At 37.0% G+C, this 121,414-nt stretch overlaps 1 protein-coding gene and 1 pseudogene across 4 annotated transcripts; one reads left to right on the top strand and one right to left on the bottom strand.

Moving 5' to 3' along the window:
- Nucleotides 1–10,590: 10,590 nt before the first annotated feature.
- On the top strand, nucleotides 10,591–64,941 carry LOC123629048 (zinc finger X-chromosomal protein). 4 transcript variants are annotated; one of them, XM_045538980.1, is made up of 10 exons: nucleotides 10,633–10,963; nucleotides 38,870–38,958; nucleotides 44,484–44,576; nucleotides 45,045–45,392; nucleotides 45,495–45,614; nucleotides 58,498–58,647; nucleotides 59,201–59,344; nucleotides 59,659–59,817; nucleotides 60,310–60,450; nucleotides 61,235–64,941. In XM_045538980.1, the coding sequence occupies exons 2-10, from the start codon at nucleotides 38,898–38,900 to the stop codon at nucleotides 62,419–62,421; spliced, it is 2,403 nt and encodes an 800-aa protein (XP_045394936.1). In that variant the 5' UTR covers nucleotides 10,633–10,963; nucleotides 38,870–38,897; the 3' UTR covers nucleotides 62,422–64,941. The 4 variants fall into 4 exon arrangements, with proteins under 4 accessions (XP_045394935.1, XP_045394936.1, XP_045394934.1 ...); XM_045538978.1 differs by having other exon boundaries at nucleotides 45,045–45,614; XM_045538979.1 differs by lacking the exon at nucleotides 44,484–44,576 and having other exon boundaries at nucleotides 10,591–10,963; nucleotides 45,045–45,614.
- Nucleotides 64,942–83,089: 18,148 nt separating this feature from the next.
- LOC123629049 lies at nucleotides 83,090–84,068 on the bottom strand (annotated as a pseudogene).
- Nucleotides 84,069–121,414: the final 37,346 nt, after the last annotated feature.

Raw genomic sequence — 121,414 nt, 5'->3', positions numbered from 1 at the left:
CTGTTAACATCCTTTATAATAAGCTGGTAACCCTAAGTAAGTGTTTCTCTGAGTTCTGTGAGCCACTCTAGCAAATTAATAAAACCCAAGAAGGGAGCTATGGGATCCCTGATTTATAGCTCATCAGCCAAGAAGCACAGAGAAACAATCCAGGGCTTGTGATTGGCATCAGAAGTAGGGGACAGTCTTGTGGGAGTGAGCCCTCAACCTGTGGTTTCCGACACTATCTCCAGGTAGATAGTGTTAGAATGGAAATGGCTTGCAGGGCACCCATGTAGTGTCCACTGCAGAAATGACTGCTTGCTCGTTGGTGGAAAAAAATCCCCACACATTTGGTCATAGCAGTCTTCTGTGTTGGTGGTGTTTGTTGAACAAGAAACCAGAAAAAACACTTTTGAGGTTTTTTTCCTCAGAGTTACCCTGGCTATTACATTTAACATATTAAATTTACACACTCCAACTTGAGTTACTATCAACATAAGCTTAACAGCTACAAAAATTCTCACATACACAGCTCTGGGGCCAGACATAGTGGCTCAAGCCTGTAATCCTAGCACTCTGGGGGACCAAGGAGGGAGGATCAATTGAGCTTAGGAGTTTGAGACCAGCCTGAGCAAGATCAAGATCTCGTCTCTACCAAAAATAGAAAAAATTATCTGGGCATGGTGGCACATTCCTGTAGTCCCAGCTATTCAGGAGGCTGAGGCAGGAGAATCACATGAGCCCAGGAGTTTGAGGTTGCTGTGAGGTAAGATGAGACCACTGCACTGTAGCCCAGGTGACATAGCGAGACTCTGTCTCCCAAAAAATAATTAATTAATTAATACACGCACAGCTTTGTTCCTCCCCATATGTCATTATTGTCACAACTTACATCTTACTCTATAAAGAAAAAAAATCTCAGGACCACCCCCTATTCCTTAGGAAAAAGAAAAGGTCCAGCCTGAAGGCTAAGTCATGCAATGCCCTGTTACAGGTAAATAACTGTTACTGACATTATGCATCAGCCAGATTGTCACAGAGAGGTAAATAGCCTCAGGCACCCACAAAGGACAACTGCCACAGATCATACACAAAGAAATTCCTTGCAGGCCTCCCATAAGCAAAGATATGCAAATTGTAACTTTGGGTCTGTAGGCTAGTCTGCTACCTAAAAGTAAGGTCTATTCAATTCCAGACCAATAATGTTGGTTACAGGTGCAGGACAGAGACGAGACAAGAGCAAGAGCTCTTCTGCCGATCCAGGGACACCTGTATAGTTGATGCTTCTTCCACTCTCTTTTTCTCTTCTGACATTCACTTTGTCTTATGTAAAATGTAGATTTCCTGAGCCTCACAAGAAGATAATCATTTCCCTACTATTCACTCCCACCTTCTTTTTCTTCCTATAAACCCTCTCACCTTTAATATGGACTTCCCAAATCACCCTCCGGAGAGCACAAGCCACAAAATCTTCTGTGGCATGTACTTTTCCCACTTAGGTCCTCAAAGTTTGACTTCATAAACCTCCATTGTTTGAGATCTTTGCCTCAGTGATTTATTTTGGACTGTTACAATTTTTTGCCCTTTGAGACAGACTTATAATTATCGTTTTCTGCACTTGTTTTTTTAATTATAACAAAGAAAAGAAGAATTATAAAGCAAATAGGTAATACCACTGGTATGTTATACCTTTTTAGTTAATATTAACCAGTTTCTTCCAATTGCCTGCAATTACTTGGTAGTGTCCTTTTACTATTGCCCGAAGGATGTTTTTCAGCATCTGTTATAGAATATGTTTCCTAGCGGTAAGATTCTTAACTTTTGTTTATCCAGAAATGTCTTTATTGCTTATTCATTTCTTCTCTTTTATTTTGGAATGATAGTTGCCAGATATAGAATTCTTGATTAACATTTGTTTTCTTTTAACAATTCAAATATTTTATTCTACTATCTTTGGCCAACAATGTTGCTGGATAGAAATTGGCTGTTACACTGACTAACAATTCTCATATTTCTGTGGCTTTTTGTTTTTTGTGCCAGTTTTGTTATAACGTGTCTGGTGTGGATGCCTGCAGTTGTTAATCATGGTGTTTGTTGAGGTTCTTATTGGATGTATGTTAAATTGATTTTTGCCTTTAATCCCGTTTGCATTTTGTAGTCAGTATTGTGAATATTGATGCTTTTTCCTCTGTCCTCTTTTTTTGGACTTCATTATATGTAATCCTGTATGCTTGATAAATTTTACAGATTTCTTTGACATCTATTTATTTTTTTCTTTTCTTCAGTCTGGATAATTTCAATTAACATATCTTCAAGTTGTGTAACTCGAAGTACTGGCTACTGTTGATCCTGTTTCTATCTCCATAGTTTTTCCTTTTTGAGAATGTTGTGTAGAAATCATACAATATGCAGCTGTTTCACATTGGCCCCTTTCACTTAGTAAGATGTATTTATGTTTCCTCCAGGTCTTTCCATGGTTTCACAGCTCATTTATTTTTAGTGCTAGATAACATCCCATTGTATAGGTGTATCGCAGTATTTATCCATTCACCTACTGAAGGACATCTTGGTTGCTTACAAGTTTTGGCAGTTACGAATAGCTGTATGTTTACAACTAACTTCTGCAAACATTCTCACTCAAGTTTTTGTGTGGACATTTAAGTCTTCAACTTATTTAGGTAAATACCCAGAAGTGTTACTTCTGGGTCATGTGTTAAGAGTACAGTTAGTGTTCTAAGAAACTGCCAAATTATGTTCCAAATTGGTGTTATCATTGTATGTTCCCACCATCAATGAATTAGAGTCCCCATTGCTCTACAGACTAACTAGCATTTGATATTGTCAGTGTTCTGGGTTTTGACCATTCTAATTTCTGTATATCTTATTGTCAGTCTACTATGTGTTTTCCTAATGTTTACATGTTTATTTGTCAATTGTATATCTTCTTTAGTGAGGTGACTGTCTAGGACTTTTGCTCATTTTTTAAATCAGATTGTTTATTTTCTTATAGTGGAATTTTAAGAACATTGTTTGCGTATTTTGTGTAGAAGTGCTTTATTGGATTTCTTTTGCAAATATTTTTTTTCCTAGTCTGTGGCTTATCTTCACATTCTCTTGGCAATGTCTTTTGGAGAACACAAGTTTATAATCTTAATGTGGTCCAGCTTATCACTTCTTTCTTCCTGTATTATGCCTTTGGGGTCATATATAAATGTCATATCCAGGCCAGGTGCAGTGGCTCACACCTGTAATCCTAGCATTCTGGGAGCCTGAGGCAGGAGGATCACTTGAGCTCGGGAGTGGCAGACTAGCCTGAGCAAAAGTGAGATCCCATCTCTACTAAAAATAAAAAATTTAGCCAGGCATCATGGCATGTGCCTATAGTCCCAGCTACTTAGGAGGCTGAGGCAGGAGGATCACTGGAGCCCAGGAGTTTGAGGTGGCTGTGTGCTAGGCTCATGCCACTGTACTCAGGGCAACACAGTGAGACTCTTTCTCAAAAAAAAAAAAAAAAAGAAAAGAGAAGAGAAGAGAAGAGAAGAAAAGAAAAGAAAAGAAAAGAAAAGAAAACATTAATCACCTTCTCAATTATGAAATTAAACAGGAACTTGACAAAGTTATAGCCTTATTACTTGCAATGTATTCCATATGTTTTATTACATTTAAACATTTCTAATTACAACAGACTAGAATTATAGTTCTGAACATTGCTATACAATAACATCGTCTGTAGAGAGCTTTTTAAAACATACCTACGCTGAGGCTCTACCCAGACAAATGAAATTAGAACTTCTGGAAGTTAGAGCTGAACCGTGATAAAGAGTTCTGGTGATTCTCATTTTATGACCTGGAATTTGAAATACTGTACCTCGGCCAAAGTAATTTAAAAGGCAAGTGCCCTGGGACCAACTGTCATGGTTTGCTTTGGGAGAAAGGAACTTCACTGGGTATTGGATGTTTAGTATTAAAACTGGGAAGATCCTGAGAAAAATAGGGAGACCTGGTTTTCCCAACAGAAAGATTTATATATCTATCTATATATATATATACATATTATATATATACACACACATATATATATATATTTTTTAACTCACCAGCTCACAAATGGACAAAAGAGGATATTTTTAACAGTTATAACAAGGAAAGATTAGTATTCATAATGCATAAAATTGTTTTACAAACAATAATAATAATAAAAGAACAAGTTAACTAAAAAAGAACAAGTCATTTCAAAGTAATTTTCTGAAGAGAAAAACTGTACAGTCATATAATACAAAAAATTACAAAATTAAAACAACAATGTTAGCATTTCACAGTTATCAAATTTGTAAAAATTTAAATAGTATTAAAACTTGGTCAAGGATTAGGAAACTGAAGACTCTTCTACTTGAGGAAACGAATGTTAGTACAGTCACTGGTATAATATAGCGAACTATATTATCCATCAGTTTTACCTCTTTATACTCCATGAAACATTATTGTGAATGTGGACAAAGAGGCATTTACATGGGTGTGCTAATGTTTTTCAAAGTGTCTTTGGTATGGCCAGGTGCAGTAGTTCATACCTATAATCCCAGCACTCTGAAAGGCTGAGGTAGAAGGATTGCTTGAAGCCAAGAATTTGATACCAGCCTGAGCAAGAGTGAGACCTCCATCGCTACTAAAAATAGACAAATTAGTTGGGTGGGGTGGGTCATACCTGTAGTCCCCGCTACTCGGGAGGCTGAGACAGGATTGCTTAAGCACAGGAGTCTGAGGTTGCTGTGAGCTGTGATGATGCCATGGCACTCTGGGCTGTGTAACAGAGAGAGACTCTACTCAAAAATAAATAAATAAATAAATAAACAAAAATACACAAATAACCAATAGACCTACATAATATGTAATATAAATAAATAAACATATAGCTCTGTTCTCCCTCCTTATGTCATTATTGTCACAAGTTACATCTTAGCTACTTGTCTATATCTCTTGGGTGTATTGAACTATGGATTCCTGGGCCCTATCCCATACATACTAAATGAATTCTTAGGAGTTGGGGCCGAGAAGTCTACATCTTTAAAAATATGTTAACTTGGCAATTTAAAAACTATTGCTGGTTTCCTAATTACAAGTGGTCTGGTTTTATTTATTGTTTAGTGTTACTAATTTTTTTGAAAACAAATGGTATTATGTCGGTCCACAAAAACTGGTATGTATAATGCCTACCCCACTGCAAAGAATCTTTAATATATGAAGGTAAATTTTTGTTTGTTTGCTTTAGATACAGGATCTCACTCTGTCACACAGGCTGGAGCTCAGTGGCGCAATCATACGCAACCTTCAACTCCTGGGGTCTAGCAATTCTTCCGCCTCAGTTTCCTGAGTAGCTGGCACAACAGGTGTGCACCAACACAACTGGATAATTTTTTAATATTTATTTTATTTTATTGAATACATTTGTTTATTTTTTATAGAGATGGGTCTCCCTATGTTGCCCAGGCTGGTCTCCAACTCCTAGCCTCAACCAATCCTCCTACCTCAGCTTCCCGTTTAAAACCAAAGGGCTTTAAAGACATATTAAAGAATTGCAATATATGAGTTATTTTATTTTAATTCAATTTAATTTAATTTAGAGACAGAGTCTCACTCTGTTGCCTGGGCTAGAGTGCCGTAGCATCAGCCTAGCTCACAGCAACCTCAAACTCTTGGGCTCAAGCAATCCTTCTGCCTCAGCTTCCTGAGTACCTGGGACTACTGGTATGCACCACCTTGCCCGGCTAATTTTTTTCCTATATATTTTAGTTGACAGGTTAATTTCTTTCTATTTCTTAGTAGAGACGGGGTCTCGCTCTTGCTCAAGCTGGTCTTGAACTCCTGACCTCGAGCGATCCTCCTGCCTCAGCCTCCCAGAGTACTAGGATTACAGGTGTGAGCTACCATGCCCAGCCAGATGAGTTTTAATTTAGTCTTGAGTCAGAAAAAAAACTGTAAAAAATGTAAGAGTATTGAGAAAATGTGAACTTTTTTTTTTAGTTAGTCATTGGGATTACAGGCATGAATCACTGTACCTGGATGAAGGTAAAATTTTCTTGTATTCATTTTCATTTATCTTTTAAACCTAGAAAGTACTTTAAATGTATACACAAGCAGAGCAACCTCTACATACCCATCATTCAGCTTCTATAATTTTGTAATCAGGGCTTATCTTGTTTCATGTCTATCATCCACCTACTTCATGCTCAACCCATGGTCCTCCTTTACCCCACATTATTTTGAAGCAAGTTTCTAACTTCATATCATTTCATCCAAAAATATTAAAAGGTAATAATTCTTTTTTTAAAAAAAGACATAATCACATAAACATGTAAAAATAAATATTAACAAAAGCATTAAACTTCAACATACTAACAATAGTATTATATATAATATATAGCATATATGTTATTATATAATATATAGTATATATTATTTCATAATATATGTATATTTCTATGTCTATGTGTGTATGCAGGCATATTAAAAGTTCATATTATCTAACACAAAAAAAAAATTCTGTCCATTGGTTTCCTTTTTTTTTTTTAAATGTATCTTCAGACAATTTTGTCATTGTATGAACATCATGGAGTGTATTTACGCAAACCTAGATAGTATAACACCCTACATACATAGCCTATATGATATAGCCTATTGCTCCTAGAATACAAACCTGTATAGCATGTTATTGTACTGAATATTGTAGGCTGTCCATTGGTTTCTAACGGAAAAAAAACAGTTCATATATTCCCAATACTCTTACATTTTTTATAGTTGTTTTTCTGACTCAAGACTAAAATAAAACTCACATATTACAATTCTTTAATATGTGTTTAAAGCCCTTTGGTTTTAAAGAGGAAATCCATTGGTTTTTCCTTCCAATTTTTGTTTCCTAGGATTTATTTAATGAACAAAGAAGATATTTTCTTCTGGAGAGTTTCCCATCATAGAGATATTGTCAATCTATTCCTGTAGAACACTCTCCCTGACCTCTTCTATGGTTTTATTTTTCTCTGAAACCTTAAATTTACCAGAAATTAATAATGAAACCTAAGTGGTTAATCATGTTTAGGTTTGATTTTAGGGGGATGGGAGACAGGTGGTGTTTTGTACAGCCATTATAAGGCACATTTCCAATTGTGTATATTTCAGTAGACACAAATGATCATTGCTTAGATTAATTTATTTAGTAGACCTTCCAAGATTGTGATATTCTACTAATGTCAACCCTTCTTAATATCATACTTGGAATACTTCTACAAGATAAAATTTCCATCACTTCTTGGAGAAAGTTTGTATAAGCTAAATACATTATTTTCATAATCAAACCTTTTTCAAAATAACATGTTTCTCTGTCATTCTACAAAGGTGAACATTTTTTGAAAAGTGTTATTCAAATTGGTGAATTTGGATATATCTGATATGTGCAAATCCATTGCAATTAATCTTATTTTGAAACTCAGATTTTCTTATCTTTTGCCAATAAATGTGTCTTCAAATTGGGACTCAACATCTTTTGACACATGGGAGTAATTTTTAATACTTTCTTTCTTACTTTGTGGTATGAGACGTTTTAGCCTAAGAATCACCATTTCTATAAGGAAACTTGGTTACTTTTAGTAAAAAAATGGCATATAGAATCTGCAGTCCGGGCATTAGTGGTACTTATTGCTACTCATCATTTTTCTGGACTTCATGTATTGATTTTTTTTCTCTTTAGAGGTACTAGTTTGTTTCCTGTATCTTGTGATTTATAATCTATGGAGTGGAATTTGGCAAGTGGTAATTATCAATAATTAATATCTTACTCAACTTGTAATTCATGCACATCACATTGTTTGTCGTTATTTTAAGCTAATTTTCTTTGGTGAATGTATGTGGCTAAAAATGCAGTTTAACCATTTTTATTTGACTTTAAATATAAAAACAGGAAATGATAACAGTGTACAACTTGCTCATAGTATGTGATATATAATTTGGTTTAATAGTCCATGATTAATTTTAAGTATGAACTTGGCTAGAGCACATACCCAGATATTTGGTCAAACATTATTCTAGATGTTTCTGTGAAGGTTATTTTTGAGATGAGATTAAAATTTAAGTTGGTAGATTTTGAGTAGATTCCTCTCCATAACATGGATCAATTGAAGACTTTGTTAACCACCTCTGAGCAGGAAGAAATTCTGCCAATACAATGCTTTGGGACTTGAGCTGCAGTATCAACTCTTTAGTGGGTCTCCAGCCTACTGGCCTACTCTGCACATTTCAGACTTGCCAGCTTCTGCAATTTTTGTTTCTTTTAGAGATGGGGGTCTGACTGTGTCACCTTGGCTAGAGTGCAGTGTCATGAAATAGCTCACTACAGCATATGAGGCAATTTCTTGAAGCTGGTCCCTGGTGCCAAAAAAGTTGGGGGCCACTGCTTTAAAAGATTAAGTAAAATGCCCTATCTTTTCAGTGATCCCTGGTGTAGTTAAGGTCCTATTGAAACTTTCATAAATTATATTTCGTGTTTTAACATCAATTTCTCATCTCGGCTGTTCACACTTCATGATTAATATTTTATAATTAAGTATCCTGGTAAAACAATTTTATCATACACTATTTCTTTACTATTATCCATAAATGGCTTAGAAATATAAATGCCTTTACTTTAAAAAAAATTAATGTAATATAGTTTTGATGTCATCTGTACAGTTATGTATAGGGTTTTCTAATATAACAAATATAATTAGGCCATTCTCTTCCTTGTCTGTTATCAAAAGACTTTGTGAATGAAAAATAATGTCAAAAACTATTGAAAAGTATCCCTATCTAAACTAGTCTTGATCTTTTAAATTTTTCTTTCTTACTCCTTTGCTGCTCTTTCTGAAGTGTTTTATACCGGTGACATTACTAGTATTTTTTGATCATGGGAAAAGAACATTGACATTATTTTTGTGTTCTGATCATGCTACTTGCAATTGAATAGATGATGCGAGACCCCATTTTTTTTTCTTTTTTTTTTTAAAAGAGTCTTGCTGTGTTGCCCAGGCTGGAGTGTTGTGATGTCATCATAGCTCACTGCAACCTCCAATTCTTGGGCTCAAGCCATTCTCCTGCCTCAGCCTTTCGAGTAGCTGGGACTACTGGGGCACCATTATACCTGGCTAATTTTTCTATTTTTTTCTTTTTAGAGACTGGGTCTCCAACCCCTGAGATTAAGCAATTCTCCCAGCTCAGCCTCCCTGAGTGCTAGGATTACAGGTGTGAGCCACTGCACCCAGGGGAAACCCCTTTCTTGACAATGCCACAGCATTAAATAGAGATCTTTGGAAAGGACATGAACACTTATCAATCATTTGAAATCATGTTAATTATATTTGAAATTAAGCTAGTTCCTTTTTACTTGAAAACATAGTTTTCCATGAAATACATTCTATCACAGACAATATTTATAAACATTGACATTTACTGTTTTTGAAACAAAATTTAAAAACTTGAACAGAAATCAGAGTAATGCCATCCAGTAAATTCTCACTCTTGCAGCTGTACCTTTGAATTTTTTTTTTTTTTTAGCAATTCATGATTGTAAAATGTCTGAGGTAAGGAAAAGTGTATTCTAATTCTGAAAATAGGTATGATAGAAAATTAAAATACAATCTCTACACTTAAGAGAGTTCATACCGCCATGCTATTGGCTTTATAATGTTTCTGTTTTTCATTCAAAAAGTCTTTATCAACATTGAATAAGTATAGCATGCCAGTTCCCAGATTAATGAAGACAACTTTAACCAGTAACTTTAGAACATAATTTGGGTACCAAGTTCAAAGGAAAGATAAAGTCCATACAAAATTTAAAGTAATGAACACAAAATACATGCTTTTGAAATGGATCAATGTTGTCCGTTCAATGAAATACATTTTCCCCTCTCTCACCAAAGCCTTCTTAAACTTGACAGATCTTTAGTAGTTTTTAAAAAAACAAGTCCATTCCCACTTCTGCTATTCTATATTTATTAAATATGCAAAATTGTTTATGAAAGAATTACAAATTTTAACATTCCAAGGACCCCATACCCTGAAACACATAAAATATTACACGTTTAAAATCGTGTTCACAAATGCAAAATCACTTTCAAAATGTAATCCTTTTCCTCATTTTATTCAAAGTAGTTAGACTGAATGCTTAAGTTCAAAAAACATTAAACGGTTTAGTAACCGTTCTGGGACAAACTTTCCCCCTCCGCTTGCCGGCACAATTAAATAGACTGGCAGGCCTATTTTCATTTTATTTCAAAGCATTTTTTTTCTTTAAGAGCCAAAGCTTGAGGCGGCAGAGCTTGCTAAATCTATCTTCTTCCCCAACCAGGGAGATGAAGAAAACACATTTAGTGCAAGAGAGCGTCTGAGGGCCTGCAAACACCTCGAGCTTGGCGCCTTGGCCAGGATCCGCGCCGAGAAGCAGGGTCCCCGGGAGACCCTGGAAGTGGGGATCGGGGGTGCGGCGTCTCACCGGAGATGGTGGGGGATGGCTGGGCTCCGTGCAGAGCAGACTGCCTGTAAGCACCCGACCTAGGCGGCGGTGACGCGTGAGCGACAGCGGTAGCGGGCGGGAGCGCAGAAGAGCAAAACAGAACGTTGTGCCGGAAACTCCGGTTGCCGGAGACCCCGCCGCGGTGAGGTCACCGGGCTCCCTGGCCACAGGGCGTCAGCGGCTCCGACTCGGGGCGCCGGGAAACCCACCGGAGGAGGGGATCAATCTACAATCTCGCATTTTCCTGGGTCTTTTACCTGGGCGGTGACGTGACGTGCTGACGGCGGGCCCGTGTCGAGGAGCTGGGCCGCTTTTTGTCAGCTCCGAGGTCGGCCCCTCCTCCCTCCCTCCGCCCACCCCACCAGCAGGAGCCCGGCCCAGTGTTCCAGAGAAAGAGGCCTGCCTGTAGCACCCGCCAGCGTCGCCGACCGCCTGCGCGCCGGTCCGGTGAGTCCCAAGTGTCGTTGGAGCCGTGGGGCCTAACGCGTGCGCGGCGGCCTGGTCTCGGCCTCGTCAGCGGCCCTCAATGCGCCCTCCCGCGCTAGGCTCCTGGCGGTGTGGCCCGCAGGGCCGAGTAGGCCCCGAGGAGGCCGCAGTGAGGCCCAGGGAGGAATCTGGTTGCCCCAAGGTGCAGCGGAGGCGCTCCATAAGCGGGCGGGAGTTGGGGGAGGGTCGCCCCTCAGTCTGGGAAGCGGTTGGGGACCCTGGTTTTGCGCTGCGGTCGCCTGGGGGCACGGCGCGGGGTTGAGGCCTGGCGAAATGACGAAGGATGCAGGCGTGAGGTGAAGGCTGCAGGTCGGGTGGGCTGATTTTCACTATGTAAATATCGGCTAGGGGGGGAGTAACGGGGGACAACATGGCCGCGCCTCGGCGCCTGATACTGGGGACGATTGTGGGGGTTGCCGGGAGGTTGGAGTCGCCATCTTGAAGGCGGTATCCAGAGAGAAAATTCCGTTACGGCCCATAGGTGGGGTGAGAGAGCGGGTGGTGGCGGCCTCGACGCCCGTGACAGTGACCGGTCCCGGGGGCACTGTGTTGCCCTGTGTGCGCTTCCAAGGGCGTGATCACTCGTCACGGCAGCGACTCCCTTTGCCGCCATGATGCGCTCTTGGGCTATGGACGATTGGCGGCAGCGCCGCCTTCCTGCCTTGCCTCAGCCTGGTAACTGACTGCTGTTGTCCGTTGTATTTGAGCTGAGCTGCCGCAGGCGACCACGGCCGCCGCCAGGGCGCAGGGGCCGTGTCTCCTCTCAGCGCTTCGCACGTTCTCTCCTCTCCCCCGGCACTTGTAGCTTCCTGAGGGCCATCGCGGCCGGTGGCACTTTGGGGACCTGGGCTCACCCAGGCAAATGTGACCTCAGGAGGTTTTATACTTGGTTAAGTCATTGGTGGCTGTTGTTTTCCAAGTCATTGGCTTTCCTAGTATGTGAAAAATAAACGTGGATTTTGATAGGAAAAAGTTAACACTGTTGTCCAATAAAGAGAAAAGTGCAAATTACACAACACGAAAGCAGAGAAATAAAATTTTGAACGCTACTTTTTCTCATTTATTGGAAAAAACTTTAAAAGAGCCGCGTTTAAATCAGTGTTTTTTGTTGTTGTTTGGAATTTCTTAAGACTTTTTTTGAGTAAGGAAAGGATGGGAAAATGGATAGAAAATCTTACTGAGGACAAGGAATGGTGATGCTTTACTACCGGTCAAATATCCATGATGGTATTGAGATTTTCTTACTTTACGGTACAGTTTCATACCTCAAAGTACTTTTCTTTGCATGCTGTGCAATGCTGCTGATGTGTAAGAGCCCAGTGTTAGTGTTGCACTGTGCTAGTTAGTGTTGCACTGTGCTAGTGCAATAGTGGTTACATTGCAAGACGTAGATGCAGAAAGTTCGCTGCTGAGGTTTTATAGGAAGGCAAAGTTTGCATTTGTAGTCTCCGGAAAGAGTTCCAGAAGTGAGTGGCATTTTGGTAAGGTTACTAAAGGATGGGTAAGATTTTGTTAGGTAAGGGTGGATTAAAGATGAAACGTCTTGAGAAAAAATAGCAAGTATTTACAGTTAACCTGGAGTGGATGGTATGGATAGGGGAGGGGTGGACTATAAAAGATAGTGAAATAGCACAATGATGGCACACCTGAACAGTGTTCCACAGTCATTTAGCAGCTCTGGCACCAACTATATGGAAAGTTTCAAAGTTGAGAAATGATGAGACTTAGAAGTAAATTGATGAATGTTTTCACTACTAGAAAGATTGTGAAGAATATTGCTGCTTTTTGAATCATTGATCTGTACTAGAATGCTCCTTCATTTTTCTATCCAAAAGTCTAATACCAAATAACCTTTGCTTACAAGTGTTAAAAATAGCAAACAAAATTTTATTTACGGTCAGTGAAAATTGCAGGAATAATATAGGAAGACAGTTTGAAAAACAGGGTTAGAAAAGCAATTTTCAAAAATGCAGTAATCTTCAGATGGCCTTATGCAAACTTTGTGTTTTCCTCTGGTAAAAGTAATGCTCTGATGAAAATAACTTGTTTTATTATGGTTTAGTCATTCAAACTTTTACCTCATGTTTTGATTCATATGTGAGTGTCCTAGATGCAGAAGTTTCAGAAAACTTGCGGAGCACTTGTTTCCTAGTATTTTACGATATAAAAGACAAGTTTTTCGTTTTCCTAGACTGCAGCAGGTCAAAGCAGTGATGCTCCCTCGATCTGAAGATGGAAAGGAATAGGAGATTCTCTTGTTTTGTCATACATGGTTTAGGAAAGTTTGAGAAAGAGTGCATTGAGGAGGCAAACGAGAAGCAAGTTGCTAATCCAGTCTGCTTGTTGAGTTGTTAAGGGTAAACATAAACTGTAGAAGTGGTTGCTTTATATCTTGACAGCTGAAGAGCTATAAAAAAGATAGAATTGTATGTTGCACAGTACAGCAGCAGCAGATGTTCCAGACAGCAACAATGGATGTGAAAGACTAAGATTAAATTAGACTCATGTATAATTAAGAAGACAGGTAAGTGTATAGTTTTAAAGGATTTCTAACAAATGGTTAAATACAATGTTTTTTGTCTGAGAGGGTAGACCTTCATGGTCTTTTAACCAATTATTTTGGTAAATGAGGTGTTAGTTTTAATTGTGTATTTTTCAAATACAGGCCCCTTTCCTTTAAGAAAAAATTCAGTGCCTTTTGTAAATACTTAACTCTGACTCTATTTACATTTGTATTTTCACTAATCAGTATTCTTTGTATTATTTGTAATTGTGCATACTGGCAATTATAAACCATCTTTTTGACTCTTAAACTCTTCAACTTATATTTGAATCCCTCATTCCCAGCGTATTACTGGCCCTCTTATTTAACAGAGAGAGAAGGCTGTGTGATACCAATATTTGATCTTTCCTACTTCATGCTTTTCCTTTATTTTTACCTAGAGTTTCTTCCTCTTTTTTTTGCTGAAAAAAAAAATTGCCCTCCTTTCAAGAGCATTTACTGAGCTGGTACTCTTCTTCCTCTCTTCTATTCCCTTTCCCTTTCCGTAAATATTCGTAGGTATACTTATCTTACAAAAACATCATCTGTCTTCTCTTCAGTTTCACCAAAACATTTATTTCTTTTCATCCCACTTATTTCTAAATCCAGCATTTCCCAAATTGTGAAACTGTTCCACAGCATGATATTGGTATGTCACGTGAAAGTGTTGTGCATTTCACCAACTCTGTTTTCTCTGTCTTCTCTGGCCATTCTTTTTGTGGCGTAAATGGGGAGTTTCCCTTGGGATCAATTCACTGTCTTGTTTTCTTCCGTCTCCTTCTTTGGCTTCACAGTCACTCATGATGGTCACCCTCTCAATCTAGTTTCTCATCTAGCATTTTCAGTTACCTAGTGAACATTTGCATCTTGATCATTTATGTACACCCCATACTCAGTATTGCTGAAACTAAGTTTATTTGACACATAGTAGGTACCCAATATTTATTAAAAATCTGTTTTGCCCTATAGTCCCTAAAACAGTTTCTTGTTTTCTTTCTGTTCTAGACATTACTATTTTATGAGTTTCATTCTTTCTTGTCGGTATTTAGAGCATTGTAGACATCTTTAATTTGGCATTTAACCTGTTATTTTCTATAGGTTTATGTTTTATCTTCACTGAACCTCAAAGGTTCTAATTGTAGAAACAGTTTCTTATCCTGTTCAGTTCCCCTAGCAAAATGATCTTTTACGTGAATATTATTTTCAAAAAATATTATTTGAATAACAATGCAGAAGTGTATTTAGCTACTGAAAAGCTCTCCAACTGAAATTAAGTAGCCAAACTGTTCTTGGAAAGAGAGTATAAATATTATGGTACACATTCATTTTCTGAATGTACCAGATCAACAGAAGGAGCTCAGGAACATCTCTGTCTGCCACAAACCTTAAGTGACAGAAATGTGGGTGGCAGCCCATTCTTATTCTTATTAAACTCTTTTTCAACATAATCAAATTTATCTCTTGATTATACAATATAACATAAGAAGAGTTACTGGACAATAACTACATTCTACTTCATTGAAAGTGGAATTTTAATCAAGGAGAGTTACAAAGGAATCTGTATTCAAGGCATTAAAAAAAACTTAACAGCTGGGTGCACTGGCTCACACCTGTAATCCCAGCACTTTGGGATGCAGAGGCAAGAGCATCATTTGAAGTCAGGAGTGTAACACCAGCCTGAGCAAGGTAGCGAAACCTTGTCTCTATCAAAATAAATTAATAAAAAATTTACACATTTAATATATTAAACAATTAAATTGTAAAAGCTTCAAAGTTATTGAAACCAGTTACTGACCCATTGTAAAAGATTGCTACCATTTATTTCATATTTGCTTCATATCTTTTTTTATGTAAAGAAATAAAATTCTGCAGATGTAGATAAAGGGTTGCCCTCACTACTTTCCAGAAGTATCTGCCTTTCCCAGCTGATATTCTCATGTATGTATACCCAAAACAATAGGTATGCATTTTAATTTCATAGTTATATTGTATGTGTCATTTTATTTATTTTTTATCAACTCAACTGTGAATTTTTGAGATTCATTCATATTACGTGAGCCATTAGTTCGCCAAATATGGTCTGTGAAACCATGGGGATTTTTGGTACTTTTTAGAGTATCTGAGGGGAAAACTATTTTCACAGAAATACTAAGAACTTATTTACAATTACCATTTTTACTTTCATTATCCCTCAAATATAATGTACAGTGGAATTTTCAAGAGGTGGTAGCACAGATGATATTTCAAAAAGTTGAATGCAGAAGTAGATAACGGGGATCTGACTTTTAAGAATTAAAAAAATTCACAAAATAATTTTTTAAATTTGGAAAATACTTTTAATACAAATGTTATTCATATTAACATTAATGGCTTATTAGTTTTAAGTGAATAAACAATAAATAATGTTAAATTACTCCGCTTTAACTTTTTTGTTATTATTATTTTTTAATAAAATGGTAAATATCGATGGTATAGCCTGCCTAAACAAAAGTTCTTTAGGGTTCCCAAATTTTATAATTGTAATGGAGTCCTAAGGTGAAAAAGTTTGAGAAACCATTAATCTAATTTATTTATATTAGCTCTATTACAGTTTGTAAATTTACTATGGCCAATTTATTCCAGTTGGGTTTTCAGGGTTTTATTTTATTTATTTTTATTTTATTTTATATTGAAACAGTGGTACTGTGACTATTTTTGTACAGGATTAATCTCTTCCAATTAAGTGGAATGCATATGAAGTGTATATGCATTGTCAGCTTTACCAGAATTGCCAAATTCTTTTCACAGTGATTCATTTAGTTACTATTAAGTTGTCTATGAACCTCTCTTTCTCCATATCATTGCCAAAGATTTGATAGCTTAATATCTTTCAAGCTTTGGGGGATGAAATGGTATCTAATTGCTGTTTTAATTTTGCATTTATCAGATTGCTGGTGAGGTTGACCTTTCCCATATGCTCACTCTCTGCGCCGTTATATTGGCCGTTTGAATGACCTTTTCAGTGAATTGTTTGTACCTTTTCTTAGCCCAATTTTCTGTTGGATTGTTATTTCCTGGTTACCTATTTATTGGTACTATTTCTGTGTTCTGCATAAATATGGCTTACTGATTACTTTGCAGATACATTTTCTTGGTCTGTGGATTGTCTTTTAACTTTCTTTCTGGCATACTTTGTCAAGTAGGGCTTAATTTGAGGTAATCTTTTTTGTCTTTTCATATATGGGTCATGTTCTTTTTGTCTTCAAGAAATTTTTCCCTTATCATAAATGCATCGAGATGCTGTCTTTTGTGATTTCTTTATACTGATTTTAAGAGGTGTTTTTTTTATATTTAGGTTATTAATCCATCTGGATTTTTTTGTGTAATTTGTAGAATTCTAATTTTATCTTTTTTATATGGATTTATTTACTTGAGCCTTTCTTTTGTTTTTGTTTCTTTGTTTTTTTGACACAGAGTCTCACTCTGTTGCTCGGGTACTGGGCTAGGGTGCCATGGCATTAGCCTGGCTCACAGCAACCTCAAACTGCCAGGCTCAAGCAATCCTTCTGCCTGAGCCTCCCAAGTAGCTGGGACTACAGGCACACACCACCATGCCTGGCTGATTTTTTCTATTTTTAGCTGTTTGGCTAATTTCTTTCTATTTTTAGTAGAGACAGGGTCACGCTCTTGCTCAGGCTGGCCTCCAACTCCTGAGCTCAAGCAATCCTCCCATCTCAGCCTCCCAGAGTGCTAGGATTACAGGCGTGAACCACTGTGCCCAGCCCAGCCTTTCTTTCTGTTGATATGTAATGCAGCTCAAGAGTTATATAAATTCTTTTATTTATGTATGTATTTCTACTTTTTTTTATTTTTTTTATTTTTGAGACAGAGTCTCATTCTGTTGTCCAGCTAGAGTGAGTGCCATGGCATCAGCCTAGCTCACAGCAACCTCAAATTCCTGGGCTTAAGCAATCCTACTGCCTCAGCCTCCCGAGTAGCTGGGACTGCAGGCATGCGCCACCATGCCCGGCTAATTTTTTCTATATCTATTTTTAGTTGGCCAGATAATTTCTTTCTAATTTTAGTAGAGACAAGGTCTCGCTCTTGCTCAGGCTGGTCTCAAACTCCTGACCTGGAGCGATCCACCCGCCTTGGCCTCCCAGAGTGCTAGGATTATAGGCGTGAGCCACCGTGCCTGGCCTCTACTTTATTTTGATTTCATTATTTTGTCTTTTTGCTTGCCCTGTTTTATATACTGTGGCTTAATTTTCAAATCTTAATGTGTATTCTTTAATTTGCAATAGTTTTAGCTGTTTTTCTTCCTTTAACTCATTTTAATGTCAGTTTTTTAACTTCTATGGGCAAACTATTTGATTTTGTGTTTGTATCAAACTCATAGAATATACACACACATTAGATATACGCTGCTTGTGTATTTCTGTGTCCTTTCATGGCATTTGGTTTTCATCGTTCTCACCATTTTCATAGTAAACACTTACTATGTGTTAGCAGTGTTCTTGAGGCTTTCTTAATATATTAACCCATTTAATCTGCACATCACCTCACTAAGGTAAATATACTTTTTACTGTATTTTTAAGAAAATCTGAAGGCAGGAGATCATATGAAGGTAATAGAGCTAAGTGGTGGAGTAGGAGATGAATTTAACCCTTGGCTCCAGTGTTTATACCTATAATGTATTGTAATTCTTTAGATACCTATCTTGTAGAAATTTTGTTAACTGTATAACAAGATAATGTATAATTTTTGTTGCTGTGGTGAATATAACAGTTTTTCAAAGTTGTAATTACCAGTTATAATTTAAAACAGAAACCCTATTGACTTTCATGTACGGTTTCCGCAACCTTGCTAAAAATCACATGACCATATTTATGGACTCTGGGATACATTGTCTCCCTTTACATTTTAACACCTCTGAAATCAGAATGTATTTTAAAATTGATGAAATACTATAGTCACTCTTTCGCACGCAGCAGTCATGATGACTGGTATTAATAAATTGTTCATTTAATCATCACTTCAAGTTTATTGCCACTATGCAGGTTACTAATACATGCCAAACAGTACAACTGCAAGTACAATAAATTGTCCTTGAAAGAGTCAAAGATTTTAAAGCAGTAAGAGGCAAATTTAATTGGTTCAATCAGAGGATAATTCATCATATGCTGAGTGTCTATTTATTACATATTTTCCAGTTTTGGGTAGGCAGATTTTAACATACCTAGAATGGTTCATTTGAGGGGAAAAAAATCAAACAGACTTTTTGTTCAATAGTAAAGTACCAGCATCAAAACTTGTCTTTGACATGAAGGAAGATTCCAGAGATGATAATTATGTGTGCTTTACCACCAACACTCTTGTTAGAAAGATAGGGACACTGAACAGCTTTAAATAGAAAAATGAGGCCCAGCACGGTGGCTCACGCCCGTAATCCTAGCACTCTGGGAGCCCAAGGTGGGCGGATTGTTTGAGGTCAGGAGTTCGAGACCAGCCTGAGCAAGAGCAAGACCCCGTCTCTACTAAAAATAGAAAGAAATTATATGGACAACTAAAAATATATGTAGAAAAATTATCCAGGCGTGGTGGTGCATGCCCGTAGTCCCAGCTACTCAGGAGGCTGAGGCAGAAGGATCGCTTGAGCCCAGGAGTTTGAGGTTGCTGTGAGCTAGGCTGATGCCAGGGCTCTCTAGCCCAGACAAAAGAGTGAGACTTCGTCTCAAGAAAAAGAAAAATGAGGGACAGTAATACCCTAATTCAAAATTATTTTATTAATATCCACCAGTTTCTTTTGGCTGTATTTTTCTGTGTATACACAAGACTGGTATGTGATTTTTAAAACTCTAAATCTAAAAGATTTCCAATATATATAAAATAAAGTTCCAAATGATTAAAAAATAGATCATTGTATTTTACTTGGCAGTGATTTTTCTTAGTGGTATATCAAGTAATAGCTCATGCTACAATTAGGGAGGGAATTTGAATATCATGAAATTCAGCAGCATTTCTAGTTAATGATTGATTCTCTTTTGCATTTACCCTAACTTTTCCTCCTCTTACAGTTTGAGAGTTTTTTTTAATAATAAAGAGGAGTTGAATTTTGGGGATACCTTTGTTGCATCTGTCGATTTCTCTCCTTTAATTTATTAATGTACTTAAATGTACTCGTAGAGTTTCTAACTTTAAACTTTCCTTGACTCAGCTGAATATTTATTATTTATATTACCTGATAGTTCTATAATTTTTCTTTCTCAGTTTTTATTGATTTATTTTGACTAAAAGATTGTGTTAAACTCATAAAATGAGTTGAAGAGTTTCTTTCTTTCCTGAAACAGGTTGCTTATTAAAAGGGAATTAATTGTTTCTTGGAAGTTAGGTAGAATTCTTTTGTATATTGGTCAGTAGATTTTTGGCACTTGATTTATTAATAGTTTCTTTCATAGTGCTAAGTCTTTAGCTTTTCTTCAGTATGTTTTTTATGTATACAGAATTTTTAGTTTTCTAAAAATATGAACTTGTCTTATGACTGTGTAAAACATCTTAATATTCTTAATTTTTTTTTCGTTTTTTGATTTTGCCACTGGTGTTCTCTTTCATTAAACTTTTCAAATAATTTTTTTGTTTTTGCCTTCTGTCCATATCTTTTTTTCCTACTGACTTATTTGAGTTTATTCTGCCATTTTTTTAAACATTTTTATGTGTCTGTATGTTGAAGGCTTAGCTTATTAATAGTTAATTTTGCTTTTTATAGTACATGTAATTAAAACTTAATTTTTCTCTGAGCAAACTGTAGCTGAATACTATGATTTTGACATGAATTTAGATTTTGTTATTGCTCAGTTGTAAATACATTGTGATTTCTATAGTTAATTTTCTTGTTACCTGAAATTTATTTAAATTTTCCCCCGTATTTTCAAATTTATGAGTTTATTTACTGGGCTGTATTATTAGGTGCCTAGATTTATGACTATTACATATTATTGGTGTTGTTTCTCTTTTAATATTAAGAAATCGGCCAGGCATGGTGGCTCACTCCTGTAATCCTAGCACTTTGGGAGGCCAGGGTGGGCAGATTGTTTGAGCTCAGGAGTTCAAGACCAGCCTGAGCAAGAGCGAGACTGTCTCTACTAAAAAATAAAACTAAAAAGAAATTAACCGGATAACTAAAAGTATATCTATTTTATATATATATATGTATATATATGTATATGTATATATAAAAATTTAGCCAGGCATGGTGGTGCATGCCTGTAGTCCCAGCTACTCGGGAGGCTGAGGCAATAGGACTGCTTGAGCCCAGGAGTTTGAGGTTGCTGTGAACTAGGCTGATGCCAGGGCACTCTAGCCCAGACAACAGAGTGCGACAATGTCCCCCCCTCAAAAAAAAAAAGAAAAAAATGATACATCTCCACATTAATGATTTTTGTCTTCAAATTGATTTTGTCTAATCATTAATTATCTGACCTTTATTTGGTCTTTATTTTTGAGCCTTTTTTTTCTTTATCTTCTTTCAGTGTAATGGTTTTAGGTCTACCTCTTGTAAAAAGCATAGAAACGTCTTTGAAAAAATGAGGAGTGCATATAGTTTTTTCAATCTTCCATTTATGAAAGCAAGAAAGATTTTAAAAAATAATCCATTGAAAGAGTATAATTTAACAGGTGTGTTTAATCTCTTGCCTATTTAGAAAGTCCTTTAAATCTACTGCGTTGTTATATTTTGTGTTTTCTTTTCTTTTCTGAAACAGTCTCACTCTGTTGCCTAGACGGGAAGCCAGTGGCATCATCATAGTTCACTGCAACCTGAAACCCATGGGCTCGAGTGATCCTCCTGCTTCAGCCTCCTGAGTAGTTAGGACTACAGGTGCACAGCACCATGCCTACATAATTTTTAGACTTTTTGTAGAAGTGGGGATCTCCCTATGTTGCTCATGCTGGTCTCAAACTCCTGGGCTCAAGTGAAGCCCCTGCTACCACCACCACCCTCCCTCCTGCTTCAGCCTCCCAGAGTGCTAGAATTATAGGAGTGAGTCACTGTGCTTGGCCTAATTTTCTATGTTATGTTTGCCAGTATTTCATTTGTGCTCCTATCTCTTTTTATGGTTTTGGTTGTATTGAATTATTTCATCTCACCATCTGTGCAAACACTGCTTATATATGGATTATTTCTACTTCTGTTTTTTCAGTTATTTTGCTTAAAGTTAAACTTGACTACTTGATTTCAGGCAGTGAACAGTATTGGGCATGTTTATTTTCTTTTTAAATGTCCATTTGACCATAGGGTTGGTGGCCAGAAAAAGAAGTTTAAAATTCACTATGCTGTATGATAAAAAGATTGGTTGAGTATGGTGGTCAATGAGAAAAAAGATGGTTAAAACTTTTAAGATGAAGAGAATTAATACTAAATTTAAATTATTAGAGGAAAGCTAAGTAAATAGAAACTAAAAGTACTACAGTTAGATAAAAGAATAGTGTAAGACAATAGTATATTATTTAATGTTTTCTGAGAATTTGGATGTAGAGGAAGGGTAGATTATGGAAAACCAGGATAAAAATGTTATATAGTACAAAATAATTTGATTTTATCTTTATAAGTGAAATTACATTTGTTTCATCTTTTAAAAAATCAGCTTTATTTGCAATCCAGACAGTGAATGAATAAAGTGAATTAAAAGGTGAATTCTATTTTGGCATGAGTTTTAGACATTTATTTATATATTTATATATTTTAGGTAGAGCTCTGTTGCCTGGGCTAGAGTACCATGGCATCAGCCTGGCTCACAGCAACCTCACACACCTGGACTCAAGTGATCCTCCTGCCTCAGCCTCCTGAATAGCTGGGACAACATGTCCATGCCATGACGCTTGGCTAATTTTTTCTATTTTTAGTAGAGATGAGGGTCTAGCTCTTAGCTGGTCTCAAACTAAAATTTATTTTTATTTTTTATTTTTTAATTTTTTGAGACAGGATCTGGCTCTGTTGCTTCAGTGAGTGGCGTCATCATAGCTCATGGCAACCTTACACTCCTGGGCTCGAGCCATCCTCCTGGCTTAACTTCTACAATAGTTGAGACTACAGGCCACACTTGGCTAATTTTTCTAGTTTTTGTAGAGAAGGGGTCTTGCTCTTGCTCAGGCTGGTCTTGCTCCTGTCCTCAAGCAAGCTTCCCGCCTTGGCTTCTCAAAGTGCTGGTGTTAACGGCATGAGCTACTGAGCCCAGCTTTGGTGATTTTTCTGACAGAATTGTATGATAGCTCATAAATGCCAGAAGTCAAGTAAAAATAAAAAAAGAGAGAGCATTGTATGATATAGCACTGTATGTTGTTTTCGCTTCGTATTTGAAAATATTTAATTTTTTAAGAGCTTTGGCTAATTTTAGCATTCATATAATTCTCTTTTGGAAAAAATATCTCCCATGCTTACTGTAGTGAATTTTTTTCTTTTCTCAAGTTGTAAATTGGTGAGTAAGAGAGATCTGTATTAAAGTCAATGGCAGGAGAGAGGAAGATGGCGGAGTGGAGGTGACCTCCTGGATTCGTGCTCCCGGAGAGGAAGGCGTGGATCTCCACCTGCCACAACGCTAGAGGATTGCTCCTCCACAGGAATGGTGGGGTGAACCCACGGAGAATCACCATGGGACACAGGGAACAGGAAAAAACAGAGGCGACTGGGAAATCAGACCGAGATAATTTGGAGAGTGTGGGACGGAAAACAGACAGCGGAGTGCGGGACGGCCGTGCCTGCCTCACCGGCAAGTGGGGCGGGTTCAGCCCCACAGCAAAGCGGCTTGATCTCCCCACTGACCCCCACATCCACTCAGTCAGGGATCTGACTGAAATTGGTGCAGAATCACCGCGGGAGACGTGGAGCTCCGAGGACAGGTGACATAGGCGGGAGAAACCTTGGATTCGGGCGGGTCTCCGCGGAGCCCTATCTCTTAAAGGGACAGACAGGGACCTGCACCGAGGTGAGGGGCCACGAGTGTGAAATATTAAAGCGGGACAGTTTTTTTGCTCTTTTCTTCCCCTATGGCGGCTTTCCAGCCGGGGAGCCGCTGTGGGCCGTGGCGCCTGCCGAGCTCTGAACGCTCTCCCCCCGGCGCCTGCGACCCGCAGACGCGCGGTCGCCATCTCGGTTCCCACAGCCAAGCGGAAAGGCCCTTGAACTCTGGCGGGTCTCAGCGGAGCCCTATCTCTTAAAGGGACAGAGGCGGACCTGCACCAAGGTGAGGGGCCGCGAGCGTGAAATATTAAAGCACCCAGGAGCTACTGTATACTCCTGAGTGCTCCAGACCCCTAGCTCTGATTCCTATTGGACCCTGAAAATTGCCCCCCAGTGCCAGTGATCTGCGGGTGGGCAGCAACAATTGTGCGGGCCAAGGTCTAACTGCTGCAGAGCCATAGGGAACCAGGCGGCTCCCCAGGAGGCTCCATCCCCTGATCCATAGACCCTCTCCAGGTCCCCTTCCCAGGTGTGAACACTGAGTGCTTCCCCAGACGCAAGAGTGTGGAGCCTGGACCTTGGGGACATTGAGACAGGGCAGACCTTTGCCCCTGGGAGCTGCAGCAGCTGGGGCACTGAGTGAGTGAGGGCACTGCCTCCTCTGCCTAGCCAGTGTCTTTCCTGCAGAAAGAGACAGAAACTACACATCCAGAGGAAGAACCAAAAGTCAGGGGGGGGAAAAAAAAAAAGAGAGGGAGAAGAGGCTTTCTGCTTGCAAATAGTGTGAATCCTGCCTACTAACTGAAAGTCCACAGCACAGTGATTTAACTTGCCAAACTGGTCTTAGGTCAAGCCAACCCTCTGGGGTAGGACCCATCAGAAGCAGTCCCCCAACTGAGATAGAAAAAAAAAAACACTCTGAATAACACACAACAGTCTCCCCCTCTAGATAAAGGAAGCAACATGCCTAGACTGTTTCACAGCCTAAGAACAGAGTACAAGACGTGCTGTTAACTAGACTAAAGCTGTGAGAAAAGATCTAACGATAGAGCCAGATGGGAAGGGCTCAGCGGAAAAATATGGGGAGCACAAAAAACCAAACGGAAACCTCGCCCCCAAAGAGAAATACCAACTCTCCTCCAATTGGCACAAGCCAGTGTCAGAATACCAACATGTTACCAGAAAAATTTCAGTCTTGGGTTATAAATATGCTGAATGATATACAAGAAAAAATTGATATCCAACGCAAAGAAACCACAAAAAAATTCCAGGATCTGGAAGAAAAATTCACTAAAGAAATAGAAATATTGAAGAAAAACCAAACTGAACTCCTACAAATGAGGGATTTATTCAGGGAGCTACAAAACACAGTGGAAAGTCTCAAGAACAGGGTAGATCAAATAGAAGACAGAATCTCAGAGATCAAAGATAACTCTTTCCAATTATATAAGACAGTCACAGAGATAGAGCAAAGAAATAAGAAAAAAGATCAGAGTCTTCAAGAAATGTGGGATTATGTGAAGAAACCTAACGTGAGAGTTATAGGCATCCCTGAAGGTGAAGAAGATAATAAGCAAGGGCTGGTTAAACTATTTGAAGACATAATAGAAGAAAATTTCCCAGGCCTTGCTAAAACTTTAGATATACAGGTTCAAGAAGCTCAAAGAACCCCTGGTAGATTCATAGCAAATAGGAAAACACCACGCCACATAGTCGTCAGACTGACCAAAATATCCACTAAAGAGACCCTTCTTCGAGCTGTAAGGAGAAAGAAACAAGTAACATACAAAGGGAGACCCATTAGAATTACACCAGATTTCTCAACTGAAACTTTACAAGCAAGAAGAAGTTGGAGCCCCATTCTCACTCTTCTGAAACAGAATAATGTCCAGCCTAGAATCTTGTACCCAGCTAACCTAAGCTTTCTATATGAAGGAGAAATTAAGACATTCTCAGATAAACAAGGACTGAGGGAATTCACCAAGACAAGACCACCCCTCCAAGAAGTACTCAAAAGAGAGTTACACACGGATCATCACAACAAAGACCCACGAATGTAAAACCACCCAAGAGCTAAAGATCAAATTCTAGCCACGACAATGGCTCAAGAGAAAAAACATAGCAAAGAAGTTCTACCCAATAAGATAAACAGAAATCTGTCCCAATTATCAGTTCTCTCACTAAATGTCAATGGCCTGAATTCCCCACTCAAGAGACATAGACTGGGCCAATGGATAAAAAAACACAAACCAAGTATCTGCTGCCTTCAGGAAACTCACTTAACCAGCAAAGATGCATTTAGACTGAAAATAAAAGGGTGGAACTTGATATTCCAAGCAAATGGTAGCCAAAAGAAAGCTGGTGTGGCAGTTTTAATTTCCAATAACTTACTCTTTAAACCAACAAAAGTAATAAAAGACAAAGACGGTTACTACATACTGGTGAAAGGCACAATTCAACAAGAAGACATAACCATACTTAATATATATGCACCCAATCTAGGCACACCCAGATTCATAAAGCAAATCCTGCTCGATCTAAACCAAATGATAGACAACAACACTTTAATAGTTGGAGACTTTAACACCCCACTGACAGCACAGGACAGATCCTCCAAGCAGAAAATAAGCAAAGACATAGTAGACTTAAACAGAATGCTAGAACAAAGGGGCCTGACTGACATCTACAGGACATTCTACCCGAAATCCACTGAATATACATTCTTCTCATCAGCTCACGGGACATTCTCTAAGATTGGCCATATCCTAGGTCATAAAGCAAGTCTTAAAAAAATTAAAAAAATAGGAATCATACCCTGCATCTTCTCAGATCACAATGAAATAAAAATAATAATGAACCCTAACAGGAACCCTCATTCCTACTCAAAGTCATGGAAGCTAAACAACCTTCTCCTGAATAACAATTTTGTAAAGGAAGAAATTAAATCAGAAATCAAAACATTTTTTGAATTAAATGACTAAGGTGACACAACTTATCAAAATCTATGGGATGCAGCTAAAGCAGTCCTGAGAGGAAAATTCATTTCCATAAATGCCTATTTCAAAAAGACAGACAACTTACAAATAGACAACTTAACGAATAGACTCAAAGAGCTGGAGAAAGAAGAACAGACTGACCCCAAACCCAGCAGAAGGCGAGAAATTATTAAGATCAAATCAGAATTAAATGAAAAAGACAACAAAAATACTATAAGGGAAATTAATGAAACAAAAAGTTGGTTCTTTGAAAAGATAAATAAAATAGACACACCACTGGCTAGACTAACCAAGAGCAGAAAAAAAAAATCTTTAATAACTTCCATCAGGAACATGAAAGGAGAAATCACAACCGAAGCCACAGAGATACATGACATTATCTATGAATATTACAAAAATCTTTATGCACACAAATTGGAAAATGAGGAGGAAATGGACAAATTTTTAGAAACACACAGCCTTCCCAAGCTCAATCAGGAAGAAATAGAATTCCTGAATAGACCAACATCAAGAACTGAAATTGAAACAGCAATAAAAAACCTTCCCAAAAAGAAAAGCCCTGGTCCAGATGGGTTCACACCTGAATTTTACCATACATACAAAGATGAACTGGTGCCCATCCTACATAAACTATTCTTCAATATTGAGAAGGATGGAATTCTCCCCAACACATTCTACCAAGCCAATATAACATTGATACCAAAACCAGGAAAGGATGCAACAAAAAAAGAAAACTACAGACCAATTTCTCTCATGAACGTAGATGCAAAAATTCTCAATAAAATCCTAGGAAACTGTATCCAAGTGCTGATTAAAAAAATAATTCATCATGACCAAGTAGGCTTCATCCCAGAGATGCAGGGGTGGTTCAACATACGAAAATCTATAAATGTAATTAACCACGTAAATAGAAACAAAAATAAAGACCATATGATCCTCTCAATAGATGCAGAAAAAGCATTTGACAAAATTCAACACCCTTTTATGATAAAAACACTTAACAACATAGGCATAAATGGGACCTACCTGAAAATAATACAAGCCATATATGACAAACCCACAGCCAACATCATACTGAATGGGGAAAAATTGAAAGCATTCCCACTCAGAACTGGAACCAGACAAGGCTGCCCACTGTCCCCATTACTTTTCAACACAGTATTGGAAGTCCTTGCGAGAGCTATCAGACAAGAGAGCAGAATCAAAGGTGTCCAAATAGGGACAGAAGAGATCAAACTCTCACTCTTCGCTGATGACATGATGTTGTATCTGGAAAACTCCAAGGACTCAACCAAGAGACTCCTGGAATTAATTAACGAATTCAGTAATGTCTCAGGTTACAGAGTCAATACACAGAAATCAGAGGCATTCATATATGCCAATACCATTCAATCGGAGAACCAAATTAAGGACTCAATACCTTTCAAAATAGCAACAAAGAAAATAAAATATCTAGGAATATATTTAACTAAAGAGGTAAAGGACCTCTATAAAGAGAACTATGAAATGCTAAGGAAGGAAATTGCAGAACATGTAAATAAGTGGAAATCCATACCATTCTCATGGATTGGAAGAATTAACATCGTTAAAATGTCTATACTACCCAAAGTAATCTATAGATTCAATGCAATTCCTATTAAATTACCAACATCATTTTTCACAGATTTAGAAAAAATAATTATACACTTTGTATGGAATCAGAGAAGACCCCGTATAGCAAAAACAATCTTAAGCAATAAAAGCAAAATGGGAGGTATTGATTTGCCAGACTTCAAACTATACTACAAAGTTGTGGTTCTTAAAACTGCCTGGTATTGGCACAAGGGCAGGGACACAGACCAGTGGAACAGAACAGAAAACCCAAATATAAAACCATCCTCATATAACCATCTAATCCTTGACAAAATAGACAAAAACATACTCTGGGGACAAGAGTCCCTATTCAATAAATGGTGCTGGGAAAACTGGATAGCCACATGTAGAAGACTGAAACAGGACCCACAGATTTCACCTCTCACAAAAATCAAATCACGGTGGATAACAGATTTAAACCTTAAATGGGAAACGATTAGAATTCTAGAAGAAAATGTAGGAAAGACTCATACAGACATTGGTCTAGGCAAAGAATTTATGAAGAAAACCCCTAAGGCAATCGCAGCAACAACAAAAATAAACGAATGGGACCTGATTAAATTTAAAAGCTTCTGCACAGCCAAAGAAACAGTCACGAAAATAAACAGACACCCTACAGAATGGGAAAAAATTTTCGCATACTACACATCAGGTAAAAGACTGATAGCAAGAATCTATTTAGAACTCAGGAAAATCAGCAAGAAGGAAATCAAACAATCCTATCAAAAAATGGGCAAAGGACATGAATAGAAATTTTTCAAAAGAAGACATAAGAATGGCCAAAAAACGTATCAGAAAATGCTCAACATCCCTAATCATCAGGGAAATGCAAATCAAAACCACAATGAGATACCACTTAACTCCGGTGAGAATGGCCTTTATCAAAAAATCTCAAAACAACACATGTTGGCGTGGATGCGGAGAGACAAGAACACTCATACACTGCTGGTGGGAATGCAAACTAGTGCAACCCCTATGGAAAGCAATATGGAGATACCTTAAACAGATTCAAGTAGACCTACCATTTGATCCAGCAATCCCATTATTGGGCATATACCCAGAAGAACAAAAGTCATTCTTTAACAAAGACACCTGTACCCGAATGTTTATAGCAGCACAATTCACAATCGCAAGGATGTGGAAACAACCCAAGTGCCCATCAATCCCCGAATGGATTAGTAAACTGTGGTATATGTATACCATGGAGTACTACTCAGCTATAAGAAATAACGATGATACGACATCTCTTTGGTTCTCCTGGAGAGAGCTGGAACCCATTATACCAAGTGAAGTATCCAAAGAATGGAAAAACAAGCATCACATGTGCTCACCAGAAAACTGGTTTCCCTGATCATCACCTAAACGTACATCAGGGAACGATACCAGTTGGATATCGGACTGGGATGGGGGGTGGGGGGAGGGGATCGGTGTATGCCTGCATGACGGGTGCGTTGCACACCCTCTGGGGAATGGTCATGCTTGAAGGTGCAGACCCGGGGAGGTGGGGGGGGAGGGGATGGAGGTATGACTACATGATGAGTGCCGGGCGCACTGTCTGGAGAATGAGAGCGGATGCGCTTGGGACTCTGACTTGGGGGGATGGGCTGGATATGGACAATGTCTATGACCTAATCTTATGTACCCCCATGATGAGCTGAAATAAAAAAAAAAATAATAATAAAGTCAATGGCCATGACTGTGATGGAGCATTTCTTTTTCAGTTTCATCAATTTTTTATACTTTTTTGTAGGATTTACATTTTCACTTTACAGTATAATTGCTTTGTATTTGCTTTATATTATCATCATGTGTATGATACTTATCAGATAGATTAACAAAGACAGTGTGTTGACTGGGTGGGAAAAAGCAGTTACTGTTTATCAGGGTTTGTTTGAGTTCTTTAGTTGAGCAATCTGCAAACAGTTCTTATTCCTTATTCACCCGTATTGTTAGACTGTTATGTTTTTAAACATATGCAGTGTAGATGTGGGTATGAGGGAAAACTTGCCCTTTCCCTGGAAAGTTCAAAAGTTGGAAAAATCAACACACAATTAAAGTAGATTATTAAGAGAGGTTTATTTACCATGTGCGTGGGGAGAATCACAGAGTGATTACTCAGTATTCTAGTGGAATCCAGATATTTTCATACCTTTCTTTTAAGTGAGAAGGGGGAGATGAGGAATATAGGTAATTCTGTTTCCAGACAATACATGGTTGCTAGGGAGGATGGAAGAAACAGATTGACTTGTACATTAACCTGAGAGACAGGTATTATTTTTAAAATAATTTGGGCCGGGTCTGGCTGCGTTCTTTATTTTCTTCCTGCAATATATTGAAATCACAGGGAGGGAAGGAAAAGTGTTTATTTTTGTTTTTTGATTGGGTCCATTCTGGTTATGCAGATAGAAGAAAGCCTCTTCCAAAGCCGGTTGATTTCTAAAACCTTTAATTCAAAATACTTTTTATCCCAAGTAATTATAATTTGGGGTGAAATTTCCTGAGCTTTCATAGACATGTATAGGGTTTGAGATTTTAAAATATATAAAAACAAAAGTTTGATTTTCTTTTTCTCTCTGCATCCCCTGATGTGTCACTTTAGAAACCACTGGCATGGTAAATAGGACTTTTGCTTTCCTCTGTAGAAGAATAAAATGACGAACATTCAGACAACTTAAAATAGGTTAAACAGAAGATGCTATGAAATAATTGAAAATAGGGAATAAGATCAGATTAAAAAATAAATGATTGAAATATGTACAACTAATATAGTTGATTGAAATTCCAGATGATAGGACAGAGTAGTGAGAGAAAGAATAGACCCAGTGGTTTGAAAGCCTAAATAGAAGATTTACGTCTGCCATTTTACTAGCAGTGTATGCTTGAGCAGGTTTCTTCGCTTTTTAAGGTTCGGTTTCTTTAGGATATGAGGTTGATAATATCTATCACTCTAGATAGGGTGAAGATTAAATGAGATAATTTACACAAAGGGCTGAGCACAATGTTTTGCATCTAGCAAATTACCTATAAATGATAGGGTTTTTTTTTTTAAGGGTGAAAGCAGAATAGATTAAAATAAACATGGCTGCAAGTTCAAAAGCTTGACACTTGTCTTTTACTGCTCTTTAATAAAGAAGACTTTAGTAGACTAGCATCCAGTACATTGAAATTAATGTAATGAAACAGTCTAAGATCTTTCTCACAAACCATTAAACATGAGAAGACCTAAATTAAAGAAGAGCTGTGCCAGCCTGAATAAGAGTGAGACCCCGTCTCTACTAAAAATAGGAAGAAATTATATGGACATTTAAAAATATATATGGAAAAAAAATTAGCTGGCCATGGTAGCACATGCCTGTAGTCCTAGCTACTCGGGAGGCTGAGGCAGGAGCATCGCTTGAGCCCAGGGGTTTGATGTTGCTGTGAGCTAGGGTGACGCCATGGCACTCTAGCCTGGGCAACAAAGTGAGACTCTGTCTCAAAAACAAAAAAAGAAGAGCTATGGAGTATAGTTAATATTGTAAAGATGCTTGTTTCCAAATTGATCAGTATAGATTGATGCAATCTCAATAAAAATCAAGGACTCTTTAAAAAGAAATTTAAATATGTGGCCGATAAAGGTGTATACGACAATAGTTCACATAACGATACAAGTACACATAATATAACAGTAATAGCTGTTCAACATCACTGAGCTGAAACTCAATACAGAGATGTACAAAATGCGTAAGCAAACTTCAGAAAAAACAAATCAGATATAAATGTTCATTTTTAAAGTAAAATTAGTAAGAATTAAAAATAATGTTAAAAGACATTTTTGCCTTATTTGTCACTTTTGTGAGAAAGTTTGCAGTATTTTATTCTTATGCTTAGTATGTTCTGTTCTACTTTAAAGTGATACTGATATTATTCCCCTATATACGCGAGCCAATTTGTATTGTAGAGACATAGTATTGTAACATATTGGACTGGATTTGAGATTGTGTATACTTACACACATTCATACAGTATAATTTACTGTTTTAAAGACATATCTATTGGAGTGACTGTTTAAGTAAAAAAAAGTCAACTTTTTATCATCTGAGAATATTGTATCTTTTCTCTTTTAACCTGTTATATGGGCTATTTGGTTCCATCTTTGATTTCTTCAGTAACTTTCTGTTAATTTGTGTGTGTTTGCATTTTCCTCCTTAAAAGGTGGATCACGTTTGCAAATACTTGACTTGAACTGATAAGTAATGGAGTTTGGATTGGTTTGAATTAATTTTCTTAGGTTTTGTGTATAGTGATTTATGGTTTTCTTTTGTTTGTTTTGGTTTTGGCTTTGTTTTTTTTTTTTGTTTTTTTTTCTTTAAGAGAGGGTCTCCCTCTATTTCCCAGGCTGGAGTACAGTGGTGCAGTCCACAGGTCACTGTAACCTCAAGCTCTTGGGTACAAGTAAACTTCACTCCTCCCCGTCCAAGTGTGTGCCACCACAGCCAGCTAATTTCTTTTTTTATAATTTTGAGAGGTTTCACTGTGTTGCCCAGGCTGGCCCCAAACTTCTGGCCTCAAGCAGTCCTCCTGCCTTGGCCTCCCAAAGTGCTGGGATTTTAGGGCTGAGCCACCATGCCCCAAAAATGTGTTGGTTTTATAAAAGCAATTGTGCAAACATTTTTCTCACACTTTGGTGTGTTCATATAGCTTTAGAATTATCTGTTCCTGGAAACAGAACAAAAACAATTCTCACATGAAATTCATACTAAATTTCTAGGTGGTTAGAATGATAACATTAGACAATTAAAAAAATTTTTTTTTTTACACGTTTGCTTGGGTCTGACTTTTCTTAGATTAATACTAGTAACTTTTGTTTCCCAATTATTCTTTTAAAATCTGTATTCTCCCACTGTGTTGGGATAGGATATCAGATAGAATTATGTAAATTTTTTTTTATCTTTATAATTATTTTTTAATTTCCAAATTCATGTTTGTACTTTTCTTAAGTTTGTGTTTCCTTTTTAGTTTACTAGCTGTTAACTTTTTGTTTTCTCTTCTTCATACTCCCTACCAATCCACAAAAGAGCCAAGTTTGAATTTGATTTAATTATTATTTTTTTTTTAATAAATTGGCTGGCTCCTTAGCTTTGCTCTGGAGAATTATTGGCCATCACAAAATGAATGCTTGCTGTTGTTACTTAGCTGAACTTTTCACTGTAATTCCTTTCTATGAAAAATTCTGTTATAGATAATTCACTTTGATTTTTCTGCACCTTGAGTGACTTTGTTTAGCATTTATAGTATAATTTTTGGTTTCCTGAGCATGACTTAAGGAGAGGAATTTAAAGTAATGTTAAAAGGCATTAAAGTATATTGGAGAATCCAAAATTAGAAAAAATGATTTTGGCTGGGTGTGGTGGTGCACACTTGTAATGCCAGCACTCTGGAAGGCTGAGGCAGGAGGATTGCTTGACGTCAGGAGTTAAGGACTAGCCTGGGCAACTCCAGGAGACCCTGCCTGTACAGAAACAAACAAACAGAATAGCTGGTTGTGGTGGCTCACACCTATCTATAGTCCCAGCTACTCAGTAGGCTGAAATAGAAGGATTGCTTGACCTATGATTGTGCCACTGCATTCCAACCTGGGCAACAGAGTGAGGGAAAATGGTTTTTATATGCATTTTAATAAGTATATGCTTTGCATAAAACAGTGTGGCGCACGAGCACTGTGTTGAAACTTGCCCAAGAGAAATAACATGAAAATGTCTAATCAGGAGGTATAGAATTTAAATAAATTATATTCATTATTATTATCTTTAGATAAAATATTACAATACTGTTAACTTGGTATGATGTTTTTATTGTTTTATGCTGAAGAAAGGAAGAATTTTTTTTGTGTATTTTCTTGATTTTTTTCCCATCCTTTATTTTTCTGAAAACTGTAAATTTTTCAACTGTGAATTCTTCCCAGGCATCTAATCATCTTAATTTTCATGAACCTTGCAACTTGATGAGGGAATCTTAAACAATTTTGAAGTAATATTGGGGACCCTAAAGTAGGAGTATTTTCAGGGTGTTTGTTAACCAGCCTGAATATTAGTGCATATTCATGTAAATTAATTTTTAGACTCTGGATCATTCTGCTTGTCTTTAGATTCAGCTAATCTCTCAACTTGGTTGCTGCTGCAAAAACATGGTAATTCCCAATTAGTTCATCAGGGCTTATTCTTTCACCTTAACTTTATCACAGTTATGGGCACTGTTTTGGATATATTTCATTTAAAAACATGGGTTTATTCTGATTGTTGCAGGTAATTAGCAGTTCTGACCCAAGAAAGGTTACAGTAAAGGTGTGGTCATCTTTGCATTGAAGTGCAAAAAAAAAAAAAAAACAAATCCCTTTTCTCTATTTCAGTTTTTACCATCGTGGTGAAGTAGGAATATAACCTGTCAAATGCATTGTTGAACAATGATTGTTCGCTGTAAAAATAGGGTAGTTCTCTTAGACCAGACTGTATAGTAGGGAATGCATATGGTATAAAATTATGTCTCACCCTTTCATTTAAAATATTGAATGGGTAGCTTTCTTTGCTGAATAGATTCCTAGACCATAACAATTAATGGTGGTTTCTTACCTATTTGAGTTCTTTCCTTCTTTTTATTGTGTGGTTCAGAAGGGATTAAACCAGAATTCAGCTATCTGTGGCATGTATCTCTGGTTATATGAATGAATTACTAATTACCACATCAAAATGTAGCTGACATCTGCAACATCTTCCAACATGCATAAGTATTTGTGCAGTTACTGACCCTACTCATGACAGTTGAATCGCATATTTCCATTTTTTTAGAGTCCTCACCTCACAAAAACTCTAGGATATTGAGTGCCAAAGTAGAGTGGTAAAGAAGTATGCAAGGCTTGTTTGAGGAATGCCGTGGTGGTGTCCAGCTAGGCTGCAAAATTGAGTAATAATAGCAAATAAGTGTTATGGTAGCTTGGGTTAATGTGCTAGACCCCAGGGAATGTTGGAGAACTCTTTTTTTTTTTTTTTTTTTTTTGAGACAGAGTCTCGCTTTGTTGCCCTGGCTAGAGTGAGTGCCGCGGCATCAGCCTACCTCACAGCAACCTCAAACTCCTGGGCTTAAAAAATCCTATTGCGTCAGCCTCCCGAGTAGCTGGGATTACAGGAATGCGCCACCGTGTTTTTCTATATATATTTTAGTTGTCCATATAATTTCTTCTATTTTTAGTAGAGACGGGGTCTTGCTCTTGCTCAGGCTGGTCTCGAACTCCTGACCTCGAGCGATCCACCCGCCTCGGCCTCCCAGAGTGCTAGGATTACAGGCGTCAGCTACCGCGCCTGGCCTATGAACTCCTTAAGTATTGTGAGCAGGGCAATGCTATGATCAAAGCAGTATTTCATGAGGAATAATCTGCCCACAGATTGTAAGAATGCCTTGGTACCTGGCACCACAGGACCCCTTTTTATAATAGAGGTGCTAGCCATTTGTTGTGGAAGTGGTAGAAGAACAAGGCCATTCGAGAGGCTATTTCGTTTTTGGAGATCAGATATATGAAGCTAAGAGTGGCTGGTAGTAATGTAAATAAAGGAAAGGGACAGATATCTAAGAAGTTGTGAAGAAGAAATTGACAAGATTGGGCAACCCAACTGTCAGGGAAGGAGGACAATGCCGCAATGATCTATGAGGAGAAAGGTGGGCTTTATTGAGGTGAAAGTATTCAGCAGACAGTCTGGTATAAATGTTAGGTCCTTCCCTGAGTGTGTGGATTTTTGCAAGTGGTAGTTAAAAATATGGAAATACATGATAAAGCAGAAGAAAAGAGGGCTAAGTGGCAAACTTTGGACAAGACTGTAGTAGCCAATAGTTTAGATGGGAAGAGAACTAGAATATCACTTAAAGAAAAAGGAAGTAGAGAATTTCATGGTTGAGGAAATTGATTATTTTTCAAACTGTAACAGGCAAGCCAAGGAAGATGAATCTCTAAAACAAGAAAATCATTCTGTAGGTTAAACTCAACTAGTCAAATTTTATTCTTAATTGTCTTAATTTCATGTGATTTTATTTAAATTTTCTGAGAAGATTAATTTGCATTTATCCTTCTGTAATTACATTTTTTTTAACAGTGAAAAAAGTTAAATATAGCCAGAGATAGTTTTGGGTAGAGGGAACAGTGCCAACTTATTCAGAGCAGGTACACTTTCCATTTTTTGTAGTTGACAAAGTATTAACATAGTCATTATAACCTTTTTATTTGAAGCAGTTTGAATGTCATAAAACAAACTTGCTTGAAAATGAATAGGATCTGTCTAAAGAGTTGACATGCTGGAAATTCATTTGTTTATTATATAAAAATTTAGTTTCTCACCTACACATTTTCTTAAGGCTTTATATGGTTTAATGTTGGAAAATTGACACACGTAAGTAACTATAACATGTGCTAAGAGATGAAGTAAGCAATCAGTGCATGGTGTTACATGCTTGTAGTCTCATCTGCTAGGGAGGCCAAGGCAGGAGGACGGCTTGAGCCCAGAAGTTCAAGGCCAGCCTGAGCAACATAGTGAGATCCTGTCTTTAAAAAAAAAATTTTTTTTAAATAAGGGAAGAGGGTAAAGTATTATGACAATTTAGAGGGGGAGAGAATATGTTCAGCATTTTGTATGGGTGGGGAAATATATAGGAAATAAATGAAGGCAAAATGATATGGAAAAGGCATTTCAGTTAAAAGAAAGCCAGAACCAGATGTAGAGTTGGGGTCTTATGGAGATGTTGGGTATTTTTGTTTACCTGAAAAGGGAGAATGGGGTGGGAGAGGTAGGGGAAGGTAACTGACGAAAAATTTTGGAAATAATGCAAAGGTAGTTGGGGCCAGATTTTAGAATATTGTAGGTCAAGGAACTTGAACTTTTATTTGAAGTCAGCAGGGATCCATTAACATTTTTAAAAAGAACAGACACGATTTAAATGATGCTTTAGAAAATTTACTCATTTTGTTAAATGTACTTGGGATTTGTTTTAGTTAGGGGTAATAAAACACACCGACATGGGAGTGATTGTTATAAAGGGAGAAGTTTATGTTCACTGTAGGCAGGGCATGTCACTCAGCTCCACATAGGGAAGGACCCCAGGGATAGTCAGGAGGCAGGGAGGGGCAAGAAGTAAGAGCATAGAGACTTTATTGGGGGTTTTCAGGGAAGGAATGGACAAGGCAAGGTAGATACAATGAATAAATTTAGGATTGAGTGATTTGAGTAAAGGGCTCTGGTTTATGGAGGTGGTCCTTAGTTGCGGTGGAGCACCTGGGTCTGGGATTATTTAGGGCAGGGAGAATTTTGTTTTGGTTTTTGAAAGTTAAATAAAGGACATGGTTGAAAGTTTAGCTCTGGTGGGTTGGTTTATATATTGAAAGCATGTCTCAAAGGGGCTCTATGAGTTATTGCTGGGAGGAGCATAGTCAATGCCACAGCATCAAGAATACTGAACATTTTGTTCATTCTGGATGTTGTGGGGTGGGAGTTAGAGAATGCAGAAAATGAGAAAGTGTAGTCGATACATTACATTATTTGGAATTTTAACAGGAAGCGCATGCATTGTTATATCATTAGCAAAACTAATAAAGATTAAAGAAGTTGCAACTAATAGGTTTGTTAATGGTAGATTAGATGGTGAGAAAGTAATAACAGGAAAACCAATTAGGAGCCGTGTACACTACTTGCAACATAAAATCATGGTCCACTTCCCCCTCTGTTCTTTTGCTTTTGAGACATATACAAGGTTCTTTTTATTCTTTGTATTTTAATTTTTTCCCCTTTGGTAAGCTGGCTTTTTCTTCTGCTAGTTGAAACCAAATTTGGAAAATAACCGTCTTGAGTTCTTATGTACATATATTGTAGTGTCATCCACCAGGAGAGACAGAGTGTCTCTTGCTAATCATTTCAGATATCTTATAAGTGAAAATAGATATAGATGGAACTTTGATTTTGTTTTTTTTTTTGGTGCTCATAGGTGAGTTGATTTTTACCATTTTATAGATGATACCAATTCATTTATGTCCTAGTATATATACTGTAAATATTTCTGTAATCAAAGGTCAGTTAGGAGAGTTAATTGTGCTCCAAAGAAATATCACGGTGTTTCTAATTGTTAGGCATTTTGAATATATGCCATTTTGCAATTTATTAATAGAAAGATTAGAGACTACATTAAATTTAGAGATGTAATGAAATTTTGAAGAAATAACTTGCGTAATGTGTTAAAGTTGAGCCTTTAAATAATCACTGGAACTGCTGTTAGAGAGAAGGCAAGAGTCATCTTCTGGAATGTAAGAAATGCGTTGTATCTTAATCTGAATAATGCAAACACATATTTATACTTATGTTAAATTTTAGTAAGCTAAATACTTAAGAGTTACGCATTTTATGTAAGATTATATTTAAAATAATTTTTTTTTAAAACCCCAAACAGCCAGGATTCTTAGGTGGTAGGATCCCTTGAGACCTGCAACATAGTGCAAGACCTTGTTTCTTAAAAAAAGAAGAGAGATTGAAAAACCTGGAACACAGTCAGCCTGTTTGATTTAGCTGCCCTTTCTTATCTTCTTATAGTTGGCTTTACATCACTGGAAATCAGATCATTCCATTTTATTTTACATTGATTAATTATTGATAGATCACATAATTGGAGCATGTTAGAAATGTTAAGTGTCATGATGACATTTGAAAATGTGATATAAGAGTTAATGTTTGGTGTACTTTATTCCCTGGTTTAGGAGCTGTGACCGATGAGAATTAAAGGCCATGGATGAAGATGAATTCAAATTGCAGCCACAAGAGCCAAACTCATTTTTTGATGGAATAGGTATACCTATTTCTTCGATTGTTTTACTTTCCATCTGTTAAGATTTGGAGTTTTTTTAATCAAGAGAGACTTGCTAGATCTGATATTAATTGCTAGACTTGCTAGATCTGATATTAATTCATACTTAGGTACCTTGTTATCATGTCAAAATATCATAGCTAAATCATAATATTGTTAGTAATACCATCAGTACCAAAATCTTACCATTATCTTCAGTTATTCTAATTTTCCCAGTTATGCAACTGAATCCTTTTATTTCTCATTTTAAAAGTGTTTTCTGTTTGTATTAGTTTTCACTGTTGCAGTAACAAGGCAGAATTATCTCTGAGTTCCGGAGGTCTAAAGTGCAGGTAGTGTGACTCAACTGGATTCTGTGTAGAGTTGTACAAGATCAAAGTCAAGGTGCCTGCAGTGCTGTATTCTTTTCTGGAGGCTCTTGAAGGAGAATGTATTTGCAAAGATACTCATGCTTTTAACTACATTTAGTTTCTTGTGGTTATAAAATGGAGATCCTCTTTCTTGTTTCCTGTAGCTTCTCCGCCAGACCATTTTTTGCTTCCAGAGGTTGTCCACATTCTTTATCATGCATTGCATGTTTTTCATGTGGCTCCCTTTAGCCACAGTTACTGGAATCCCTCTCATGCTTTCAATCTTTCTGACCTTTCCTTCCCTTGCATCTGTTGACACCAGCCAGAAAACTTTATTCTTTTTAAGAGCTCATATGATTAAGTTGTGCCCACTCAGAATATTCTCTGAATTTTAGGTTTATAACCTAATGTAATTACCTAATTACACCTAATTAGCCCTGCAAAAAACTTTTTTTTTTTTTAACCGTATCACTTAACATATTTACAAGACTTAGGGATTAAAATATAGATGTTTTTGGGGGCCCATTCTGCCTACCACAGTATCCACTCTGGTTTTCAAACATTTATGTCTTTCCGAAATGTAAAACACATTCATTCTCTCCCAAGATTTCCAGTCCAAAATAAATCTCATCTGAAATTAAGTAGCTCAAAAAGTCTTAAATATCTCAACTTACCCAATCATGAATGTATGTGTAAGAATTTTCTTTAAAAAAGTCTTAAGTATCATGTAAATTATGTGCTTATGATTCTCTGGGTATGGGTCTTTAAGTACAACTTCTGGGACATAATTCCTCCTCATCTGTTGACCTGTAGAGCTAAAGAAACAAGTTACTTGTTCCTAACGTACAATGGTAGGACAGTTTTGAATATTCTGGTTTAAACGGTGAAATGGAAGGTAAGATCCTGTCACCAGTATGGGGAAATTTTGATACCTGTCCCTTTCAGTTCAAGCTAGCAGTATTTCTGTTGGAGTAAATTTTGTGTATGCCATGGAGGTTTAGTGCATTAGGCAAGAGGCTCATATGCAGATCTTTATAAAATAATCCCATCTTTTTTTGACTTCTGCTGAAATAGCTGAGGTACCATGCCCTTCAGCTTCTTAGAGACATGCTGAGTGGTTTTTTTGTGTGTGTGTTTTTATTTGTTTGTTTTGACAGAGTCTTGCTGTGTGTCCAGGTTAGAGTGTAGAGAGGTGTCATCATAGCTCACTGCAACCTCAAACTCCAGGCTCAAGCAATCTTTCTACCTCAGCCTATGGAGTGTCTGGGACTACAGGTGTGCACCCCTGTGCCTGGCTAATTCTTCCATTTTTTTATAGAGAAGGGGTCTCACTGTGTTGCTCAGGCTGGTCTTGAACTCCTGGCCTGAAGCCAGCCACCCAACTCAGATTACAGGCATGAACTACCACACCTTGCCCGAACCCTGGTTTGATTAAAAGTATCTGTAAGTCACACACTCCTTGCTTCAAGAAGACTGAATTCTCTAACATTTTGATCTGAGATTTTAGGGAATAGTTAGTCACGTACTGTTTTTTCTCTAGAATATCTTTTCCTGACAACAAATTTCAGTTTTAACTTTCCCCCCCTTAACCTGGATAGGCTGAGAATTTCCCAATTTGTCAAGTTTTGCTATCTTGTTTAAAAGATCATCCCACGTTTATCTTTTCTTTTCTTGATTTTTACTATAAGCAGCAGCAAGAAACAAGGCCACATATCCAATACTTAGCCAAAATCTCCTGAGCTAAGTAGCTGAGTTTATTGTTACAAGTTATACCTTCCGCATAATTGCAGGACATAGTTTTGGTAAATGACCTGCCATTAAGTAACAAAGGTCATCATCCTTCAGTTTCCAGTAACAGGTTTCTCACTTTCTTTTGAACCCTCACCAGCAATGTTACCAAAGTCTAGATTTCTAGTAACAGTCTGTGCATGATGACTTAGGTATTATCTGAGTCCATGCAGGATTTCTGTACCTTGACTCTGTCTTCACTGTGATCCTGTCTTCCTTCTGGGTTCTCACCAATAGCAGGGTTTTTATTAATACTCATATTTTTTTTCTATTGGCTTATTTAAGGAAACCTAGGCTTTTTCAAGGGAACCTAGGCTTTTCTTGTCCTCATTACAGTTTTTGCAGCCTCTGCCTACTAAGTAGCTCTCTACTCTGGTACCAAAATCTGTATTCATTTCTATTAAATCTGTATTTGTCTCTAAAAAAGTATCATAAATGTAGCAGTTTAAAACAACAAAACTTCACAGTTTCTATAGCTCGGAAATCGATCACGTTATGTTTGGGTCATGTGGTTCCATCTGGTTGAAATCAAGGTGTGGAGTTGTGTTCCTTTCTGGTGCTCTAGGAATGAATCATTTCCAGGCTAAATCAGATGGTTGGCTAAATGTGATTCCTTATATTTATAGGATTGAGGTTCCCATTTCTGTGCTACCTGTCAGCTGACAGGCTGGTCTTTGTTTCTTTGTGGTTGCCTATTTTGCTTCTCATGCTTTCAGTGTCTCTCCTTTAGCAACAGCAAATTGGATTCCTCTGACACTTAAAATCTCTCTTATTTCTCATTCTGTGTCAGCTTTCTAATTCTAGCTGTGAAAGTTCTCACTTTAAAGTTTGTCTTACCATATTGTGCCCACTCAAATTATCTAAGGTAATGACTTTACTTAAGGTTCATAGCCTTAATTACATCTGCAAAGTCCATGTGGTTTAAGTCATAATATAGCATCATCACAGATTCCAGTGATTAGAGTGGGTTTGGGTTGGGGTGGAGTGGAATGGGGTAGATTGGATATGATGGTGAGGGAAGTCTGCTTACCACAGTTTTTTCTTCATGCCATTTCTTACCTGATAGCTCAGGCTCTAGTATCTCATTTTCAATCTGTAATACTAAGAATATTTTCCTCACTCTTAGTTTCTTTATCTGTACTACACCAGTAGGACAACAGTAGAATATGGGTATTCCAGTGTAATACTCATCCTGAAAGAACGTACGAGGGCTGAGTGCAATGGCTCATGCCTGAAATTCTAGCACTTTTGGAGGCTGAGGCAGCAGGATCACTTGAGGTCAGTTATTTGAGACCAGCCTGAGCAAGAGCAAGACTTCATCTCTACAAAATTTAGAAAAATTAGCCAGGTATGGTTGGGTGTAGTTGTAGCTATTCAGGAGGCTGAGGCAGGAGGATGGCTTGAGCCCAGGAGTTTGAGGTTGCTGTGAGCTATGATAACATTACTGCACTCTAGTCGGGGTGACAGACTGAGACCCTGTCTCAAAAATAAATAAGGAAGGAGGGAAGGAGGGAACAGAAGGATTCACCTAATGGATTATGTCATTCCATTGCTTAGGTGTAAGTATAAATCCTAGGTCCTCTTCATTTGACTCTTCCTACTTTTATAACCCTGTCTTTAATGTGTTCCCCAAAGGAGCCTCTGCATCAGAAAGATGAAGCCTCACTTCATTCCACAAACCTCAAAAAGAAAATTATTTATGAAGTTATAACAATAGAAAAATAAAAGGAAAAAAGTATTCTCAATTACAGATTACCTGTGGTTCTAAGTATATAATAAACTAATAGCACTAGATTTTATTTTTTCTGTTACTTAGCTACTCTTACAAGTTATAATTTTAATGATTTTATTAATTGAATTTTAAAGACCCACTACCTTACATTAAAGCAGTAGTAATTAACTTTATAAAGAACCATCTTTTAATATACTTTCTATTACTTAATTGCGTATGTGTGTGTTTTTCTTAAACAATTTGGGATAGTCTTTTGACTTAACATTTGGTAATTTCAGGTTGATAGTGGCAAATGCAAAGCTATAAGTCTTTCTTTCTTTAGAACAGTGAAGAATAATGAATGTGGCTTAAAAGAAAGGCTTAAAGTTCTATGGAAATAAATTCAGTGTTTATTAGCTTAATCTTACCACAAGCAAGCCTGAGTCATGAGCTAAGTGATAGATTGAAGAGCTATTGCGTATTAATCCTGATTGTTAACACTTATGGTATTTGTTTACCTTTGAGCAAGTCACTTAATCTGCCAGGGCTTCTATTTTCATATGCATAATAATAGTGAAACGTCTCATTACAGTTTTTCAGGACACCTCCCATATCACCACAGTCACCACAGTAAGATATGCGTGGCAGATACTATTGTCCTCATTTGACTGATGAGGAAACTGAAACTCAGAGGTTAAATGACTTGCCCAAGTTCATAAAACTACTAAGTGTCTAAATCTTGCTCTCTGATTTAGAGCATTTTAACCAGTGTTCTTATACTAAATGCTTTCACATTAATGTCTGCAAAATGGAGATTACATTTTTCCATTGCTTAGTATATATTATTACGAACATTGAAGACAAATGAGTATAAAAAGCATTTTGTAGAAGTTCTGTAGAAATAAAAGCAAACTTTCATTTTTATTTCTGTATATAATTGAGTGGGTATTAACTGACTTTAAAGACTTCCTGAAACTTTATTCTTCTCCCTTGTGATCATTTTTGTTGAAGAAGCTCTGTGTTTCTCTGAGGGCCTGCCAGTGACAACACAGTCATTGAATTAGACACCTGCTTGAACTCAGCCCTACTCTGAGTTACAATGAGAAATGCTAATCACCTGAATAAATTTTAATTTAAGTCTTCCATGTTTACTTTTCTGTAGACTAAGAGCCACAATGCCTAATTTGTTTTATTTTATCTTGTGTTATATTTTTGATAAAGATAGGTGAATTCTATTCCCATTTTTGACGTTCATTTAGAATAGTGTTTACTGACCACCATATACTGTGCAAATTGTGTGATCTTGGTTAAGTCATTTAATCTCAGTGGATTTTCATTGTCTCACACTTTTACCTTCATTCCTTAATTGACAAGAGTGGTGTTTTCTATGTTCTAAGGAACTGCCTTGGGGTTTGGTGTTGTGGGATAGAAGGAGGCTAAGTGAAGGCAGAGTACCCTGGTGAAGTTAGGGTAGGTCCCACTCCACCTACCCTTACCCTTCACTGCCCCAGCACAGCTGGACTTTAATGCATTTTATCTATCCATAGAGGTGTCTCAACAAAATGCCTTTCCTCTTTTACCTGTGACCTTTTCATTTATACTCTGATTCTTTTATATCTTAGATTCAAATGATGATTTTCTAATTTTCAAACTTATAGATAGAGGATATTGGTGCGATATTGCACCAGAACAAAGTGGGAAGATTATAAAGACTGGCGGAAAAAAAAGACGTGTAAAAAGGAAATATGTAGGTATGATGAAAAGAAGAAAACTGATTTCTTGAGAAGGGAGATGGGGAAAGAAATGAAACGTAACGAAGGAAAATGGTATATTTGTTTTCTGTATTTGTTATTTCCTTAATTTATGTAATCATTCCTTAAGATTTTATATTAGTAGTCTGGGAAATTTTTTATTTTGGTATTCTAAAATTTATTTCATGAATATTTTTTTCCTGTGACTGCCCATATTTTTATTTTTCTAGTATTTTTTTTAAGTTATTAATTGATTAGGGCTGAGTAGAAAAATTTCTTGTGTTTAAAAATTTCTATTTTTATGTGAATCAGAAATGGATTCCCTATTTATTTCTTTAATCTCTCAAATATTTGAGAAACTCATAAGAACATAGTCCATTTTCCTGGTAGAAATTAAATAACATTTGTATTATTTGAGATTGATGCATACTTAACTGAAATTTGTCATTTTAATTTTTATTTTTTAAGGAGCTGACACTACACACATGGATGGTGATGAAATTGTTGTAGAAGTACAAGAAACCGTTTTTGTTTCTAATGTTGTGGATTCAGACATAACGGTGCATAACTTTGTTCCTGACGACCCAGACTCAGTTGTAATCCAAGATGTTATTGAAGATGTTGTTATAGAGGATGTTCAGTGCTCAGATATCTTAGAAGACGCAGACGTGTCTGAAAATGTCATTATTCCTGAACAAGTGCTGGACTCGGATGTAACTGAAGAAGTTTCTTTAACACATGGCACAGTTCCAGATGATGTTTTAGCATCTGGCATTACTTCAGGCTCAATGTCTGTGCCAGAACACGTCTTGACAAGTGAGTCTATACATGTTTCTGAAGTTGGGCATGTTGAACATGTGGTTCATGATAGTGTAGTAGAAGCAGAAATCGTCACTGATCCTCTGACCACCGATGTAGTTTCAGAAGAAGTATTGGTAGCAGACTGTGCCTCCGAAGCAGTCATAGATGCCAACGGGATCCCTGTGGACCCACAAGATGATGACAAAGACAACTGTGAAGACTACCTTATGATTTCCTGTAAGTGATGGGGTACAGGGTTTGTTAGCCGTGTTTTTGAAGTGTGTCTTTTCTAACATAAATCATGGTAAAATTGTCTTCACTTAAACTCCTATAAAATTAAGGTTAATCTTATAAACCTAAATGCATTGTTGTTTAAATTCCAGAGAATAAGCCATAATTAAGTGAAGTGGTATAAAAACTTAGGTTTACATAAGGATGGAATGGAAAAATAAAGGATGAAAAGAAAAGGATTGAAATTTATGAAATCATGAAGGGTTTATGTGTTTGGGCTATTAACCATTTTACAAAATTACCAATGAAACATGAATGAAGTTTGGTTTGAAAAAAAAAGTTTTTATTATGCAGGTACTTCTGATTTTTTTTTCTTCTGTTCCATTGTTCTTTTTCCCTTCAAAGTAATTATTTTTTAAAAATTTAGTATTGGCTTTATAATCAATCAATTGAACACCTTGAAATAAAAGTCATGTGCAAGACCATAAACTAATTTATGTGGGTTTCACATTGATTTGAAATTTAATATCATATTGGTTTTACACTCTGATCACTGAATCTTAAGGGATACTGGCTTTCTTGATTGTGTTTACTACTAGGACATGTTTGGGCATAGTTTTGCTTAGGCAGCAGATATCATAATCATTATGTTACTAGAATCCTCGAATGTGTGTCTCTAATATTTCTAAACTTCAATATGTAGATATGTTCTCTACGTTACTATGGTTCCAGCTTTATAGAGTAGCCCCATTATTTACCTGTTTATATTTACCTACTGTTTTAAATTATTTATCCTGATTCACTAGCTCTGTACTAGGGTCTTTGGAATGTATTTCTTTCTTTTTTTTTTTTTTTTTTTTTAAGAGACAGGGTCTTGCTTTGTCACCTTGGCTGAAGTGATCACATAGCTCACTTTTGCCTCGAACTCCTGAGCTCAAGCGATCCTCTCACATTGGCCTTCCAAAATTCTGGGATTATAGGAGTGAAGTACCATTCTAGGCCAGATGAAGCTTTCTAGTATAGATTGAGTTCAGAGTGTTCGCATTAACACTAAATTGAGCCTCCTTATACCCTCCCCATATCTTTGAACATAGCACAGCAAAAGGGAATTGCAGGCATTTGACTGGGGATAGGGAGAGTAGGCATTTATTTACCCCCTACATGATCATCAAGTATAACATAATGGCCTAGTTTTCTGATAAAGGTAATCTTCTACGTTATCTGAACCTACTTAATAACTATCAAGAACCTGATTCAAATGATTTAATAAATACTTATTTATTTATTTGTACAAAGGGTTGTTCTAAAGTATTTAGATATTTAAGAATAACAAGTTAAAGCTTTTGTCCTTGAATTTGTAATTGGTTTTCAAGGAAAAAAGGGATAATGCAGTAGTATTTGCCATAGCTCTTTGATAATATAACAATAGGATGTTTTTATGCAGTGAATTTATTTGGCTATTTCAATTATCTTGTTACCTTCTTATTTCTGCTTTCTAGGAAAGATATCTGCTCTAATGCTGCATTTGTAATTTAAAGCCATATTGATGGGGGAAGGGGTAGGGGGGTAGAGTAACCTATTTAGAGTTGACAGGTTTTTGGTAAGTGTTTAAGAGAAATTATGTCTTGATTTTATACATGATGGAAAAGACTGAGATACTGTTATTATCAGTCAACTTTATCCATAACATTCTGACACATGGTAGTATCTCTTAACTCCTTTGATATATTTATTCAACATATATAGATTTAAATATGTAAACTGATGTCCAATTACTCTATAATTAGCCTATTAATTTTGATAAAGTCCTTAGTTGCACATTTTTTCCTCTCTAATAATTTCACTTAGAACAATGACAAGAGTACTTACTCTTTGTGGCATTAAAGTAGTGTATCTGTGCACAAATGTTCATTGTTACAACATAACTGCCATTGATGTTAATGTACCTCTTTAGCTTTTGTAGTCTACACACTACCATTCGTTTTAAATTGATTATATTTTTCTTGAAGATATAATCCGATGTGTTTTATCACTTGCATACTCCCCTTCAAACCTCTGCATATTAGGTGTGAAGTATGTGTTGAATGAACACATATTATGGTTGTAATTCCATGGATATTGTGCCTCATCCAGAGGCCATCTAGTGTAGGTGTTTGATCAGTCCACTGGTGTTTCTAATAAATTATGATTTTGATCACAACGAACATTCAATAAGCAGTTCAGTGGGCCAGGCATAGTGGTTCATGCCTATCATCTTAGCACTCTGGGAGGCTGAGGCAGGAGGATTGCTTGAGTTCAGGAGTTGGAGACCAGCCTGAGCAAGAGCAAGACTCCATTTCTACAAAAAATAGAAAAATTAGCCGGGTATGGTGGCATGCACCTGTAGTCCCAGCCGTTCGGGAGGCTGAGGCAGGAGGATCTTTTGCGCCCAGGGGCTGTGGTGACACCACTCTAACTCTAGCCATGGTGACAGAGTGAGACCCTGTCTCAAAAAAAAAAAAAAAAAAAAAAGGCAGTTCAGTGAATGAATAAATAAATAAAGCCCCCAGACCTTCATATCTAATGCAGAAAATACGCATCAATACAATTTGATGATTTGTTTATTGATTCTAGTGGCAATTAGAACAGAAGAGATGGTAAAATATTTATTTATTGTACTTTATATTTTTGGTATACTTACACATATAAAAAACATTTATTTCTTCATTCCTTTGTTCTAGATCTAATTATTGGATATCTAAGTCTCTTACCATTTTAAGCTAGCTATAGTAGTTATTTTTTAAACTGGTAAAACACAACAAAATTTTGGAATTTAAAAATACACATCCACAAAGGACTATTTCTGAAAAGTGGATAAGGATGTTTTAGGAATATATGTTAATTGTCTTTTTCTCCCCTGCACTTCCCATTAATTGGCATTTTAAAATTCTGATAAAATTCAGAAATACTATTTTGTTCATCAGACTAGAGTTAATAGTTTTATGTAAGAACTCTAAAATATATTTAGAAAATCTTAAAGCAGATATGTAGTATTTCAAAAGGATATTAAAAGATAATAAAAGGAGGTGGCAATTAAACTGTTAAACTGTTAGAATTTAGGAAAGAAGCTGAAAGGAAAAATAAAAACATCAAGGTAAATAGCACTGAAGAAGCAACAATAAAAATAAATGTGACTGCGTATAACTGGGCATCTTGTGATCAGATTTAAGAAATTTATGAAAATGAAATGATTAAAGATAGATGTGAAAATAAATATGGAGTAGTAAATTGATGGCTATGGGACCATGTAACAGGAGATGATACCAAAATACAGAAAAGAAGAAAAAAAATGACTGACAGAAAGTTAATGGGTGAAAGCTTTCCTGAAATTAAGAATGATTAGAGAACATCAGCAAAAATGATAGAGTAAGGAACATTAAAAATTGTCTCCTCTGTAGAAATAGTGAGCACACTGGTAAAAATAATCAAAATAGACTTTTGCAGAACTCTGGAAACTAACTAAAACCTTGTAGCAATAGAGGGAGTGTTTATTCAAACAAAAAGGCTAAATCTTGGTAAGAACAATGAGCTTGTGGCCTTTTTACTTGCTCTATTTACATCCACCTCTTCCTAGCTGTATGTCTTAACCTTAAAAACAAACATCTGACAAATACTGTCAAAACTGTCAGTCTTGCAGCTTTTGGAGGAGGCGGGGGACAGCAAGCCTCAGTTCCAGAAAACTGGCATTATTTGACCTGTTGGTAGCTGCCAATAAGACCCCAAGTTGGCAGGTATTGGAAAAATTACTGATTGTTTGCACTTGTGAAAATCTCTTTAAAACCATGAGCTGTCCACTTAATGTAACTAAGTGGAAACTTTAGTTGCCACATATGACAAAGAACACAGACTTCACAGAATTAGTTTAGAACAGTCACTAAATAACAATAAACACCAACAAACTTTGGGAAAAGGGGTATTCTGATTTTCAGAGATGCCACATTGTGTTTTAAACATTCAGTTTTTAGCAAAAAATTAGACACAAGAAAGCATGGCCTAAACACAGGAAAAAACACAGCCTATAGAAACTCATTCTAAGGAAGTCCAGACAATACTTATTAGCAAAGCTTTTAAAAACAGTTATATTTGTTTAGAGAAATAAATAAAGGAAGCCATGGGTAAAGAAATAAAGGAAAATGTAAGAATGATGCCTCATTAAATAAGGAATATCAATAAAGGCAAATAAAAAAGAACTACATAGAAGTTCTGGGCTTGAAAATTAAAATAACTGATAACGGAGATTTCAGCAGAGGAATTCAAGTGTATATGAATAGGCAGAAGAAAGAATCAATGAACTTTGAAGATGCATCAATTGAAGTTATCCAATGTGAGGAAAAAAATGAAGAAAAATGAATACAGTCACTTATGATGTGTGTAACACCAGAAAGCATACCTATTATACATGATCCCAGAAGGGGAAGGAAGAGAGAAATGAGCTGAAAGAATATTTCAAAACTGAAAAACATAAAATTAATGAACAACTGTAATCTACACATGGAAGCGACTAAGAAGTTCAGTGAATGAGAAAGGATCCACATCCAGGCACAACTTAATTATCTGTCAAAAGAAATTCTTGAAAGCAGCAACATAGAAGTCACTTGTCACATACAAATTATCTTTCCTCACTAAGACTCGTAGCTATTTTCTCATTAGAAAACATGCAGGCTACAAGGCAATGGGATATCATATTCAATATGTTGAAATAAAAAAAGTCTATCAACCAGAAATCCAATATCCAGGAAAACTAAGTTTTAAAAATGAAGGTGAAATTAAAGATATTCCCAGATAATGAACACAGAAACAGTAATCCAGACTGTGTAGACTGTGTAGTACTGGCATATAAGAATAGACATTTACCCCAATGGAATAGAATTGAAAGTACAAAAAATAAACCAGTACATCTGGGATACACTGATTTTTTTTTTTTTCTCACACTATTACCAAGACAGTTCAGTGGAACAAAGAATAGTCTCTTCAACAGACAGTAGTGGGGTAATTAGATATCCACATTGAAAATGGGCCCCTATTTCAAATGCACATAAAAATTAACTCAAATGAGATCAAAAGCCTAGATATAATACCTAAAACTATCTAAGGAGAACCAAGATGTCATACCACTTCACACCTATGCGGATGGATATAATAGAATAGAAAATAGCAACTATTTGCAAGGATGAGATGATTTTGGAATACACATAAATTACTAGTGTTACGCATACACTGCAAAATTCCTGGAAAAGTTAGACATACATAGAATTATAATACCATGTGACCTAGCTGTTCTACTCTTCAGTATATCCAGGAGAATGGAAGCATATATCCACAAAACAGTTTGTACACAAATGTTTGTAGCATCATAATTATAATAGGCAAAAAGTAGAAACAACCCTAATGTCCATCAGTTAATTAATTGATAAAATATATTATTTGGCCATATAAAGAGATGAGGCACTGATACATGGTATAGAATGGAAGAACTTTGAAAACATTATGGTAAGTGTAAGAAGTGTGTGAAGTGTCTAGAATACATATGTGTAACAAAAAATATAATAGATTAGTAGTTGCCTACTGCTGGTGGATAGGGTTGTGAGAAGTGGAAAGTTGCTAAAGGGCACAAACGTTTCTTTTTGGGGTGGTCGACATATTCTGGAATTAGTGGTGATTCTTACACAGGTTGTGAATTTTCTAGAAACCACTGAATTGTACACTTTATTTACTGTAAAAGGATGAATGTTATGGTATGTGAGTTATATCTCTATGTAAAAAAATAATTGGAACCTTTTAAGAAATTTGTTGTTCTTCTAAGATATTGACAGAATAATAAAGCCACCAAATGAAAATCGTAGTCATATTAATGAACTTAGGAATAAAGACTTACGTGGGCACCCACATCAAAATACTCAATACCATAAGACAGGGTAACAAAATCTAAAAATTCTTACGAAACTATGCCTAAGAATTTCATACCAGCCAACTTACGCAAGTCAAAATTACGGGTAGATATTTTAAGTACTGAGGATTTCAGGGATTTTAGTACCTGTAAGTGATGGCATTGTTTTTTGTTATACAGCAAACCAAAAGATGAAATAGTGCAAAGGGCTCAGGAATAGAGAAACTGGTAATGATGAGTAGTGATTTTTAAAGAATTAATATATTAATAACACTAAACATTTGACCATATTAAGGTTATGTAACATGATTACAGACTAACATGTAATACAGAATATTAACTCTGACATATTTGAGATGGCACAATGTGTAAATGTGTTAATGTCACATTTTATAGTAGGTGACCATAGATATTATTTTTAAAATATGATTCTAACCTCTTTTATAATGTTTTTCTTAGAAGTATATTCTAAAACTTACCTTGGGTTAATATTTGCTCAAATATTACTTACATATACAGAAAATTTAATGTTGGTTAATTACTAGGGCTGGACAGTGTTTTCAGCTCTTGGGATACATCCATGAACAAAACAACAAATGGATGTTCTTTTTCTTCATGGTGATTGACTGCTAGTAGGGGGTATACATACATAGAATTATTAAGTAAACAAGTATGTTGGAAAAGTAAAAGCGGTAATTGAGAGGATTTTGAGGTGCAAAGGTGGTCAGGGATGCCTCACTGGAAAGATAACATTTTATCAGACTTCAAAGCTTGAATTGTGTGATAGACAGCAAAAAGGAATGACGGTACTAATGTGACTTCAGAGGAAAGTGTGTGCATTTGTGTGCTGCTCGTAGGGAATGAGGACTGAAAATTTGTCATGTGTGACCTTCATGAACAGTTTTGATGAAGCTTTGAAGAGTACTAGAATTACAGGCATGAGCCACCGCACCTGGGCGACATAGGACATTTGATTTTCCAGTAGCTGTTAGAATCAATTTTTTACAAACGCTGCCAAAAGATAACATCTTTATATATAATAAAACTATTCAGAGGTGAGTTCTCTAAAGAAGTTAGAGGTTTTTTTCTGAATTCTTTCTGAAAATCTTCATCTTTCTATGGTATCTCAGTTTGAATTTCTAAAACTACATTTGGAAAATAACCTCAGCTTAGTTAGCTGCATATGTCATTAAAACAATTAACTTTTGGAAAAAAAGCGTTAGTACACATCAAGGACATGATCCCTATTTTCCCACCCACAAAACATTTTTATAGAACATATTCAAGATACATTAAGTAGTTATGTTCAGGATTTAGGGAGGGCTAATGAATGGATTATTTATTCATAATTCCAAAGACTGGGTTTTTTGAAACTTGATTATCATTAAACTTGTCCTGGAAAGCTTATTGTCCCTTGCTTTTTAAGTTCTTAATGTAGTCATCTGTCATTCTTTCACTGTTAACGAGTCTTTGCCTCCTGTTTTATATGGTTGAAACTGCCAGCCATGCTTTTTTCTGCTTTCTGTGTTACAAACTGCTGACCTAAACTTTCTCCCCCTGAATCACTTAAGCTGCGTTCCCCTATCATATACTTACTTTGTGTCCTCAGGTCTCAAAAGAAATAGTATGTTTTTTCTCCTTTTAAAGGAAAATTCCTTCATCTTTGCCCTTTTCCTCTGAGATTTTAATCCACCAATTTTACCATGTTCTCTAATTTCAGCCTGTCACTTTATTTTCCCAGGCTATGAATATGTTTAAGTATTAATATCTTGATCTTACAACCAGTTACTGCCCTTTTGTTCTTTTTAAAACTAGAGTTCTTGAAGGAATTCACACCTTTCATTGAATCTTTAACTCATTTTAACACCACTTACAGCCTTCACTACGTCACTCTTCAGCAAAAACATCAGTGACCTCTGGGTTACTGTAGCCAGTGCAGACATTCTTTCTTAACTTATATGTGTTAAATTCTTTCTTTCTCTCCTTTCAATTTATAGTATCCCTGGGACCCTCTGTCCTCAACTGAGTTTTTTCCTTTGTGCATTCTCACTGCATGATCTCAAGTCTTAGTTAACATTTTGCTGATGGCTTCCAAATGTGTCAGCCTTAAACTTTCAGCTTTCAGACTCTATCTAATATTCTGTATTTGGTTTCACATCTCAGTCATTCATTCAGTCTGCTCATTTTATTCCTAAAATATGGCTCAATCCTATAATTCCTTCTTCCCGTTTGTACTACCTCTGTCGTAAGTCAAGTTCTCATCATCTGTCACCTATATTATTACAGTGATGTCCCTGTCTTGATCTCTTCAAATATGGGCCAGCAGGATAGTACAGCAAAAATGCCATTCTGACCTTTTCACTCCTCTGCTTAAAAGCAAAGGTTATTAAGCTTCTGATAGAATCCCTGGGGTTAGGATGCCTTTAAATATCTGTGTCCATGTAGGTCCCAAATCTGTAGATTTTGATTCTAACCAGATTGAGAAACTTCTAGCTTACCAGGATTCAGTCTGAGCCCGCATCTGCTTGGTGCACAAGACCCTCCATGATCTGGTTTTGCCTTAGCACTTGCCCATATTTCCCACCGTGGCCTGCATTGCAGCAATATTGAAGGACACATTCTCTTACATCAGGCCATTTTATACCTCCTCTACCTTTTTCCCTGCTGTAGCCTTTGCAAAACATAAGTACCATATTCTTTCAGTCTGAGTGAGGCATTCTTTCTTTGTTTCTATGGCAGGTATCAGTGCACAGGGCAACATTTACCAAATCATTTCTAACTTGCCAGTATCTTTCACAGTGGTATCCTCTTACAGATCCTTTAAGATAATTTTTAAAAACCAGGTACAGTGGCTCACGGCTGTAATCCCAGCACTACGAGAGGACATAGGTGGGAGGGTCCCTTGGCTGTGGGTTTGACAGCAGCCTCAGCAACATAGTGAGACTTCTCCTCTTCCAGAAACAAACAAAAAACTGTGTGTAGTGGCATATACCTGGAGTGAGAGGATCACTTGAGCCCAGGAGTTTGAGGTTACAGTGAACTATGATTGCACAACTGCACTCCAGCCTGGGCAACAGAGCAAGACTCTTTCTCTTAAAAAAAGAATTTTTACAATGTCACTTTTTTCATGGTATAAAAAAAGAATAAATTTTAAGAAAAATAATTGACATCAATTTAACATTAAATATTGCACTAGAGAGTTCAACTTCAATCTTAAATATGAAGAAATTTTCATTTTACATTCATATACAATCTTTTAAATTTACTTTAAATTGTATAAGAAATCAAATTATGTATTTCTAAGTGACTTTTGGTTTTCAGGCCAACTGTGTATTTAATTTGGTTTGCACGTATGTTATTGTGGGCTGGCACCATGGTGCATACCTGTAATCTTATTAGCACTCTGGAAGGCTGAGGTGGGAGAATGGCTTGAGGCTAGCAGTTGGAGAACAGCCTGAGTAAGAATGAAAGTTCATCTCTACTAAAAATGGAAAAATTTGTGAGGCTTGCTGGCACCCACCTATTAGTCCCAGCTAGTCAGTAGGCTGAAATGGGAGGATCACTTAAGCCCAAGAGTTGGAGGCTGTGCAGTAAACTGTGATGATGCCACTGTACTCTAGCCTGGGATACAGAGTGAGACCCTGTATCCAAAAAAGAAAAGAAACAAAAAAAGAAAAAGAGTGAAAAAAAAGATATTACTGTGTCAGAAATAGAAACAAGAAACTGGATTCAGTAACCCAGTGTTTGGTTTTCTTGCATCTTGGGTTTAAAATAAAGTAGTTAAATTTTGTAATATTCATGTTTGTAAGAAATAAAATTTTGGGATGCTGTTGTAAGCATTCCTTGATTTCTAATGAATAAGAAACCAAATGATTGTCACTGTATTTTTGCTCTTTAATGGTGGCTTTTTTAAAAAATGGAGAAACCTTATCACAGTTTATTTCCATTCCCTCTTCTTCAGTGCAGTTATTGTTACAGATTTACTTCTACATATGAGGCCCACAATGCTTTGTTATCCTTTTTGCCTTAAACAGTAAATTATCTTCTATAGAAGAAACTTAAAAATTGAAAAAGATCTTTTGTCTTTACTCATACATATCTCATTTGTCATGTTTATTTCTTCATAAGTCCAAATTTCCATTTAATATCATTTTTTCTTCCATCTGAAGAACTTTCTTTAACATTTGTTATAGTCAGGTATCTTGGTGACAAATTTTGTCACTTTTTCTTTGTTTAAAAAAAGTATTTATTTCTCCTTAATTGTTGAAATTTCTTTTTTCTGGATATTGAGTTCTAGGTTGACTTTTATTTCCTTTCAGCACTTTAAAATAGTGTTCCAATATTTTCTGGTTTGCATTTTTCTCTGAAGAAGTCTGATGATTTTTATCCGTGTTGTCACTCAAAACAAGGAGAAAAATAATTAATAGAAACAGAATGTGAAATGATAAAGAGGTGGAATTAGCAGACAAGATCGTAAAATAGCTATTCTAAATATGTTTAAGGATTTAAAGAGATAAATGAGCACAATGAAGAGAAAAATGGAAGATATAAAAATGAACTAAATGAAACATTTAGAGGTAGCAATACAAAATCTGAAATGAAATTTTTACTGGATGTAATTAGTAGATATACATGCCCGAATTAAAAAAAAATCACTAAAGTTAAAGATACAGCAAAAAGAAACTAAGTTGGTTAATGTTACGTAAGTGGTTGCTGAGTCTCCATTTTTTTTTCTTTTTCTTTCTTTTTTTCCTAATTCCAAACTATTAAGGGGATACAAATGTTTCTGTTACATGAATAACTTTTGTAATGCTTCAGTAAGGGGTATGAGTGTACCAATTCACTCAAGTTGTGTACATTGTACCTGTTAGGTAGGTTTTTATCCCTCCCCTGCCGTCCTTTTCTCCTCCCAGTGTTGCCTTTTGAAATACTAAATTTATCTTAATATAGGCTAAGTAAGAATTTTAATCAGACAAAGGCAGTTTTGGATCTTTTGAAGAACGTAATAGAGGAATTTGTATTTCTAAGATTTCATATTTATAACATGAGGATTAGGAATTTAAAACTTTATGGTGGTTAAAACCACCACTGTCTTAGCTGAGCAATACTCATTATGTTTCTAGTGAACCTATTCATCTTCTCTCCAGATGAATAGGAGAACACTACAACGATCTTTAGTTGTACTATTTATTGATTTTTTAAAAAATCATTGTTTCTTCTAAAAACTTAAGCCCATATACAATACAATTCTTCAAACACGAGAAGTTGATACTTTTGTGAGTTACATGGATGAAGGTTTGAATTCTGGTTTTGGCAGAATGAGCTGTGTGAACTCAGATAAGTCATTTTTACATTTTCTCAGTTTCAGTTTATCTACTGTCAAATGTTGGCAATATTGTAGCACTTCCTTATAGAGTTACTGTAAGTATTAAGTAGTGCTTTTAGTAATCACTTGCTAAGTGGTAGCAAGTGATTACTAAATGTATTATAATGATCACATTTAAAAATAGTCATCTCTTCACTTTTCTGGTTTCTCAGTGGATTGTAAATTTCTTGGGTCCACTATTGTTTCCTATTTTTACCTAATACCTGCCATAGTGTTTTATTTTTAGTTGAGATTCACTATTTGTTGAATTGAGTAAAACATAAATGTCCAACCAAAAGAATAACAAAATATATTCAGCAAAAGGACACCAGGAAGGGAACTAAAAGGAAAAATGAAAAGGCTTGTTGGGAGAACTGAAGAGAAGTTAATTTAACCTTCTTTTCTGGGCCTCCATTTTGCTCTCTGTTTTGTCTGCAGCTGTGCCAGATAGGCCATCTGGACCTAAAACTGAGAGAAGGTTTCTTCAGTGTTTCTCTAGTGGACTCAACATCAATAAATTTAACTTTTGTGGTAAATTGTACTAGGTACTAAGTATTCATTAGTCTGTGCCATACTTTCTTTTGTACTTAAGATAGCAGTGGATGACCATAAGCTATGTGTAATATAAGGTTACATTATATGGGGATTGTATTTTTTTGTATGTTTATTCCAATCTCAAGTCTGTATTTTTGTTCAAAAAATTATTTTTCGTTATTGTGGGTACATAATAGTTGTAAGTCTTTTTTTAAGACATTATTTTTTTACATTTGTTAATTTTTCAAGTCCTAACCATGATACCACGTTTACTTCCTTTGCTACTTTTTAAAGCTTACAATACAAAATGTTTGCTTTGTGTATTTGAGTCTCTGCTGTTAGAATTATGTGTGCCTCTATTGGTAAGAATTCTTTTTTTTGTTTTTTCTTTTTTTACAAAAACATGAAATAGGCTGCCTTCATCAAGGCATATGAAAAGGTGCTCAAATATGCATTTTTCTGTTTTTGCCAGCAGTTGACCTAAGGTCATTACTTTGATGAACTCGGGTATATATATTTATGCATGCTGTATGATGTACATTATGTGTGTGTGTGTGTAAAGTGTAGGCATATTGATGCTAGAATTCACATTAACCATCTAATTATAGTATACCTTTCTGATAGTCATATTTTGATTTCTGAAAAAATTGGTCACTCTGATAGAAACAGAAAAGGCCATGTAGTATTCAGGAGTTATGAATATAGTAGTAGTGCTGACAAAATATTTACATTAAGTCCAGTGTTGCTGATTTTACAACTAAGACATTGTTTCATGGATATTCAAGAATATCTGTAATACAGTAATTCTTTTACCTTATGTATAAGCAAAGATGAAGTATATTCTTTCAATATTTTTGTTAAGTTTTTGAGACTACCAGGAGTACATTTGAAATATTTTTTAATATGTTATCCTACTTTTAGAAGTCTTTGAAATGTATTTATTTCATCTTCTGCTTGCCTAGATAAAAATCGTCTAATTATATGTGAATCAGGTTAGAGATTATATTTGTAAACATTTTAAGTATCTGCTATTATTGTTTATGATGTATTTCCTGCCTTTTTAGTGGATGATGCTGGCAAAATAGAACACAGTGATTCTTCTGGAGTGACCATCGATGCAGAATCAGACATTGATCCCTGTAAAGTAGATGGTACTTGCCCTGAAGTAATTAAAGTGTATATTTTTAAAGCTGACACTGGAGAGGATGACTTAGGTAAGAGGAAATTTTCTATATCCTGTTCCAATTTTTTTTTTTTTTTTCCTTGACATAGTCTTGCTCTGTCACCTGTGCTAGCATGCTGTTTATCAGTCTAGGTCACAGCAACTTTAAACTCCTGGGCTCAAGGGATCCTCCTCAGCCTCCCGAGTAGCTGGGACTACAGGCATGCGCCACCATGCTGAACTAATTTTTTTCTCTTTTTAGTAGAGACTGCATCTAGTTCATGCTCAGGCTGGTCTCAAACTCCTGACCTCATTTGTTCATCTCACCTCAGCCTCCCAGAGTGCTAGGATTACAGGAATGAGCCACCACACCTGGCCCTGTTCCAAATTTTTTTACCTGAATTTTATTCGTCATTGTTTAGATTTTTTAAATTTAGAGTTTAGGTTATTCAAATTAGAAAAAATTTGAAATTTTTTCTGAAGATAACTTTTCAGACATATTCCTAATTTAGTCATATAAAATACTATAAAAGGTAAGTGAGTAAATGAGATAGATGAAAATGAAGTTTCCAATAAATTATTGGAGTTGCGTTCTTACCTGTTAGGTGGAACCGTAGACATTGTGGAGAGTGAGCCTGAAAATGATCATGGAGTTGACCTACTTGATCAGAACAGCAGTATTCGTGTTCCCAGGGAGAAGATGGTTTATATGACTGTCAATGACTCTCAGCAAGAAGATGAAGATTTAAGTAAGTAGGTGGCCTTTTTGTGGGAGACAGCTTAATGTTTCTGTGAGCTTTTTTTTTTTTTAATGCAACCAGTACTTGAAGGAAATAAGCACCCCTACTGTAGAGATTATTTTGCTGCCATATTCCAAGGAAGGACACCAGTGACTCTTTATGTGTGCTTAGATTGTTGCTTTAAAAACAAATTGTAGTGAAAACCAAGGAATAAATAATTAATTCAACAAATATTTAGTGAATAAAACCTCTGTTGTTTACTCTTCATACATTTGTCATGTGTGTTTCCTATAAACCTGGTCACAAAAGTTTTATTTTTTTAGATGTTGCTGAAATCGCTGATGAAGTTTATATGGAAGTGATTGTAGGAGAGGAAGATGCTGCTGTTGCAGCAGCAGCAGCAGCAGCTGCTGTACATGAACAGCAAAGTGATGATGATGAAATGAAAACCTTCATGCCAATAGCATGGGCAGCAGCTTATGGTAAGTCACTTAGTAGCTTAAGGGGATTGAGTGTTGTCTGAATATCAGTTTATTATTGAAAAATGGTTTCTGTGCCCTTAGGGTTTCAGAAATATGAAGTAACCAGTATGGTGGGTTAAGCAAAAGTAGAGATCATATAGGCTACCTTTTGCCTTTAGTTTTAATATGAACTTCTTTCATGCCTTTATTACATAACAAGTGGACAGATTTTCAAGTTGATATTTTTTATCTTGATTCGATATCTGACTCATGACTTTACAATTTTAGAAGATAATAAAGGAATTCATTGAGCAAAATGCTGCTAGATATGGAACCTAGGCATTTTTCGCATGGTCTTGCTATAAACATGCCTATAAAACCCATTACCAAAAATAGGGAATTTTTGTCATTCATGAGTATCATGGACTTTTCATTGTTATAGTTAACAAAGAACTCCTAATTCTTTAGAATTTATAATACTGTATAATTTTGTTTTTTAATGCATATTGTTAGGTAATAATTCTGATGGAATTGAAAACCGGAATGGCACTGCAAGTGCCCTCTTGCACATAGATGAGTCTGCTGGCCTTGGCAGACTGGCTAAACAAAAACCAAAGAAAAGGAGAAGACCTGATTCCAGGCAGTACCAAACAGGTGAGGGCGCACAAGTTCCATGGCGCAGCGTGCTCTGCAAGCTCTCAGATGAAACTCTAGTATGTATTCACAGGGGTGTCATAATGGCATTTTAGCTGCTAGACTACATGTAGCTTTTGTGTATTGAATTTGAAAATAAAACTTTCAGAATTCAGTGATATTCATGAATGATTTCCTTGGATAAAAAAAGAAGCAGGTTATTTATCAGACATTCAGGAAAATGAATTAAAAATCTCAGGTAGTTTCAGTGGAAATGAAAATAAATCCCTAAAATTTGTGAGTTAACTTTAAATGAACAAATTGTAAGAATCTAATTATGTCAACATAAAGCAGGCATAATTTATAGGTGAGCAGGGCCAACCACTTCAGTTATTCACAGGCCATACTCTTTTCCTATATTATTTTGTACTGATTTGCATTTTGAAATTTATTTATAGGTGTTAAGTTTTACTGTAAGTTAGCATAAATTTGCTTTGGAATAACCAAAGCAGAAATTTTTATTTTTATGAATGATTTTCTACAAACTTGGTAATTGATGTAACTTCATCACTATTTGCTTTATTTTTTTGTTGAAATGAAGGGAGTGAGATTGGTTCATACTGAACCAAACCATGTTCTATTTATTAGTAAGTTACTATATTTCTTATGTTGGAAACAATAAAAGGAATGTTGATAACTTAGGAGTATTTTCCCAGCAATGTTCAGAACACACACATTAAATTGTTAAAGAAACCAGAACAGAACTTGGTTTAATCACTCATATGACTTTCTTTTTCCTTCTTAGCAATAATTATTGGACCTGATGGGCATCCTTTGACTGTCTATCCTTGCCTGATTTGTGGAAAGAAATTTAAGTCAAGAGGTTTTTTGAAAAGACACATGAAAAACCATCCTGAACACCTTACCAAGAAGAAGTATCACTGTACTGACTGTGACTACACTACCAACAAGAAGATAAGTTTACACAACCACCTGGAGAGCCACAAGCTGACCACCAGCAAGGCAGAGAAGGTCATCGAATGTGATGAGTGTGGGAAGCATTTCTCTCACGCTGGGGCTTTGTTTACCCACAAAATGGTGCATAAGGAAAAAGGAGCCAACAAAATACATAAGTGTAAATTCTGTGAATACGAGACAGCTGAACAAGGGTTATTAAATCGCCATCTTTTAGCTGTCCACAGCAAGAACTTTCCTCATATTTGTGTGGAATGTGGTAAAGGTTTTCGTCACCCATCAGAGCTCAAAAAGCACATGCGAATCCACACTGGGGAGAAGCCATACCAATGCCAGTACTGCGAATACAGGTCTGCAGACTCATCTAACTTGAAAACGCATGTAAAAACTAAGCATAGTAAAGAGATGCCATTCAAGTGTGACATATGTCTTCTGACTTTCTCAGATACCAAAGAGGTGCAGCAACATGCTCTTACCCACCAAGAAAGTAAAACACACCAGTGTTTGCATTGTGACCATAAAAGTTCAAACTCCAGCGATTTGAAACGACACATAATTTCAGTTCACACAAAGGACTACCCCCATAAGTGTGACATGTGTGATAAAGGCTTTCACAGGCCTTCAGAACTCAAGAAACACGTGGCTGCCCACAAGGGTAAAAAAATGCACCAGTGTAGACATTGTGACTTTAAGATTGCAGATCCATTTGTTCTAAGTCGCCATATTCTCTCAGTTCACACCAAGGATCTTCCATTTAGGTGTAAGAGATGTAGAAAGGGATTTAGGCAACAGAATGAGCTTAAAAAGCATATGAAGACACATAGTGGCAGGAAAGTTTATCAGTGTGAGTACTGTGACTATAGCACTACAGATGCCTCAGGCTTTAAGCGGCACGTTATTTCTATTCACACAAAGGATTATCCTCACAGGTGTGAGTACTGCAAGAAAGGATTCCGAAGACCTTCAGAAAAGAATCAGCACATAACTCGACATCATAAAGAAGTCAGCTTGCCCTAACAGTATGTCTAACAGACTTTTGTAAAGATGTTGGCCTTGAAGCAGGAAATTTATTTTAAAACCAGTCTTGTTCACATACATTACTATAATTGATTTATGCTATGTACCAATAGGATATTGCTTCTAGTCAACTTTTCTTTACATTTTATTCAATGTGGTGTTGTGGATCCTATTCAGTTTGTTTAATAAGCCAAGAAAAGTAGCAACAACCAAGTTGCTTTTAATAAAATAATCCCTGATTCTATACTGAATTTTCAGTCTTAAAAGCTTTACTAGTTGACTATAATTTACTTTATTCATCTGGATGGTACTCTTCTAAGACAAAATAATGTAAGATTGGTAACTCTAAACATAATCATTTGGACCCGTTTCTTTCTGCATACATTTTTCACATTAAATAGAAACATCTGCTAATATAAATGATTTTACTGTCAGGTCTAAAAATCATAATATGGAAATCATTTCCTTATTTTGCTTAATATTTTCAAATTACATGACAATGAAACTTTTCAGTTAAGCCTCTAGCATTACTGAACATAGAACCTTGACTGGGTTTATGTTTCTCATTTTGCTTAGTAGGCAAAATGTTCTTCCTTTAACTTTCTTTACACTGTTTACATCTTTTGTCAGCATAGCAAATTTAGAAAGTCTTATCAAAAGGTTTTGCTTATTCCTGTTTTTTATTTTTTGTCTGTACTGTTTTGGAGTAGTTGTGTTCTATAGATGCAACTTATTGCAGACTGAATTTTGAAGTCTTTTAGAGGTAAATTGAAACTCAGGATTTTTTGCAACGTGGTGTATAAATATACTCTAAATGTTTTGTGTGCACATTTGTTGCTTGTCACCTGTTTATATGCACAGTCCCAAATTTTAAACATGACGAAAAGTATTAAATATACCAAGCATTTTGTAACTTTTTCTATTCAGCAAGGCTAAAATTCAGTTGAAGAATTGCAAGGAAAATAAGGATGTGAATAAAAGTAAAGATATTCTCTTTAAATATCTTTGGTAATTGAAAAATGGAAGTTAAAAGTATTTCTTCTCACAGTGTTTTCATTCAGTTTCTGCTATGTGTCTTAAATTTCTCTGGAACGCTAATCCAGATATTGCTATCTTAGTTTTCTCTGCGAACACTGAGAGGGAACTCTATCTCTTGCAAAAGTAAAGAGGAGTAGGGGAATTAATGGCTCCAGGTAACAGAATGGGTGCTAATTCCTGCCTAGAGTTGGCAAGTTCAGCCTGCTTTTTAATTTCTTTAGACAGTTAGTAAATTTTTAAAAAGCCTTACCACTCAAGTTGACTTTGATTAGAAGATAAAAGTGTTCAAATACATAGTGAAAATATGTGGCCTTATTTGGACTATCACCAAATCTTTTAAGTTTTATTTTTTGAGAGTTGACATATTTTAAGCAGTTAGTGAGTCATACATACAGATATAATATAAAGTAAATTCAAATAGTTAATTAGAATTTAATGAATAAGAATTTTGGAGAATAGAAAAAACTTTTTAGATTTCTTAGATTGGCTGTTGGCACATAATGTCTTTGGGCACACTGTGGCAAATTCAAAGTTTTTTTAACATAATCAATAGCTACCTTCTGGTTTCATGATTGTGTTTTATTTCACTTTTGTTAAGTTTTTACTTTCTCATTTCTCTGTGCCACTAATATTCATATTCAGAAGTTATATTTATAGGGTTAAAATTCTAAACATTTGGTATTTGACAGCCTCTGAAATGTTAGATTAATTTTGTCTAGTTCTAAAGTGCTTTAGGCACATAGGAATTTAAACCTAACACCAACAACCAAAGCCAGGAAATGGATTTTCGAATCTCTTAGGCCTTCTTAGCTCTCAAACATGTTCCACCCAATTTTTAGTGTCATCATTGTCCTATCCTGTTCTTGAAAACTCTTATTTTTGTGTGGAGAATCTTTTAAATCTCCTTCGAAGTTTTTGTTAGTTTTTCCTTGAAGCAATATAAAAAGAAATACTTAAATGAAAGCTTAAGAATTTTAAAACATTCTCTAAAGTTAAGAGATATTTAGCCATTTATATTTTAAAAACAAACTGAAAGATAAAGAACACAACACTTTACATACTTCATGATTCTCACATGGTCTAGTCATACACAGTTGTTTTGTTTGTTTTTTAAGCACAATATTGGAACCTTTAAAAGGTAATTAAGAGTTTGGTTAAGTGAATATAAAAAAAACTTGTATAAAGAAAAATGAAATTGTACTTACTGTTATATACTGTTATTAGTTACAGACTGGGTTTATTCTTAATTTGATTAGCAAAGCTTAAAAAGTGAATGTTTCAGTTGAAAGTTTTAAAGAGGTACAAATTCTTCCAAGGTTGTAAGTTATTTTGTTTTTTTGAAAATAGCCTATGAAATATTGTATGTCCTTTGTACACATTGTAAAATACTTAATGAGAAATTCCTATAGGGAAATATGACACTTGTAAATGTGTACTTGAGAATAACATGCAAAAATAAAAATGAGAATATTTTCCTGTTAATGAATGTTTTGTGTATTTGATACCAGGACCAAGTTAACACTTTCTTAAGAAAAAAATGTCAGTTTTGTTAGTATAATAAACATAAAACATCATGGACTACCTTTATTTCCCATTTCTTAATTAATTCTATACTTACATTTATTAATTGTTTTTAATTTTGTGACTCAGATGCAAATCCTGTGAATTTACAAGTAATATTTCAGAGTAGTTAAGAAGTAATTGGTGAGTCCTTTGATCAACATGGTCTTTTTGTTTTCATTTTCACAAAAGATTGATAAGATTGTTTTATTAGCATTTCCATTCCCTAGATAAATTAGCCTTGTAGAAAGTGGGTTTGTTTGTTTGTTTGTTACCCAAAATACCAAGGTGGTACAAATGTTTTAAGTTACATGAATCACTTTTGTAATGCTTGAGTCCTGGCTAAAGGTGTGCCCATCACGAAAATAGTGTTAATTGTACCTGTTAGGTTTTTTCCCTTCCCTTCCCTATCCCTTCTCCTCTACCCCCTGGTTGATTTCCACTGAGTTTTACTTTCCTCTGTGCATGTGTGTGCTCCTCAGTTATTTCCAGTTTAATAGTACATCTGGTCTTTATTTTTTCATTCTTGAGACACTTTACTTAGGAGAATGGTCTCCAGTTCCATCCAGATTGTTGCAGATGGTTATTAATTCTTTTTTTTCTATGCGTTTGTAGCACTCCATGGTATACATATACCATATCTTATTAATCCGCTCATGTATTGATGGGCACTTGGGTGCCCATATTTGCAATTGTGAATTGTGCTGTAATAACATTTTGAGTGCAGGTGTCTTTATGATGAAAACTCTTTTTTTCCTTTGGTTTACTATCCAATAGTGGGATTGGTGGATCAAATGGTAACTCTACTTTTAGTTCTTTGAGTAATCTCCATACTGTTATCCATAGAAGTTGTACTAATTTGCAGCCCCACTAACAATGTGTAAGTGTTTCTTTCTCTCTGCATTCACTCCAGCATCTGTTGTTTCTGGATTTTTTGATAGATGCCATTCTAACTCGGGTCTGCATACACTCCAGCATCTATTGTTTCTGGATTTTTTGATAAATGCCACTCTAACTCGGTTAAGGTGATATCTCATTGTGGTTTTAATTTGTATTTTCCCTGATGATTGGTGACATTGAGCATTTTCTTATGTTTATTGGCGATTTGCCTTTCTTATTTTCAGAAGCTTCTATTACGTATTTTGCCCACTTTTTAATAGAATTTTGTTTTTCTTGCTAATTTGGTTGAATTCTTTGTAAATTCTGCTTATTGGCCCTCTATTGGATGTGTAGCTTGCGAGTATCTTCTCCCATTCTATAGGCTGTCTAGTTGATCTGTTGGTTTGTTGCTTAGCTGTGGAGAAGTGTCTTAATTTAATCAAATCCCATTTGTTAATTTTTGTTGTTTCTGTAATTGGCATTGGTGTCTTTCATAAATTCTTTGCCTAGGCTGATATTTAGAAGAATTTAGCCTACATTTTCCTCTTTAATTCTTATCGTTTCATTCCTTATATTTAAGTCTTATCCTTCTTGAATTAATTTTAGTGAGAGGTGAGAGGTAGAGGTGCTGTTTCAGTCTTCTGCATGTGGCTATACACTTTTCCCAGCACCATTTATTGAATAGGGATTATTTTTGCTGGTGTGCGTTGTTGTCTGCTTTGTCAAAGATCAGTTTGTTGTAGGTAGATGGTATTATATCTAGGTTCTCTGTTCTGTGCCATTGGTCTGTGTCTCCATTTTTGTGCTAATACCATGCTGTTTTGGTTACTATAGTCTTGTATAGCTTGAAGTCTGGTGATGTGATGCCCCCAGATTTGTTCTTTTTGCTTAAGATTGCTTTGGCTATTTGGGCTCTTTTCTGGTTCCAAATGAAGCATAGAATTATTTTCTCTAGATCTGTGAAGTAAGACTTTGGTAAATTTGATGGGGATTGCACTGAATTTGCAAATCCCTTTGGGTAATATGGACATTTTACCAATGTTGATTCCACATAATCCAGGAGCATGCCGTGCTTTTCCATGTGTATCCCGTGATTTTTTTCCTCAGCATTTCATACTTCTGCTTGTAGGTATCTTTCACCTGCATGGTTAAGTATATTCCTAGGTATTTTATTTTCTCTGTAGCTATTATGAATGGTTATTGAGTCTTTAATTTGACACTCGGCTTAACTGTTCCTAGTATGTAGAAATGGTACTGATTTATGTACATTGATTTTGTATTCTGAGACTTTGCTGAATTTATTTATCAATTCCTCCGGGCTCTTGGTGTAATCTATGGGGTTTTCTAGATAGAAGATCATATTGTCACTGCAATGTGATAGTTTGACCTCTTCCTTTCCAGTTTGGAGACCCTTTCTATTTTTCTGCCTGATTGCTCTGGCTAGAAATTCCAGCACTATGTTGAATAGAAATGGTGATAGAGGGCAACCTTCTTTGGTGCCAGCTCTAAGCAAGAAAGCTTTCAGTTTTTCTCCATTCAGTGTGATGTTTGCTGTGGGTTTGTCATATATGGCTTTTATTAAGATAATCTTGAGATATGTTCTTTGTATGCCTAATTTATTGTTTCTTCTATGGCTAATGTTGCATGTTTTATGATGAAAAGGTGCTTAATGTTGAATGTTTTTTCTGCATCAATGAAATAAGGATGTGGCTTTTGTCCTTTATTTTGTCAATGTGATGTATTACAAGGTATTGATATTGAACCATTCTTTTTTTACATTCCACTTAGTCGTGGTATGTAATCCTTTTAATGTGGTGTTGAATTCAATTTGCTAGTGTTTTTTTTTTTTGTGGTTGTTAACCTGGCTTATTACTGACACCAGTTTGCTAGTATTTTTTGAGGGTTTTTGCACAAATTTGCACATTAGGGATAATGTTCTGCGATCTTTTTGTGTATGTCTTTATCTGGATGTAACACTAGCATCACAGAATAAGCTTTAAAAGTGTTCTGTCCTCAAGGATTGGTGTTAATTCTTTGTAAGTGATTGGTAAAATTCTCTGGTGAAGCCATCTGGTCCTGGGCTATTCTTTGTTCAGAGATTGATTACTGATTTAATCTTCTTACTAGTTATTGATTTGTTCAGATTTTCTATTCATAATTTACTCTTGGTAGGTTGTGGGTTTCTAGCAATGTATCCATTTATTTTAGGTCAGTGGTCCCCAAACTTTTTATTTCAGCATATTATGGGGCTACAAAAGTTTAGGTTATGTATATTGCCCTCCCTCCTGTCCCCCAAATCAGAGCTTCAAGTGTGTCCCTCCCCTGGACAGTGTACATCACATTCATTATGTGTGTATACACTCAACCCCTCCACCCCCCCACATGTGCTCAACACCCGATTAATGTTATTCCTAAATGTGCTCTTAGGTGATGATCAATGAAACCAATTTGATGGTGAGTACGTGTGGTGCTTATTTTTCCATTCTTGGGGTACTTCACTTAGTAGAATGGGTTCCAGCTCAATCCAGGAAAATACAAGAGATGCTATATCACCATGGTTTCTTATAGCTGAGTAGTACTCCATGGTATACATATACCACATTTTATTAATCCACTCATGGATTCATGGGCACTTGGGTTGTTTCCACATCTTTGCAATTGTGAATTGTGCTGCTATAAACATTCGAGTGCAGATGTCTTTTTTATAGAATGTTTTTTGTTCTTTTGGGTAGATGCCCAATAATGGGATTGCTGGATCAAATGGTAGGTCTGCTTGTATCTGTTTAAGGTATCTCCATATTGCTTTCCACAGAGGTTGCACTAGTTTGCAGTCCCACCAGCAGTGTATGAGTGTCCCTGTCTCTCCGCATCCACGGCATGTTTTGGGACTTTTTGATAAAGGCCATTCTCACTGGAGTTAAGTGATATCTCATTGCAGTTTTGATTTGCATTTCCCTGATGATTAGAGAGGTTGAGCATTTTTTCATATGTTTGTTGGCCATACTTCTGTCTTCTTTTGAAAATTTCTATTCATGTCCTTTCCCCACTTTTTGATAGGGTTGTTTGATTTTTTTCATGCTGATTTTCCTGAGTTCTAAATAATTTCTACTTATCAGCCTTGTATTGGATGTGTAGCATGCGAAAAAATTTTCCCATTCTGTAGTGAGCTGTTTGGTCTCGTGACAGTTTCTTTGACTGTGCAGAAGCTTTTTAATTTAATCAGGCCCCATTTATTTTTGTTGTTGCTGTGATTGCCTTTGGGGTCTTCTTCATAAATTTTTTGCCTAGGCCAACCAATGTTGATAAGAGTTTTTCCCACATTTTCTTCTAGAATTCTAATAGTTTCACACCTTAGGTTTAAGTCTGTTATCCACCGTGATTTGATTTTTGTGAGAGGTGAAAGGTCCGAGTCTTGTTTCAGTATTCTACATGTGGCTATCTAGTTTTCCCAGCACCATTTATTGAATAAGGAATCTTTTCCCCAGTGTATGTTTTTGTCTGCTTTGTCAAAGATTAGGTGGGTATATGAGGATGGTTTTATATCTGTATTCTCAGTTCTGTTCCACTGGTCTGTGCTTCTATTCCTTGGCCAATACCAAGCTGATTTAGTAACCACAGCCTTGTAGTATAGTTTGAAGTCTGGTAAATTAATACTTCCCATTTTGTTCTTACTGCCTGAAATTACTTTTGCTAAATGGGTTTTTCTCTGGTTCATACAAAGCATAAAATTATTTTTTCTATATCTGTGACAAATGATGTTGGTAATTTAATAGGGATTGCATTGAATCTGTAGATCACTTTGGGTAGTATGGACATTTTAACAATGTTGATTTTCTGATCCAACCTCAAACTTTTTGATACCAGAGACCGGTTTCACCAAAGACAGAGTGCAGAGCTTAGGTGGTGATGAGAGCAATGGTAGTAGCTATAAATACAGAGGAAGCTTGCTCACCTGCTGCTCATCTCCTGCTGTGCAACCCCCCTCCTTCCTGTTTCCCGAGGTTCACGGAAGACAATTTGCTAGACCAGGGTGGTGCAGTGAGGATGGGGTTGGCAAGGACGAACCTCTGCGGCTGAGTCCTTGATAGGCTATGGACCAGTACTGGACTGCGGATGAGGACCACAGTTTTAGGTTATCCAATTTGTTAGCTTGCTTTTTCTTTTCTTTTCTTTCTTTCTTTCTTTCTTTTTTTTTTTTTTTTTTGAGAAAGAGTCTCGCTCTGTTGCCCGGGATAGATTACCATGGGTTCAGCCTAGCTCACAGCAACCTCAAACTCCTGGCTTCAAGCGATCCTCCTGCCTCAGCCTCCCGAGTAGCAGGGACTAAAGGCATGTGCCAGCATGCCTAACTAATTTCCCTGTATATTTTTATTTGTCTAGCTAATTTCTTTCTATTTTTAGTAGAGACCAGGTCTCACCCTTGCTCAGGCTGTTCTCGAACTCCTGACCTCAAGCAATCCTCCTGCCTCAGCCTCCCAGAGAGCTAGGATTTACAGGCATGAACCACTGCATCTGGCCTAGCTTGCTTTTTATTTTCATTGTATTCTCTTTAATTTTTGTTCTGTGGCATCATTATAATGACCTTTTTATTTCTGGTTTCAGTTATTTGAATTTTTTTTTTTTTTAGTTAATGTAGGTAATTCTTTGTAAATTTTATTGGTCTTTTCAAAAAGCAAACTATTGGTTTTGTTGATCTTCCTATTTTTTAATTTACTTTTTTATTGATATATAATTGTACATATTTGTGGGGTACATGTGATATTTTTGAGACCTATACACAGTGTGTAGTGATCAATCAGGGTAACTGGGATATTCATCACTTCAAACATTTATCTTCTCTTTGTGTTGGAAACATTCTAGTTATTCCCTTCTAGCTGCTTTGAAATATACAATAAATTTTTAACTGTCATTTCCCCACTGTGATGTACTAAATACTAAAACTTACTCTTTTTATTTCACTGTTTTTTTGTACTGATTAGCCAACTTCTCTTCATCTCCCTCTGCTCGCAAAGTTTTCTTTGTTTTTCATTTGTATTGTTATTTTTTTATTGTAATTTTGTTGTTAAATCCATGTATTATATAAAATATGACAGGAAAGGACTGGGTGCAGTGGCTCATGCCTGTAATCCTAGCACTCTGGAAGGCCAAGGCGGGAGGATTGCTTGAGATCAAGAGTTCAAGACCAGCCTGAGCAAGACTGAGACCCCATCTCTACTAAAAATAGGAAAATTAGCCAAGTTTGGTGGCTCATGCCTGTATCCCAGCTATTCGGGAAGTTGTGGCAAGAGAATTGCTTGAGTGCAGGAGTTTGAGGTTGCAGTGAACTATGATGATGCCACGGCACTCCACCCAGGGTGACAGAGTGAGACTCTCAAAAGAAAAAAAATTAAAAAATGACAGGAAAAATGAAAAAATTTATAAAATAGATTAGATTGGATGTGGTGGCTCACACCTATAGTCCTAGCAGTTATGAAGGCTATGGCAGGAGGATCACTTAAGGCCAGGAGTTGAAGACCAGCCCGGGCAAGATAGTGAAACCTTGTCAATACAAAAAAAAAAAAGAGAAGAAATTGACCAGACATGGTGTCTTGTGCCTGTTGTCCTAGCTACTTAACAGGCTGAGGCAGGAGGATCACTTGATCCTGGTTTGAGTTTACAGTGAGCTATAATGGCATACACTGCACTCCAGCCCAGGCAGCAGAGAAAGACTCTCTCTAAAATGAATGAATGAATAAATAAATAAACTGAGGTATTTGGTTGAAAAAGGTGTAAGACTTTCAATATCTTGTACCTTAGATACCAAAGATACCTAGTTTGACACAATAATTGGTATGCTGCAGAGTTAAGTCATAGTTTGATGGTGGGCCAGGAATGATAGATATTCTAAATCTTATGCATTCATATTGGCTATACAAAGGCTGATATAGCAAAATGCAATCACTTATCAAACAGCAAGAGGGAAACTTGCATGAATAAATGGAACTTACCTCCTCTGAAAGGAGTTGAAAAAATAAATACTATGTGCACCAGTGTTTCCCTCAAATCCCCCTTTCGGCCCCAAAATATTGTTCTAAGCATTCAGGAGCATGTTGTGAGCAACTACAGTATGAAGATTCAACCCAGAGGTACATTCAAAGCCAGGGGCAGGAAAGTGATTGAAGAAATCCTCCTAGAGGTAGTACCATTTCATAGAATGCCCATTTTTGCTGGGGGATAAGTCTGTGGCCCATTTTCTTCTGATTGAAAAGGATATTCCTAATCTTAACCTTGTTGAAAAACAGGCATTTTTGTATCTGCTATTAACAGCAGCTATGATACAGGATAAGACTGGCATAAAACTATTTAGCAAAGCACATGCTTCTATTCCAGTTTGAAATCTGGCAAACTGTAAAATCAAGGGGAAGTGCTGAAGATGAAGCTGTTGTTACTCAAGATGAAGGGACATAATCATTCAAAAGAAGAATTAGGCATTTATTTAACTCTACATGGAGGACATTTTTCTCAACCTACGTGGAAGATGAAGAATATTACCAAAGGCTGACCAGGCCATTTGAGACCAAAAGGCGAGGGAAAAAAGCATTTAGGAAGCAAGCGAGTAAAAAAAAACTCTCCTGGATCTAACTAGGTAAGTGAGTCTGTGGCACCCACACCAAAGATACACTACCCATTACTCCACCAGGAAGTTTGTTTTAAATGCAGCAAAATTTGTGTAACATATGATAGTTCACCAAGCATATTAAAACCAAACTTTCAGTGGTGACATCTCTCCATATCTGAAATGCAAGGTACTCACTTTTCATTAATTCTGTGCATTACTAGGGAAAAAAGTAACATGTAAAGATTTGTTTTATTTCTACTGGGGGAATGAAGAGGATAAATAGAACTGTTTTCCAATTTGTTTTTCAGTGTATGCACATAACTGACACATACAAGTACACCAAAAATATTCCAGCAAAAAAAACAAAACAAACCAAGAATCAAAAACCAGGACAACCTCGGGTCAGGCTGCACTAATAATACTTCATATTTTTACCAAAAGAATAGATCCTAGGAGAAAGTGCAAAAAGGCCAAAGTATATGAGTGAACAATACTGAAAAAACAGCATTATTAATATACAAAATATTTATTTCATTGAACAAGTAGCAGGTGATGTTCTCTATGACTGTAAAACTTTGGAACTATAGCTGATTTGGTAAAACTAGTAGATGCCAACTTACAAAACAACAGAAAAAGTCTGGGCATGGTGGCTCATGCCTGTAATACCAGCACTTTAGGAGGCTGAGATGCAAAGATCACTTGAGGCCAAGAGTTTAAAGTTAGAGTGAGCTATGATCATTCAAGTCTGTAGTGAGCTATGATCACATGACTACACTCAAGCCGGGCATCAAAGTGAGACCCTGTCTCAAAAACAAAACAAAAACCAGAAAAAATATTTAGTTAGTTTTATTCTTTGGTGATTCATCAAAATTTTCTACAAAGTGTGGAACATCATCATCCTCTTCATCAATATCTACTGGTTTTGCTGCTTTGGTATGCAAGAGTTGCTACGGGAACTGTTCAGCTGACTTCCTAAGGCTTGTTAAGCTGTCAGTGCCAAGCTGACAGCTGACAATATTTTAGGCAGATTTCTGTAATTGGTTTGGCTTCTACATGACATAATTGCAAAGGCGTTAGCAGAGGATTGTTGAATAACTGTCCCCTCATCTTTTTCATGTTCACCTTTTCAATGCCACCTGTATTATTCACAGCCAGATTTTCTTAGAGAACTCTGAAGCTTTTGTCATCAGCTGTAGCTATTATATGTAACATATTTCTGCCATCTGTACTCTTTCCTCCTATCTGGAACTGAGCCTGAAGTTTGCTTAGCTTTTCTTGATTGTTGCTGCATGTGAAGCAGGAAAGTGCTCCAATACACCAACATGTGTCAAGAGCAAGACAGTTACTGAACCTCTCAAGTTCCTGCTTTTTCTATTGATATCTGTTTTCTATTTGGCTTATTTCCGCTGTAATCTTTATTATTTCCTTCCTTTAGCTAACTTGGGGCTTTGTTTGTTCTTTTTCTAGTTCCTTGAGGAATAAAGTTAGTTGATTTTGAATCTTTTTGCTTTTTTGATATGTATATTTACAGCTATAAACTTACCTCTCTGCACTACTTTCACTGTATTCCATATGTTGTGTGTTCCATATGTTGTGTTTTAGTTTTTGGTTCAAGATAATTTCCCATGTTACTTCTTTGATCCATTGATTGTTTTTTTGGTTTTTCTTTTAATTTGGGGGGTCTCACTATATTGCCCAGGCTGGTCTTAAACTCTTGGCCTCAAATGGTCCTTTTGCTTCAGCCTCCCAAAGTCCTGGGATTATAGGGATGAGCCACCACAACTGTCCTCAAATGTAATTAATTTAATATTTTTTTTATTGTTTATTTTTTTGCACGCCCCACACCCCCCTAGTGTACACTTTAAAAGGATGTGTAATTTGGGAATAACACCAATTGGTTTATTGCTAACTGTCTTTCAATGATTTTTTTAAATTAAAAATTGTTAAAGCCTGATTTCTTCCTTGTATATTTTTGTGCATCTTCTATAGATATTTTCCTTGTGGTTACCGTTGCAACTAAATGAAACATCTTAATGTTTACAACATTCTATTTTAAACTGATACTTTTAATTTCAGTCACATACAAAAACTGTACTACTTTCTAGCTCCAACCTTCCCACTTGGTTATATTTCTGTCACAAATTGCACCATTCTATATTATGTTTCCATTAACATAGATTCATACTACTTTTACTATTTGTTCTTTAAATTCAAAGTGATTTAATGCACCAAAATTATAATAAATCAGGTTAATATATTTTTCCATGTATTTATCATTACCGGTGGCCTTTATATTTTCATACAGCTTCATGTTGCTATCTAGTGTCCCTTTATTTCAATTCAGAAGGATTCCCCTGAACAATGATTATAGAACAGATCTTACAGCAATGAACTCCCTCAGCTTTTATTTATCTGGAAAAATCTTTATTTTTTATTCATTTTTAAAGGACAGTTTTATCATGTACAGTTTCCTTGGTTGGCAGTTTTAAAATTTTAGCACTTTGAATATATCAACCCACTTCCTTCTGTCCTGTAAGAGGGCATATGTGACATCTTACTGACATCTCTCTCTGCTATTACCTCGGTATGAAGGAAAGCAAATGCCAATAATCCATTTGCCAATATTTTTCCTTCCAGTGATCCCAATAATTTGTTTTATTGAGTTCTTAAAGTTGATTATGATGTACTTTCAAATTTGTGAACCTCTGGTTAAGAACATTTGAAGGAACTCATAAAATAATTTGACAACATTTTATATTTTGTAAAAAATAAAATTGAAGCAAATCAAAAGATCACCTTAGAAATAAATAGTGCCAGTAAAGTGGCACCTGAATAGTTGATATTTTCCATTTAAAGTTTTTACAGGGTGGGCTTCCATTCAATAAGTATACTCTTTAATGCACACGTAAGTAATGTCTATTTTGTAAATATTATATGGCCTCCCATAAGTTAAATTCTTCAAAGATAAATAGAATTCAAAAGCAGATTTAGTAAGTAAAACTAAAAAGGCTAGAAAAGGCAAGGGGGTGTGTATGTGTGTAGTATATGTATGTATGTATTTTGTCTTTTTAAGGGGTATGTAATGTAATTCATACTAGAAATACTATTTTTCCTATTCTCAGCATCTATTAGGTAAGGTCAAAATGAAGTTGGCCTGATGGGTTTTATTTTATTGTACATGTATACCTCTGATTATAAAAATTTTTTCATGTGTTATTCCTTTTAGGTTGATATCTGTTACTATTTCTAAATATTTGTCTACTTTATGTTAATGTTCCTGTTTGAATATTGGTAGTTTACATACATGTAGGTGTTGGGTGAATGGAGACTCATACATCCATATGTATACACAGACAAAATACCTGCATACTGAGAAAAGCTGCTGATGTTTACTAAATCTCCAACATACTACCATCTGGAAATGCTGCAGCTCCTTCAGTAGCATGGCACTTTTACTATCAATGAACGTATTATCACTGTTACATCTACATAACATCTGTCCCTACTCAGATTATGAAGCCATTTTTATAAACTCTAAAATTGAAATAGTAAATCATTGAAGTTTGCATTGAAAAACAGAATTATTTTTCTTGAATTGTTTTTTTCCTAACCACTTGATTGCATGTTACTTGTATTTTAGGCAATGGTGAACATAAGGGATTTGACATAGTAATCTGCTGATATCGAAAACTCAAAGAACCCACTTAGGAATTCTAGATAATATTTAGCTTTGTGAATTACCACAAATTGCTAAACATTAGCTACTTCTGCTTTCCAGGGGTCAAGTTTCTGCTTTCCCATCATGCTTATTTTTCATTTTAAATGCAGAACTTATTTCCTTTTTTATATGATTACTTGAAATAATGGAAAGTATTGCATGTCATCTGTTGAAGTATTGGTAGTACTAATCACATCTGTCTCTGGGTTCTAATCATAATGAAAATAGATGTAGGAAACCTGTAATGAGAATGGGATATAATCTTTTTGTTAAACCCAATAAAGCTGGCTTAACAGAACTTGAGACCAAAATAAATCTACCGGCTGCTTCCTCCCATCTAGATTTACTTGACTGATATCAGCTAAAGGCATGAGGCCTACATAAACTCCTCCATGAAATTTAGGTCTCCCACCAGAGAAATAGTGTAAGTAATAGAGAATGGCTGCATCCTCCCCATCCCTGCCAGGCTGCAACACAGGAAAAGGCAGAAAACAGTTTTACTGTACTGTCCTAATAAAAGAATTGTTAATGCAATTCCAAGTTGCCTTCTGGTATTAGCATTCTAGCAAAATGTGAGCTCTTACATTTAGCCTTGAATATTTGTGACAGTCCCTATTGACTTTTACTGTTCCTCCTTCAAGTGGTTGTGTGGCAGACTTCAAAAGAGGTTGCCTGAATTTTTCTTCAGGTAACTGTTAATAGTGTAAGATTATTTGTATTGAGGTAATCTTTCCAAGTTCTGTAATACTGCAAGCTTTGATAAAAATTACATACATAATCACCACTTTACAGAAATACTACCATCCTCTTTATTGAATGAATTATTTGTTTTTGTTTTTGTTTTTTCAGTTGTTGACATAGAATCAAAGCATCTTATTTTATGCTTAGCAGTTTGTCTCTTCAAATATCAAGAAATTCCACTTTATACTGGCTACTGCCTCTCCTCCTCTCTCCACACAAGTGTGTATTCTTTTTGAAGAAACATTTAAAAAATTCAGAATGATGTACTGGAAGAAAGGAAATCTATTATCAAGACAATCTATTATTATTCTATTATTAGAATAATTGTAATTATTCTTTAAAAGTGTATTTACAGTTACATTAGTTAAATATTTTATTTTTTTTTAAGCAGATTTAGGTTCACAGCAAAACTGAGAGCAAGAAACAGATATTTATATATTTTATATACCCTCTGTCCTCCTCAACCCTTCACATAGATATCTTTCTCCATTATCAATACCCCAAACAATGTAGTATATTTTGTATAATTGAGGAACCTACATTAACAAACCATTATCTGTGAGAGTTCATATTTTAAACTAGGGCTTACTGTTGGTGTTGTACATTCCCTGCATTTATATAAATGCATAATGGTATGAATCCACCACTATAGTATCATACAGAGTAGTTTCACTGTCCTAAAAATCCTCTGTGCTCTATATTTATTCATCCCTCCCTCCGCTATCATCCCTGGCAACCATTGATCTTCTTTATCTCTCAAGTTCTGCCTTTTCTAGGCTCCATACAGTGGGCGTCAGAGAATATGAAGCCTTGTTTCAGTATGGCTTCTTTCTACTTAGTTATGTGCATTTAAGGTTTTTCCTCCATGTATTTTCATGACTTGATAGATCATTTCTAATAAGTGCTGAATAATATGCTATTGTCTAGATGTGCCATATTTTATTTATCTATTCACCTGCTGAAGGAAATCTTGATTGTTTGTAAGTTTTGGCAGTTATGATAAAGGTGCTATAAGTGTCCATGTGTACATGCTTTTTTGTGTGTGAATTTAAGTTTCAACCCCTTTAAGTAAAGACCAAAGATCATGATTGCTGAACTGCATGATAAGTACATGTTTAGTTTTTTTTAAAAAACTGCTAAATTGTCTTCTAAACTGGTCCTACCATCTTATATTCCCAGCAACACTGAATGAAACTTTCTGTTTTTCCACATCCTCACCAGTATTTGATATTGTAAGTCTTTTGGATTTTGGCCATTCTAATACATGTGTAGTGAACTTGTTTTAATCTGCATTTCCCTGATGACATGATGTGAGCATCTTTTTGTATGCATGTAATATGTCTTTTCAATCTCTTGACAGCATCTTTTGCAGAGCTGCAATTTCTAACTTTAATAAGGTTCAGATTCTCAATGCTTGTTTTCATAAATTGTGCCTTTGGTGTTTTATATCTAAAATGTCATTGCCTTACCAAAATCATCTAGAGGTTCTTCTGTTTTCTTCCATGGTTTTTTTATAGCTTTGTTTTACATTTAGTACTGTGATCCATTTTAAGTTAATTTTTGTATAAGGCATGAAATCTGTGACTAGTTTTTTGTTGTTGTTGTTGTTTGTGTGTATACATTCAGTTATTTGTTGAAAAGACTGTCTTTTTTCAATTGTATTGTTTTTATTTCTTTTTCAGAAATCAATTGGTTATGTTTACATGGATCTATTTATGGGTTATTTGTCTTATTGATCTATTTGTCTATTCTTTCACCAATACCACTCTACTTTGATTACTAAAGTTTTATAATAAGTAAGTCTTAGAGTTGAAATATTAGTCCCTCAACTTTTTTCTTCTCATTGAATATTGTGTTGTGATTCTAAGTCTTTTGCCTCTATATACACTTTAGAATTAGTTTGTCAACATCTACAAAATACTTTGCTGAGATTTTTTTTTTTTTGATATTTTGACTGGGATTGTACTGAGTCTATAGATAAAGTGGAGAAGAACTAACATTTTGACAATAAGTGTTCCTTCCTGTGAACATGGAATATCTTTCCATTTATTTTATTATTCTTTCATTTTCTTAAATCAGTGTTTTGTAGTTTTCTCACATAGATTTTTATGCATATTCTGTTAGACTTACAGCTATAAGCGTTTTATTTTAGGGGTGGTGTAAATACTATTGTGCTTTTAGTTTCACAACATTTGTTCATTGGTGGTATGAGAAAAGTGTTAACTTTTTAATATTAATTTCTTATCCTGAAACATTGTAATAATCGCCAGGATTTTTTCTGTTTATGCCTTTGAATTTTTTATGTAGATGATCATGTCACATGTGAACAATCATTATACTTTTACTTCTTTTTCTTGTTATATTACATTAGCTGGGGCTTGCAGTATGATGTTGAAAAGGAGTGGTGAGAGGGGACAGGACATCCTTCCCTTCTAGGTCATCCTTGCCATCCTGATCATAATGGAAAACAACTTCTAGTTTTGTGTCATTAAGCAGGATAGTCTAAAATAAAATAGTCTAAAATAAATATAAGATAAACAGCAAGTAATAAATCATTAGCAAAAAATCATAAAGCAAGAAATGTGCATTAAGATTATGTATAACATAACCACATTTATTTAAGAATGTATTCCAATATCAAACACCAAAATTCAACTGTAGGATATTTATAGACATTCTGTATCAATTTGGGGAAATTCTCCTCTATTTTTTGTTTGTTGAGAGTTTTTATCATAATTTGTTATTGGATTTTATGAAATGCTTTTTCTGCACTTATTGATATAATTATGTTATTTTTCTTCTTTAGCTTGTTGATGTGGTGGATTACATTAATTTTTTTAATGTTAAACCAGCCTTGAATACCTGGGATTAATCCTATTTGGTTGTGATGTATAATTTTTTTTATGTATTGTTAAATTCAGTTTACTAATACTTTGTTGAAAGATTTTCATATTTATGTTCATGGGAGATATTGCTGTGTTGATCTCTTTCCTTGTGATGTTTTCCTCTGGTTTTATTCCTAAGCTAATGCTGGCCTCATGAATGAGTTAGGAAGTATTCCTCTGCTTCTGTTTTCTGAAAGAGACTACAGAAAATTTCCATAACTTCTTCTTAAAATATTTGGTAGATTTACCAAACAGTGTATAATTTACCAGTAAATGCATCTGGGCTTGATGCTTTCTGTTTAGCCAAGTTATTAAGTATTGATTTAATTACTTTAGTAGGTATAGCCTTGCTCATATTGTCTATTTCTTCTTTTTGAGTTTTGACAGATTTTGTCTTTTGAGGAATTAGTCCATTTAATCAAGCTTGTATTAGGTTGGTATAGAAGTAATTGCAGTTTTAGCATTGTTGAATTTTGGTGTTTGATATTAGAATACATTCTTAAATAAATGTGGTTATGTTATATATCATTTTAATGCACAGTTCTTACTTTATGATTTTTTGCTAATGATTTATTACTTGCTGTTTATCTTATATTTATTTTAGACTATGAAAATGATGTGAGGCAAAAAGCAAATTTGAGTTTCTTATTTGAGTTCAAAATGGGTCATAAAGCAGCAGAGACAACACACAACATCATAAACGCATTTGGCCTAGGCACCACTAACAAACATACAGTGCAATGGTGGTTCAAGAAATTTTGCAAAGGAGACAAGAACCTTGAAGTTGAGGAGCGCAGTGGCCGGTCATTGGAAGTTGACAATGACCAATTGAGAGCAATCATTGAAGCTGATTCTCTAACAACTACACGAGAAGTTGCCAAAGAACTCAATGTCAACCATTCTATGGGCATTGGAAGCAAACTGGAAAGGTTAAAAAGCTTGATAAGTGGGTACTTTGTGAGCTAACCGAAATTCAAAAAGATTATTGTTTTGAAGTGTCATCTTCTCTTCTTGTACACAACAATGAACCATTTCTAGATTGGATTGTGACGTGGGATGAAAAGTGGATTTTATATGACAGCTGGCAATGACCAGCTCAGTGGTTGGATCGAGAAGACATTCTAAAGCACATACTAAAGTCAAACTTACACCAAAAAAAGGTCATGGTCACTGTTTGCTGGTTGGCTGCCAGTCTGATCCACTGTAGCTTTCTGAATCCTGGCAAAACTGTTACATCTGAGAAGTATGCTCAGCAAATTGATGAGATGCACTGAAAACTGCAACACCTGCAGCCGGCATTGGTCAACAGAAAGGGCCCAGTTCCTCTCAATGACAACACCCAACTACACGTCAAACAACCAAAGCTTTAAAAGTTGAACAAATTGGGCTATGAAGTTTTGCATCATCCACCACATTCACCTGATCTCTTTCCCACCAACTACCACTTCTTCAAGCATCTTGACAACTTTCTACAGGGAAAATGCTTCCACAACTAGCAGTATGCAGAAAATGCTTTCCAAGAGTTTGTTGAATCTCAAAGCATGGATTTTTACACTACAGGAATAAATAAATTTATTTCTCATTGGCAAAGATGTGTTGATTGTAATGGTTTCTATTTTGATTAACAAGATGTGTTTGAGCCTAGTTTTAATGATTTAAAATTCATGGTCTGAAGCCACAATTACTTTTGCACCAGCCTTAATAACTTTGCTAAGCATAGAATTGTTTATAGTATTCCTTTATTATCCTTCTATAGTGACTTCCCCTCTCTCATTTTTGACATTAGTCATTTGTGTACTTGGGGAATCCAAGGCCTTGGGGCCACATGTGGCCTTCTGGATTCTTGAGTGCAGCCTTTAGACTGAATCCAGATTTTTTTTTTTTTTTTGAGACAGAGTCTCTATTGCCCAGGCTAGAATGCTATGGCATCAGCCTAGCTCACAGCAACCTCAAACTCCTGGGCTTAAGTGATCCTACTGCCTCAGCCTCCCAAGTAGCTGGGACTACATTCATGCGCCACCATGCCCGGCTAAATTTTTCTGTATATTTTTAGTTGGCCAGATAATTTCTTTCTAGTTTTAGTAGAGAAGTGGGTCTGGCTGTTGCTCAGGCTGGTTTTGAACTCCTGACCTTGAGCAATCCTGCCACCTCAGCCTCCCAGAGTGCTAGGATTACAGGCATGAGCCACCATGTCCAGCCTGAATCCAGATTTAACAGAACAAATCCTTTTTTTTTTTTTGCTCCCTATTTTATTTTTATTTCAGCATATTATGGGGGTACATAAGTTTAGGTTACATATATTGCCCTTCCCCCTGCCCTTCCCCCGCCCCAAGTCAGAGCTTCAAGCGTGTCCATCCCACAGACAGTGCACATCTCATCCCTTATGTATGCATACACTCATCCCCTCCCCCACCCACATCTGTCCGACACCCAATCAATGTTATTCCTAAATATGCTCTTAGGTGATAAGCAATGAAAAGCTTTCCCAGCCCTGGAAGCTTATTTATTTTATTGATCTTTCCAAAGAAACACCTTTCGCTTTTATTTTCTCTATGATTACTTGTTTTAAATTTTATTGATTTCTGCACTAATTTTTATTATTCCTTGTCTTCTGCTTACTTTGAGTTTAATTTGTTCTTCTTTTTCTGCTTTATTTATTTGTTTATTTATTTAGAGAACAGGTCCAGCTCTGAGGCCAGGCTGGAGTGCATTGGTTCGATCAAAGCTCACTATAGCCTCTAACTCCTGAGCTTCAGCAATCACCCTGCCTCAGCCTCCTCAGTAGCTTGGACTATAGGGGCACATCACTGCATCTGACTTCTTTTTCTACTTTCTTAAGGTAGGAAATTAGATTATTGGTTTTAGACTTTTTTTTATTTAAGACGTTTATTAACAAGTGCTTGCAGTTTGTTGATTTTTTTGAAAAAATCAAGTTGTAAACTTTTATTACAAATTAAAAATGAAGTTCTTAAAAATCTCAACTTGACCAGATATGAAACAATTTAAAAACCTTTAAAGGCCCATTGAGAAAACCCAGGCTTTTTTAAAAAACACATTTGTTATTACCAAAAAAGACACCTTTAGGTAAAGATAATAAAAACCCCATGCTGCATAGATAATGCAGATAGTTCTAGTTATCTGGTCAACGGGCAAAAAGCAAGCACTTAAGGTCTTCGGCTCCAATCTTGTTCATTTCTTATTGCTGGAATTTCATATTCATTTCTTGTTGTTGGATGACTAAACTGGCATTTACTCAGCCCCACCCTGCTCAGCCTTGGGAGTGGGCAAATTCTCAGCTGGTGGGTCAGCTGCTTTTGTCTCTTTGCCGTCTTGTGGTTTAGGGTTTTCTGGGCGTCTGCGTCGGTAATTGAAGTTGCAGGGGTACCGACATTGAGGAGGCTGCTGACCTTGGGTCTCAACTCCTTGGTTCTCTTTATCCTCTTCATTGCCGTCCTCTCTGGGTTGTCTTTGGTGAGGAGGGCCCCTGCGGAGTTGTGGTCTATAACCCCGATACATATTCTGTCTTACTGGTGGTCTACCTTGTTCTCCTGCACCCTGATTGTCAGCACCCTCCATCACTTCTCCCTGCACAGGAGGGTTGGGATACTGTGGTCGACGCCCATAGGGTCTCCGCATGTAGTAAGGTGGGAACCTTCGCTTGCGGTAGGGCGGCATTGTTGAGCCTGGCCTTCAGGAGCGCTACCCAATCCCTCATTCTTTTCACCACTCTCACTATTCTGGTAACTCTGCTGGTAATTGCATGGAGGACCCCTGCGTCGTGGATAGCGTCTATAATGGTTACGGTCTGCTGCCTATTTACTGCCTTGAACTTGAATTCCACCAGGGCCTGTAACATTTGCTGCCTCCGCACCCTTTTCTCCCTCAACAACATCAAACTCCACAGTTTCTCCATCTCCTACACTGCGAAGGTACTTCCTGGGGTTATTCTTCTTTATGGCAGTCTGGTGTACAAATACATCTTCTTTGGTGTCATTCCTGTTGATGAAACCATATCTGTTTCTTACATTGAACCATTTTACTGTCCCCAAAACCTTCCTTGCGATGACCTTCTTGTCCTCACTGGCAAGCGCCGCTGATGTGAGGCCGCCCGGGCCACTGCTCCCTGCTCCGCTGCCCCTAGTGCCGGGCTTGTTGTTGGCAGCGCTGAGGGCGGGGTGGCGGGCAGCTGCTGGGTTTCGGCCTGGCTGCTCATGGTTGTGGTGGTGGTGACTGGGGCCGGCTGTGGCAGCTGTGGCTCCTCCCAATGTGTGATGGTAACTAGGCCGGCGGTGGCGGTGGGGCAGCACAGGGCTCTCTGGGATCCGCTCTCCACTCCCGCTACCGATCGAACTCTGATTTTAGATTTTGTTTCTTTTCTTTTCTTCTTTTTTTGGTTGCTCTTTTTTTTTCTTTTCTTTTAAGACAGGGTCTTTCTCTGTCACACTGAGTAGTGTGCAGTGGCATCATCATAGCTCACTGCAACCTCATACTCCTGAGCTCAATCAATCCTTCTGCCTCAGCCTCCTGAGTAGCTGGGATTACAGGCCCACACCATGATACCTGGATAATTTTTCTATTTTTAGTAAAGATGGGTCTTGAACTCCTGACCTCAAGCAATGAAGCCTCTCACCTTGGCCTCCCAAAATGCTAGGATTAGAGGCATGAGCTACTCCACCGGCTCTTTTCTAATATATATACTACACTTAGTACTGTCAATTTTCTCCAAGAAATTTTTATGCATGTCACAAGTTTTGATAACTTGTTTTTCTATTTTGATTGAGTTCAAATATCTTTAAATTTTTCATGTGATTTCTTCCTTGAATAATGTGTTATTATGTAGAAGTGCTTTGTTTAATCTTCACGTTTGGGGATTTTCTGGTTTTCTTCCTGTTATTGATTTCTAGTTTAATGCCATTATGGTATGAAAGCAGAGACTGCATTATTTCTATCCTTTTAAATTTGTTATGATATGTTTTGTGACCAAGAATATAGTTCGTCTTGGTAAGTGCTATATGTCTTAAGAACAATGGGTATTCTGCTGTTGTTGGATGAATTAGTCTATACATGACAATTAGATGCAGTTGATTGATGGTATTGTTGAATTCAATTATGTTCTTGCTGATTACCTATTTGCTAGATCTGTCTATTTCTGATAGAGGGGTGTGGAAATTTCTATCATAGTGGATTCATTTATTTCTCCTTGCAGTTCTATCAGTTTTTCCTCATATACTTTGATGCTATGTTGTCAGCACTTTTATGTCTTGGAGGATTGACCTCTTTTTCATTTTATAATGCTTCTTCTTATCCCTGATAACTTTCCTTGCTTTGAAATCTGCCATGTCTGGAGTTAATATAGCTACTCACATTTTCTTTTTATTAGTATTAGTATAGTATGTCTTTTTTCATCCACTTAATTTGAAAATAAATGTAATAAAATATTTATCACTTCACATACTAATCTCCTTTTTGTGGCAAAAACATTTAAAATCTGTTTTTAAAGTAATTTTCAAGTATACAGTACATAATTATTATCTATAGTCATCATGCTGCAAAACAGATCTTCAGAGCTTATTCATCCTGTCTAGTTGAAATTTTTTATCTCTTGACAACATCTCTCCCCCCTTCACCTCCCTGGCATCCACTATTCTACTCTAGGCTACTATGAATTCAACTTTTTTAGATTCAATATATAAGTGAGACCATGCAGTATTTTTCTTTCTCTATATTACTTATTTCACATAGCAAAGTGTCCTTGAGGTTTATCCATTTTGTTGCAAATGACAGGATTTACTTTATTTTTAAGGCTGAATAATATTTCATTGTGTGTATATATATATATGTATATGTGTGGGTATATATATACATATACATGTGTGTATATATATATATATATATATATATATATATATACACACACAACACATTTTCTTTATCCATTCATTCATTGACAAACACTCAATTTGACTTAATATCTTGACTATTGTATAGGTATCTTCTCAGCCAACTGATTTCATGTACTTTGGATATATATCCAAAAGTGGGTTTGCTGGATCATATGGTCATTCTACTTTTAATTTTTTGAAGATCCTCCATACATTTCCCATAATGACTGTATTAATTTTTATTTCTTCCAATAGTTTACAAGGGGCCCCTTTTCTCCATCTCCTTGCCAAGATAACACCTGTTATCTTTTGACTTTTGATAACAGCTATTCTAATAAATATGAAGTGACATTTCATTCTGGTTTTAATTTTCACTTTCTTGATGATTACTGATGTTGAACGTTTTTTCATATACCTGTAGACCATTTGCATGTCTTCTTTTGAGAAATGTCTATTCAAGTCCTGAGCCCCCTTTTCAGTCAGGTTATTACTTTTCTTACTATTGAGTTCTTTATATAGTTTAGATTTTAATCCCTTACCAGATGTATGGTTTGCAGATATTTTCTGCCTTTCCATAGGTTGTCTCATCACTTTGCTGATTATTTTCATCAAGCAGAAGCTTTTTTATTTGATATAATCCTATTTGCCTATTATTGCTTTTATTACTGTGCTTTTGGTGTCATATCCAAAAAATCATTGCTCATATTAGTGAAAGATTTTCCCTTGTTTTCTTCTAGAAGTTTTACAGTTTGGAGCCTCATGTTTACATCTTAAAACACTTAAAAAATTTTCAATAGATTTGGAGGGTACAAGTGTTTTTGTAACATGGATGAATCATATAGTGCTGAAGTCAGGGCTTTCAGTACATTCATTACCAGAATATTGCACATTGTACTCAAAAGGTGAGTTATTTTTCCTCCCCCCTCCGCAAACTCTCTCCCTTCTCATTACAATGTTCTTTATGTCTTTTTGTGCCTGTGTACCCATTGTTTAGCTCTCACTTATTAGAGAATAAATGAGGCATTTGATTTTTCATTTCTGAGAAACTTCTCTTAGGACAATGGTCACCAGTTCCATCAAACTTTCTGCAAAATACATTACTTCATCCCTTGTGATGGCTGAGTAGTACTCTATGTTGTACATATACCACATTTTTTTAATCTACTTGTGAATTGATGGGCAGTTAGGTTGATGCCACATCTCTGCAATTGTGAATCGTGCTGCAATATACATTCTAGTGCAGGCATCTTTTCAATAAAATGACTTCTTTTCCTTTAGGTAGATACCTGGTAATGGGATTGCTGGATCAAATGGTAGGTCTACTTTTAGGTCTTTGAAAAATCTCTATACTGTTTTCCATAAAGGTTATGCTAGCTTTCCATCCTACCAACAGTGTATAAGCATCCCCTTTTCCTTGCATCCATGCCAGCATCAATTGTTTTTTGACTTTTTAATAATAGTCATCTTGTTGGGTGATCTCTCTTGTGGTTTTAATTTGCATTTACCTTATGATTAGTAATGAGCATTTTTCCATATGTTTGTTGGCCATTTGTCTATCTTCTTTTGAAAAGCTTCTGTTCATGCCTTTTGCTCCTTTTTTAATGAGGTTTGTTATTTTCTTGTTGATTTGTTTGAGTTTTTTTAATAGATTCTGGATATTAGCCCTTTCTTGGTTGCATAGTTTGGGAATTGTTTTTCCCCTTTTGTAGATTGTCTACTCTGTTAGTTATTTCCTTTGTTGTGAAGAAACTTTTTAGTTTAATTAAGCTTCACCTATTTATTTTTGTTGTTTATGTATTTGCTTTATGGTCTTACTCATAAATTCTTTGCTTAGGCCTATGTTCAAAGAGTTTTCCTTATGTTTTCTTCTAGAATTTTTATGGTTTCAGGGCTTACAGTTAAGTCTTTAATCCATCTTGTGTTAATTTTTGTAAGTCATGACAGAGAGCGGTCCTGTTTCATCTTCTGCATATGACTATTCAATTTTCCCACCACATATTAATAGGGCCTCCTTTCTCCATTGTATTTTGTTGTCTGCCTTGTCAAAGATCAGTTGGTTATAGCTATATGGTTTTATTTCCGTATTTGAAGTGTTAAAACAGGTGATCCCAGCAAAGCCTCAGGTTTGGAAATCACTGGAATGCAACTGCTGCTAACCACCAGTATATGTGGACTACTAAGCTGAATATCCAATTCCTAACTGGTTCTCTAATACCACTTGTAGAAAGGGAGACCTTCATTGGCCTCTTGAGTATTCTAGCTAGGTTTCTGTGTGCCATTCTTGCCCATAAATAGAAACAATGCCTTTATACTTTCAGTAAGGTTGCTTTCATTTGCTGTCTCAAAATAGACTTCCTTTCTTTCCCTTGCCATTCCCCCAGACACATGAAATGAAGATACTGGCATCTGCTTAAGTATGAACATCTTCATTGAGCCACCCAAGCCAGACAATTAGCTATCGGTGTCACATTGGATAAAGTCTAATTCACACCTGAAACATATTCAAGAGACTTAATATAAAAATGGATAATGGCTAGGTCATATATAACAATAGACCTTGTACTCACTATATCATTAGCAACCAGTTCAGTAACACAAACCATAACCTCTGCTGGAATCAACCCAAAATGGTTAGAACTTGGTCAATACCTGCTATCTTGTTTGTCCCAATTCCAACTCTGGGAAAACCAAAGTCAACTATACTCTGCACACCAATCACATAAAATTTCTTACTTTAAGTTAGCCAGTTTCAGATTTTCCATGTTAGAGCTCTTTTTTTTTCCATTTAAAGTTTTCCAAATGCTCTGCTTGCCTTTGAAGTCTCTGCCAAACAACAGTGATGGTGGCTAATTCTTTTGCTATAGTAAGCGCTAAATAAGTGGACTAGTTCAGTGTTCTTTGTTTATCTCTACAGTTTTTCTGAAGGCCCTAGTGGGAAATGGTCTGCATGGCAATGGATCCCCTTCCTTAGAAGAGGTGTGTTCACTATAGAGACCTCTTCAGTCTCACTTCTATTGGCTTGCTAGGTCTGTGCCAGCATGGTAAGTCAAACTCCACTCTCTTTGAGTTTCTCAACTATTTACTCCCAGGTTGAAGCTTGGGTCTTGTTATTGGTTTGCATTTGTTTGACATCTTTGATGGGATCTGGTCTTTCTCTCTTGTCCGTTTACTCTATTCTGTGCTTTCATTTTGTGTTGCACTGCCTATAAGTGTGTCACAAGGTAGACCACAGGCATACACACTGTAAATCTGCTTCCGAGGCTGGCCTCGGTCTCATGGACTGATGAGTTTCTAGCTCTCACCAGATTGCCACCCATTTGAAGACTTTTCCTACAGGTGAGATTCTCCTTCCATCTTGCTATTGTGTCCTAAGTACTTGGCTTTGCTCCAGAGAGCTCCCCCTCTGGTTTTCTGAGTGCCAGGAAGTTGAGTTTGTCAGGTCTTTGTTTGGAGGTGACCAGACATTAGGTTCAGGGTCTCAGTCACAAAGTACATAGCATCACCTTTCATCAACTAATCCTACCCTTAAATCCTAGGGTCATTTACATCTAAATCATCTTTTTATCCAAAAAAAAAATATCCTCATGCTTCCTATATACACACTTGTTGCAATACTGATCCTTGAACATACCCCTCTAAATGGCATAACTTTCCAAGAATGGTGTGGACCTTTAAAAGATACTTAGAGGAACATTTGACTTAAATAAAATTGTTCATTTAGGAGGTGACTTAGAAAAGAAGGGAAATAATGTTCCTCAGCCCCAGTGAACAGCATTTTTTTCACTTGTTTCAGGGACCACCAAAAAAAATTGTGAACAAAAATTGCTTCACTAATGAGTTCTTTGACAAAGCTAATGAGCAATTTCAAAAACTTAGGCAACAAGAAACTAATTTCTCTAATAAATCCTGCCCATTCTTATCCTCCAATTGACTTCCTATACCCACTCGTGTGCTTCTACCCTTGTCTTTCTGATAACTTTTCTTTTGTATTTCATCACCTCCTCACACCTCTTCCTCTTGTCTAAATGATCACCTTTTTAAAATGACAGAGCTCAAAATGCCAAGTTCCTCAAAGCTCCACATCTGTCATGAGCCAGGTATCCAGACAACTTTAAAATTTAAAACTTGGCCCTCAATTAAAATACTTATTTTTTTAAAAAGTAACTAAAAACCTTTACAACAGTCTTCTTTCAAATGCATCTCCAGTTACCATATTTCTGCCTTACAAAACAAAAGGTTCAATTCAGATTAATGAGAGTACTTCAAGAAAGGAAAAAGCACTCAAAATCCACTTTGTGCTTAGACACTTTAAATGGGCTGTGACAAACATCTCATGGTCTTTAGGAATGGTATTTTAAGACTTGTCTGCTCAAAAGACCCTAATTTTATAAAGCATCATGGCTGTAAGTTCCATCTCACATACAAACTTCTATGTGTGACCACTCTTAATTATTCAGGCATGCCATCTAGGGAAATTACTGATTTTTTTTTTTTTTTTGAGACAGAGTTTCACTCTATTGCCTGGGCTAGAGTGCCATTGGACCAGCCTATGTGTTTATATATTTTATTTGTTTTGTTTCTCAGGAGAACCCTGATTAATACCTCCACAATTTGATATGATTATGTATTTTTTTCTTTATCACTTTGTAGTTTGTTAGTAGAAGCTTAATTGATTTAAGTAATTAATTCTACAATGCTGTAAAATATGCTGTAAGAATTGACTTTCTTAAATACAATATTGAGCCAGCTAATGTTTCCGCTTTTGGTCATGGTATATTACCCTTGTAGGATTATTATTTTCCACCCTACCCCTCCACAACAAAGGAATGAGGTAGATAAAGAAGATGAAATAGAAGTCATAGAAGAACCAGAGGAGATACCCCATGTCAGACCTTGGTTCAAAGAAAAAGTAAATCACAAGTGCAAGATGCTGCTCAAAAAGATGTCATGAATGGGGCTCCCATTAATGAAATTATGAGAGTGAGAGAATAAACTGCTGCTGATTTAGTTGACTTGGGAAAGACTTTTAAACAATTATCTGAGGAGACAATGGAAATATGGCTTATCCTCCTATGGGATACTACCTTAAATATAGCAAAGCTGGAAAAATTAAGTAACATCACTACCCATCCATCATTACACTAGAGGCTGTGTGGTTTACAGGGAACACCTGGGAACCATTTTCTCATTGTTTCTAATTTTCACACCAGAGACTCGATGACCCCAGGAGAGATTCTCAACCCACCAACAGGGTGGTGTACTATAGAGGAAGGATAGAATCTCTTTCAGATTGGGAGACTGCTCTATAGGCCATCTTGGATGGTTTGAAGGAGTGGGGATGGTAAGTCAAATCCCAGAAGATACAGGGACCTGGTGTGGCTGTCAAATTCCTAGGGGCTACCTGATTAGGTGAAACATGGAATATACTGAGATTATTGACAAAATAGGACAGCCCCAAACTTTCAAGCAACTCCAGTTTTAACATTGCATGAAGGAACCTCACCAATACCTATCAGGACCTGGATACAGATGGATTTAGTAAGGGCACTCGATACCAATGGTTGGTAGTGGCAGTGCAAATGGAGACTGATAATATATAGATAGAATGGGGATTGGGACAAAGTAGTCAATGAGTTGAGTTATGAGTGGTTTGAATATTAATCACCCATGTGCCCTGGCCATTGGCCATTTGTGCCAGAGTTGGGCATTTTATAGAGGACTTACAGTGTGTATCAATCAGTGAGCTACTGATGATTGGCAGTTTTTAGGCAGGCCTCTTTGAATAATGTCTATGTGATCAGGCATTCATAACAGATGACAAGAAGAAGATGTCCACGTTATGGTATAGCACATGAAAGCTCACAGCCCCAACTCACCTCCTGGAAATCAGGAGGATGACACTCTTATTCCTGTTAGAATGATCTTCCCAGGCCCTCCAGAAGGGACCACTACATGGATGCACTGTAAGACCAGTAACCAGGGGGCATCCATGAGGAAGGCTATGCAAAGGCCAAAGATAGCGGGCATCACCATGTACTATACTGATGTTCTAGCAGGTGTTCAGAATTGTAAGGCCTATTCCTGGTTGGGATCTAGGGGAGTCCCTCGACTCCAGGTCATGTACATTGAGCCATACAACCTGTACACTATTGGCAAGTCAACTATTAATATATTGGTCCCATAAACCACGAGTGAAGGCAAAAGTATTCTTTAACCTGTGTAGACACCATGGCAGGGTTATTACAGGCCTTCCTCATAAAGTGTGCCACCCAATTAGAAACCATCAAGTCTCTCACCACTCTTAGTATGATATGTGATATGCCTAGGAGGATGGATAGTGACTAAGGTCCTCACTTTACAGACATGACAATGGCAAAGGAACAAAATATAAACTGGAGATTTCACCTGGCATATAATCCAAGAGAGACAGGTCTCATAAAAAGGAAAAATTGTGTGTTAAAACCTCAAATCCATGTACTATCCAAGCATGGCTCCTTAAGATCCTGTAGTAAAAAAGTCTTCCGGAGGCCATGAAAATGTTAAATGGGTCACCCACTACCATGGAGGGCATCGCTTTCTATGAATGGTTGGCAAGGTCTGTATAGCAGGCCCTTCAAACTATTAGAGTTACTTTGACATGCCAAGCCATGTGCCTGAAGCAGATGGCCATTTATGCTCCTGAGAACACCAACATATCTATGATCAGTCATGGCTACATGGACTAAAATTGAGCTAGGAGGTACCTCCAAGTTGGATTGGCTTTGTGGTGCCAGAGGGTGCCATGAAGGAGTCCAGGGGAGTGGTAACCACAACTGTGCTCCTTAACAGAGGTCCAGAAGAATTGCAATATCATCATGTGAAGACACTGATACCAGCTGGAGCCCTTGTAGTGCTAGTGGCATGGGCGAGGCTAGAAACTTACCAGTTGGCTATTTTGCTCACTCCTAGGGAGGAAGACCATGTGTGCTATTCAAAGTCAGGCTTGAAGCCTAAAGCAACCTCTCTAGTAGGGCCTATCAGAGTAAATACATCAGTAATAATGTTACAGGGAATAGATTAAACCTTCAGAGTTTCTTCTAAACACCTGTCTCTATGTTGATCTTCCTGCTATCCATGGCAAACGGCGATGTGTTTTTTGTTTTTTTTGTTTTTTTTTTGGATTGGGGCTGCAACAAGAGCAGTCAATAGCTAGCCTGCCTATTTACTTTGTGGATATCTAACTTGGTCTAGTGGGAGTGGGATGCCATAGAATCTGCTGCCCTAAACACTACAGAATTGGAGTGACTGGCTGAGCTCTCTGGGGAGCAGCAACTCTACACGTGTGAAATCAGGTTCTAGATGGGCTGCCATCTAGACCTCAGAATACTTGTCACCTGCCAACAGTAAAAACCATACTTTGGAATTAGAAAGACAACACATAAACATTATATACACACAGCCAACACACATCAGTTTGGAATGGATTGACATGGATGATAACTGAACATGGGAGATCATACCAGAAGGTCCTTCTGTGCATAGAAAGACACAATCATACTATAAATTTCTCCATGACCCCTGGCTGATGGTGTGGTTACCCCCTTCAACATGCCTCCACACAATTCAAGTATGGGAATCCAATTCGACAGGGAAGCCAAACTGCTTCATAAGACCTGAAGCTTAGAAAAACTGTCAGAAAATGGCAGATTAGGGGTGACCTCCTGGCTCTCTGCTCCCAGAGTAGGAAGCGAAGAACATGGACAGCAACGTGAGTGGATTGCTCTCCCACAGGATCAGCATCATGAATCTGCAGAGAAGCAGCATGAGACAAGCAGTGCTCAAAAAAAAAAAAAAAAAAAGGGTGAATTGGAGAATTGACCACAAAGTCTGGACAGTGAGAGATATACAATAGGGAATAGAATGTGGGACAGTTGTACTCATCAGCAAGCTGGGGCACTGTGATCTGACACACAGGAGGATGATTTTTCCTCCACTGACCTCCGCGTCCACTCAGGCAGGAAAGTGCCTGAAGTCAGTGCAAAGTTGTAGCATGGTCCGTCAGGCTGTGTGGCGTAGAGACAGGAGTGGGAAACATTTTGAACTCTCCAGTGTGCTGTGCTGAGTCCACACTGGGTAGAGGAGGGACTGGTTTGTGTGAACACTTCCTGGTTCCACGGGAGGGAGTTTGGGGGAAGGTGTGTCACTTCTGGTGGCCGCTGGGACCATGACAAGGAAGGTGAATGCCAAAAAGGAGGCTCTCCTCTTGGAAACTGCCAAAGGTTTGTCTGGTGCAAGGTGGGACACAGTACAGATTTCTCCTACTGAACAGACGTGAGTCAGTGTGTCAGGGAAGCAGTGGGGACAACAGGTGGCTCTGACAGGCAGCGTGCCAAACCCAGCACCCACTGCCTGCCAAGTAGTCCCCTCCAGCACTGGCTCTCTGTGGGTGGGGAGCCATCATTTTGGGTGTCCATAGCCTAAAAACACTGTGGCATGTTGCTGATCTGGGCACTGCCCCTTCCCCAGCCCAGCAGGGCAAGCCCAGGCAATGGTCTCAGGCAACGCCCCTGCCTCTTCCCTTGCTGGGCAGAGCAGGAGTAAGCAGAGAAGCCGCTTTCTGAACATTCTCCTCCCAACTCAGCCACTTGCCTTCTCACACCAGCAGGTCAACCCCTGCCCTTGAAGAGGTGGAATAACGAGAGAAGCCACTCTCTTGGCTGAGTCACCAGGCAGCCTCAGATGGGCCTTCACCCTGCCCAGCCACCTGCATTTTCTGCCAAAGGGGCAGACCCCAACCCTGGAAGGGTGGAGTAGCAAACGATACCGCTTTTTGAGCTGGGAACCATGGTAAGACTCCTGCGTCGCCTTTGCTGCAACCTGGCCACTGGGGTGCTTTGAGCCAAAGGGACAGACACCACCCCTGGAAGGGCAGAGTAATGAAGGAAGCTGTTTTCCAGGCTGAGACCTGCCATAGTGGCAGACAGCCCTTGGCTGTGACCTGGCCACTGGTATTTCATGCTGAAGGGACAGATCCCCCCTCTGAAAGGGCGGAGTAGCAAGGGAGGCCACTTTGCAAACTGATACCCTCGGTGGCTTTAGGCAGGGCTTCTCCAGCAGCCCTACAGCCTATACTTTGCACAGACTAGACAAACCCCACCTTGGAGGGGAAGAGTAACAAGAGTAGCTGCTTCCTGGGTTGAGATGCCTGGTGGCCCCAGGAAGTGCCCATCCCTCAGCCTGGCAACAGGACTTCCTGACAGGGCAAAGCCCACCCTAGGAGGAAGGAAGAAATGAGAGAAGTCATTTTCTGGGCTGGGACTTAGGGTGGTTTTAGCCAATGCCCATCCCCCAGCCCGACAGGACAGACTCAGCCCTTGAAGGCAGGGAGAAAGGAGAAAAGTTGCTTTCCTTGTGTGACTGGCTTGAATCTGTGAGACCCTGGAACTAAGTAAAAGAGAACAGATTGTTAACTCAGTACAGCGGGTTGGTTTTGATTATCTGATAAGATCATAATACAAGGGCTGCCAGCTTTGGGGCTTATGGTCTGGGAAGGAAAATCTTGACCAAAGTCCTTAGCATTTACACTAATTGATACCCCCCATCAGTAACTGCTTTGCAAGTGTGGCAAAAGAGCCCTGAATAACGTATTAACAGCTCTCCCTAGCAGCAGATCAAGCAACCTCAGAAGTGTACACTCTTAGGCTCACAGGTACCTGTTGTTCTTCTCACCCCACCTAAAGTGATAACAGGGCTCAAGTAACCCTTGGGAGTGGCATAACATTCCCCAAAGTCTGGGGCACTTGTATATCCCTCCAGGGGCTTTAGAGTCCAATACAAAGGTGTTGGAATACCTTGATAACTGACTCCTCCATGCAAACTACAAGCAACAAAAGAGAGGGTAACTTCATAGCCGAACCCAGTGTTTTCCATCTCAAACTAGTGGATGGCAGTGGAGTCACACACACATGAGTGATCCAACACCTGGGAGTCTAATCAAGGGGTCCAAACTCACTAATCTCCTTAAGCAGGAGGTAAAGACAACAGATCAGAGGTAATCCAACAGGCTAAAACACCTTTAAGATAATACAGGACCAGAGTGCATCTCCCCAGCACTCTCAAGGAACGTCCCTTCAGGGACTCGGAATTAAGTTCATAAACTAGTCCCAGCACCCTCAATCCTTGACACAATAGCCTGATGAGAAAGAATCAGTGAAAGAACATCGGAAACATGAAAGATCAGAGAGAAAAGTCACCTCCAAAAGAAAATATTAGATCTACATCAATAGATACCAACTTACATGATATGATTAAACTGACAGAGTAAGAATTCCAAATATGGATTGTAACAAAACTCAATGGAATTGAAGATAAAATAGAATCCCAACAAAAAGAAACCACAAGAAAAATACCAGAAATGAATGAAAAATTCCCTAAAGAAAATGAAATACTATGGAAAAACCAAACAGAAATCTTCACAATGAAGGAAGCATTCAAGGACCCTCAAAACAGACTGGAAAGCCTCAAAAATAGAATGGATCACTCAGAGGAAAGAATCTCAGAGCTTGAAGATAATGCCTATGTACTAAACAAATCAGATGAAGTAAAAGAACACAGAAACAAGTGACAAGACCAAAGCACACAAGAAATGTGGGATTATATAAAGAAGCCAAATATAAGAATCATTGGGATCCCAGAGAGAGAAGAAGAAAATACACAAGGGCTGGAAAACTTATTTTATGGAATACTGGACAAAAATATGTGTGGCCTGGCCAGAAATCTTGATATCCAGATACAAGAAGCACACAGAATTCCTGAGAGACTCAATGTGAAAGGCAATTACTACTACATGTAGTTATTAGGCTGACCAAAGTAAACACAAAAGAAGCAATTCTGTGAGCAGTGAGACAAAAGCAACAAATAAACTACAAAGGTAAACCTAACAGACTAACTGCAGACTTCTCAACTGAAACTTTATAAGTCATAAGGGACTGGGTGCCTATCCTTAATCTTCTAAAACAGAATAATGCCCAATTTGAATTCTTTATATGACAAAATTAAGTTTCATCTATGAGGGAGAAATAAAGTCTTTCCCAGATAAGCAATCACTGATGGAATTTGCAAAGACTAGACCTACAGGAAGTACTCAGAGATGCATTACACACTGAACAGTGCATTAGACAGTCTCCAAAATAAAATCATGCAAGAGTTAAAGTCTAGAACCTGACTCTATGATGGCTCAAGGAATAAAACAAAATAGTAGGATTTCACCCAACAATATGAATGGAAATCTACCTCAAATTTCAATCCTCTCAATAAATGTGAATGGCTTAAACTGTCCTCTGAAGAGACATAGACTGGCAGAGTGAATAATAATCCACAAGATTAGGATCTGCTGTTTACAGGAAATGCATCTAACCCACAAAGATGTCTTCAGGCTCAAGGTTAAGGGATGGAAAACAATAATCTAGGCAAATGGAAGGCAAAAAAAAGCAGGAGTTGCTATACTTATTTCAGGTAACATAAGCTTTAAAATAGCAAAATTAAGAAAGGACAAATATGGCCACTATATAATGGTGAAAGGGAAGATTGAACAAGAAGAATTAACAATTCCTAATATTTATGTTCCCCAACTCAGGAGTGCCCAGTTACATAAAGCAAACCTCGTCTGATCTAAGTAGCATGAAAAACAATAACACCATAGTACCTGGTAAATTCAACACCCCACTGAATGAACTGGAAATATCTTCCAAACAGGCCGGGTGTGGTGGCTCACGCCTGTAATCCTAGCACTCTGGGAGGCCAAGGTGGGTGGATCACTCGAGGTCAGGAGTTCAAGACCAGCCTGAGCAAGAGTGAGACCCTGTCTCTACTAAAAATAGAAAGAAATTATCTGGCCAACTAAAAATATATATACAAAAAATTACCCCTGCATGGTGGCACATGTCTGTAGTCCCAGCTATTCAGGAGGCTGAGGCAGTAGGATCGCTTAAGCCCAGGAGTTTGAGGTTGCTGTGAGCTAGGCTGACACCACAGCACTCACTCTAGCCAGGGCAACAGAGTGAGACTCTGTCTCAAAAAAAAAAAAAAAAAAAATCTTCCAAACAGAAAATAAGAAAAGAAATAGTGAACTTAAACAGAGCTCTAGAACAAAAGGTCTGGCAGAACTTTACAGAACATTTCACCCAAATAAAGCCTAATATATATTCTTCTCATCAGCTTATGGAACTTTCTCCAAGATTGATCACATACTAGGCCACAAATCAGACCACAACAAATTCAAAAAAATAAATTATACCATGTATCTTCCCTGATCACAGTGGTATAAAATTAGAGTTCAATTCCAACAGAAATACCATCTCAACAGTCATGGTTTAGATTTATTATTGAATGACTATTGGGTCAAGCAGAAAATGCAGAGGGAAGTCAAAAGTTTCTTTGAACTAAATGATAACAGAGACATGATTATCAAAACATGTGGGATACAGCAAAAGCATTTCTGAGAGGAAAGCTAATAGCATTAAATGCTCACATCCAAAAAACAAAAAGTTCAGATATCAACAAACTAATGAACAATCTCAAACAATTGGAAAAAGAAGAGCAAATCAATTCCAAACCTAGTAGAATAAAAGAAATAACTAAGTTGAAAGCAGAACTAAACGAAATTAAGAACAAAAGAACTATATGGAAGATCAACAAAACCAAAAGTTGCTTTATTGAAAAGGTAAACAAAATTGACACCCTCTTGGTAGATTGACAGGAATTCAAAGGGAAAGCACTCGAATAAACTCAATTAGAAATGAAAAAGGAGAGGTCACAACAGACACCATGGAAATACAAAACATTATTTTCTATTACTATGAAAAAGTATATGCACAAAGACCTCATAATAAGGAAGAAATGGACAAACTCCTGGAAACATATAACCTCCCTACATTCACCCAGGAGGTAACAGAATTTCTGAAGAGACCAATCTTAAACACAGAAATTAGAGCAGCAATTAAAAACCTTCCAAAAACCAAAAGTCCCAGACCAGATGGCTACACTTTCAGAGTTTTACCAAACATACAAAGAAGAATGCATACCTATACTACAGAAATTATTCCACAACATTGAGAAATATGGTATCCTCTGTAACTCATTCTACAAAGCCAATATCACCTTGATACCAAAGCTAGAAAAGGATACAATAAAAAAAGAAAACTACTGACCAATATCCCTCATGAATATATATATAGATGCAAAAATCCTCAAAATTTTATCAAATAGAATTCAGCAGCATATCAAAACAATAATACAACATGATCAGGTGGGCTTTATTCCAGAGATGCAAGGCTGGTTCAACGTATGCAAATCTATAAACGCAATTCACCACACAAATAAAAGTAAAAACAAAGACCATGTGATTCTCTCAATAGATGCAGAAAAAGCAGTTGACAAAGTCAAGCAAAACTTTATGATAAAAATTCTTAACAAAATAGGTATAGACAGGACATACCTTAGAATTATCAAATCCATTTATGATAAACCCATTGACAACATCATACTGAATGGGGAAAAATTGAAACCATTCCCACTTAGAATGAGAAGCAGATAAGGTTGCCCACTATCTCCACTTCTATTCAACATATTGCTAGAAGTCCTTGCTAGAGCAATTAGACAAGAGAGGGGATTTAAGAGCATACAAATGGGGCAGATGAAATCAAACTATTGCTCTTTGTTGATGATATGATATTAGATCTAGAAAACCCCAAGGATTCAATCAAGAGACTCCTGGAATACATGATAAATGTATTCAGTAAAGTCTCAGGATACAAAATCGGTACACACAAATCAGAGGCATTCATATACACAAATAACAGTCAAGCTGAAATTCAAATAAAAAACACAATACCTTTTACAATAGCCTCAAAGATAATTAAATATCTAGGAATATATTTAATGAAAGATGTGAGACATATTCAGGGAAAACTATGAAATACTAAGAAAAGAAACTGTAGAAGATGCAAACAGGATGAAAAAAAAATCTGTCTTGCTGATGGACTGGCAGAATGAACATCATTAAAATGTCCATACTACCTAAAACAATCTACAGAATAATGCAATCCTTATCAAAGTGCCATCATCATTCTTTACGGATCTAGAAAAAATAATTCCATGCTTTGTGTGGAACCATAGAAGACCTTGCATATCCAAAGCAATCTTAAGTAAAAGAACAAACTGGGACGTATCAGTCTATCAGACTTCAGGCTGTACTACAGGGCTATAGTAACTAAAAGAGCATGGTACTGGCCCAAGAATAGAGACATAGGCCTTTGGAACAGGATTGAGAATCCAGAGATGAAACCATCCACATATGGTAATCTAATCTTTGACAAAGCAGACAAAAATATACACTGGGGATAAGAATCTCTTTTCAATAAATGGTACTGGGAAAACTGGATAGCTACATGCAGAAGATTGATACTGGATCCCCTCTCACCTCTCACAAAAATCAATTCACAATGGATAACAGACTTAAACCTAAGGCATGAAACATTAAGAATACTAGAAGAAGATGTAGGGAAAACCCTTTCAGACATCAGCCTAGACAAAGAATTTTTGAATAAGACCCAAAGAAATCACAGCAACAACAAAAATAAATAAATGAGACCTGATCAAATTAAAAAGCTTTTTGCACAGTCAAGGAAATTATCATTAGAGTGAATAGACAGCCTACAGAATGGGAGAAAATATTTGCCCTCTACACATCTGATAAAGGGATGATAACAAGAATTAACCTAGAACTTAACAAAATCAACAAGAAAAAATAAAAAAAAACCCATCAGTAAATGGGCAAAGGAAATGAACAGAAGCTTTTCAAAAGAAGACAGAATAACAGCCAGCAAACACATAAAAATAGGCTCAACATCTCTAATCATTAGAGAAATGCAAATCAAAATCACGAGATATCACTTAATCCCAGTGAGATTGGCCTGTCAAAAAATCCCAAAACAATAAATATTGGCATGGATGTGGAGAGATAGGAACACCCACACACTGCTGGTGGGACTGCAAACTAGTGCAACCTCTGTGGAAAGCAATATGCAGATACCTTAAACAGATACAAATAGACCTACTATTTGATCCAGCAATCACATTATTGGGCATCTACCCAAACTAACAAAAGACATTCTATAAAAAAAGACATTCTGCACTCGAATGTTTATAGCAGCACAATTCACAATTGCAAAGATGTGGAAACAACTCGAGTACCCATGAATACATGAGTGGATTAATAAAGTGTGGTATATATATACCATGGAGTACTACTCAGCTATAAGAAATAGTGGTCATATAGCACCTCTTGTGTTTTTCTGGGTACAGCTGGAACCCATTCTACTAAGTGAAGTACCACAAGAATGGAAAAATAAGCACCACATATACTCACAATCAAATTGGTTTTGCTGAATATCACCTAAGAGCACATTTAGGAATAACATTAATTGGGTGTTGGGCGGTTGTGGGGGAGGGAGACAATGGGTTAATACATACATAATGAGTGCGATGCATACCGTCTAGTGGAAGGACATGCTTGAAGCTCTGATCGGGGTGGGGGGGTAAATGGGGGAGCAAGGACAATACAAGTAACCTAAACTTTTGTACCCCCATAATATGCTCAAATAAAAAAATAAAAAATAAGATAAAAATCCATTGCCCCATAAAAAAAGAAAGAAAAATGGATTATTTTTGACAATTGCAAGTGTTCAGCACAATGGTTGTATAAAAATGAAGTATTAAAACACAGTCCAAATGCAGTCATCAAAAAAAAAAAAACCCCATGTCTGCTGGTCCAGCACTGGTATTATCTGCTACAGCTTCAAGAAACCTGGTCAATTGATTACAGCAGATGTCTACTGCAACCACCTGGACAAAGCCATGAGCATGCTTGTAATTAAGGAGCTGAGAATGGTTAATGGAGACAGGTCAACTTTCTTGCAAGACAATGTTTGACTACATGTCACAAAAACAATGCTGCTCAGACTACAGAAATTGGACTTGGAACTTCTTTGCCATCCACTGTATTCACCAGAACTTGCACCATTTGACTAACTCTACTTCCAGGCTTTGGAGCACTTCATTTTTTAATTTTTTATTTTTATTTATTTTTTATTATATCAGCATATTGTAGGGGTACAAAAGTTTAGGTTACGTATATTGCCATTGTTCCCTCACCCCCCTGAGTCAGAGCTTCAAAGGTGCTATACACACTGTCTAGGGGATGGAGCAATTCTTGCAAGGAAAAATTTCGAATTCTTAACAAGTTGTCGGAAACACTTTTGGCAATTTCATCACCACTTGCTCTTTAGGGTTTTTAGCTGCTGGCAAAAGCAAGGTTCCCTTAAGATGGCCAAATTGTGTTGATAGTTTAGGTGCATACTTTCATTAATTGTAATTCTTGTTTGAGATATTATAAACTACACTTTTGATTTGAAATCTGATATTTAATATTTAATGACCTAATGATATGATAATGTTCTCAAGTATGGAATTAGTTTCTCCTGGATTCCCAGAGTGTGTCTTTGCTTTTTTTTGTTACAGGTGTGTCTTCTGTTTGTCTTCTGACTTTCCTCAATTATTTTAGATGGAAAAGGCCCATAGAGAGAGCAGTTTACTTCTAGTAAATCTCTGTTAAAACGCTAGCTGAACAAAAGCTTAGAAACAGATTTGGCCGGGCGAGGTGGCTCACGCCTGTAATCCTAGCACTCTGGGAGGCCGAGGCGAGCGGATTGTTTGAGCTCAGGAGTTTGAGACCAGCCTGAGCAAGAGCAATACCCTGTCTCTACTAAAAATAGAAAAGAAATTATATGGACAGCTAAAAATATATATATATCATGTATATATATATGTGTGTGTATGTATATGTGTGTATATATATATATATGTATAGAAAATATTAGCCAGGCATGGTGGAACATGCCTGTAATCCCAGCTACTCGGGAGGCTGAGGCAGGAGAATTGCTCAAGCCCAGGAGTTTGATTTTGCTGTGAGCTAGGCTGACGGCATGGCACTCTAGCCCGGGCAACAGAGTGAGACTCTGTCTCAAAAAAAAAAAAGAAAGAAAGAAAGAAAGAAACAGATTAGGGAAACTACATGTGTCAAGAAATAAAGTGTCATCAATGACTAATATCATTCCTGACTTGCTTCTCTTTACATGCTCCTGCAAGAACCAAATAACATTATCGATAGGAATTCACTCTGCACGAGAATGCTGGCTATGGGATTTGAGCCTAGTCTGTGCAACCCATCAATGCTATCAACAAAACCAACATGGAATGTTTTGGTCCTAGTATGTTGCTCCAACACCACTACTATCACCACCCACATAGCACAAGCTGCCCAGGGGCCTGAGAACTTATCCACACACCAAGGCCACTACTCCAACCACTAGCTCCTGAGCAAGTAACCTGAAGATTCAAGAATTGGCCCCCCAGGATACACTAACATATAAAATGCTCTGAGACCTAAAATCAGACATACTCAGCCCAGTACTGCCACCACTGGGGCCCAAAGACTGGCTCAATTGATGTCTAAGTCCCCAGCAAAACTGCACTATAGTGTCAGTGAGTGACTGTTCCCTAAGCCAACAAAGAATTCACAGACACCACTGAGCCTGTGTATTGCTGAAGAAATGACATATAGATCATACTACTGCAGGTGCCCAAAATCAAAGACAAAGTATCTGAACCAACCAAAAATATATCTATATATCTTTAGGAAAAAATTCTCCCCTGTGAAAGTAATTTCAAAAAATTAGAAGAAGTAACTAGCACAGCATGTTGTGCAGATATCAATGGAATGACACAAGATATATGAAAAATCAAGGCAATATGACACGAATAAAGGACCATAACAACTCTCTCACAACAGATCCCAATCAAAAAGAATTCCTTGAAATGCCAGATAATAATTCAAAATACTGATTTTAAAGAACTTCAATGGAATGCAAGAAAAATCTTAAAAACCAACGCAAAGAAATCAGCAAATCAATTTAGGTATAAATGAGATATTCACCAAAGAGATAGATATCAAACAAAAACAAAAACAAACAACCAAATAAAAAAACTAAACAGATATTTGGGAACCGAAAAACTCAATCAAAAAAATATAAAATACATTAGAAAACTTCAATAATAGATGAGACCAAGCAGAAAACAGAATTTCAGACCTTAATAATCTAGTCAGACAAAAATAAGAAGAAGAAGAAGAAGAAAGAATAAAAAAGTGTAAACAAAGCCTTTGAGATACCAGACACCTGGAACTATATTCAGTGACTAAACTTATGAATTGTTGGTATTCTTCTGTGGTAAGAGAGATAAAAATATTTAGAAAACCCATTTAAGGAAATAATGTCTGAAAACTTCCCAGGACTAGGAAGAGAGACATCCAGATTACAGGAGGTCCCACAAATGCCCCCATGCAAATACATTGCAGAAAGAATTTCACCATGGCATATTATATTTAGAATGTCTAAAGTTAAAGTGAAAGAAATAATTTTAAAATTAGGAAAAGAAATGTCTAGTTGCATATAAAAGAAACCTAAGCAGAGAAACAGGGGACTTCTCATTAGAAACTTCAAAGGCAGAAAGAGAATGGCAAGGCACTTTCAAAGTACTGGTAGAAAAAAACAATAAACTATGAGCCAAGAATTTTATATCTTGCCTGAATAAGCTTCATAAATGAAGGGGAAACCAGCAAATATTGAGGGAATTCTTCACCCCTAGACCACCCCTACAGGAAATGCATAATGTGATTTTAAACATGAAAATTGAACGTCAATATTCACCATTATGAAAACATATGAAAATATAAAACTCACAGGTCTTATAAAACACACAAAGGTGGAAGAGAAAGGAATCAAAGGACAGAATGACAAATTTATCAAACCATCAAAAAGAAAAAAGAAAAAGAAATGAAGAATTATTTAAATAAAACCTTGGAAACAATTAATAATATCACAGAATGAAGCCTCACAATATTAACCTTGTATGTAAGTGGGTCAAATGCTCCAGTTTAAAAAAATAGGTTGAGAGAAATGAATTAAAAAACATAACCTGGCTATATGTTCCTTAGAAGAAATTAATCTTATCCATAAAGGCACATACAGATAGAAAGTAAAGGGGTGCATAAAGATATTATACACAAATGCAAACCAAAAGCAAGCAGGATTAGCTATTCTTATATCAGATAAAATGGACTTTAAGTCACTATCAATATGAAAAGACGAAGAAGATCATTATATTAGTATAATGATAAAGAGATCATTTCAACAAGATGATATAACAATCCTAAATACATATGCACCCAATGTCAGAGCTCCCATATTGACAAAATTGATATTATTAGACCTAAAGAAAAAGACAGACAATAATAGCGGGGTCTTAAAAACCCAACCTGCAGCACTAGACAGCTCACTGAGACAGAAAATAAATGAAAACATTGGATTTAAATTGTACGTTAGAGCAACTTGACTTAACTGACATAAGACATTTTATGAACCTACAAAAGATAAATTCTTTTCACCAGCACATAGAACCTCCTTCAACACAGACCACATATAAGACCACAAAACAAGTCTGAAAAAATTCTTAAAAATTAAAATCATATTAAGCATCTCCTGAATACTTAAGACTAAAGCAGAATAATGCTAGAAATTAATATGAAGAGCAACTTCAAAAACTATGCAAATACATGTAAATTATTATTATTATTTTTTTATTTCAGCTATCATGGGGGTAGAAAAGCTCAGGTTATATACATTGTCCCTGTACCGACCATCCCCCTGAGCCAGAGCCTCAAGTGTGTCCATTCTCCAGAGAGTGCGCCTGGCACTCACCATGTAGTCATACCTCCATCCCCTTCCCCCACCTCCCACCTCCCCGAGTCAGCACCTTCAAGCATGACCATTCCCCAGATGATATGCAATGCACTCATCATGTAGGCATAAAACCATCACCTCTGCCCACCCCTGTCTCAGTCTGATATCCAATTGGTATCCTTCCCTGATGTGGATTTAGGTGATGATCAGGCAAACCAATTTTCTGGTGAGTACATATGATGCTTGTTTTTCCATTCTTGGGATACTTCATTTAATATAATGGGTTCCAGCTCTCCAGGAGAACCAAAGAGATGTCGTATCACCGTTATTTCTTATAGCTGAGTAATACTCCATGGTATACTTATACCACAGTTTACTAATCAGCTCATGGATATATGGGCATTTGGGTTGTTTCCACATCTTTGCAATTGTGAATTGTGCTCTATAAACATTCGGCTACAGGTGTCTTTGTTATAGAATGACGTTTGTTCCTTTGTGTAGATGCCCAATAATGGGATTGCTGGATCCAATGGTAGGTCTACTTGAATCTGTTTAAGGTATCTCCATAATGCTTTACACAGGGGTTGGACTAGTTTGCAGTCCCACCAGCCATGTATGAGTGTTCCTGTCGCTCTGCATCCAAGGCAACATGTATTGTTTTGGGACTTTTTGATAAAGGCCATTCTCACCAGAGTTAAGTGATATCTCATTGTGGTTTTGATTTTCATTTCTCTGATACTCAGGGATGTTGAGCATTTTTCCATATGTTTGCTAGCCATTCTTATATCTTTTTTTGAAAAATTGCTATTCATGTCACTTGCCCACTTTTTGACAGGGTTCTTTGATTCATTCTTGCTGATTTTCCTGAGTTCTAACTAGATCCTTCTTATCAGTCCTTTATCTGATGTGTGGTATGCAAAAATTTTTTCCCATTTGGTAGGCTGTCGGTTTATTTTCATGACCGTTTCTATGGCTGTGCAGAAGCTTTTTAATTTAATCAGGTCCCGTTCATTTATTTTTGTTGTTGCTGTGATTGCCTAAGGGGTCTTCTTCATAAAGTCTTTGCCTAGACCAATGTCTGTAAGAGTCTTTCCTACATTTTCTTCTAGAATTCTAATCGTTTCCCATTTAAGATTTAAATCTGTTATCCACCGTGATTTGATTTTTCTGAGAGGTGAAATCTGTGGGTCCTGTTTCAGTCTTCTACATGTGGCTACCCAGTTTTCCCAGCACCATTTATTAAATAAGGAATCTTTTCCCCAGAGTATGCTTTTGTCTGCTTTGTCAAAGATTAGATGGCGATATGAGGATGGTTTTATGTTTGGATTTTCTGTTCTGTTCCATTAGTCTGTGGCCCTGCACTTGTGCCAATACCAAGCAGTTTTAATAATCACAGCCTTGTAGTATAGTTTGAAGTCTGGCAAATTAATACTTCCCACTTTGTTTTTATTGCTTAAAATTGCTTTTGCTATACGGAGTCTTCTCTGATTCCATACAAAGAGTATAATTATTTTTTCTAAATCTGTGAAAAATGATGTTGGTAATTTAATAGGGATTGCATTGAATCTGTAGATTACTTTGGGAAGTATAGACATTTTAACAATGTTGATTCTTCTGATCCATGAGCATGGTATGGTTTTCACCTATTTACATGTTCTGCAATTTCCTTCCTCAGAGTTTCATAGTTCTTTCTGTAGAGGTCCTTTACTTCTTTAGTTAAACATATTCCTAGATATTTTTTTTCTTTGTTGCTATTTTAGAGGGTATTGAGTCCTTAATTTGGTTCTCTGATTAAATGCTATTGGCATATTTGAATGGTTCTGATTTGTGTGCATTGATTTTATAACCTGAGACTTTACTGAATTCATTAATTAATTCCAGGAGGCTCTTGGTTGAGTCCTTGTGGTTTTCCAGATACAACATCATATCATCAGTGAAGAATGAGAGTTTGATCTCTTCTTTCCCTATTTGGATACCCTTGATCCTGCTTTCTTGCCTGATGGCTCTCGCAAGGACTTCCAATACTATGTTGAAAAGTAATGGGGACAGTGGGCAGCCTTGTCTGGTTCCAGTTCTGAGTGGAAATGCTTTCAGTTTTTCCCCATTCAGTATGATGTTGGCTGTGGGTTTGTCATATATGGCTTGTATTATTTTTAGGTAGGTCCCATTTATGCCTATGTTGTTACCTGTTTTTATCATAAAAGGGTGTTGAATATTGTCAAATGCTTTTTCTGCATCTATTGAGAGGATCATATGGTCTTTATTTTTGCTTCTATTTATGTGGTGAATTACATTTATAGATTTTCATATGCCGAACCACCCCTGCCTCTCTGGGATGAAGCCTACTTGGTCATGATTAATAATTTTTTAATAAGGACTTGGATACGATTTTCTAGGATTTCATTGAGAATTTTTGCATCTATGTTCATGAGAGAAATGGGTCTGTAGTGTTCTTTTTTTGTTGCATCTTCTCTTGCTTTTGGTATCAATGTTATATTGGCTTGGTAAAATGTGTTGGGGAGAATTCCATCCTTCTCGATATTGGAGAATAGTTTATGTAGGATGGGCACCAGTTCATCTTTGCATGTGTGGTAAAATTCGGGTGTAAACCCATCTGTACAAGGGCTTTTCTTTTTGGGAAGGTTTTTTTATTGCTGTTTCAATTTCAGTTCTTGATATTGGTGTATTCAGGAATTCTATTTCTTCAGATTGAGCTTGCAAAGGCTATGTGTTTCTAAAAAATTTTCCATTTCCTACACATTTTCCAGTTTGTGTGCATAAAGATTTTTGTAGAATTCATAGATGATATCGTTTATCTCTCTGGCATTGGTTGTGATTTCTCCTTTCATGTTCCTGATGGAAGTTATTAGGGATTTTTCTTTTCTGCTCTTGGGTAGTCTAGCCAGTGGTGTGTCTATTTTGTTTATCTTTTCAAAGAACCAACCTTTTGTTTTATTAATTTCCCTATGGTATTTTTGTTGTCCTTTTCATTTAATTCTGATTTGATCTTAATAATTTCTCACCTTCTGCTGGGTTTGGGGTCAGTCTGTTCTTCTTTCTGTAGCTCTTTGAGTCTATTCATTAGGTTGTCTATTTGTAAGTTTTCTGTCTTTTTGAAATGAGCATTTATGGAAATGAATTTTCCTCTCAGGACTGCTTTAGCTGTGTTCCATAGATGTTGATAAGTTGTGTTTACTTTGTCATCTAATTCAAAGAAACTTTTGATTTATGACTTGATTTCTTCCTCTATAAAATAATCATTCAGGAGAAGGTTGTTTAGCTTCCATGACTTTGAGTAGGAATGAGAGTTTCTGTTCGGGTTGATTATTACTTTGTATTCCGCTGTGATATGAGAAGATGCATGGTATGATTTCTATTTTTTTAAATTCTTTAAGACTTGCTTTATGTCCTAGGATATGATCAATCTTAGAAAATGTCCCATGAGCTGATGAGAAAAATGTATATTCAGTGGAATTTGGGTGGAATGTCCTGTAGATGTTAGTCAGGCCCATTTGTTCTAGTGTTCTATTTAAGTCCTTTATTTCTTTGCTTATTTTCTGTTTGGAGGATCTTTCTGTCAGTGTGCTGTTAAAGTCTCCAGCTAATACATTATTGTTGTCTATCATTTGGTTCAGATCAAGTAGGGTTTGCTTTATGAATCTGGGTGTGCCTAAGTTGGGTGCATATATATTAAGTATGGTTATGTCTTCTTGTTGAATTGTGCCTTTCACCAGTATGTAGTAACCATCTTTGTGTTTTATTACTTCTGTTGGTTTAAAAACTAAGTTATTGGAAATTAAAACTGCCACACCAGCTTTCTTTTGGCTACTGTTTGCTTGAAATATCGATTTCCATCCTTTTATTTTCAGTCTAAATGCATATTTTTAGGTTAGGTGAGTTTCCTGAAGACAGCAGATATTTGGTTTGTGTTTTTTTATCCATTGGTCCAGTCTATGTCCCTTGAATGAGGAATTCAGTCCATTGACATTTTTTGAGAGAACTGATAAGTGGGACAGATTTCTGTTCATCTTGTTGAGTAGAACTTCATTGTTATGTTTTCTCTCTTAAGCCATTGTGGTGACTGGAATTTGATCTTTACCTCTTGAGTGGTTTTACATTCATGGGTCTCTCTTCTGTTGACCTGTGTGTAACTCTCTTTGGAGTACTTCTTGGAGGGCTGGTCTTGCCTTGGTGAATTCCCTCAGTCCTTGTTTATCTGAGAATGTCTTAATTTCTCCTTAATTTCTCCTTCATATAGAAAACTTAGGTTAGCTGGGTACAAGATTCTAGGCTGGACATTATTCTGTTTCAGAAGAGTGAGAATGGGGCCCCAACTTCTTCTTGCTTGTAAGGTTTCAGTTGAGAAATCTGGCATAATTCTTTCCTTTGTATGTTACTTGTTTCTTTCTATTTACAGCTTGAAGAATAGTCTCTTTAGTGGATATTTTGGTCAATCTGATGGCTACGTGGAGTGGTGTTTTCCTATTTGCTGTGGATCTCCCAGGGATTCTTTGAGCTTCTTGAACTTGTATATCTAGAGTTTTAGCAAGGCCTGGGAAATTTTCCTCTATTATGCCTTCAAATAGAGGCAGGGATGCTGATAACTCTCACATTAGGCTTCTTCACATAATCCCACATTTCTTGTAGACTCTGATCTTTTTTCTTATTTCTTTGCTCTATCTCTTTGACTGACTTATTTATTTGGAAAAAGTTATCTTCAATCTCTGAGATTCTTTCTTCTGTTTGATCTACCCTGCTCTTTAGACTTTCCACGGTATTTGTAGCTCACTGTATAAATTTTTCATTTCTAGGAGTTCAGTTTGTTTTTTCTTCAATATTTCAATTTCCTTAGTGAACTTTTCTTCCAAATCCTGGATTTTTTTTTTGTGGTTTTCTTTGTGTTGGTTTTCCATTTTTTCTTGTATATTATTCAGCTTATTTATAATCCATAACTGAAATGCTTCCTGTGACATGTTGATATTTTGAATCTGGTTTGTGTCAATTGCTAGAGAGCTGGTATTTCTCTTTGGGGGTGAGGTTTCCGTTTTTGTTTTTTTTTTTTTTTTGTGCTCCACATAGTTTTCTGCTGAGCCCTTCCCATCTGGATCTATTGTTAGATCTTTTCTCACAGCTTTAGTCTGCCTAACAGTACACTGTGTACTCTGTTCTCAGGCTGTGAAACAATCTAGGTATGTTGCTTCCTTTATCTAGAGGGGGAGACTGTTGTGTATTGTTTAGAATTTTTTCTATCTCAGTTGGGGGGCTGCTTCTGATGGGCCCAACCCCAGAGGATTGGTTTGATCTAAGACCAATTTGGCAAGTTAAGTCACTGTGTTGTGGACTTTCAGTTAGCAGGCAGGATTCACACTATTTTCAAGCAGAAAGTCTCCCTCTGTCTTTTTTTTTCCCCCTATCTTTTGGTTCATCCTCTGGAGGGGTGGTTTCTGTCTCTTTCTGCAAGAAAGACATTGGCTAAGGGGAGGAGGCAGTGCCCTCACTTTCTCAGTGCCCCAGCTGCTACAGCTCCCACGTGCAAAGGTCTACCCTGTCCCCAAGTTCCAGGGTCCACACTCTTGCATCTGGGGAAGCCCTCAGTGTTCACACATGGGCGGGGGACCTGGAGAGTGTTCACTGACCAGGGGAGGGAGTCACCTGGGGAGCCTCCTGACACCCTTGACTCCGCAGAAGGTAGGCCTTAAACCCCACAATGGCGACTGACTGCCCTTAGAATACTGGGACTGGGGATTAATGTTCAGGGTCTGGCAGGCACCAGAGCTGGGGACCTGGTGAGCTCAGGAGTATATAGTAGCTCCCAGCTGGAGGGCTGCCAAAAAGAAAGAGGAAAAGAAGAAAAAAGAAAAAAAGAAAGAGGAAAAAAGAAAGACAAAAAAATCTGTAATTCGATGACCCTTCCCTGCTTTTTGCCTTAGCGCTGTTCTGTCCCTCTCCCTTCGAGAGCCGCATCCCTGTGGAGATCCCTTAGAGACTAAGCTGTTTCCCACTGATGTCTCCTGTCCACAGAGTTGACACAAAGCCATAGCTCTTGGTGTGGGTTCATAGACCAGGGGAGGGAGCCCCCAAGGAGCTGCCTGGCACCCTATGGTTCCACAGTGGCTAGGCTGTGGACCCCAAGATGGCAACCGCACACCCATCAATCACTGGCACTTGGGGATAATGTCCGGAGTCTGGCAGGCACCAGGGCTGGGGGCCTGGCTAGCACCGGAGCCCACAGTAATTCCCCAGCTAGAGGGCCACCAAAGATGAGAAAAGAAAAAGAAAGAAAAGATATCAGAAAAAAAATAAAATAAAATAAAATAAAAATAATAAAAAAAGAAAAAAGAAAAAGAAAAAAAATAAAAATAAAAAAATGTAAAGAAATCTGTAATTCTGCGACCCTTTGCAGCTTTTTGCCTTAGCACAGTTCTGCCCCTTTTCCTTTTAATTGCTGCATCCCTGTGGAGATCCCCTTAGAGTCTTAGCTCTTTCCTGCTGATGTGTCCTATCTACAGAGTTCATACAAAGCCAGAGCTCTTGGGGTGTGTTCACGGACTAGGGGAGGGAGCCCTCCAGCACCCTATAGTTCCGTAGCGGATAGGCTGTGGACCCCAAGGTGGTTACTGCATGCCTGCAGATCGCTGGGGCTGGGGGAGAATGTCCAGAACTTGGCAGGCCCCAGAGCCGGGGGCCCAAAGAGCACCAGAGCCCATGGCATCTCCCTGGTTACACGGCCACTGAAGAAGAAAAAGAAAAAAAAAACTCTCTATAATTCCGCAATCCTTTGTGGCCTCTCGCCTCAGTGCGGTTTTGCACCTTTCCCTTTAAGCGTTGCATCACCGTGGAAATCTCCCAGAGTCTAAGTTCTTTCACGCTGATGTCTCCTGTCCCCAGAGTTCATACAAAGCAACAGCTCTTGGCTTGGGCTCATGGACTAGAGAAGAGGGCTGCCCGGGACCCGTGTGGCACCCTATAGTTCTGCAGCAGCTAGGCTGTGGACCCCAAGATGGCGACCACATGCCTGCTGATCACCAGCACTGGGGGAGAATGTCTAGAACTCAGCAGGTGCCAGAGCTGGGAGCCGGCGAGAACCAGAGCCCCACGGCAGCTCCCTGGCTACAGGGCTGCCAAAGAAGTAAAAGAAAAAAAAAAACACTCTAGAATTCCGTGATCCTTCATGGCCCCTCGCCTTAGTGCAGTTCCACACTTTTCCCTTTAAGCGTTGCATCCCTGTGGAAATCTCCAGAGTCTAAGCTCCATCCCGCTTATGTCATCTGTCCTCAGTGCTCCACATCTCCCGCAGTGATTTTGCACGAACTTCAGTCAGATCCCTGATTGAGTGGGTGTGGAGGTCAGTGGGGAGAACAAGCCGCTTTGCTGTGGTGCTGAACCCGCCTCACTCATTGATGAGGCGGGTACAGCTGTCTGGCACTCCACTGTCTATTTTCCATCCCTCACTCTCCAAATTATCTCAGTCTGATTTCCCATTTGCCTCTGTTTTTTCTTGTTCTCTGTGTGCCGCGGTGATTCTCCATTGATTCACACCACCATTCTTGCAAGCGAGCAATCCTCTAGCATTGTGGCAGATCGAGATCCATGCCTTCCTCTCCAGGTGCATGAATTCAGGGGGTCACCTCCACTCTGCCATCTTCCACTCTCGTAGAAGATCCAAATAAACCCTATCAGAAATGAAATAGGATGTGTTACAACTGAAATAACAGAAATACAAAAGATCATCATAGACTATTATGAACTATACATTCACAAACTAGAAAGCCTAGAGTGAATGGATTTCTAGAAACATACAATCGCATGAGATTGAACCGAAAAGAAAAGAAGAAATAGAACTCCTGAATAGATCAATAATGACTGGAGAGATTCAATCAGTAATAAAAAAATCTTCCTCAAAAAACACAGGACCAAACGTATTCACAGCTGAGTGATACTAGCAAATATACACAGAAGAAGCTAATATAACCCTTATATAAAAACTAGACAAGGACAAAACAAAAAAAGGGAAACTACTAATATCCCTCATGAACTTAGATGCAAAAATCCACAAAAAATACCAACAAATAAAATCAAAGAGCTCAACAAATGTACCTACTTTAAGAAAACAGTCCTCAAAAGGTCCTTTCCTGTAAATTCCACAAAAATCAATAATCAACAACACAGAAGATGATTTTTGTGATCAAATGTGGGGTTTTTCTCCACACACCAAACACTGGACGTCATCAATGGTATATAGAGAGTTCTCAAAGAATTAAAAGTAGAACTACTATATGATCCATTAATCCCACTAATGGATATCTACCCAAAGAAAAAGATACCTATATCTGAACAAGGTATCTGCATGTGTTTGTTTACCACAGCACTATTCTCAGTAGCAAAGATATGGAATCAACTTAGTGTTTATCAACAGAGGATTAGATAAAGAAAATATGGTATATATACACAATAGAATACTATTTAGCCATAACAAAGAATGAAATCATCTTTTGCAGTAACGTGTGAAATTGGAGGTCATTATCTTATGTGAAACAACTTAGAGAAAGACAAATACCATATATTCTCACTTATAAGTGGGAGCTAAATAATGTATACACATGGAAGCAGAGTCTGGAATGATAGACAATAGAGACTTGGGGAGGTAGGAGAGATGGAGGAGTGGATGATGGGACAGTGCTTAGCGAATACAATGTTCTTTCAGTGAGATATGTGCTGAAGGCCCTAACTTCACCAGAATGCAATATACTATTGTAGCAAAATTGCACTTTTACCCCATGAATATACATAAATTTTTAAAAAATACATGCTTGAATTTTTCTGATTTTCAATATGTAATGCATTTTCAATGTTCACAGTTCAAAGACTATAAAAATTATACTCAGGAAAAAAATCTCCTACTTCTAACCAAGTAGGTTATCTTTCCTGGTGTACCTTTCCTCAGCAGTTTTTTTGTTTATCTTTTCTGAGATTAATTTTAGATATATAGAGAGATAAAATTATATCTTTTAGTTAGTATAATGCTTTCAAGTTTCTTCAATGTGTCACTACTTCATTCCTTTTTATGTCTGAATAGTATTCCATTGAATAGAGTCTTTTTTTTTCCTTTTTTTTTATTTCAGCTTATTATGGGGTGAATGGAGTCTTGTTTATTCATTCATCTGTTGATGGACATTTGTTTTTGGCTTTAGATTTTGTTAATAGCCCTGCTATGAATATTCACACACAAGAATCTGTTTGAATCCCCATTTCCATTCTTTTTGGTTTGGTTTTAGGAGTGGAATTGGTGGGTCATATGGTAATTCTGTGTTTAACTTTTTGAGAAACTACCAAACTGTTTTCTTATTTGGAATCATTTTACATTCCTATCAGCTATATATGAGAGTTCCAATTTCTTTACATCCTTATAAACACTTGTTATTATCTGACTTTTTTATTATAGCCATTCTTATGTGTTTGAAGTGATATTTTATTATGGCTTTGATTTGCATTTTGTCGATGACTAGTGATGTTAAATATCTTACCATGTGCTAACAGACAGTTTATATCATCTTTGGAATACTGTCAAGTCCTTTAGCCATTTAATTAATTAATTAATTAATTAATTTATTGACAGGATCTTGCTATGTCACCCAAGCTACATCTTTGTCCATTTTAAAATTGAGTTTTCTACATATTGAATTTACCACTAAGTAAAATACTAAAAACAGATTTTAGTCAATAATAACTATTGCAATATGGGAAAAGACTAGCAAGAACTGAACTCAAATTCAATTTGTACAGTGGTGAATGGGTATTTTAAAGGGAGAATGAGGAAGTATGGAGAGTGGTGATCAGAGGCTTTATAGAGCCAGAGAAGTGAAAATTACAAAGGGTTGGTCAGTGAAAATGCAATTAGGCCAGGTATGTCTGGTAGTTATCAGTTACTGAAGTTAGGATTCTAGTTTCCCAAAGAGGCCCCATCTCCAAATGTTGGTTGGAACAACCAGTGAAATTTTTTTTTGTAGCCTTTAGTTTTCTTAGGCAGACACTATCAGGGGAAATAGAGCAATCTAGAGATGTGACCTTGAGTTGTTAGAAACTATGTTAGAGATTACTGAAATCTTTATATGCCAAGGTTGGGCCCTAACTGTAAAAAGAGCTCAGAGGATCCTGGCTAGACTTTAGTAAAGAAGATAATTTTTTGTCATTCCCCCTTCTTTTTCAGGGGAAGATTATTATTCTTTCCTCTGAACAGTGTATGTTCATTTCTTGTTTGATTGCCTTGGCTTATTAATGAATTGCTGAATCATCTGTTCAGATTTGCTGGCAGAAGATATTTGGTGGATAGTGTGGTAATGAGGCATTTAATGAGGCGCATTTCTATGAAAACATAATCAAAGACTAATGGTTGGACCATACATACTATTAATATAAACCGAGTTTCTAAGTCTCTAGAGCAGCACTTGAGAAAAGTTGTTGATGTTGCACTCTAAGCATCTTTAGATGATAGAATGAGGATGGCAGTGACAATCTGATGGATTCCCCAGCTTGTGCCTTGTATATTTTTGGTGATGGCATAGACCATCAAGATCACCATCACGGATAGTTCCAAGAGCAGAGCATGGAACATGCAGGAGCTCAGGAGGACTTCCTGTGTGGCCCATGTCGCAGCCATTCTAGGTTGAAAGGTAGCTCATACATTATTGACTGTGGTGACGGGCTCTTTGAAGATAGTATGAGGTTTTCCAGCTTCAGTGTGCAAGGTTTTTCAAATCCTGAGAGGAAATGTCAGCTACAAGGCAATCTGAATACCAATAAGGAGCTGGGCAGCCAAGTTTGAGTTCTCAGTGACACAAGTTATGAGGAAAGGAGAAAAAACAAAAATTTTGGAGAATTGTACAGGATATTGAAGGAAATGAAAAGAACTGAGGATTTAGTAAGGACTCACAAAATATGTAAAAAGGCAGAATCAATGTAGAAGTAGATAACAAAACCTTTAAGACAATGAACAGGATTAGAATTTAATAACCCATAAGGGTGCTGGTAGAAGATGTTTTAGAACAGTCAATACTATTATTGACTAAAATCTGTTCAATGTACTTTTACATTGAAACATAAAATATCTCTCTTGGTCACCATAGTTTCTGATCAAAGATAGCCAAAGAAAGATTATTCTTAGTTACAGAACATCTTTGATCTCATTAAATTTCATCTGACTAATATACATAAGTACAATAAGAATGGTGATTGATCCCATATTCCTTTTAAAGTTTGTTTTGTGGAACTTTTCATAAGGAACCTAAGATTGGATTTATAAAAACCTCTTGAGACTGGGAAGTCTAACCAAGAATCTGCCATCAGACTTCACCTAGTGTACCTATAGATTTGTGTAAATTTCTCTTTTCTTGGGATCCCCTAAATACTCTTGAGTTTTCTGGGTCTGTAAGGAAGTGGCCTTCCCTACTATCCTTACTCACCTGTTAGGCTGGACATATTATATCGGGATACTTTTTTTCTGAAAAGAGGTTATAAACATTTGCTCCATAAAGTCAACCTTAGTTTTATTAAACTGGTCATAACTGATTTTATACCTCATTTTAAATTAAAGCATTCCAGTCAAAACACTGGTTATATAATCAATGTTTCCAATTATGTCTTGTTACAAGATGATAGATTGTTATTGAATCTATGGAATTAACTATACTGCCATGAAAATAAGAATACTTAATAGTTTTTGAATTCTGGAGGAATCATACAGATAGAAAGAAATGGTTTATCTTTCTTTACAAAATTTAACTGACTAGATTGTTATCAATGATACCTTAAGAGAAAAGAATAATGGGTTTCCTTACAGCCAAAAATAGAACATCAAGAACCAATAATATTTTGAACAAAAGCCATAAAAAATTATAAACATCCCTTATGTGTTTAGTGAGTCCCATGAAAATTTTTTCTGCTTAATCCTAGGTTAGCAGTTTTTTGAACCATCAGCTTTTATTTTTCCTTAGATTCTTAGGAATCTCCAGTTAGTCTATTCCTATGATCTTGAAGTTATTAAATAAAGCCATCTGAAACCTGCATCTCATGGAACGTACTACCATAGTCCTTTCCATTTCTCAGGTTTTTGAGACAGTTCCTTTTTACCGAAAACAAGTACCATTGTTACCAAAAAAATTGTGTTTCTTATTTTTAATTCTATATCAGCTAAGAAGAAAGAACATCCAGAGAAAAGCATGGATCTCGACCTGCCACAATGCTAGAGGATTGCTTCCCTGCAGGAATGGCGGTGTGAACCCACGGAGAATCACCATGGGACACAGAGAACAAGAAAAAAACAGAGGCAAGTGGGAAATCAAACCGAGATAATTTGGAGAGTGTGGGACAGAAAATAGAAAGTGGAGTGTGGGATGGCTGTACCCGCTTCACCAACGAGTGAGGCCGTTCAGCCCCACAGCAAAGCAGCTTGTTTTCCCCACCAACCTCCACACCCACTCAATCAGGGATCTGACTGAAATTGGTGTAGAATCACCACAGGAAACGTGGAGCTCTGAGGACAGGCTCTGGCGCCTGCCAAGCTCTGAACATTCTCTCCCAGCGCCGCTGATTGTCATCTGGGGACCACAGCTTAGCTACTACGGATCCATAGGGGGCCGCATGGGTCCCCAAGCAGCTCCCTTTTATAGTCCATGACCCCACACCAAGAGCTGTGGTTCTGTGTGAACTCTGTGGATGGGAGACATCAGCGGGAAAGAGCTTGGACTCTGGGGGATCCCTGCAGGAATGAAGAGATTGAAGGGAAAAGGGGTGGGGCTGCGTGATCGTGAAATTATAAAGTGGGTCTTTTTTTTTTTCTTCTTTTCTTTTTTTCTCTCTTTCTTCTTCAGTGGCCCCCAGCTAGGGAGCTGCTGTAGGCTCTGGAACCTGCTGAGCTCTGAACATTCTCCCCTAGCACTGGCGACCGGCAGGTATGCGGTTGCCATCCGAGGGTTCACAGCGTAGCCACTGCGGATCCATAGGGGGCCGCGCGGGTCCCTGTGCAGCTCCTTTTTATGGTGCATGAACCCATGCCAAGAGTTGTGGATTTATATGAACTCTGTAGACAGGAGACATCACCAGGAAGGAGCTAACACTCTTGGTCGTGGAATAACAGGGTTTCTTTTCTTTCTTTTTTTCTTTCTTTTTCTTTTCTTTCTTGTTTTCTCTTTTTATTTTTATTCATATTGATTTTTTAAAACATTATTATTATTTATTGTTATTATTATTATTAGTGTTTTTTTTTCTTTTTCTTTCTTTTTCTTTTCTCCTTTTCAGTGGCCCTCTAGCCCAGGAGCTACTGTATACTCCTGAGCTCTCCAGGCCCCCAGCTCTGGTTTCTACTGGACGCTGAAAATTGCCCTCCAGTGCTGTTATCTGCAGGTGGGCAGCCGCCATTGTGCAGTCCAAGATCAAGCTGCTGCAGACCCATAGGGTTCCAGATGGCTCCCCAAGAGGCTCCATCCCCTGGTCCTCTCCAGGTCCCCTTCCAGGTGTGAACACTGAGTGCTTCCCAGGATGCAAGAGTGTAGAGCCTGGACCTTGGGGACATTGGGACAGGGTAGACCTTTCCCCTGGGAGCTACAGCAGCTGGGGCACTGAGCGAGCAAGGGCACTGCTCCCTCCCCCTAGCCGGTGTCTTTCCTGTGGAAAGAGACAGAAATCACACATCTAGAGAAAGAACCAAGAGACAGGGAAAGAAAGAAAAAAAAAAAGGAGAGACTTTCTGCTTGCAAATAGTGTGAATCCTGCCTGTTAACTGAAACTCCACAACACAGTGACTTAACTTGCCAAACCGGTCTTAGGTCAAACCAATCCTCTGGGGGTGGACCCATCTGAAGCAGTCCCCGAACTGAGATAGAAAAAACTCTAAACAACACACAACAGTCTCCTCCTCTAGATAAAAGAAGCAACATACATAGATTGTTTCACAGCCTGAGAAACAGAGTACAAGGCATGCTGTTAGCCAGACTAAAGCTGTGAGAAAAGACCTAACAATAGAGCCAGATGGGAAGGGCTCAGTGGAAAAATATGGGGAGCACAAAAAAATAAATGGAAACCTCGCCCCCAAAGAGAAATACCAGCTCTCCTCCAATTGGCACAAACCAGATTCAGAATACCAACATGTTACCAGAAGAATTTCAGTTTTGGATTATAAATAGGCTGAATAATATAAAAGAAAAAATAGATAACCAACACAAAGAAACCACACACAAAAAATCCAGGATTTGGAAGAAAAATTCACTAAGGAAATAGAAATATTGAGGAAAAACCAAACTGAACTCCTAGAAATGAAGAATTTATTCAGGGACCTACAAAACAAAGTGGAAAGTCTCAAGAACAGGGTAGATCAAACAGAAGAAAGAATCTCAGAGATGGAAGATAACTTTTTCCAATTAAATAAGTCAGTCACAGAGATAGAGCAAAGAAATAAGAAAAAAGATCAGAGTCTTCAAGAAATGTAGGATTATGTGAAGAAGCCTAATGTGAGAGTTATTGGCATCCCTGAGGGTGAAGAAGATAATAAGGAAGGGCGGAATAAACTATTTGAAGACATAATAGAAGAAAATTTCCCAGGCATTGCTAAAACTCTAAATATACAGGTTCAAGAAGCTCAAAGAACCCCTGGTAGATTCATAGCAAATAGGAAAACACCACACCACTCAGTCATCAGACTGAGCAAAATATCCACTAAAGAGACACTTCTTCAAGCTGTAAAGAGAAAGAAACAAGTAACATACAAAGGGAGGCCCATTAGAATTATGCCAGATTTCTCAACTGAAGTCTTACAAGCAAGAAGAAGTTGGGGCCCCATTCTCACTCTTCTGAAAGAGAATAATGCCCAGCCTAGAATCATGTACCCAGCTAGGCTAAACTTTCTATATGAAGGAGAAATTAAGACATTCTCAGATAAACAAGGTCTGAGGGAATTCACCAAGACAAGACACCCCTCCAAGAAGTACTCAAAAGAGAGTTGCACACGGATCATCACAACAAAGACCCACGAATGTAAAACCACCCAAAAGCTAAAGATTAAATTCCAGCCACCACAATGGCTCAAGAGAGAAAGCATAACAATGAAGTTATACCCAATAAGATGAACAGAAATCTGTCCCACTTATGAGTTCTCTCACTAAATGTCAATGGCCTGAATTCCCCACTCAAGAGACATAGACTGGGCCAATGGATGAAAAAACACAAACCAAGTATCTGCTGCCTCCAGAAAACTCACTTAACTGGCAAAGATGCATTTAGACTGAAAATAAAAGGATGGAATTTTATATTTCAAGCAAATGGTAGCCAAAAGAAAGCTGGTGTGGCAGTTTTAATTTCCAATAACACAGTCTTTAAACCAACAAAAGTAATAAAAGACAAAGACAGTTACTACACACTGGTGAAAGGCACAATTCAACAAGAAGACATAACCATACTTAATATATACGCAGCCAACCTAGGCACACCCAGATTCATAAAGCAAACCCTACTTGATCTAAACCAAATGATAGACAACAACACTTTATTAGTTGGAGACTTTAACACCCCACTGACAGCACAGGACAGATCCTCCAAGCAGAAGATAGCAAAGAAATAGTAGACTGAAACAGAATGCTAGAACAAATGGGCCTGACTGACATCTACAGGACATTCTACCCGAAATCCACTGAATATACTTTCTTCTCATCAGCTCATGGGACATTCTCTAAGATTGACCATATCGTAGGACATAAAGCATGTCTTAAAAAATTTAAAAAAATAGAAATCATACCATGCATCTTCTCAGATCACAGTGGAATAAAAGTAATAATGAACCCTAACAGGAACTCTCATTCCCACTCAAAGTC

The sequence above is a fragment of the Lemur catta genome, chromosome Y (genome assembly GCF_020740605.2).
Source record: "Lemur catta isolate mLemCat1 chromosome Y, mLemCat1.pri, whole genome shotgun sequence".
NCBI lineage: Eukaryota > Metazoa > Chordata > Mammalia > Primates > Lemuridae > Lemur > Lemur catta.
This window is presented reverse-complemented; position numbering and strand designations above follow the sequence as displayed.

Excerpts from the sequence above, each read along its gene's own strand:
- LOC123629048 (XM_045538978.1), top strand. The coding sequence starts at position 38,898 with ATGGATGAAGATGAATTCAAATTGCAGCCACAAGAGCCAAACTCATTT. Across the intron at positions 58,648-59,200 it reads CACTGGAGAGGATGACTTAG|GTGGAACCGTAGACATTGTG; the intron begins GTAAGAGGAAAT and ends CTTACCTGTTAG. Across the intron at positions 59,818-60,309 it reads AGCATGGGCAGCAGCTTATG|GTAATAATTCTGATGGAATT; the intron begins GTAAGTCACTTA and ends GCATATTGTTAG.